Source organism: Oncorhynchus kisutch, linkage group LG11 (genome assembly GCF_002021735.2).
Source record: "Oncorhynchus kisutch isolate 150728-3 linkage group LG11, Okis_V2, whole genome shotgun sequence".
Classification (NCBI taxonomy): domain Eukaryota; kingdom Metazoa; phylum Chordata; class Actinopteri; order Salmoniformes; family Salmonidae; genus Oncorhynchus; species Oncorhynchus kisutch.
Genome location: NC_034184.2, coordinates 36,973,707 through 37,117,885, shown reverse-complemented (window position 1 = coordinate 37,117,885; position 144,179 = coordinate 36,973,707). Strand labels below are relative to the sequence as shown.

General features: G+C 42.0%; 3 protein-coding genes across 6 annotated transcripts; 1 reads left to right on the top strand and 2 right to left on the bottom strand.

The window, feature by feature from the left end:
- Positions 1-33,851: 33,851 nt before the first annotated feature.
- On the top strand, positions 33,852-108,167 carry LOC109899106 (neuroendocrine convertase 2). Its single transcript, XM_020494161.2, has 12 exons — positions 33,852-34,245; positions 49,235-49,339; positions 63,349-63,462; positions 63,896-64,004; positions 65,627-65,664; positions 74,421-74,497; positions 75,230-75,318; positions 77,526-77,701; positions 85,620-85,835; positions 88,183-88,283; positions 102,511-102,738; positions 107,066-108,167. The coding sequence occupies exons 1-12, from the start codon at positions 34,060-34,062 to the stop codon at positions 107,550-107,552; spliced, it is 1,926 nt and encodes a 641-aa protein (XP_020349750.1). The 5' UTR covers positions 33,852-34,059; the 3' UTR covers positions 107,553-108,167.
- LOC109899721 (filensin) lies at positions 107,996-120,007 on the bottom strand. Of its 4 annotated transcripts, none has more exons than XM_031835701.1 (9): positions 119,427-119,995; positions 118,781-118,841; positions 117,975-118,070; positions 116,254-116,346; positions 115,645-115,758; positions 114,900-114,974; positions 113,958-114,178; positions 110,821-110,912; positions 107,996-110,516 (listed from the first exon to the last, which is right to left on the bottom strand). In XM_031835701.1, the coding sequence occupies exons 1-9, from the start codon at positions 119,795-119,797 to the stop codon at positions 109,603-109,605; spliced, it is 2,037 nt and encodes a 678-aa protein (XP_031691561.1). In that variant the 5' UTR covers positions 119,798-119,995; the 3' UTR covers positions 107,996-109,602. The 4 variants fall into 4 exon arrangements, with proteins under 4 accessions (XP_031691561.1, XP_031691562.1, XP_020350777.1 ...); XM_031835702.1 differs by having other exon boundaries at positions 115,645-115,752; XM_020495188.2 differs by lacking the exon at positions 114,900-114,974 and having other exon boundaries at positions 119,427-120,007.
- An 11,121-nt stretch (positions 120,008-131,128) lies between these two features.
- Positions 131,129-139,336, bottom strand: LOC109899722 (pleckstrin). Its single transcript, XM_020495190.2, has 9 exons — positions 139,098-139,336; positions 136,944-137,099; positions 136,659-136,840; positions 136,432-136,523; positions 136,118-136,302; positions 134,808-134,912; positions 133,989-134,072; positions 133,691-133,763; positions 131,129-131,911 (listed from the first exon to the last, which is right to left on the bottom strand). The coding sequence occupies exons 1-9, from the start codon at positions 139,137-139,139 to the stop codon at positions 131,772-131,774; spliced, it is 1,059 nt and encodes a 352-aa protein (XP_020350779.1). The 5' UTR covers positions 139,140-139,336; the 3' UTR covers positions 131,129-131,771.
- Positions 139,337-144,179: the final 4,843 nt, after the last annotated feature.

Genomic DNA, 144,179 nt, shown 5'->3' with positions numbered 1-144,179 from the left:
AATAGGAGTGGAGCTAGGCACTGCAGGGCCTGGATTCACCTCTACATCGCCAGAGGAACATAGGAGGAGTAGAATAAGGGTGCGGCTAAAAGCAATAAGAATGGGTCATCTACAACGTCTGGAACAGAGAGTAAAAGGAGGTTTCTGGGGGCGATAAAATAGCATCAAGGTATAATGTACAGACAAAGGTATGGTAGGATGTGAATACAGTGGAGGTAAACCTAGGTATTGAGTGATGAAGAGAGAGATATTGTCTCTAGAAACATCATTGAAACCAGGAGATGTCATTGCATGTGTGGGTGGTGGAACTAATAGGTTGGATAAGGTATAGTGAGCAGGACTAGAGGCTCTACAGTGAAATAAGCCAATAAACACTAACCAGAACAGCAATGGACAAGGCATATTGACATTAAGGAGAGGCATGCTTAGTTGAGAGATCAGAAGGGTCCGGTGAGTGGAGAGGTTGGTTGGGGGTCACGGCGATTTAGACAGCTAGCCAGGCCATCGGTAGCAAGCTAGCATAGGATGGAGGTCTGTTATTTAGCCACCTCTTGCGTTCCGTCAGTAGATTAGTGGGGTTCCGTGTGGTAGAGGGGATTAATACAAATCACACAACAACAACAAAAATAAAAACAATAGATATAGTTATAGAGGCCCAAGAAGAAAACATAATAATAATAAATAAATAAATTGTCCGATTGTCTATTCAGATAGCAGCCGATAAGACAGCTAACAGTTAGCAGGCCGCAGATGGGCGTTCAGGTAACGTCGCGACGGAGGAGCCAGCCGGATAACTCCTTCGGGTAGATAACGTCGGCAGTCCAGTTGTGAATGCCCGGTGGGGCTCCGTGTAGGCAGTAAAACGGGTCCGGATAGGTGACTGCAGCCCAGGAGTGATTGATGGAACTCAGGAGTGATTGACGGAGCTGGCAAGCTCCGGAATAATTGATGTTTGCTCCGGAATTGACGAAAGCCGATAGTCACACGGATAGCAGCTAGCTAGCTGTGAGATCCAGGTATGAATGTCCAGAGAGCGGTTGAAATCCAGGGACATGGAGACAAAAATTGGTCCGGTATGTTCCGTTCCGAGCCGCGCTGCGCTGCGCCGTACAAAACTGGCAATAGATTTTCGAGCTAAAGGATAGCTGATGACCACAAACCGTGGTTAGCTGAATACTAACGATTTGCCAGTAAAGAAGCTAACTAGCTTCTGAACTAGCTTCTGGTTAGCTTCTGGGTTAGCTTCTGGGCTAGCTTCTGGCTAGCTCCTGGCTAGCTCCTGGCTAGCTTCTGGCTAGTTTCTGGCTAGCTTCTTGGAGGATTACAGATTTGAGGTAAATAATCTTGTCCCCTTTGTGCTGTTGGTGTTGCCTAGAATTAATTCGACCAATATTATAGAAGGCATTTGAATGCATTGTCACTGACCCAAAAGTAGGCGTTAGGGACACTAACATTTGGCCAGGCAGTAGAAATGTGTGAAGTTGTAGAATTACTCAAATAAACTACCCTAGACGCATAATTATCTCGCAAATATCCCTTTTCGATATTATAGTATAGTAATTCTACAAAACTCTTTGTGCACGAGGGTGAGACACAAGAGATAAGTCTGTGTCAGCACCGTGAATACATCGCTGGTTTCGACCAAGTGACGGGCTAAGTGCACCAAGATAGTCATAAAACCCAGACATAGTTAAACGACAGAATGGCCACAACTACCATTCCCAAACTCAAATTCAACGAATACTTAGATCAGAGAATACAGGAAAGGGCAGGAGGAAAACAGGAGTATAAATTGATAAAAAAGATATGGGGGGAATTAGGCTGAGATGGACACATGCAGGTTACATTAGTGGAGTTGCCCCGTCAAGGGAGCAGCTCAGCGCTATGGAGAGAGAATTAGAGGAAGCAGTAAAACACAGTAAAAAGAGTGAGGCAGAAATAAATAAGAGCCATTTTTTCAAAAAGGAAGGGACAAAGGATAGGGAGAGAGCTGAGGCTGAGCTGAGAATAGGGAAATGGGCAATAGAAGAGACAAAAAGGACACGCCCACACAAAAAACCTGATATGATGGGCGTGCTTGCTGGGGCCTCAGCTGATGTCAGCGAAGGCACAATCAACAACCACAACACACCACCGCCCACCTTGACCACCCCATCAGCCCCGCTCTCTCTATACCCACCACTGCCACAGGAAGAGAAAATTGCAGTGCCTCCTCCCTATTCACAAAATCCATTCGCACACCTCCCACACAACCCGTTTAAAACCCACACCACCCCAGCCACCGTGCAGGCCCCGGTCTTCATGGTGCAGGGAGGACAGCTAAAAGGGAACATGACTGTGGGTATTCAAGATGGCCTCCTCGTCTGTGAAGAAAGGCCCGATTGCTCAAGCCCCACAGCACTACAAGGCCCATGTGGGTCCCTGCCGAACTACCCACAACCAAGGGAAGGTGGATCTCAACCGGGCCTCCTAAAGAGAGAAGGCCACAATCTTATTCAGTTCTCCTCTACTCCGAACACAGACTGGTACGGACGAAGAGATAAAGAAGATGATCAAGGGTCGTGGGGGTCACAAGGAAAATGTTCCGTCGGGGCTTCGTCAAGAGATCACCCCAGTAAAGACGATGAAAACGAAAGTAGACCTGGACGTGATGAGGAGGAAATGGGACGGGACATCCGGAACTCTGTAGCTCAAGCCAGAACTATGATAGACGAAGCTGAATGTGGAGGTAGCTGTTATATATGACGGACCTGATCGAACCTGTCAGACAGTCCGTAAGGCTCTCAGAACTAAGAAGCAGGGGGGTCTCGTCCAGAGCAGACTGGGATCCCCAACATGGAGAGACAGGAAGGACAGGCTTCCAAATGCCGTTGAGGCCCACTCCTGATGGAGAATACGAAGAGTACCAACCATGGAAAATGACAGACCTCACCACTTTAATGGAACAGTTGCCCAGTCTACATGGGGGTGCCTCTGCATGGCTCCTCCAACTACAGACACTTACCTCTGGCCTACGCCTCTGTCTGGGAGACATGAAGGCTCTGTTGGCTAGAGCTACAGACCATACCACCATGATGGCTCTCATAAGAGACGCAGATCTGGCCACGGCCTCAGCTGCACTAGGTCTAGGACGATTCCTAACTCAGTTATGGGCTGAGTTGAGAAGAGCATACCCTACCGAACGAAACCACTCAACCCTGTCATCGTTCACCATCAATCCAGGGGAACAACCAGCAGCCTACCTGGATAGAGCAAAGACAACATGGAGAACCGTTCATGAAGACCCATATGATCACACTGCTACCACACTCAGCATGTGGAAGGAAATGGTGGTGAACGGGACCCAGAATGAAGTCCGTATAAAACTAAGGGGCACAGTGGGGCTGATGGCACTACCTTTAGCTCAGTTTAACTCCCATGTGCATCACCACATCACCCAATTCAACAAGGAAAAGGGTGGAGCGGATACACAAGTCCAGTCCCTACAGGTACAACTTCTGAAACTTCAGCTGAAAGAAGCCCAGAAGGGGGAGAAACCCAAGAAACAGATGATGTCGGAGGAACAACCCGATATCGCACAAATCATTGAGAAAACTGTTTCCCAAATGATACAGCAAAAACACCCTCCCGCGCAGGGAACTCCCCTGCCTCCTCAACATAGGGAGCCGCCCCATCCAACGGCGCCACCTCCACACTATCAACCACCTACACAAGGCTATCAGTTGCCGCGGGGACAGCAACCACGACACCCTGCACATTGGGCGAGCTGTTATAACTGTAAGCAGGGTGGACATATGGCTCGACAGTGCCCATATCCAATGACAGCGGCCCAAAACCACTGGATGGCAAACAGGGGAAGAGGATACACACCAAGAGCAAGAGGAGGAGTCCGACCAACGATGTATCAACCACGAGCTCCCCCTCAACCTGCATACAACCACCCTACTCCAGACCCAAATCAGCAACCACCACCTCCTTTCCAGGGCATGTCGGACGAATATGCCCCGTGGCCCTGAAGATGCCCATCACCACCGGACGGAGAGAGGGGTCAGGTTTTTCCTCTTCACACAGAACCCACCGTGCTGTGTGAGGTGGAAGGAGTGACCCACCAATTTCTGGCAGATACAGGATGTACGTACTCTGCTATAAGAACCCGTCAACCACTCTCTTCGGAATCAATACAGGTGGTGGGGGTATCAGGGGCACCCGAAGCACAAAACAAAACCGTTCCGTTGCTCTTCACATGGGGCCAATCAAACCTGAGGCATCAGTTCCTATACTGTCCAAATTACCCAATCAACCTCCTTGGGAGAGATCTCTTGTGCAAGCTGAAATGTTCCATCTATCTGACTGAGAAGGGAGTAGAGGTTTCCATTGATCCCATTACCTCAACTCCTGCTCGTCCTGCCAGGTTATTAATGTTACCCCTCATCCCAACCCCTGTTCTGTCGGCAACACAAGAAATCTATTGGCTGAAATGCGTTGACACAGGCCCAGGGACTCCAGCGATCCAATTCCACTTCAACCAACTGAAACAACAGATCTATGCACTGCATCCATACAAGACCCCACAGGCTGAGATCCACTGCACACTCAATGTAACGGATGATGACGTCAACCCATACACCCATGACTGGGATGAAAACATGAAGCACCTCACTCCATCCATCAGATGTTGCACCATCGTCTGCGGTCAGGAAGGAGTCGCAGCACCACTGAAATCATGGTTCCTTCTCGGGGAGGAGTCAGCACCCCATGTCACACTAGCTGTGGGTAATGGTTTCGAAGCCAGACGCTTGGGCCCAATGATCAGGCGAGCATCAAAACTGGAGTGGGAACCAACCCAAACACCGGGGATACACAAAGGCACCACTGAGAAAATGTGGAGGTTTATGACAGTCGATACTGAAGAACACTGCCTACCTGAAAAACAGACCCTGCCAAGACACCATGGCAAGCCATACACAGACCACCCATCTACTGAAGCATTGCTCTCTACTATAGATGAAAAGATATGGACTCACACCCCTTTCGTTGTTGGTAAGCTACAAGTGGCCTCAGTCTCCATTACACTATTGGATCCAAGCTAGATACCTATTTACCGAACTCAGTATCGTCTAAAGCCTGAACAAACCAATGGGATCAAGCCAACCATTAATGGGCTGTTAGGGGCTCAGGTGATTTATCGAACTGTCTCCCCATGGAACACACCCATTCTACCAGTACTGAAGGCAGGGGGAGAAACATACCGGATGGTGCAGGACTTCCGAGCAGTGAATGACGTCACTGCACCTATAGGCCTGCCTGTCCCTGACCCTCACATCACTCTGAGCAACCTGTCACCGAGACACCAATATTTCACAGTCGTGGACTTGGCTAATGCATTTTTCAGCATTCCTTTGGATGAAGCATCCCAACCACTCTTGGCATTTACCTATGAAGGACAGCAATTTACTTACTCCGTCCTGCCAATGGGGTACAGGTGCTCCCCCAGAATTTTTAACCATAACCTCAAGACTCACCTGGCTGAGCTGAAAATTCCAGAGGGGGTGATTCTGATCCAGTATGTAGACGACCTGTTGTTGGGGGCTCCCACTTCGGATCTCTGTCTACAGATGACAAAATCATTACTGGACTTCCTTGCAGTCAAGGGATACAAGGTAAAGAAGAGTAAGGTCCAGTCCTGTCGCAGAACTGTCCTTTTCTTAGGCAGAGAAATCTCTGGAGAAGGTGCAGGGCTCTCCAAAAGCCACAGGGACTCGATACTCCATCATCCACGCCCCATCACAGTGTCAGGAATGTTGTCATTCCTTGGGCTGACTGGTTACAGCCGCACACACATCCCTCACTTCACTGGCAGAACTGAGCCTTTGAGGGAAATAGTGCGCGAGGCGGGGTCGAGAAACCTGCACGCACCACTGGTATGGACTCCTGAAGCATCATTGGCTTTTTCACTCTTGAAGACGGATCTCTCAGTGGCCGCAGCTTTAACCGCACCTGACTACAAAAACAAATTCCATCTTGATGTTTCTGAAAAGGAAGGATTCAAGTCATCCATCCTTTTTCAGAAACAAGAGGGGGAGAGGAGAGTGCTGTATCACTCCTCTAAACTGGACCACATTGAAGTAGGACAAACCACAAGGTCTAAGTATATGGCTGCAGTGGCAAAAGCCATTGAAAAAACCGCCCACCTGGTAATGTGCCATCCGTTGGAGATCCACACCCACCACGGAGTTGCGGCATATTTGATGAGCAAAGAATTCACATTCAACGCCGAAAGAAAAACGAAAATTCAGAACAAATGCACACAATCACACATCACATTTGTTAACACTGACAAAAACATGGCTGACGCGCTCAACGCGGAAGAAGGACTGCCCCATTCCTGTGCGGAACGAGCGGCACAAGAATTAAAACTGAGACCTGACCTGGGGAATGAACCACTCTGCAACCCTGACCTATGGTTGTACACAGACGGATGCTAACATAGCAGCATATGCAGTGGTGCAGCAGCTTCCGGATGGATCACATGTGACCCTGGAGTCGGCTATCATTCCGCAACCTGCTTCAGCTCAATTAGCTGAAGTCATAGGCTTGACACAAGCACTGAAAGGAGCTGAAGGAAAAACTGTAAATATCTACACCGACTCGGCATACGCCCATGGAGCAGTTCATACGGATGGACCACAATGGGTGAGGCGCAACTTCACCACCACAGGGAACCTTCCAATCAAACACAAGGCACAGATGGAAAAACTGATTACATCCGTTTCTCTACCCGAAAAGGTGGCCATCATGAAGTGTAAAGGACATCAACAACTGAAAAACAGAGTCAGCGAGGGGAATGATGCAGCTGACAGAGCAGCCAAGAAAGCGGGTGGATACACTACAAGACAAATGGTGCTGCAGACCCCACCACCCCAGACTGAACAAACAGAACAACACATAAAAGAGCTCCAGATCTCGACAGGACCATATGAACATTCAGTTTGGGGACAGAAGGGGGCTACCAAAGGACCGGATGGACTGTGGAGATGCCATGACGGCAGACTGGTGGCTCCCGCAAATCTATGCCCAGAACTAATACGGGAAGCTCATGGGCCCACCCACGAAGGCAAACTAAGGACTTTACAGAAGGTGTCTCACATCTGGTGGCACCCTCACATGAAAGATATGACAGACTTATTCTGTGACGAGTGCAGCATTTGTGGTAGCTACAATCCTAAGAAACCCTATCAGACACCCATGGGCTTATACCCAGTACCCAACGCATGTTTTCAGGACATTAGCATAGATTACACAGACATGGGGGCGGATAATGTGGTTAATGGGAAAAGGTACCTCTTGGTAATGGTAGACAGGTTTTTCAAGTGGGTTGAGGCAATACCAACGGCGAGAGAGGATGCGAAATCAGTCATTAAATGGCTACAAACTGAACTCATACCTAGGTATGGGGTTCCGCGTCAAATCCGTTCCGACAATGGCTCCCACTTCAGCAATCAGCACCTGAGAAAGGTGGAGGAGCGATTTGGCATCACACACAAGTTTGGGTCTGTTTTAGGCCCCAATCCCAAGGTCTCGTGGAACGCGGGAATCAAACGCTCAAATCCAAAATAGCTAAGGTATGTGCCGGGTCGAAGTTGAAATGGGTCGAAGCCCTGCCCCTGGTGTTGATGGCCATGAGAGCCTCACCAGGGTCAGGCACCCATCTCTCTCCTCATGAGATAATGACTGGTAGAGTCATGCCTGGCCCACCAAGGGAGGGAGGTCATATGCCCGCTCTTGATGTGCAACAAATTTCTATGTCTAACTATGTAAGAGAGCTAACAATACTTTCTGCAGCTCTCTCTGTTCAGGTTCGCAAGGTCCAGGAGAGAGAACTGCCGGAAGCTCCAGCTCCACTGAAGGTAAAGGTTGGAGACTGGGTAAGGGTAAAGGTCCACAAAAGAAAGTGGCTGGAACCCAGGTGGACTGGTCCATACGAAGTGAAGGAGGTTACTTCACACTCAGTCCAGGTCAAAGGTAAATTGGGCGCACCTTGGCACCACCTCACACATTGTACACCAGCTCCAACCCCTTCCCGCACACTGACGGAAGTCAGAACTGACCTAAGTGGTCTACATTCGGTCCCAAATTCTACATCTATATAGCCAAGGAAAATGGGAGGTTCAGCCCCATACTCCCTGACTAAATCACACCTTTTCCTCTAGGAACGTTTGGGGATCTCGGGACCCCTGTTTGTTATTTTTCTTCTCATAGGAGGAGTCACTGTATGCACACTCACATGGCTCATAGACCAACAGATGCACCCACTACAGATTCACACACTGAATTCTACTCTGCCAGGTGTGGGTGATTTGGTGACCCGGATACAGGCTGTGGACCCACAGTTTCTGCCTACCAGAACCAAGCGGGAAGGAGCCCCGACTGGTGGGGATCCCACATATATTGATGCCATAGGTGTTCCTAGGGGGGTCCCTGAAGAGTACAAGCTGGTGGACCAGGTCGCCGCAGGTTTTGAATCATCTCTCTGCTGGTGGTGCACTGTGAATAAAAATGTTGACCGCATTAACTATATACATTTCAATGTCCAAAAATTAGGTAACTGGACTCAACAAGGTTTTGAGGCCGTACATGGTCAACTGGCTGCCACCTCCCTTATGGCTTTTCAAAATCGCATTGCCGTTGACATGTTGCTGGCTGAGAAGGGTGGAATATGTTTTATGTTTGGGGAGCAATGTTGCACATTTATCCCTAATAACACAGCCTCTGATGGCAGCCTCACTGTGGCGTTAGAAGGCCTGCGTACCCTTAATGGTAAAATGAAATCCCACTCTGGGGTTGATACCAGCATGTGGGACTCCTGGATGGATGCATTTGGTAAATATAAGGTCCTGGTCTCTTCTATTCTGGTCTCTATCTCTGTGTTTGTCGCTATATTAACCCTCTGTGGCTGTTGTTGCATCCCATGTGCCCGCTCCGTGCTTTCTCGAGTTATTACTTCTGCTATTGCACCAAATAATGACCCTGCACTGATGTTCCCCCTCCTACAACAGGAGGATCCTCTGGTGGAGTTTGAAACATGCACATATGAGTAGTTGTCACGTCCCTTTCGAGACGTGAAGAGGGCGACTATAAATTTTACTTGCTTTTAATTCATGTCACGTCTCTTAGGAGATGTGAAGAGGGGGATTTGTAATGAAGTGCTATTTCCTATGCAAATGACCAACTTACTGCTATTGCATTGCTATAACTGAGACAACACATAGCAACGTATTTTCACAGTAAAACATGGTAGGGCTCATACAGGATATCTCTCACACACACACTCACTGCGAGGACACACAGACTTGCCAAGACAGGAACGCACACACATACACACACGCACCCCCTCCCCTGGGGAAGGGCACCAAAGCCAAAGAACTCTGTCGAGAACCAATGGGATACTGACACCAGGCTGGAGGAGACTGTCTATCCCATACAAGCAACCTACCAGATGCCAGGACTACCAGAATCTACCTACGTCATTTCAATGTATAAAATGAACTGTATAATATGTGTCCGGTCTCTTTTTTCCAATAGTTCACTAAGAACTTGACGAAACGGGGCCGTGCAGCACGTTTTGCCAGATATCATTACTCTTGAATAAACGGCCTTTACTATACCGTATCCGCCTTGTCCAGAGTCTCAACTTGGTCTCGTTTCTCATATATCATTCATCAACACTACTTTTGCTGTACTGCTCCCTTCTCCCATTTCGTACATTTCCATAAAACAGTCAGAGAAGGATGTTAAACTCTTCTTAAGTGACAGTTTTGAAGTCAACAACGTTTTTCTTCTCACTAGCCAGCCCTCGATGCAACGCACAGCCCAGTTTGTGTTCTTAACTGTGTTTTTTGTTGTCGCTGTTTTTCTCAAGGTCATTCAATGCAGTATCCCCCAAATCTGCATGCCGTGTATTATCGCCATCTCTTTTGTCCATTTATTCATAGTCATGCCGTCAAAAATATCAAAAGAAATGTTCCACTCATCCATTTGAGTTTTCGCAACAAAGTAGCGATTTAGCCAGTCAACTGAAAATAAGTTTTGCATGTTGCTATGACAACCAGCTCAATTTGCTGTCAGTGTCGTTCGGACACATTCACTTTATATGGAATGGCGGAGATCGCAATTCAATACTGAAACAATATTGAAAAGGTCGGAGAGACAGACAGCAGGTTTTATACTAATCTCTGCTGGTGAAAACTAAATGCTAGTCTAAAATAAATAGGAGATAATGTCTAGATGATTTTTATAGTGGAGATCAAGTTTATACATTTCCTGGCAGGGTTGATGAGACAGTGTGCAGTGAGATGGAGCAGAGTAAATAGGCATTTCAACGTCATAGATTTAGTCAGTGGGGAAACTTCTGAAATAGACACCAGCTGGAATGCGGTTTTAACCAATCAGCATTCAGGATTAGACCCACGAGTTCTAGAATTACAATTACATTGTTAAGAAACAATGGAGAAAAAAAGCTTTTGGGTTCTGATGGGGTACGACAGTTGCATTAAGCTCATGAGGCATTCACACGTTATATTCTTCAAAAATCTGTGGGTATATATCAACCTCTTAAGGATTGGAACCTTCATCTCAATTTCCGCCTAAAATGCCATACCCAAATTCAACTGCCTGTAGATCAGGACCTGAAGCAAGGATATGCATATTCTTGATACTATTTGAAAGGAAACACTTTGAAGTTTGTGGAAATGTGAAATGAATGTAGGAGAATATAACACATTAGATCTGGTAAAATATAAAACAAACAAAAAAACATGCGTTTTCTTTGTATTTTTTGTTGTTGCATTGTCTTTGAAATCCAAAAGAAAGGCCATACATTGACCTAGGAAGCTGAGTGTAATTTAGATGTCCACAAGAGGGCAGCAGTGTGTGTCCAAAGCTCTACATAAAATGTTGTATCATGTTTCCCATGTGTCCCTCACGAGTTTGCCTAAATGTACCCAAGTGGCCAAAATGTACCCAAGTGGACAAAGTACATAACTACAGAGAACCTACAAAAATGCTATGATAATAAAACATTTAAGTTTACACACTCCCAGGAATGTCATACATGATGGATCATTATCTTATCTATGATGTCATACATGATGGATCATTATCTTATCTGTGATGGATCATTAACTGGAGAAGCCAGTTCCTACATTTGAATGAGTGGGGGACGGAGGACTAAAATGTGGTGTCTTTGAAGTTGGCTCCCACAGGTCATCTTACTCTCTACCATTACTGAGGATTTTTTATTTTTTATGGTTAAAACTCAAGTTTACTATTAAACTTATTTATCCTTTATTTTAGAAGGGCGTGAGCAATACATCAATACATCAAATACACAAAGCATATCTAGAAACATATATATACAGTTGAAGTCCGAAGTTTACATAAACCTTAGCCAAATACATTTAAACTCAGTTTTTCACAATTTCTGACATTTAATCCTAGTTAAAATTCCCTGTCTTAGGTCAGTTAGGATCACCACTTTATTTTAAGAATGTGTAATGTCAGAAGAATGTGGGAATTGCCCTGGCCCCGTAGACCCCGGGCCAGACCACTGCACCTGCGGTAGATGAGCAGTTCGGGCGCGAAGAGGAGCTGTGGAGAGACGTGCATCGTCAGAAGGAACCAGAGACCCCTGTGTTCCATCCTGGGCACCGCGTCTGGCTCTCTACCAGGAATCTCCCACTCCGCCTGCCCTGCAAGAAACTGAGCCCCCGGTTTAAGGGGCCGTTCAAGGTTGGGTCAACGTGGTGACATACAGGTTACAACTACTCAGTCACTATCGCGCCTCCCTTCTCAGGCTGGTGGTTCCTGGTCCCCTAGCTGATACTGTCCCCCAAGACACACCCCACCCCCCTGGACATCAAGGGGGGTCCGGCATACGCTGTCAGATCCCTCCTGGACTCCCGATGTCATGCTGGCCGGCTCTAGTATCTGGTGGACTGGGAGGGGTATGGCTGCGGTGCGGTGGAGGACATTCTGGACCCCAACATCATTTGTGATTTCCAACTTCGCAGGGGGGGTACTGTCACATCTTCTCCTGCTCCTCCCCTCCGGTGTACGACGTCGCCAGAATACTAACCACCGATCCTGGGATTTATCATTATACATACCTGGCACTCATCACTCGCGCACATGTTAATGATTATGATTCACACCTGGCCTTCATTACCTTCATCATTCCCTCCCCTTCATATGTCACTCCCTTATGTTTTCTCACCAGTTAGTATTGTTCTTCTGTACCGGCATGTAGCCTTATGTAAATGTCTCGTTTCTGGTTTTGTTGTTTTATTAAACGTTTCACCTGCACCTGCTTCCTGACTCACAGCTCCATTATTACAGTGGGATGTTCTCATCTTCATGTTAGCTCAAACCCTGACTTAATGGGAATGTTAGCTAATGTCCTGGGAATGTTCCCAGTTTGCTGGTAAATAGCCAAGGGTTTTGATTCAATCCGTATCATGAATGTTCATAGCTATAGCGCTATCGAAATGTAAAGGTAATTTCCGTTTGAGACGACATATGCAGCATTTACTGCAGCCTCCACGAACATTGCCTTTAAATTTTAATCGTTCTGTAACATTGAGCTTCCATGATCATCACAGAATCATCTTCATACTGCAGCCAAACATGATCTATTTACTGACTAACAACTGGAATACTTTTCCGCAAATGTGGATGGCAGGAGGAGGCATGATCAGGCAGGAACATTCTAGCCAATGAGAGGGCAGATACAGTTCTGATATATAATATTTTTTCTCAATCTAAGCATTACTAAACTTCTGTTTGATCAAATAAGGTTCAAATTAGCGATGTAAACCAAGTTCGACACTTTCATTGACCTTCATAAAAAAAATCCCGACTTCCTCTGTTTCAAGAGATTGAACAAGATCTTAAGCACTTACAAATTCACAACATATTGTATAAATTGGAATTCGTAACATATTATACAAATTCAGGTTTATTATTATGAATTTTTTAGGGCAGGATGTAACATGTTATATGAAATGGATGACGTTGTACACAATTGTGCACAATTTTGGGGGACCAGTTTTGACTCGTGAGCGCCACTTTCAATACTACTGGCCAAATTATACAAAACCTTAACGCATCTTCAATGCTGTATTTTTGTGCAACAGATTTTGGGACGGAGTCAAGCCTCTTTCATCGCCTCTTCTTCGATGGCGCAGCTCATTGTCTTCCTGCATGTGGCATCACTCCCTTCCCTCACCTGGCAGGCGTATTCGTCGCGCTAGCTGCCATAAGACAATGTGCACAGCTAGCTCAACAGTTAATAGCTATTCCCTGAGCAACATAATGCTATTATGTGCTCATAGATACAAGACAATAAGTCAGCCACACAAAACTAATAGAGTAAACAGATCAGAGCTCCCTGAGGAAATATCAGGCACTTCACAGTAGCTTTGTAGGCTCACTGACAATTATCTGGTGTAGGAGAGTGGGATGTTTACAGGGGTTATGAGACAGGTCAGTTTGAAATGATAGAATGCTGTGTTTAGTAGACTGTGTGTGTAGTAGACTGACTCACAAGTGTGTTGGCTGATGTTTTGTTGGCCTTTTCACACTCATTTTGGAAACACACAGAGAAGGCATTGTTGATGCTGTCATGTTATTACCATGAACTGCAGTTTAATAAGATTAAATTGACTGTGGTCAACATTAGATAAATTGACTGTGAAAATGAACATAACTTCCTTTTGTTAATTAATAAGACATTTGTGGAGTGGTTGAAAAACAAGTTTTAATGACTCCAACCTAAGTGTATGTAAACTTCCGACTTCAACTGATGTATGACTAGCAATGTTTCCTTGAGGAACTCCGGTGTTCCTCGAGTTACCACAAATTCTAAGAGCGTAGAGTGCATCTATGAGGTGATTCAGTGAGTGTGTGTCCATATGTCAGTGTAAGGGTTTACATTGTGTAGTGGCCATTTCTCTTACTCATCTATCAAATGGGTTTCTTGATGAACAGTAAACTATTTCACACCTGATGAAACTGCATCAGACAACCCCGGCTCCCAACCAAGTCTTTCTGTTATGAATCATCCCCATGGTTACCATAATGATTCAAGGCATTGGCAGCAGGGGGGTGTGGTTTAAGGTGAGTTCTTTGTGGAAAGGAAATGGTCCAGAGACCAATAATGGAAGGCTCTCCTGCTTTCAGTTTACAGCCATTAACAATGCTGGCCATTCAGTCTTTAACTCAGAGACGCAGCAACAGTCGTCTTTGCCTGTGGTAATGAGGTCACCAAGAGTGAAAGGTTAAAAGTCACGTGCTGAAAATATAAGACCTTAAGAACAATGGAATGAAAACGAGAGGATATTTGGCCACACATTTGCCTGGAGCAATGGAATAACGCATTCAATGGGAAACCATAGAGAATAAATATATTTTAAATAGATAAGACATGAAAAAGCATTTCATAAAATCATGTAAAGTTCAGGTGTATAACAGCACATCGATCAGAAAAGCTACAGTGACTTGCGAAAGTATTCACCCCCTTGGCATTTTACTATTTTGATGCCTTACAACCTGGAATTCAAATTTTGGGGGGGGTTCTATAATTTGATTACGCAACATGCATACCACTTTGAAGATGGAAAATATTTTTTAATTGTGAAACAAACAAGCAATAAGACAAAAAGACAGAAACCTTGAGCGTGCATAACTATTCAGCCCCCCCAAAGTCAATACTTTGTAGAGCCACCTTTTGCAGCAATTACAGCTGCATGTCTCTTGGGGTATGTCTCTATAAGCTTGGCACATATTGCCACTGGGATTTTCAATTCTGACCAGTTTCCCAGTCCTTGCCAATGAAAAACATCCCCACAGCATGATGCTGCCACCACCATGCTTCACTGTGGGATGGTGTTCTTGGGGTGATGAGAGGTGTTGGGTGCATACCAAAAATAGAGTTTCCCTTGATGGCCAAAAATATTAATTTTAGTCTCATCTGACCAGAGTAACTTCTTCCATATGTTTGGGGAGTCTCCCACATGAACACCAAACGTGTTTGCTTATTTTTAAGCAATGGCTTTTTTTCTGGCCACTCTACTGTAAAGACATGGTCTGTTGAGTGTATGGTTTAAAGTGGTCCTATGGACAGATACTCTAATCTTCGCTGTGGAGCTTTGCAGCTCCTTCAGGGTTATCTTTGGTCTCTTTGTTGCCTATCTGATTAATGCCCTCCTTGCCTGGTCTGTGCGTTTTGGTGGATGGCCCTCTCTTGGCAGGTTTTTTGTGGCGCAATATTCTTTGATTTTTTAAATAATTTATTTAATGGTGCTCTGTGGGATGTTCAAAGTTTCAGGATTTTTTTAAATAACCCAAGCATGATCTGTACTTCTCCACAACTTTGTCCCTGACCTGTTTGGAGAGCTCCTTGGTCTTCATGGTGCCGCTTGCTTGGTGGTGCCCCTTGCTTAGTGGTGTTGCAGACTCTGGGGCCTTTCAGATCAGGTGTATATATACTGAGATCATGTGACAGATCATGTGACACTTAGATTGCACACAGGTGGACTTTATTTAATTAATTTTGTGACTTCTGAAGGTAATTGGTTCCACCATATCTTATTTAGGGGCTTCATAGCAAAGGGGGTGAATACATATGCACACATCACTTTTTTTTTTTTTTGAAGCAAGTTATTTTTTCCATTTCACTTCACCAATTTAAACTATTTTGTGTATATCGATTACATTAAATCCCAATAAAAATGAATTTAAATTACAAGTTGTAATGCAACAAAATAAGAAAAACGGCAATGGGGATTTGTCACGATCGTTTAATGAATAAATGGACCAAGGCACGGCGTGCATAGAGTTCCACATGTTTAATTATTGAAACTCACCAAAACAATACAGAAACAAATGAAACGTGAAGTAATGGACTGCTCACAGGCACTACACAAAAACAAGATCCCACAAAGCACAATGGGGAAATTGCTGCCTAAATATGACCCCCAATCAGAGACAACAATAAACAGCTGCCTCTGATTGGGAACCATACCAGGCCAACATAGAAATACAAACAACCTAGATAGGAACACCCCCCTTAGTCACACTCCGACCTAACCAAAAGAGAGAATAACAAGGCTCACTATGGTCAGGCCGTGACACGGATGAATACTGCAAGGCACTGTATAAAGAGGTAAATAGAACTGGCCTCAGTCTCAGTGCTTTGGCTGTTTGAGGTAATCATGATCTGTTGTAATCGGTCTTCTCTCTCCTGAAGGACAGTGTGTGACAGGTGAGGAGAAATTACTGCACCTGTCTGTCAATAAGGAGTGTGTTCCAGGAGCGAAGGAGCGAGGTTCTGTCCACCCAAGGTAGCACACACATCACACACCGAAGCCGACTGCACAACAGGTACCATCTCACAACCTTGACACGCTAACCAGACTGGACACGTCGTGTACGCAAGTGTTGCAAAATAAATGTACACATACATGTTATTCAATCATTGCACCCACTCTACTTGCGATTGACAGTGAGCGTGTCTGCGTGGCCAGTCTGCGTGGCCAGGTGCTAAAATAGAACTTGATTCTATTTGTTATGCTTAACGTGCTGTATGTCCTGCCTCTGATCGTGTCTGGTATGGGGTTACAAAATCAACATGTATGTGATGGCGTGCACAGTCGCACGCACACAAGCGGTTTGGTCAGCATGTGACACACCCCACTTGGCACAGATGTCAATTCAAAGTTGATTCAACCAGATTGTGCCCAGTGGGACAGTCCGCTCAGAATATTGATCACTTGGTTGATAAAGATGAGCAAAAGTACCCTTCATTGCCTTGTATGTCAATTGCTCTGCCTCTGACTGCAAGGCACTACAGAGGGTAGTGCGTACCGCCCAGTACATCACTGGGGCTAAGCTGCCTGCTATCCAGGACCTCCACACCAGGCGGTGTCAGAGGAAGGCCCTAAAAATTGTCAAAGACTCCAGCCACCTCAGTCATAGACTGTTCTCTCTACTACCGCATGGCAAGCGGTACCGGAGTGCCAAGTCTAGGACAAAAAGGCTTCTCAACAGTTTTTACCCCCAAGCCATAAGACTCCTGAACAGGTAATCAAATGGCTACCCAGACTATTTGCATTGTGTGCCTCCACAAATGCTCTTTTTATGCTGCTGCTACTCTCTGTTTATCATATATGCATAGTCACTTTAACTATACATTCATGTGCATAATACCTCAATTGGGCCGACCAACCAGTGCTCCCGCACAGTGGCTAACCGGGTGTGTCCCACCCACCACCCCCTCTTTTACGCTACTGCTACTCTCTGTTCATCATATATGCATAGTCACTTTAACCATACTACCTCAATCAGCCTGACTAACCGGTGTCTGTATGTAGCCTAGCTACTTTTATAGTCTCACTACTGTATATAGCCTGTCTTTTTACTGTTGTTTTATTTCTTTACCTATCTATTGTTCACCTAATACCTTTTTTTGCACTATTGGTTAGAGCCTGTAAGTAAGCATTTCACTGTTGTAGTCAGCACACGTGACAAATACACTTTAAAGTGACTGTATAACATTAATAATTCAAATATTGTATGCTCAAAAAAAGTGGGAAATTATATCATTTTATACTAATACAAGTAATATTTTGTTTCTCAAAAAGGTAGAGGTCAACATTATTGACACCCCTGTTTTCAATACCTTTTAATACCTCACCTTGCGAGGAAAACAGCACTGAGCCTTTAAATATTTTTTTTTTATGAGTTGGAAAACATGTTGGGAGGGATCTTAGACCATTCCTCCATAAAGAATCCTTCCAGATCCTTGATGGGAGTGTGTGAGAGAGAGAACGTTTTATGTAATTTAACATTTATTTAACAAGTCAAGTTAGTTAAGAACAAATTCTTATTTACAACGACTGCCTACCCCGGCCAAACCCTAACCCGGACGACGCTGGGACAATTGTGCGCCTCCCTATGGGACCAATCACGGCCGGTTGTGATACAGCCTGGAATGGAACCAGGGTCTGTAGTGACGCCTCCACCACTGAAATGCAGTTCCTTAGACAGCTGCGCCACTCGGGAGCCCCGAGATAAATAGAGTTGATGTACAGTATGTAAGCAAATTGATGTGTCACAACATGTCATTTTCATCGGCAGGTTTTTCTTCAGGTTTGAGATATACTGTTCAATTCAAGATACAATGCACTGAGAAGTTGAATGACCCACCAGGCATTTCTTTTCACATCTCACTGAACCCAAAATGGAGTTCAATTTAGGAGTTATTTCTCAAGTGGGATAATTTCCCATGAATATGCATGACAGCATTGGCACTTCCCTAAACATCAGGTGGAAGTTTCTCTAGTGTGAGGACTCTCCTCTCCCGCTGAATCTAGTCTTAATTGAGTCTTAATGTCAAGAGATATGGCTGTTAGTCAAGGACTGTTTCATTGTGTGCAGAGCGGAAAGGCTATGGTAGTGCTTTGGTTTTACCCTTCATTTTCGCCATGCCTCCCCTTAAATGGATTTACAGATTACCGGGGAGACGGGAGAGCAGAAAGAAATAGTTCATTATTTCCATCCACTTACGTGGCATGTTTCCATCAGAAATTGGCCCTGTCACTCCAATGGTATTTTAGTTCCTTTATTATGGCCACTGTGGTTTTGCAGCGCTCTGTGTCTCGGCTCAGTGTCGGTCTAGTATTTGTCATGACAACCATTTATCCATTGCAAAAGCAGTGATGCTAATTAAGGCAATTACGATGTGAAACAAAATTGTGCATGTGACTATGCCTCTGTCTGTGAGAGAAAGAAAGATTGAGTGTGGTGTGTGTAGGTGCTCGTGTGTGTGCCAATGTGTGTGCTTATGTAGCTGTGACGTATATTTAATTTCCCAGCCTACTTGTAGAGGTAGTGTAGCCTGTATGGTCAGTGTAGCCTGTATGGTCAGTGCACCATAACTTAACTACATATTTTATAATGAGCCTAAGCCCAATGCTCTGGCTAAATTCCCAATCTGGCATACCAACATGGCATCTAATCATCCCCAGCTTCCAATTGGCTCATTCATCCCCCTCCTCTCTCCTGTAACTACCCACCATGGCGTGGCTGTAAATTAAAATGTGTTCTCAGTCAAACAACCTGGTAAAATAAGGGCTAAATAAATACAAAATAAAATGCACATAAAAATTCAATGCTGTGCTTGTTGCAATGGATATTTTAATTGTAAAAACTCTGAACTGACTACATTCTTATTTAAACATGGTTGCACCCTGCATGTTTTCTTTCTATAGAATCCATAATTAGATTAGCTGGTACACAATTACTACTCCTCTGAACCGTGATGTACAGTGTAGGAGTCCTAAACAGAAGCCACTAAACAGTGGTTTAATTTAAGTGCATTTTTCTTCAAAATCAATTAATATGTTCCATTAGCCTCATATCTCTGTCGTACAGAGAGCTTGTTGCCAGGCTGCTGCTGATAGTACTGAGGTCCAGTACAGCTACCCATTACGAGAAACATGCTCTCATCTAATGTCACATCCTGGGTGACAGCTAGGCATGCACTGACAAACAGGCACAACAAATACAATACAATACAGTGCACACATACACACACACGCACACACACAGAATGTCTAGACAATGATTAGTGTGTTTTGATCTGCCCCATAATGCATGTTACGTCATCACTACATAATTCACATAGGCTTACAAATGAACTAAATAATACCTGCAAACTATGCTAAAACACCTCCAAAAATCTAGGTGTTAAAGTGCCCTATAGAATCCTGTGCATCTTGGTACTGGACTTCCTGGCGGGCCGCCCCCAGGTGGTGAGGGTAGGTAACAACATCTCCACACTGCTGATCCTCAACACTGGGGCCCCACAAGGGTGCGTTCTGAGCCCTCTTCTGTACTCCCTGTTCACCCACGACTGCGTGGCCATGCACCCCTCCAACTCAATCAACAAGTTCGCGGATGACACTACAGTGGTAGGCTTGATTACCAACAACGACGAGACGGCCTACAGGGAGGAGGTGAGGGCCCTCGGAGTGTGGTGTCAGGAAAATAACCTCACACTCAACATCAACAAAGCAAAGGAGATGATTGTGGACTTCAAGAAACAGCAGAGGGAGCACCCCCCTATCCACATCGACGGGACAGTAGTGGAGAGGGTAGTAAGTTTTAAGTTCCTCGGCGTACACATCACAGACGAACTGAATTGGTCCACCCACACAGACAGCGTTGTGAAGAAGGCACAGCAGCGCCTCTTCAACCTCAGGAGGCTGAAGAAATTTGGCTTGTCACCAAAAGCACTCACAAACTTCTACAGATGCACAATCAAGAGCATCCTGTCGGGCTGTATCACCGCCTGGTACGGCAACTGCTCCGCCCACAACCGTAAGGCTCTCCAGAGGGTAGTGAGGTCTGCACAGCGCATCACCGGGGGCAAACTACCTGCCCTCCAAGGACACCGACACCACCCGATGTCACAGGAAGGCCATGAAGATCATCAAGGACAACAACCACCCGAGCCACTGCCTGTTCACCCCGCTATCATCCAGAAGGCGAGGTCAGTACAGGTGCATCAAAGCAGGGACCGAGAGACTGAAAAACAGCTTCTATCTCAAGGCCATCAGACTGTTAAACAGCCACCACTAACATTGAGTGGCTGCTGCCAACATACTGACTCAACTCCAGCCACTTTAATAATGGAAATTTATTTAAAAAATGTATCACTAGCCACTTTAAACAATGCCACTTAATATAATGTTTACATACCCTACATTACTCATCTCATATGTATATGTATATACTGTACTCTATATCATCTACTGCATCTTGCCATCTTTATGTATCACTAGCCACTTTAAACTATGCCACTTTATGTTTATATACCCTACATTACTCATCTCATATGTATATACTGTACTCTATACCATCTACTGCATCTTGCCTATGCCGTTCTGTACCATCACTCATTCATATATCTTTATGTACATATTCTTTATCCCTTTACACTTGTGTTTATACGGTAGTAGTTGTGGAATTGCTAGGTTAGATTACTCGTTGGTTATTACTGCATTGTCGGAACTAGAAGCACAAGCATTTCACTACACTCGCATTAACATCTGCTAACCATGTGTATGTGACAAATAAAATGTGATTTGATTTGTTACACTGTTACAGCACCAAGCTCTTCATGTTCCAGCTGTATGAGTAAACATTTGTCCCTGGGTAATCTGATGTTCATTTACAGAGTCTTTTGCATGGCGGTTTGTGGAGGAGCTGGGTTTGTTAAGCCTAATGGTCCTTGTATTGATTGGCTTGTGTATCCTTCCCCATCTCAGTCAGGGAGTGAGCAATGGGATCCTTATTCAACATCTCCAGACACAACCCAGCCCTTAGTTTTATTGGCCTCCTCATGGATAATGTTTATTTGAAGTGACATTATATCCCTCTGTGTTTGTGTCCACAAGGGGAGGATGCATATTTAAATGAAATATTGGATCGATTATACAGTGTCTGCACAAACAAAAATTGGACTGAATGTAGCCAATACAGTTCATTGTCAGTTTCTTTTCTGTTTGCTTGTATTTCTGGACAATGCAGGGTCTATTAAATTAACTCCAAAAGTCTAAGCCTTTAGGGGGCGGGTGTCACGCCCTGGTCAAAGTATTTTGTGTTTATCTTTATGTATTTGGTCAGGCCAGGGTGTGGCATGGGGTTTTTGTAATTGTGGTGTGTTTGTCTTGGGGTTTTGGTGGTGGTATTGGGATTGTAGCTTAGTGGGTTGTCTAGCAAAGTCTATGGCTGTCTGGAGTGGTTCTCAATCAGAGGCAGGTGCTTATCGTTGTCTCTGATTGGGAACCATATTTAGGCAGCCATATTCTTTGAGTTTGTCGTGGGTGATTGTCCTTAGTGTCCTATGTGTACTCTTTGTTAGTTTGCACCAGATAGGCTGTTTCGGTTTCGTTTATTGTTTTTGTAAGTTCGTGTTTCTTTGTTGTATTAAACATGGATCGCAATCGACACGCTGCAGTTTGGTCCGACTCTCCTTCACCACACTTAGAAAACCGTAACAGCGGGGTTCTACTACCCTAACATATTGCATTTTTTTAAGATGGTAATTTTTTATTTTACCTTTATTTAACTAGGCAAGTCAGTTAAGAACAAATTCTTATTTTCAATGGCCTATTATTTGATAAAATATTAGATATGGCCTTTACTACTACTATGGACCATAGAAAAGCATTGCATAACACATTTATAAATGTTGTTTTTAAAGAGTAAAAAAAGAAATAATGAGGAATAGGTTTTTAATTGTCTGTCCTATATTTAAGAGAAAAAAGAAAGCTCAAAAAATGTTTTTTTTTATTGTTTTTTGGACACATATTTAAACCCTTTTTTTGTTGGCACAAAACTACCCCCGTACTCCCATTCAGTCTCATCTTTCCATAGTGGGGTCATATTAGTTAGTACGCCAAACCGTTGGCTTTTCGGGACGTCTCCTGGTCGGACAAACAGCGCGGAAGTCTGACTTAGGCGGATGTGGTGGATTGAGACGAAGCCCATGCAAAAAATAAAAGACAGATATAGCTAGCTTAAATTTACGGATTTTGATAGGGATTTTTGTATTATGTTATTTAGATTGCCACACGGGTGCGTCAATAGACACTTAAGGATTTAAATTGAGGAGCCAATATGAAAGGCCTAAAAATTGCAGACTGGGAGGTTGGTAAGAATCCTCTACACAGCCTGAAATGTAACACTATAAGTCACTTGAAAACCATGGCCAAAATACCTTTGTTTGATAGGTAAAACGTTTACAGTGGTGTTCAATAGCAAGAAGAGCAAAAAAGTGCAAAGTAATATACACTGAGTGTACAAAACATTAGGAACACTTTTGTAATATTGAGTTGCACTCTGTTTTGCCCTCAGAACAGCCTCAATTCGTCAGGGCATGCTTTACAATTTCTTGAAATCAATAAGTGATCATAGCTTTCACCTATATTCACCTGGTCAGTCTGTGTCATGGAAAGAGCAAATATTCCTAATGTTTTGTCCTAATGTTTTGTATAAAGCCACTATATACACTAAGTGTACAAAACATGCTCTTTCTATGACATGACCAGACTGACTCGGTGAATCTAGGTGAAAGCTATGATCTCTTATTGATGTCACCTGTTCAATTCACTTCATTCAGTGCAGATGAAGGGGAGGAGACAGGTTAAATAAGGATTTTTAAGCCTTGAGACAATTGCGACATGGATTGTGTATGTGTGCCATTCAGAGCGTGAATGGGCAAGACAAAATATTTAAGTGCCTTTGAAAGGGGTATGGTAGTAGGTGCCAGGTGCACCGGTTTGAGCATGTCAAGAATTGCAACGCTGCTGGTTTTTTCATGCTCAACATTTCCCTGTGTATCAAGAATGATCCACCACCCAAAGTACATCCAGCCAACTTGACATACCTGTGGAAAGCATTGGAATCAACAGGGGCCAGCATCCCTGTCGAACGCTTTCGACACCTTGTAGAGTCCATGCCCCGACGAATTAAATATGTTCTGAGGGCAAAAAGGGGTGCAACTCAATATTAGGATGGAGCTCCTAATGTTTTTCACACTCAGTGTACATTGATTGGCATCGTCCGCATTTGGCCGGCGTAGGCCGTCATTGTAAATAAGAATTTGTTCTTAACTGACTTGCCTAGTTAAAAAAACATTTTTTTAAATAACGCAAGAGCTTTCAAGGCGTGTGTGAAAATAAAGTAGTGACAGCTCCAGCCATGACAATGGAGAAAGAAACAAACAAGCTGAAAAGGTAGTCAATAACATTGAAACCATTGAAACGGACGTTAAACAACTTAAAAAGAAAACATGTTTCTGAGAGAAGCCTTACTTGAAATACAGACTATGCGAGAAAATCTGGTACTTCCCGCTATTAAAATCTCTCTGGGCTAGATGGGACGCTACCGTCCCACCTGACCAACATCCAGTGAAAGTGCAGGGTGCCAAATTCAAACAACAGAAATCTCATAATTAAAATTCCTCAAACATACAAGTATTATACACCATTTTAAAGATACACTTCTTGTTAATCCAACCACAGTGTCCGATTTCAAAAAGGCTTTACGGCGAAAGCATACATTGCGATTTATCTGAGGACAGCGCCTGATCACAAAAACATACAGCCATTTTCCAGCCAAAGAGAGGAGTCACAAAAAGCAGAAATAGAGATAAAATGAATCACTAAACTTTGATGATCTTCATCAGATGGCACTCATAGGTCTTCATGTTACACAATACATGGATGTTTTGTTTGATAAAGTTCATATCTATATCCAAAAATCTCAGTTTACATTGGTTATGTTCAGTAATGTTCTGCCTCCAAAACATCCGGTGATTTTGCAGAGAGCCACATCAATTTACAGAAATACTCATCATAAACGTTGATGAAAGATACTCTTCTCCTTAATGCAACCGCTGTGTCAGATTTCAAAAAAGCTTTACGGCAAAAGCACACCATGCGATTATCTGAGTACAGCGCTCAGCCACAGATACCATAGAAACAAGCCATACAGATACCAGCCATGTTGTGGAGTCAACAAAAGTCAGAAATAGAGTTATAAATATTCACTTATCTTTGATGATCTTCATGGGAATGCACTCCCAGGAATCCCAGTTCCACAATAAATGTTTGTTTTGTTCGAAAAAGTTCATCTTCATGTCCAAATACCTCCTTTTTGTTTGTGTGTTTAGTTCACCAATCCAAATGCACAAGGTGCGGGCACTAAGTCCAGAAGAAAAGTCAAAAAAGTTCCATTACAGTTTGTAGAAACATGTCAAACGATGTATATAATACATTTTTAGGATGTTTTTATCATAAATCTTCAATAATGTTTCAACCCGACAATTCCTTTGTCTTTAGAAAGGAAAGGGAACGGAGCTCGTGCTCACGGCCGCGCGCGTTAAACAACTCAAGCTTTCAGCCAGACCACTGGTTGAAACAGCTCTTCGCTCCCCTTCACAGTAGAAGCCTGAAACAATGTTCTAAAGACTGTTGACATCTAATGGAAGCCTTAGGAAGTGCAATCTGACCCCATTTACACTGAATATTGGATAGGCAATCACTTGACAAACTACAAACCTCAGATTTCCCACTTCCTGGTTGGATTTTTCGCAGGTTTTCACCTGCCATATGAGTTCTGTTATACTCACAGACATCATTCAAACAGTTTTAGAAACTTGTGTTTTCTATTCAAATCTACTAATAATATGCATATATTAGCTTCTGGGCCTGAGTAGCAGGCAGTTTACTCTGGGCACGCTTTTCATCCGGATGTGATAAATACTGCCCCTATCCCAAATAAGTTTTAAAGAGAATGAAGGTGAAGATCCAGAGTGTGGTGAAAGATTTTCTGGTTAACGCGCTACAGATCCCAGATGATACTGTTGACAAAATCAAACTCAAATGTGTACATAATTTCGGACAGAGAGGACAGCGATACGAGCACCCAATCATTGCCACAGATGCATTCTTTAAGGATAAAATAATGGTTAAAAGCCTGGGCAAAAGACTTGAAGCCACGAAAAGAGGGACGAATGATTTGTTCTCGAAGGAAATTGCAGAACAGTGCAAAGTTCTGTACCCACCCCTCAAAGTGAATCGATTAAAAGCGAATTGTGGAGCTCTCATAATCGATAAACTGTACATTGATAACCAACTGTTCTGAGACACCAAAACTATGGCTATTCTAAATAATACAAAGTTCACATAGAGAAGTCGAAAAATGGAACACCTAACACTATCTATCGTAGGGATTGTAATAAAAAAAGGAAAATAATAAAATACAACATGTGATACAGTAATGAACTACAAATACACAATACCATTCAAGATAGGGAATGTTGTAAAATATTTTTTATTCACTTTCTATTTATAGTATTTATAATTAGATTAAAGACAGCATTAGAAGGAAGGACAATTATTGAAATAATACATCTTCAAATGTAAGGAACTGGAACACAAAAGTACTCAAAAGCCAGAAATTAGGTATGAATCAACATGGTAGAGATTAAAAACGAAGCAAACAGACTGCATAGAAGGCACATGTGAGTATGTGGGGGTGCATATGTGGGGAGAGTCTGGTTGTGGTGGAAGATGGAGTGTGTGTTTTTGTGATTGGAAAAGTGTGTTGAGTTAAGAGAGTGAAAAAGGAAAATGGTTGCAAATGCTAAAGCCCATGTGTTGTCTGCGAGCAGGAGTTGCGACAGAGAGAGTTTTCAATTTTGTGCAGATATGGGATACACATTTCAATATATGCAGTATGGTGAGATACACATGGCCAAGGCTTAATCAAGCTAGTCCTCTTGTCTACTTTCTCATGTCATTTTTGCTGGCACCAAAAGTAAAAACAAAGTGTTGATAAGGGACAGAATGCGGATTAATAGACGGATTAATAGTACAGATACAGTAGATAGCAATGAAAACTGTACCATAGAGGCGCAGTATAAGTTAGAGGAGTTATAAGTTTGAGGAAAAACAAATGGAACTGGAGGAACTTATTCAAGAAAGATCAAGTGATATATCTTATAAAAAATAACTGGATGGAATATCTCATCTTCAACATAGACATTCTACCAAAAATAATTTACTGAAAGATGGAGTCACCCATGATTCAACAAATAACTTTAAGCATATGTTTCCTCCATCTCCACTAACCAAAATTAATTGCAAGGATTTTTTATTTATTAATAATGCAAAATGAACAGCTGTACAGAAAGACTCATGTGAAGAGGATTCAATCAAAGCCTTTAAGTCCAAGAAAACTCCAGGGCTGGATGGCATACCAGTTGAGTCATATCAAACCTTTTTTTGATGTACTCAGAGGACCATTATCAGCATTTTTTTACCACTCCTACAAAAATGGTAGATTATCAGATACTCAAAACAGAACCAAGGTGGTAAATATAAAGATTCAGTCCACAAAAAAAATTGGAGGCCCCTTGAACTTCAGTGTTGTGACGCAAAAATTCTAGGAAGATGCAAAGCGCATAGACTTAAAAAGGTATTGACAGATATTATTCATCCTAATCAGACAGTTTTTTTTACATGGATGGTAGATTGGAGAGAATATAACACAAGTACTGGAAACAATAGAACACTATGAAACATCTGGGAAACCAAACTTTTCTGTAAACCAGGCGTGGTATTCATTGCTGACTTTGAAAAGGCTTTTTGTTAAAGTACGACTGGGTTCATATATAATATGTAAAGTAACCCTAGGTGTTACATGGTATATAATGGCTACTTCTCAGAAAGTATTAAACTGTCAAGAGGAGGAAAACACCAGTCTCAACGTCGACAGTGAAGAGCCGACTCCGACAGATATAGCTAGCTTAAATTTACGGATTTTGATAGGGATTTTTGTATTATGTTATTTAGATTGCCACACGGGTGCGTCAATAGACACTTAAGGATTTAAATTGAGGAGCCAATATGAAAGGCCTAAAAATTGCAGACTGGGAGGTTGGTAAGAATCCTCTACACAGCCTGAAATGTAACACTATAAGTCACTTGAAAACCATGGCCAAAATACCTTTGTTTGATAGGTAAAACAGAGTTCCTCTGTCCAGTCTCTGTGTTATTTTGTCCATCTTAATATTGTCTTTTTATTGGCCAGTCTGAGATGGCTTTTTCTTTGCAACTCTGCCTAGAAGTCCAGCATCCCAGAGTCGCCTCTTCACTGTTGACGTTGAGACTGGTGTTTTGCGGGACCTATTTAATGAAGTTGCCAGTTGAGGACTTGTGAGGCTTCTGTTTCTCAAACTTGACACTCTAAATGTACTTGTCCTCTTGCTCAGTTGTGAGCCGGGGCCTCCCACTCCTCTTTCTATTCTGGTTACAGCCAGTTTGCGCTGTTCTGTGAAGGGAGTAGTACACAGCATTGTATGAGATCTTCAGTTTCTTGGCAATTTCTCGCATAGAAATTCATTTCTCAAAACAAGAATAGACTGACGAGTTTCAGAAGAAAGTCCTTTGTTTCAGGCCATTCTGAGCCTGTAATCACAAACCCGCAAAAAAGCTTTTGGTAATTTTTTGGTAATTCCTCTGACACCATCTAGTATATACAGTTGAGGTCGGAAGTTCACATACACCTTAGCCAAATACATTTAAACTCAGTTTTTCACAATTCCGAGTAAGAATTCCCTGTTTTAGGTCAGTTAGGATCACCACTTTATTTTAAGAATGTGAAATGTCAGAATAATAGTAGAGAGAATTCTTTATTTCAGCTTTTATTTCATTCATCACATTCCCAGTTGGTCAGAAGTTTACATAGAGTCAATTAGTATTTGGTAGCATTGCCTTTAAATTGTTTATCTTGGGTCAAATGTTTCGGGTAGCCTTCCACAAGCTTCCCACAATAAGTTGGGTGAATTTTGGCCATTTCCTCCTGACAGAGCTGGTGTAACTGAGTCATGTTTGTAGGCCTCCTTGCTCGCACACGCTTTTTCAGTTCTGCCCAAAAATCGTCTATAGGATTGAGGTCAGGGTCATGTGTTGGCCACTCCAATACCTTGACTTTGTTTTCCTTAAGCCATTTTGCCACAACTTTGGAAGTATGCTTGGGGTCATTGTTCATTTCGAAGACCCATTTGCGACCAAGCTTTAACTTCCTGACTGATATCTTGAGATGTTGCTTCAATATATCCAAATAATTTTCCTTCCTGAAGAAGCCATATATTTTGTGAAGTGCACCTGTCCCTCCTGCAGCAAAGCACCCCCACAACATGATGCTGCCACCCCTGTGCTTCACGGTTGGGATGGTGTTCTTTGGCTTGCAAGCCTCCACCTTTTTCCTCCAATCATAACAACGGTCATTATGGCTAAACAGTTCTATTTTTGTTTCATCAGACCAGAGGACATTTCTCCAAAAAGTCCGATCTTTGTCCCCATGTGCAGTTGCAAACTGTAGTCTGGCTTTTTTATGGTGGTTTTGTAGCAGTGGCTTCTTCCTTGTTGAGCGGCCTTTCAGGTTATGTCGATATAGGACTCGTTTTACTGTGGATATAGATACTTTTGTACCTGTTTCCTCCAGCATCTTCACAGGGTCCTTTGATGTTGTTCTGTGATTGATTTGTACCTTTTGCACCAACAAACCTTCATCTCTAGGCGACAGAACGCATCTCCTTCCTGAGCCGTATGACGGCTGCGTGGTCCAATGGTTGTAACGGTTCTCTTGGGGTGAAGTAGAGGCGGACCAAAACGCAGCGTGGTTTCTTTGATTAATGTTTAATAACAAAAAGATAAACACGAACACTACAAAACAATAAACGTGGAAAACCAAAAACAGCCCTATCTGGTGCAAAACACAGAGACAGGAACAATCACCCACCCACACACAGTGAAACCCAGGCTACCTAAATATGGTTCCCAATCAGAGACAATGACTAACACCTGCCTCTGATTGAGAACCATATCAGGCCAGACATAGAAATAGACAAACAAGACATCCAACATAGAATGCCCACTCAGATCACACCCTGACCAACCAAAACATAGAAACATACAAAGCAAACTATGGTCAGGGTGTGACAATGGTGTTTATACTTGCATACTATTGTTTGTACAGATGAACGTGGTACCTTCAGCCATTTGGAAATTGCTCCCAATGATGAAGCAGACTTGTGGAGGTCTACTATTTTATTTTCTGAAGTCTTGGCAGATTCTTTTGATTTTCCCGTGATGTCAAACAAAGAGGCACTGAGTTTGAAATACATCCACAGGTACACCTCCTGTTGACTCAAATGATGTCAACTAGCCTATCAGAAGCTTCTAAACTCATGACATCATTTTCTGTAATATTCCAAGCTGTTTAAAGGCACAGTAAAGTTAGTGTATGTAAACTTCTGACCCACTGGAATTGTCATACAGTGAATTATAAGTGAAATAATGTGTCTGTAAATAATTGTTGGAAAATGACTTGTGTCATGCACAAAGTAGACATCCTAATCAACTTGCCAAAAGTATAGTTTGTTATCAACAAATTTGTGGAGTGGTTGAAAAACAAGTTTTAATGACTCCAACCTAAGTATATGTAAACTTCAGACTTTAACTGTAGGTCCTGGATGGGAAGAAGCTTGGCCCCGGTGATGTACTGGGCCGTAAGCACCGTCCTCTGTAGCGCCTTATGGTCGGATGCCAAGTTGCCATACCAGGTGGTGATGCATCCGGTCAGGATGCTCTCGATGGTGCAGCTGTAGAACTTTTTTGAGGATCTGGGGACCAATGTCAAATCTATTCCGTCTCCTGAGTGGGAAAGGGCCCTCTTCACGACTGTCTTGGTGTGTTTGGACCATTATAGCTTGTTGGTAATGTGGAAACCAAGGAACTTGAATCTCTCAACCAGCTGCACTACAGCTCTGTTGATGTGAATGGGGTCGTGTTTGGCCCTCCCTTTCCTGTAGTCCACGGTCAGCTCCTTTGTCTTGCTCACGTTGTGGGGAGGTTGTTGTCCTGGCAGTGTGTCTCATCGTTGTCGGTCATCAGGCCTACCACTGTTTTGGCAAACGTAATGATGGTGTTGGTGTCATGCTTGGCCAGGCAGTCTTGGGTGAACATGGACTACAGGAGGGGACTAATCACGCACCCCTCGGGGGTCCCCGTGTTGAGGATCAGCTTGACAGATGTGTTGTTGTCTACCCTTACCCCCTGGCCCGTAAGGAAGTTCAGGATCCAGTTGCAGAGGGAGCTTTTGAGGTTTTACCTCATTCTCGCTAGCTGGGTAGCTAACATTTCCTAGCTAGATAGATAGGACAGAGGTGCATTTCAAATGTTAGCTATCTAGCTAGCTACTTAGCTAGCTGAGCAGTGTGCTGAATCAATCAGCAGAACAAAGTGAAACAAATTGCATGGAGAATATACCCTCTCCTCTGGCAATTTTTTTAATCATGTGAACAACTTTTATTTTGTGCAATCTCTTCTACCTGGCCTTGAAACACTCCTTATAGCCACATCCATCATGAGTCTGCATGACACCCTGTCACACGATGTCAGTGTCAACGCAACATTCTGGGCTGAGCTGCTTCCACAAACATGAAACTCACGCACCGCCTATTATGTTGTATATTTAATTTAGTTTGTTTACGGTTGGACTCGGACAGTCTGCCTGTTCTGTCAGCGGTGTTGGCAATAGGCCTAATAACGGGCTCATTTGTCAAGAGACATGGTAATTTCTGACTATGCGACTGAAATGAACACCCCCACACAATGTTTATTGAGCTTTGTACTGTTTTGTTATTACAATCAAATACCTATTTAATATAATGGAGAAATGGATTTGATTGATTGTTTCAGTCTTCTTTTTTTTTTATTCTTAAAAAAAAAACGGACCCCTTTTTCTCCCCAATTTTGTGGTATCCAATTGTTGTAGTAGCTACTATCTTGTCTCATCGCTACAACTCCCGTACGTGCTCGGGAGAGACGAAGGTTGAAAGTCATGCGTCCTCCGATACACAACCCAACCAAGCCGCACTGCTTCTTAACACAGCGCGCATCCAACCCGGAAGCCAGCCGCACCAATGCGCCGGAGGAAACACCGTGCACCTGGCCACCTTGGTTAGCGGACACTGCGCCCAGCCCGCCACAGGAGTCGCTGGTGCGCGATGAGACAAGGACACCCCTACCGACCAAGCCCTCCCTAACCCGGGCGACGCTAGGCCAATTGTGCGTCGCCCCACGGACCTCCCAGTCGCGGTACGACAGAGCCTGGGCGCGAACCCAGGGACTCTGATGGCACAGCTGGCGCTGCAGTACAGCGCCCTTAACCACTGCGCCACCCGGGAGGCCTATTGTTTCAGTCTTTTCATGAGAAACAAAAAAGTGACAATTTGTGTGACAAATGGTCAAATATTTGCTATTTAAGACCTGCAAAACAGAATGTTCTGACCTCTGCGTTTGTCAGCATTGGTTTGCAGATGCCTGGTGTGCCTAGTTTGTGACTTACAGTTTTCTTTGCCGCAGGAAGAAATAAGGATGCTTAACTTGCCTGGCTAAATAAATCATTGTCTCACCACTGTAAAAAAAAGCAGGTGTGTGGGAGGGAGTCTGCAGGGAGAATGGAAACACTGATTACTGGAGAAGATAATGTTATATAAAAACACATCTCATTAGTAGGATCTATGTCTTTTTCCATGATGATATCAGGCCAGTCTCTGGGGAGGATACTACTGTATAGGTATTCCCTTGCATGATCCATCATGCCAAACCTTTATTTGGCATGTTAGTAACTGTAATTGACACAGCTTTACTCTAAGTGATAGAAAACATGTGTAATGCTGTAATATAAAAAACAAAGAAATAAGAAAATGAAAGCAGTCCAAGATGACTCATGTCTGGTTTCGCTGTTTCCATCCTCAGATACACCTTTGAGATGAGGCCACTGTACCTGAGAGAAATACTGGTACAGCTATCATGGAATCCTTAAATTGAGAATGATACACATTTTGGCTTGCCCTTATTCAAGATTGTGTCTGCGAATTGTAATGAGAGAAGTAATAATAAGATAACTTGCTGTTTGGTATTGGTTCATTTCCAAATATCCCCAAACATACTCAGCAGATAATGCTTTTTCTTTGAGAAAATCTACTTTTTCAGGGGCAGTCATGATGTGAGATGTTGCCTTTTATAAAGCAGTGTAGGATGTAATAGATCTACAGCGTGTTGTGTACAACACAGCTCTGGAATAATATTACGGATATAGTGAAAAACATTGCTTTGACTGTTGTTTTGAAGCTCCTCACATCATCTCAATTCTCCTGTTGATTACAGTGCCAAAGGAGCAACAATGTCTGATCTCCCACGGTTATAAAGAGCCACATGTAATGAAAACAACCAAATGTTCATAGCTGCTTGTGTGAAAAGACAAGGTTTTATGCTACATGGTATTCTGTTATAGACTCACAGACCTGTACCCTGGTTTGCTTTGGGTCCATACCTCCAACCAGTGCTTAGAGTTTAGACACCTGAATGGCATTTTCTGGTTCATTTCACACAGAAGAAGATAGCCTCATACCCATCATACAGCAAGCAGAGAAAAAGGAACATATCATGTCTGAATCTGGGAGCCCAATCCCAGACACACATTCACAAATTCTCTCCACACACATTTGCACCACAATATTTAGGAACAACTTGGGTATCAGATTGGCTCGATGTAAAACTCCCAAATTTGATTACGTTTTCTTTGTTTAATTTTGCTTCTCAACACAGTCATTGTTACAGTATAATAGTGTCTGTGAACCAGCTGCCCACATAGAGACTACAGCACATTAATACCACCATACAGCAGTAAAATATGTTGTCCATTCAAGTATAGGCTACAGTCTATATCGTTGTGCATGAAATAAATCATTGAGGCACCATTTTTTCTATGCCCAACGCTACAAAGTCTACAGCATATATAGCCAATGTTTATGCCTGGTGCTGTACTTGGACACGTGTATTTTTCTGCACACCCACACAGTCTAATAACACAAGAAATCATACACAAAGTTATTTGAGGAGCAGAATATAGGCCTAGTTGCTATAGGTGTTTCTATTCAGGACTTTCCTTGTCTGCCGCGCTAGTGTGCTTGGCACAATTTCTGACCAGAGAAGGAATTCTCCAGGGTCCTGAAAGTGTCCTCGTCCGCTCGAAAGTGCGAACATTCCTCTCTTCCAAAACGCACCAGAGCGGAGAGAGAGAGGAGGGAGACACACCCGCCGGAGCTGATTGGTGGAACGTCACGAATAGAGGACCCGAACAGAGGGGCTGATAAATGATAGATGAAGGAGGAGAGAGAGCTGAGGATGCAGGTTTGGTACACAATCATCCATCGAATCGTCTCGTAACATCGCCAACTTCCACTAGCCCTCCGCTGCGGAGGAGATGTATTCCCAAAAGGACTGAATCATACATCTCTTCAAAGGAGCATCCCGCACACAGAATTCACTTCGACAGGCACCTTGATACAAGCTAGAAATGATGATTGGATCTCTCACACATGGGACAGCAGTTGTATTGATATTACTAAAAGCACTGTTTCTTGCGACACACGCCACAGAGGATGAGATCTTCACAAATCATCTCTTGGTTCAGTTGCATGAAGGTGCACATGATGAAGCGCACCAACTTGCAACAGAGCACGGGTTTCATAGTGCCCGGAAGGTAAGACATGTTAGGCTACAATGTTGCAGAAAATGTGCATAATGTAGGCTAATGATGGGTTGTCGATTCGATATTCCCATCAAGCAAATAATTTGCATTGATGAACATGTCCAGTGTTTTTGTCACTCAACTCCTTTTTTTTTTAAATGCTCATGTTTCTTATTTTTATTTATATTGCATAGAATATAAAAAATCCTATTTTGGCTATGATTTTACCAACATAAATACTTGATATGACTTCAGTTAAAACATTTAAATATGTAGCCTGTTATTTAAAGTATGCCTTTGCCTATTTGTTTTGTTTTTCAGATGACCTTCAATTAAGTTGATCTGTATCATTTATTTTGTTACATAATATCTAGGCCAATGTCGCATCATTAAGCCTTAGGCCACATTAACATAAATATAAAATCAGCCTTAATTTCTGCTAAATTCGAACATTTTGCCATCTATTTTTTATCCCCCAGTAATTTTGGAAATGAGAAATGTGGGGTGAATAGACTATGTGAATTAAGGCAGGCTAATAGCACAGTGTTAAAATTAAGGGCTTTGTACAACAAAACTAGTGGCAACTGAGCTGCCACAAACTTGAAGGAGACGAAACTTGAACTTGACTGGAGTATTGAAACACATCATCCTGAGATGTTTTGAAACATTACATGGAACATAACACCACTACATCTTGTATCGTGCAACACCTTCCCAGAGACTGGGAGAACTAACAGAAAAGATTGATAACAATATGTTTGTGTTTCTAGTCCTTTTTCCGTGCATAATTAGATACTTTCTCTTTTGGTGTTTCTCTTTCCTCTCGCTAAAGCTTCTAAACACCATTATGACATTTTGAATCATGTCCAGTGCAGAATTAGATCCCCTTTTTCTGAAATGTCTTTATGTTTAACATTGTTTTATGTATTTGATCATTTGCCATTATTTACCGTTTGGCAGGCATTGTCAAGCACAGTGTTCAAACCACCAGCAGTAACTGGAGGTTGAACTGCAAGAATTGAAGATTCTGCACTTGCCTCTTCCGTTGACAATCATGAATGTGGGAATGGATGCTGTAGCCTAGTGGTTAAAAGCATTGGGACAGGGACCGAAAGGTGACCAAAAGTCACCATTGGGCTGATGGTGAAATCCCTGAGCGGTGTCCTTCCTCTCCGGCAATTGAGTTAGGAAGGACGCCTGTATATTTGTAGCAGATGGGTGTATTGATACACCATCCAAAGTGTATTTAATAACTTCACCATGCTCAAAGGAATATTCAATGTCTGCATTTTTATTTTGACCCATATATCAATAGGTGCCCTTCTTTGCGAGACATTGGAAAACCTCCTTGGTCTATGTGACTGAATCTGTGTTTGAAACTCACTGCTCAACTGAGGGACCTTACAGATAATTCTATGTGTGGGGGACAGAGATGAGGTAGTCCTTACAAAATCATGGAATGAGTCCTTGCAACTTATAGCAAAGATTTACTTCTGAAATTATTTAGGCTTGCCATAACAAAGAGGTTGAATACTTATTGACTCAAGACATTTCTAAAAACCTAATTCCACTTTGACATTATGGGGTGTTGTGCCAGTGACACAAAATCTACATTTAATACATTTTATATTCAGGCTGTAACACAACAAAATGTGAAAAAAGGCAAGAGGTGTGAATACTTTCTGAAGGCACCGTATGCTTCATCCTCTTTCTTCAAGATTAATTAACTGAATTCTCAATGTAGAAAATTGACACCATTTTATCAGAAATCAACCGATTGCTTTCTCTTCGGATGTGGCAGTTGATCACCCATCTATTTATCCAACCACTTATTAAACAGCCCTGTGAATGCAGGCCTTGTCTGAAGAGGGAAAATTATCCCCCTGACTGTACTGCCTTGTCAAATGTCAGAATAAGAGTGTAAGTGCAATTAGCTGGAGAGCAAGGCACTGAGGCGTAGCCTAGAAATGTACAATTTTTTTTAGTACAGCATGATAACCAACCTCATTCATTCAATGCAGTGCAGTTAATGGATGGCTTAGAGTTACAAATGTTAATGCAATACTATGCAGTCCTATGTATTTTACAGTAAATCGACTCAAGTTGGGCTGGACTCACAGTCCAGCCTCTCTCATGGTCAAACCGTGGTTGATCACATGATCAACAAGTGTTGCCCTAATCTCATCAGAGATGGCTCTCCTTCCTTCTCTTTGCCCTCGTCCTCTTCTTCCTCTTCCTCTCCCTCATACTCCTTTTGCTCTCTGTCCATTGTTGGCATCCATTGTTCAAAACAGGTAATCTGACCTTTGACCTATTTATAGGCCTATACTACAGTAAAGCAGTGATTGGTTAGTCATCAGTTAAGCTATTAGTGTTTGCACATGTGAGGAGTGTGTGTGTGTGACCTTTTGAATAAGTGTAGCATTTTGATTGGTTGTGTTTGGAAAAGGAAAGCAAGTCACTTCTTGTTAGATTTTTGGGTTTAGTGAGTGAGAGGTTTCAAAAATCGTGTGACACGAAAAGATTTTGTGTGTAAGCAGTTGGAAAAAACTGTAATACCTACAGCCGGAAATTACTTTCGGATATTAGATCTGCAGTCACTCACCAGAATTTTGAGTAGAAATTCGACTTCCCTGACCTGGATCCTTTGTGTAGCTCTATTCATTCCGGGGGCTGCACCAAAATGGTGACGTCGGAGTAGAGGTAGAAAGAGTGGGGTCCTATTCAGACTCAGGCGGCGTGCATACCATCTACCGCTTCCAAGTATATTACTCGCTAATGTTCAGTCCCTGGACAATAATGTAGGCGAGCTCAGGACGAGGATCTCCTTACAGAGACTCGCTCAAAATGGAACCGGTCAGATGACGCGGATGCTACACTACAGGACTGTTTTGCTAGGATTCATCCGGGATTCATCCAATGGCATTGAGGAATACACCACCTCAGTCATTGGCTTCATCAATAAGTGCATCGACGACATCTTCCTCACAGTGACTGTATGTATATATCCCAACCAGAAGCCATGGATTACAGGCAACACCTGCAGCAAGCTAAAGGCTAGAGCTGCTGCTTTCAAGGAGCGGGAGACTAATCTGGACGCTTATAAGAAATCCCGCTATGCCCTCAGACGAACCATCAAACAAGCAAAGCGTCAATACAGGATTAAGATTGAATCCTACTACACCGGTTCTGATGCTCTTCGGATGTTGCAGGGCTTGAACACTATTATGGACTACAAAGAGAAACCCAGACGCGAGCTTCCCAGTGACACAAGCCTACCAGATGAGCTAAATGCCACTTTGAGGCAAGCAACACTGAATCATGCACGTGAGCACCAGCTGTTCTTGATGACTGTGTGATAATGCGCTCAGTGGCCGATGTGAACAAAACCTTTAAACATGGTCAACATTAACAAAGCCCCTGGCCAGACGGATTACCAGGACGTGTATTCAAAGCATGCACGGACCAACTGTCAAGTGTCTTCACTGACATTTTCGACCTCTCCCTGACATAGTCTGTAATAACTACATGTTTCAAGCAGACCAACTAAGTCCCTGTGCCCCAGGAAGTGAAGGTAACCTGCCTAAATGGTTACCACCCCGTGGTACTCATGTCGGTAGCCATGAAGTGCTTTGAAAGGCTGGTCCACAGATGACGCAATCTCAATCGTACTCCACACCACCCATTCTCACCTGGATAAAAGGAACACCTATGTGAGAATGCTGTTCGTTGACTACAGCTTAGCGTTCAACACCAGAGTGCCCACGAAGCTCATCACTAAGCTAAGGACTCTGGGACTAAACACCTCCCTCTGCAACTGGATCCTGTACTTCCTGACGGGCCGCCCCAGGTGGTAAGAGTAGGCAACAATACGTATGCCACGCTGATCCTTAACACTAGGGCCCCTCAGTGGTGTGTATTAAGTCCCCTCCTGTATTCCTTGTTCACCCTCGACTGCGTGGCCAAACACGACTCCAACACCATCATTAAGTTTGCTGACGACACAACAGTGGTAGGCCTGATCACCGACAACGATGAGACGGCCTATAAGGAGGAGGGCAGAGAACAATCAGTGTGGTAACAGAACAACAACCTCTCCCTCAATGTGAGCAAGACAAAATAGCTGATCGTGGACTACAGGAAAATGCCTATATCCTGAGGCCACTTGTACTGTAGTTTGGAACTTTAACCATTTAGACCTCAATAGAATTCTAGAATGCTGCTTAACATTACTGATAATAGCATAAGAAGCTATTATCTGATGATAGCACAACAGTAAACAAAGAGGGTAGCATGTTTCAACCCTGCAGGCACTACACAAAACGTTGAAATAAAATATAAAACATGCATTACCTTTGACGAGCTTCTTTTGTTGGCACTCCAATATGTCCCATAAACATCACAATTGGTCCTTTTGTTCGATTAATTACGTCAATTCCTGTCAATTTATAAAGCGTGTTTGATCCAGAAAAAAACCAGCTTACAAAAACGCAACGTCACTACAAAACATTTCAAAAGTTGCCTATGAACTTTGCCAAAATATTTCAAACTACTTTTGTAATACAACTTTAGGTATTTTTAAACGTTAATAATTGATCAAATTGTAGACGGGGCAATCTGTATTCAATACAGCAAGTAAACAAACCATGCGCCTTTTTACATCTTGCGCAACTCTCAATATTGTAACGTTGTTCCAGGATGTGCTTCTTCTTCGTTGCACAAATGAATAACCTCAACCAAATTCCAAAGACTGGTGACATCCAGTGGAGGTGGTAGGAACTGAAAACAGGTTCCTATCAAATATCCCATGCAAAGACAATTGAGGGAACAGTAATAAAAATAATAATTATTCTGAACAGTTAGTCCTCGGGGTTTTGCCTGCTACATAAGTTCTGTTATACTCACAGACATGATTCAAACAGTTTTAGAAACTTCAGAGTGTTTTCTATCCACATCTACTAATAATATGCATATCTGATATTCTGGCTTGAGTAGCAGGAAGTTGAAATTGGGCACACTATTTATCCAAAAGTGAAAATGCTGCCCCCTATACCTCAAGAGGTTTTAACTTAGTTTTAATAAGCACAACTTAATATGACACCACATTCATGTCAATAGGAATAACATTAATTTTGTCTTCAATTGTGTAGACACTCACTATTAAAAATATATTAGCACCCAACACAAGAAAAACCTTTATTGTATTTCAATTGCCGCAAATTTGATAAAATTACTCGGTCAAAATGTACCAAGTATAATATATTAAACTTCAAAATATTATTTAAATATTTTAAACATATTCCAAAATGGGACCAGCGAACAATATTCAGAGTATTTCAAAACCCACACAAAGTAGGCTCTTGGATTGCCAAAGCTTCTTTCTTCTGTAACTATTTTAAAATGTAGATAACCTCTCTCAGTAAGACTTAGTACAGACTAAGCATGAAAACAATTATGCCAACTTTGACAACAATTCAGTAAATTACAAAAATGTGAGAAAAATGCCAACTTTACCAAGTATTAGATAACAGACACAGAGATAAGATACAAAACACAAAAACTGTTTAGACAATTTTTTTAAGCACACAATTTCCCTATAAGATTGTAGGACAATTTCATATTTCACACTGTCATTTAAGTATTTGTATTTAGCCTGCAACGTGTCATGGAACTTTTGGAAGCACAGCCCCATCCTACAAAGTGGCACAGAACACGTAGAGGTTTCTACACATCTCCCACTCTTTGCCCTGCGTTCACTCTGGATACACATATATACACATATATTGTGTCCTTCAAACTTCACCAGGGAGTGGTCTGCTTCCAAATTATGACTAACAACTCCTCCCCTGAGCTATTTGTGGACAGAAAATACACATCTCTTTTGTCTCCTGTCAAATTTGATCATTGCTTCATCCACAGAGAGGGTTTGCCATGGGTGAAATTGTTTGGGGAAGTTGTGTTGCAATATTTGGATGAAAGACCGAAAGATTGCTTTATATAATCAGGTAAAATTTTAAGCTAACAAGGGGTAGGGCTATGCTTTTAGCCATTTTCTTTAACAAAAGCCACAATACCCTCACATACCTCCTCAATGCGAGCCCTGCATTTAACTTAACACACCAAGCTCTTCACTGACACTGACATATTTAAGGAGTGCATAAGGACTGAAGGAATTGGCTGCCAAATCTATGGAAAGTAGACTATAATTTAATATGTCAAACAGGTAGGCCTGCATCTTATTTCTTGAATAGGAAAAAATAGTTTCAGCACAAAGGCCTCTTAGCCTAAAGTCAATTTAAAACGAAGAATTTAAATGAATCAGGCCTTCTCGAATTAGCCTACTTTCAGCAGCCATGCTCTGTCCATCTCAGTGGCTGCCACTTCAGAGTAATGTAAGTGATGTAAATTACTCAAATGATGGATTCATTATGGGCAATGAAACATATTGTTTTGAATAAAATCAATTATAAAGGTTGCAAGCTTACCTCCGGTCCTTCTTCCCATCTTCGCGGTCTACTTTTCAGACTAAACAGGACATCAGTAGACCTAGTCCATGCACACAGATATTGCTTATTTTGTTCTTTTTTTAACAAATAAAGAAATCATTTTTGGGAAGAAGCCTTTGACTTGCCACCGTACACAGCGCAAAAGGCTTTACATCAGAAACAGCATTGCAGGCCGGGGCTCATGAATGGGAATGCCAATCCATTGCAATGTGTGATGCAGTGTAACCTAGTTTTATATACAGTACCAGTCAAAAGTTTGGACACACATACTCATTCAAGAGTTTTCTTTATTTTTACTATTTTCTACATTGGAGAATAATAGTGAAGACATCAAAACTATGAAATAACACATGGAGTCATATAGTAATCAAAAACAACTCCAAATATGTGATATATAGAAGTTACCACTCTTTGCCTTGATGACAGCTTTGTGCACTCTAGGCATTCTCTCAACCAGCTTAACCTGGAATGCTTTTCCAACAGTTCCAAGGTGTTCCCACATATGCTGAGCACTAGTTGGCTGCTTTTCCTTCACTCTGCAGTCCAACTCATCCCAAATCATCTCAATTGGGTTGAGGTCGGGTGATTGTGGAAGCCAGATCATCTGATGACGCACTCCATCACTCTCCTTCTTGGTCAAATAGCCCTTACACAGCCTGGAGGTGTGTTAGGTCATTGTCCTGTTGAAAAACAAATGGCAGTCCCACTAGGCACAAACTAGATGAGATTGCATATCGCTGCAGAATGCTGTTGTAGCAATGCTGGTACCTGTTACCAGTTTCATCATAGAACTTGATTGTTTTTGCGACTGCACTTGAAGAGACCTTAATCTGATGGACTGTCGTTTCACTTTGCTTATTTGAGCTGTTCTTGCCTTGATATGGACTTGGTCTTTTATCAAATAGGGCAATCTTCTGTATACCACTCCTACCTTGTCTCAACACAACTGATTGGCTCAAATGCATTAAGAAGGAAATCAATTCCACAAATTAACTTTTAACAAGGCACACCTGTTAATTGAAATGCATTCCAGGTGACTACCTCATGAAGCTGGTTGAGAGAATGCCTAGAGTGTGCAAAGCTGTCATCAAGGCAAAGGGTGGCTACTTTGAAGAATCTCAAATATAACATATATTTTGATTTGTTTAACACTTTTTGGGTTACTACATTATTCCATATGTGTTTTTTCATAGTTTTGATGTCTTTGAACACTATTATTCTACAATGAAGAAATAAAGAAAAACCCTTGAATGAGTAGGTGTGTTCAAACTTTTGACTGGTACTGTACACCATCCCAGCAGCGCAAAAAACTTGGGAAGGAAGTACATTTTCTTAGAAATATAACTTTGCCCAATGCTTCCCCGAGTATGCTCTTTGTATAGCATAGGCCTATAGCGTATACTATAGGCTATACATCATTTTATTGAGACCACACTAGGTGCACTTGATATTGCGCGCCCAGCAGCGAATCAGGGATGAGGGGAATCACGGGCACACATCGAGATACTACAATAAGCAACTCATTCTCAAAACCTGAGCAATATTAAATTTTATGACAATTTTATTACATAATATGACATGTAATCAGTTACAAATTACATAACCCTCCCCTGGACAAAAATAAATAAATACTAAACCTTTTCCCTGACTGAAATTTAAAAACCATGACCCTCCCCCATTTTCATCTGGGTAACAATTGTTTAAAGTTTGACCGTTCCCTGCTAATGTTAGCCAATTAGTTACCGGTAGAAACAGGAGGATACAACAATCTTGTTAGCTGGCTATGTAAACAACTATCACTGCAAGTCAATATCATTTCAGTGCCACTGCATAAGCTTTTACCATAACATGTCAGCGAAGCAAGCTGTCAAATTAATAGGAAAATGAAGTAATATGAATATCTGTAACTAGCAAGTCCAACAGATAAACACTCTATTTCGTGGAGAGCTAGCTGGTTGTCTGTATGGCTAATGTTAGGTAGTGAAAGTGACGGCTTCACGCTTCATGAGCGCAGCACACAACTTTTCTAGCTAGCCTGACAGAAAAATCTGGCAGTTAGCTAGCTAGTTCGCTGTCTATACCAAGCAGCTTGGTCCTTTTCCATATAAATTACTTTGGTAGAAACAAGACAAAATAATCAACAAGTTAGTATAAGCCTACTTCATAAATATGCTCCACTGCTGATGTACTCACCAGTATCAACCTGGTGATCATGACAGGACTTGCTAATCTGAGAGCTATTCCCCAAGTTTCACAGCATCAAACTTCGTTAACACCAAATATCTGCTGTTTACTTGTTTCACTCACCTCTACATCATCATCGCTTTCAAAGTGAAAGGAAGTGTCTGAATCCGTATCACCAACCAACACAGCCTCTTGCACAATGATATGTTGTGGTCGCTTCGGTGCCATCATTTTGAGTAATAAAGTGAAAAAAAACATTAGAAGACAGCATACCCTGCTTCAAGTCAAGTTAAATCAAAATCAAATGTATTGGTCATGTACACATGTTTAGCAGATGTTATTGAGGGTGTAATGAAATGCTTGTGCTTCTATCTCCGACAGTGCAGTAATATTTAACAAGTAATATCTAACAGTTTCACATCAAATACCAAAAATACACGTACATCTAAGTAAGGAATGGATTAAGGCTATTTCTTTCCTTCTTAATGCGTTATCCCTCTAAGAATTATTGCGGAGAAACGGAATTTGCCATGTCCGCAGCGCGCCGTTTCACCCGGCCTTGAACGGCTTAGTGGAGCGGGCTGTGCAGACACTGAAAGAGGGGCTCAAAAAGATGACTGGGGGAACCATCACAACGAAGCTCTCTCGGTTCTTGTTCCAGTATCGCATCACGCCACAATCAGCAGGACAGGCTCCAGTTGAGATGTTGATGGGCAGAAAGCCAAAAGCTCACCTGGATCTACTGCATCCAGACATCAAAGTACGAGTGGAACGGAAGCAGGTGAAACAAACAAGAGAGACAAGAGAAACAAGAGAAACAACAAAGAGAGACATGACCACCACACGAGGGAGAGACAGTTAAAACCCAATGACACTGTCTACATCCGCAACTTCACAAGCAGCCAATGTTGGTTGCCACGTACCATTCTGAGACAGAGTGGCCCAGTCTCCTTTGTGGTCAAACCGACTGATGGACGAGTCATGCACAGACACCAGGACCGCATTCGCCTGTGCTATGACAAAGAAAATGCCATGTTTTCAGACTGAACAGCTGTGGGTGGTAGTATACAAGTGGAAACCCCACAGGAAACAGTATCTGAGGAACAGGGGGATTCAGTGGTTCCTGCAGAGGGTGATGGACTTCCTTTCACAAACACCCAACCCGCTCCTGTGCCCCCATCTCCACTGGGACACGCTTACCTGTGTCTTGTGGCACACCAGGAGTATTGCGCAGATCACAGCGTAGTCACAAGCCTCCTGAAATAACTAACTCTGTAGTTGAGACTGAGAGGCTTGTGGTGTTAGTGCTTGTTTGGAACAGCAGTGTCACACCCTGACCATAGAGAGCCCTTGTTTCTCTATGGTTCTAATTTCTATGTTGTTTTCTAGTTTATGTTTTCTATGTTGGTGTTTTTGTATGATTCCCAATTAGAGACAGCTGGTAATCATTGTCTCTAATTGGGGATCATATTTAAGTAGATATTTTTCCCACCTGTGTTTGTGGGATATTATTTTGTGTTTGTGCATGTGCACCACGTAGTCACGTTCCGTTGTTCGTTTATTTGATTTATTGTTTTGGCTTATGTTTCACTTTGGAATAAATATGTGGAACTCAATATCCGCTGCGCCTTGGTCCCGTTCTTACGACAACCGTGACACAGCAGACTTAGTTCAAAAGAAAGACTGTCATTTTTTGTTTGTTTACATTTACAGTAACACCAGCAGAAGTTCTAAAGTGTTGTAAAGAAAAGAAAACACTGATATGGTTTACTTGTTAATTTTATGTTATTTTCTCACAGCGGGGATTGAAATTAAGAGGGAGAAATGTTATATATATATATATATAAATAATTACATTGAATATGTTATTGTACTTGCAGTATAGTATGATTACTACTCATGTGTTCAAGGTTATTATTGGCATTGGCATTGGCCTTGACCGTGCCGTTACCCCTTTGAAGATGTCATCTCCCAGAGTTGTACCTGTTCAGTGCGACTCTACCACAGGTTGAAGGGGCTGTATCGTTTTGCTGTGTTTGTACCGTTTGTACAGTGGCTTGTGAAGATATTCACCCCCATTGGCATTTTTCAATTTTTTTTGCCTTACAACCTGGAATTAAAATAGATTTTGGAGGGTTTTGTATAATTTGATTTACACAACATGCCTACCACTTTGAAGATGCAAAATATATTTTTATTGTGAAACAAACAAGAAATTAGACCCAAAAAAAACAGAACAGTTGAGCATTCTTCAAGGCATACCTCTCCAGCTCCTTCAAGTTGGTTGGGTTCCACTGGTGTACAGCAATCTTTAAGTCATACCACAGATTCTCAATTCGATTGAGGTCTGGCCTTTGACTAGCCCATTCCAATACATTTAAATGTTTCCTCTTAAACCATTCGAGTGTTGCTTTAGCAGTATGCTTGGGGTCATTGTTCTGCTGGAAGGTGAACCTCCATCCCAGTCTCAATTCTCTGGAAGACTGAAACAGGTTTCCCCTAAAGAATTTCCCTGTATTTAGCACCACCCATCATTCCTTCAATTCTGACCAGTTTCCCAGTCCCTGTTGAGTAAAAACGTCCCTACAGCATGATGCTACCACCACCATGCTTCACTGTGGGGATGCTGTTCTCGGGGTGATGTGAGGTGTTGGGTTTCTGCCAGAAATTGCATTTTCCTTGATGGACAAAAATATTAATTTTAGACTCATGTGACCAGAGTACCTTCTTCAATATGTTTGGGAAGTCTCCTACATGCCTTTTGGAGAACACCAAACATGTTTGCTTATTTTTTTCTTTAAGCAATGGCTTTTTTTCTGGACACTCTTCTGTAAAGCCTAGCTCTGTGGAGTATACGGCTTAAAGTGGTCCTATGAACAGATACTCCAATCTCCGCAGTTGAGCTTTGCAGCTCCTTCAGGGGTATCTTTGGTCTCTTTGTTGCCTCTCTGATTAATGCCCTCCTTGCCTGGTCCATGGGTATTGGTGGGCGGCCCTCTCTTGGCAGGTTTGTTGTGGTGCCATATTCTTTTATTTTTTAAATAATGGATATTAATGGTGCTCTGTGGGATGTTCAAAATTTCAGATATTTTTTTTATAACCCAACCCTGATCTGAACTTCTCCACAACTTTTCCCCTGACCTGTTTGGAGAGCTCCTTGGTCTTCATGGTGCCGCTTGCTTGGTGGTGCCCCTTGCTTAGTGGTGTTGCAGACTGTGGGGCCTTTCAGAACAGGTGTGTATATACAGTGCCTTACGCAAGTATTCGGCCCCCTTGAACTTTGCGACCTTTTGCCACATTTCAGGCTTCAAACATAAAGATATAAACTGTATTTTTTTGTGAAGAATCAACAACAAGTGGGACACAATCATGAAGTGGAAGGACATTTATTGGATATTTCAAACTTTTTTAACAAATCAAAAATGGACAAATTGGGTGTGCAAAATTATTCAGCCCCCTTAAGTTAATACTTTGTAGCGCCACCTTTTGCTGCGATTACAGCTGTAAGTCACTTGGGGTATGTCTCTATCAGTTTTGCACGTCGAGAGACTGAAATTGTTTCCCATTCCTCCTTGCAAAACAGCTCGAGCTCAGTGAGGTTGGATGGAGAGCATTTGTGAACAGCAGTTTTCAGTTCTTTCCACAGATTCTCGATTGGATTCAGGTCTGGACTTTGACTTGGCCATTCTAACACCTGGATATGTTTATTTTGAACCATTCCATTGTAGATTTAGCTTTATGTTTTGGATCATTGTCTTGTTGGAAGACAAATCTCCGTCCCAGAAGAAAACCAGACTCCATCAGGTTTTCTTCCAGAATGGTCCTGTATTTGGCTCCATCCATCTTCCCATCAATTTGAACCATCTTCCCTGTCCCTGCTGAAGAAAAGCAGGCCCAAACCATGATGCTGCCACCACCATGTTTGACAGTGGGGATGGTGTGTCAGGGTGATGCGCTGTGTTGCTTTTACGCCAAACATAACGTTTTGCATTGTTGCCAAAAAGTTCAATTTTGGTTTCATCTGACCAGAGCACCTTCTTCCACATGTTTGGTGTGTCTCCCAGGTGGCTTGTGGCAAACTTTAAATGACACTTTTTATGGATATCTTTAAGAAATGGCTTTCTTCTTGCCACTCTTCCATAAAGGCCAGATTTGTGCAATATACGACTGATTGTTGTCCTATGGACAGAGTCTCCCACCTCAGCTGTAGATCTCTGCAGTTCATCCAGAGTGATCATGGGCCTCTTGGCTGCATCTCTGATCAGTCTTCTCCTTGTATGAGCTGAAAGTTTAGAGGGACGGCCAGGTCTTGGTAGATTTGCAGTGGTCTGATACTCCTTCCATTTCAATATTATCGCTTGCACAGTGCTCCTTGGGATGTTTAAAGCTTGGGAAATCTTTTTGTATCCAAATTCGGCTTTAAACTTCTTTAAAACAGTATCTCGGACCTGCCTGATGTGTTCCTTGTTCTTCATGATGCTCTCTGCGCTTTTAACGGACCTCTGAGACTATCACAGTGCAGGTGCATTTATACGGAGACTTGATTACACACAGGTGGATTGTATTTATCATCATTAGTCATTTAGGTCAACATTGGATCATTCAGAGATCCTCACTGAACTTCTGGAGAGAGTTTGCTGCACTGAAAGTAAAGGGGCTGAATAATTTTGCACGCCCAATTTTTCAGTTTTTGATTTGTTAAAAAAGTTTGAAATATCCAATAAATGTCGTTCCACTTCATGATTGTGTCCCACTTGTTGTTGATTCTTCACAAAAAAATACAGTTTTATATCTTTATGTTTGAAGCCTGAAATGTGGCAAAAGGTTGCAAAGTTCAAGGGGGCCTAATACTTTCGCAAGGCACTGTATACTGAGATCATGTGACAGTTAAATAAAGTACACTTGTGTGCAATCTAACTAATTATGTGACTAATCTGAAGGTAATTGGTTGCACCAGATCTTATTTAGGAATTTTAAAGCAAAGGTGGGGAATACATGTGCACGCACCCCTTTTCCGTTTTGTATTTTTTTTTAAATATTTTCCTTTTCACTTCACCAATTTAAACTATTTTGTGTATGTCCATTACATGAAATCCAAATAAAAATATATTTAAGTTACAGCTTGTAATGCAACAAAATAGGAAAAACTCCAAGGGGATGAATACTTTTTGCAAGGCACTGTACATGGCTGGTCACCTTTTATTTATTAGGTTGAAAGTAAAGGAAAGTAATATATATATTCTTTGAACCCTGGTCACTTTAATAATGTTTACATACTGTTTCACCCACTTTATATGTATATACTGTATTCTAGTCATGACTCATCTTATGTAACTAATGCTGTACACACCTTTTATATTGATATACTGTCCATACTGACTTTATACACCATTATATTTATATATTCATATTTTGGTCATTGCTCATTCTGATATTTATTAATTAATCTTCATTTAAAAAAAGAACATGTGGATTATGCGTTTATTTGATTTATTATTGCTAGGCAATACTGCACTGTAGGAGCTAGAAACACAAGCATTTCAGTGTACCTGCTATAACATCTGCAAATCTGTGTACATGACCAATAACCTTTGATTTGACTTGAATCACCAGCATTTACTGTAGCTGACATCCAGTGAAAAGGGAAGCCGGGATTTGTTCTTGAACATCCTCTCATATCGGCTATTTACGGCCAGTCTTACTGTACTGTACCATTGCAGTGAAGTCTGCTAATCAGACATTACCATAGCTCCATAAGCATACTGATTCCCATAGATCAGACTGGCACATGAGAATAGCCCATAAGAATATGTTTAATTAAAAACAGTGACCTGGCACGCCAGCCTTTATTACTGCATATGGAGGTATTTAATTTGAAATGGGAGCCTTAGACATGGCTCATACCATGCATCTAGGTTCTTCCCCCAATGATTTATTCTAGTTGATTCCAGCAGTGCACTCCACTGTCTTAAAATAGACCCTGTGTAGTGAAAATGTATTGATGCTGACCTTGTAGCTCTCTCTCTCTCTCTCTCTCTCTCTCTTTCATCTGCTCTCTATTCATCCTGTCACTCACACCATTACTTTCTTTTTTTATATATTTCTGTCTATTGCTTCATTTTTACTTTCTCACCTGTGTACTTCTCTCTCTATCACTCTCTCTGCCTCTGTCAACCCCTCTTTCTCATTTCCCCATTTTTCTTTCCATCCTGTCATCTTTTGAACTTCCCTCTCCCTCCACCAACTTCTCACTCAATCCCTCCCTCTCTCTTTCTCACATTCTCTCACACCATTTTCTTTCTCTTTCCCAGCTTCCCTTTGGAGAGGGTCTTTTTCACTTCTACCCCCAGAACACCCATCAGAGGAGGAGCAAACGCAGCCTTCGCCACAGACAGCACCTGGAGAAGGACCGCAGGGTAAGTAAAACACACACGCACACATGCATGTTTGCACACACACACACACACACACACACACACACACACACACATACACACACACATTGGTTCCCATGGATATGTGCCCAGATCCCCCGCCAATGCAAAACAATTATTAAAATTTGAGGCGAGCTCCACAACGGACCAACTAGCCAAGAACAAATGTTTTTATCAAAGGTATCGTCTTGTCTTGGCACACAATAGTATTTTTTAAATCACTCATTCTTCTGCGGTATGAATATACTGATTAGGAGACGCTTGGGCTGTAATACACTTATCAGGTTTGAAGGTAAGACCCAGGTGCAGACAGTGTCGAAGTAACAAAAGTTTGTTAAATCAAACATGGGCAGGCAGAGGTACAGGACGGCAGGCAGGCTCAGGGTCAGGACAGGAAGAAGTCAGTAATACAGAGTAGTGCGGCAAAGGTACAGGACGGCAGGCAGGCTCAGAGTCAGGTCAGGAAGAAGTCAGTAATACAGAGTAGTGCGGCAAAGGTACAGGACGGCAGGCAGGCTCAGAGTCAGGTCAGGAAGAAGTCAGTAATACAGAGTAGTGCGGCAAAGGTACAGGACGGCAGGCAGGCTCAGAGTCAGGTCAGGAAGAAGTCAGTAATACAGAGTAGTGCGGCAAAGGTACAGGACGGCAGGCAGGCTCAGAGTCAGGTCAGGAAGAAGTCAGTAATACAGAGTAGTGCGGCAAAGGTACAGGACGGCAGGCAGGCTCAGAGTCAGGTCAGGAAGAAGTCAGTAATACAGAGTAGTGCGGCAAAGGTACAGGACGGCAGGCAGGCTCAGAGTCAGGTCAGGAAGAAGTCAGTAATACAGAGTAGTGCGGCAAAGGTACAGGACGGCAGGCAGGCTCAGAGTCAGGTCAGGAAGAAGTCAGTAATACAGAGTAGTGCGGCAAAGGTACAGGACGGCAGGCAGGCTCAGAGTCAGGTCAGGAAGAAGTCAGTAATACAGAGTAGTGCGGCAAAGGTACAGGACGGCAGGCAGGCTCAGAGTCAGGTCAGGAAGAAGTCAGTAATACAGAGTAGTGCGGCAAAGGTACAGGACGGCAGGCAGGCTCAGGGTCAGGTCAGGAAGAAGTCAGTAATACAGAGTAGTGCGGCAAAGGTACAGGACGGCAGGCATGCTCAGGGTCAGGACAGACAGAAATGTCAAAACCGGGCAAACTAGAAAACCAGGAACTATAGACAAGACAGGCACAAGGGGAAGGTAAGTAGGTTTGATAAACAAAACGAACTGGCAACAGACAAACAGAGATCACAGCTATAAATACACATGGGATAATGGGGAAGATGGGCGACACCTGGAGGGGAGTGGAGACAAGCACAAAGAAAGGTGAAACAGATCAGGGCATGACACTTGTGTGTATAGTGCTGAAGTCAGTTTGATTTCTTACAGTAGCATAGTCACTTCGCATCAGCGTGTTATTCCATTCAACCCGTGTCACAATGAAAGTACTAATTCAGTTCTTAAAACCTCTTGAAAGTTATTGCAAAATGTAGATTTCCACCTAAACAGATATAACCCTAATTATTTTTTTTCATGAGATGTCCATAAACAATAACTAGTAATCAAGAGCATTGGATTATAAGGTTCTATCTTCAAAAATATGTTTGAGATAATTGGCTTTAATATTCCGAACCCTCATTGGTTTGGATGGTGTAAGTAATTTTTATTTTGTTTTCTTTTGAACTTAACAATATTAATTTGGGTATTTAGAGTACTATATAGGTAGAGGACATTGAACAGAACAAGGCCGTGTCAACATCTACATTTGGACAAAAATGAAGATTTAATAGTCTCAAGATCTCATAATGCTGCATAGTTCTAGAATGGTCTGGAACTCACCTTTCTGGTAAAAATGTTATACATTGTTGAGGTGTAATCACTTTCGAGGACATAAGCTCAAGTACCTACCGTAGTACAAATATTATGAAAATATGAAAAAGCATGGTGGGTGAATAGGGCTTGAAATTATGGAAATGAAATATAGTAACAATATAGTAACAATTCAATTATATAGGATTTACTATAATATTTCACTTTTCTTATAACTGTAAAATACATCTCATCATATTTAGTGACAGTACACATTTTTCCCCATTTCATATACAGTGCCTTCAGAAAGTATTTACACCCATTTACTTTTCCCACATTTTGTTGTGTTACAGCCTGAATTTGAAATGGATTAAATTGTAATTTTGTGCCACTGATCTACACACAATACCCCATAATGACTGTTGTGTCTTTGGCTATGCCGGATTAAGTGATATGACATGCTATTCTATAAAATAAATTCTCCGTAATTAATATTACCTGATTGAGCTAATCATGTAAATGTAATTAACTAGAGAGTCGGGGCACCACAAAATAATATTTATAGAGCTGTTATCTTCCGAATAAACTCTTAAAGACCTAGTAATATTTAACATCAATAGCAGTCAATATTAACCGTCACCTTAATTCAGTCTCATCTGAAAATTGAATTACAGAATTACACATACACATAATTAATCATAACTCGATTACAAATTATGTCATAAAGGAAAACGTCCCTAGCGGGCGGAACAGATATAACAGCTTGTTACACAAAAGAAAAAGGGGCTGGGTTTGAGTGAAAGAGCGGGAAGACTGAGGAACAAAGGGCAAAGCTGTGCTATTGTAAATACAGTATCTTATCACCCATTTGGAAAAGGAAAATGCAATAAATATTTACTCTGAGCTGCGCTTCGGTAGGTTGGTGGTAGATGGAAGGCCGTGTTGCCAAACCGAGTCCTTTGTCCTTTGAAGAATGTCTCTGGTGTTCAATTGGATACGTTGTAGTAACGTCATTGTGTGGTAGATGGGATACTCTGTCGGTTCCTTCGTGACCTGGGTTTGCAGCTGCTGTTGCTAACTCAACGGCTAGGAGGTACCACTTCTGTAGTGAATAAGAGTTAAAAGTTCATACCATTCACAACCAAAGCTCACACTGATGTTGGCTTCGTTCTGTGGTTATTATCTGAACCATTCTGACATCGGACCGTCGTCCTCACATCCTCGGAACAGGAGGTTACATTGTCATCAAGGCTTTATATAGGAAGAGAGGAGGGCGTGTTTGAAAAGGTTTATAGCCCATGTCCCTTCACACGGGCGGGCCACTGATTGAGCATAGCCCTAACCTTATGAAAACCCAAATCTCACATTTTAGAAGCTAAAATCACATTTAATCCCATCATGAATAATTTCATATTCAAACATTTAAATTGAACAACAATTCCATTTGAATCCGATAACTCTGATGTGTAGACTTTTTTTTTTGTTGAGTTAATGTCATCTTATCATTGATGAGAATGTCTCAGATGACAACCGAACTGACATCATATTCATTGAGTACCACTGCATATGTTGAATTGGTCGGATTACCAGAATATAGTTCATTTCCCCCCCACCTTCTGATGTTCCCAGAATCTCTATGTTAACCAAGGGTTTTGCAAATGTAACATCAGTAGGGTAGAGAGAGGAAAAGGGGTGGAAGAGGTATTCATGACTGTCATAAACCTACCCCCAGGCCAACGTCATGACAATGACCTTTTGATCCCTTTTTTAAACATTTTTTTAATTAATATATAATGAAAAGTTGAAATGTCTTGAGTCAATAAGTATTCAACCCCTTTGTTATGGCACGACTAAATAACGTCAAGAGTAAATATGTGCTTAACAAATCACATAATAAGTTGCATGGACCCATTCTGTGTTCAATAATAGTGGCTAACATGCTTTTTGAATTTTTTGAAAGACTACCCCATCTCTGTTCCCGACACATACAAATAATTGTAAGGTCCCTCAATCGAGTTGTGATTCAACCACAAAGACCAGGGAGGTTTTTCAATGGCTCGCAAAGAAAGGCACCTATTGGTAGATGAGAGAAGCTCCATATCCCTGTGAGCATGGTGAAGTTATTTATTAGGCTTTGGATGGTGTATCAGTACACCTAAAAGGATACATGCCTGCTTCCTAACTCAGTTTCCAGAGAGGAAGGAAACTGCTCATGGATTTAATCATGAGGCCAATGGTGATTTTAAAACAGTTACAGAGTTTAATGCTTGTGAAATGAGATAACTGAAAACATCGTAATTACGCCACAATAATAAACTAAATGGCAGAGTGAAAAGAAGGAAGCTATATTCCAAAACATGCATCCTGTTTGCAACAAGGCACTTAAGTTATACTGAAAATATTGTGTCAAATACATGTTCTTTTTTTCCTGAATACAAAGCGTTGTTTTAGGCAAATCCAACACAACACATCACTGATTACCACTCTTCATATTTTCAAGCATGGTGGGAGCTGCATCATGCTTAGGGCTGTTATGGAGACACTATTACTATCTTGAAAGCAGTCAAATTCCAGGTGACCATTTAGTGATGGTAATTAGGCTTCTTCAAGTTCTGATGCTGCTGGTCAGTAGTAGCCTACCAAACTTGCTAACTGCCTGTAACCCTGCACTCTATTGTCCCTCTAATCACTCTGACAACAATGCAAATGTTAGCGAAAATTTAATCAAGCCCTTCATGAGAGCCCATGAGCTTATGTTACTCAACATTTCTATAGGTTATGCAATTGCGTGAGAAAACAGTGTGATGGCCTCTATTAAAAAAGAGGAGGATCCTATCAGCGTCCTACAGGCTAGGCCTACTATATTTATTTCTCAACTTTCCTAATATTAAGCACATGACTTATCTTTTCAACAGGAGTATAGCCTACCTGGCTGGCATGTAAATGGACCACGTGAAAAGCATCCACCATTCGCTATTTAAGTGCATAGATGACATATCGTTTTTTTCCGCTGCCCCTGTTTTGTGACAGGTGCATGATAATGGTCCATTCTAAATCAAAACTAGTTTCACACATATATTATTTAGTATATGTGCAAACAAGATTCAAATAAGAATAGTGTGATGGGTGACAATATTAGCCTATCACTTGTGAATTATGCCCATTTTAAGGCAAACAGCACATTCTTTTTTTGCGACTTTTTCAAATCAAGTTTTATTTATCTTTTATTTAACCTTTATTTAACCAGGAAGGGCTCATTGAGATTTGAAATCTCTTTTTCAAGAGCATCCTGGCCAAGATAGACAGCACCAAGTCATTACACAAAGACCAGACAGACATCATGAAAACTACAGGTAATCTAGTAAAAAAAGATTGAATTCACAAAAGTATAACAAAATCAATAAACATCCAATTAAAAACATTGACAGGTCAGGGAATCAGCCTCAAAATCCTTCATCAATAGGGACAAGTGTTTCAGGTTTAAAAGTATTTTGTAAGGCATTCCAAACCGATGGCGCAGAGTACATGAAAGCCCTTTTACCAAAATCAGTTTGGACATTTGGAACAGTTAGCCAAGCCCTAAGACCTATATGTTAAGATTACCACAAAAGTGGCCAAATAACTTCTTAAATTAAAGTACATGAATCCCCTTTACAGGGGGTGTAGAGCATATCTGGCATACATATGCAGCCATACGTTTCAAGTTTGGGGAAGACAATTTTCACCATAAAAATGCAACTTTATAATAAAAGCAATTCATGCATAATCATATTTGTGGTCATATTTGAGAATGGTGTTTTCCTGCCAATGGAACATTCATTCTTATAGCCTACTGCTGTTTGTGCATTGCTGCACGTATGATTTGAAGTAATATCCTAATAGTTTATCATTTTAAGCTAAACATTCTTATTTTTTTCCTCAGGCTCAATACTTAATACAGTTATTTTATGCTAGTAGTTGTATTCATTTGGGATCGATCGCATTCCACAACTATCCCAGACTATGTTTGGAATATTTATTTCTCGCACAGAATAGGTCAACTTTTGTACTATGGGGGATAGTAGATTGACATAGGTTAGTGCTTTTACGGTTTGGTAGGCCTACTTGGCTGACGAAAAATACATTTGGACTGTCTTCACTTGTAGCTTGTGAGAAAGACCTGAACACGTGACGAAGAGCCATGTGAGTGAGTAAATTAATAATCTACCCATCGTGACTGATTTTTTAAATGTTTTACAGCGAAAACACAACATATATTTATGTTAGATGACCACCAAATTCAAAACACACAGAGCGGTATTTCAGTCACAAAAGCATAAATATAGACAAAATTAATCACTAACCTTTGATTATCTCCATCAGATGACACTCATAGGACATCATGTTATACATGTATTGTGTGTTATGTTCGATAATGTGCATATATATATATATATATATAAAAATCTCAGTTTACATTGGCGCATTACGTGCAGAAATGTTTTGATTCCAAAACATCCGGTGATTTTGCAGAAATTCTCACAATAAACATTGATAAAAGATGCAAGTGTTATTCACAGAATTAAAGATAAATGTATCCTCTATGCAACCACTGTGTCAGATTATTATATTTTTTTTACAGAAAAATCTGAGAACGGCGCTCAGAACCCAAAGAAATAGCCGCCATTTTGGCGTCAACAGAAGCTACAAAAACACTATAAATATTCACTTACCTTTGAATATCTTCATCAGACGTTAGTTTCAGGAATCCCAGTTCGACAACAAATGACTGATTTCTTCCATAAAGTTCCAAAAAGCACATAATTTAGCCACTTGTTGTTAGCTTGATCAGCCCAGCATTCAATCCTCAAAAAGCACGAGCAATTCTTCCACACAAAAACTCAAAAAGTTCCATTACAGGTCGTAGAAACAAGTCAAATTATGTATGCAATCCATATTTAGGATGTTTTAAACATTAATCAGCAATAAGGTTCCAACCGGAGAATTTCATTGTCTGAAGAAAAGCATAGGAACGGTAGGACAATCTCTCGTGGCCGCGCGTAATGAGACCGAGGCTTTCTACCAGACCACCCACACAAAGAGCTATTATGAGCCCCGCCTTCATAGTAGAATCATACAACCAGAATCTAAAGACGATGACATCTTGTGGAAGCCCTAGGAAGTGCATGCTCATCCATATCTAACATGGACATCCAATGGCACTGTTTTCTATATTGAGTTCTCACTTCCTGTATGGATTTTTTTCTCAGGATTTTGTCTGCCATATGAGTTCTGTTTTACTCACAGACATAATTCAAACAGTTTTAGAAACTTCAGAGTGTTTTCTAACCAACAGTAATAATACTATGCATATATTCCCATCTGGGAAAGAGTAGGTGGCCATTTACTCTGGGCACACCAGAGCAAATACTGCCCCCTAGCCTCAACAGGTTTTAACTAGTGTAGCCCACAGCCATATGGCATAGCCAGATCAGGGCCTAACATAAGGACAACTCAGAGAATGCTATTTTGTTCTTCTGAAATATAATATGAGGAAAATGTAGTGTGTTTCTTTAGACCTGTCTAAAATAAATAATGGATTTATTGTGATGCCTTTAATACATGGATTTATGAGACTTTTTAAAATGTAAATGTTCCAAAGAATTTTGAAAATAGAAATGGGCAAATATTGTATAATCCAGGTGTGCAAAGCTCTTAGAGACTTACCCAAAAAGACTCACAGCTGTAATCAATGCCACATGTGTTTCTAACATGCATTATCTCAGGGGGGTGAATAGTTATCTAATCAAGATATATTAATGTGATATTTCTCATAAGAAAATTGACATTACGGAGTATTTTGTGTAGATCGTTGACCAAAGATGACATTAAATCCATTTTAATCCCACTTTGTAACACAACTAAATTTGGAGGGGGTCAAGGGGCGAATACTTTCTGAAGGCACTGTAATTGACGACGGAGCATTATCTGCCAAGCCTCCTCAGAGCAATGCAGAGACAAACACCATTTGAAAGTCTGCAGAGTCGTTACAACTTCGTCTTCACACACACAACGTTATTACATCCCTCTGTGACCAAGAGAAAGTGGTTGTTTTTCAATTCTATGAAATTATTATTATTATCATGTTGAGAGCTCTAAATCCAGCTAGGAATATCACAGCAAAATGAGATTATGATTGCTAGACTGCCCCCTTTCTTGAGCTATCTCGCAGGTTGGGCTCCATCGATCCAAGGGAGAGCAAATCGATTCTTTGTACGGATAGGACAGAAAATGTGACACGTCACTCCATATGCAAGTGTCACACCATATGCAAGTGTTGGGTGTGAAACCTGACAGTTCAAGTCAGCTCCACTGACAGAGTGGTAACTGGAGAGCAGACCGATGGGGTTTTCTGGCACTATAAGGCACTGGACTCTGAGGTTCACAGAGCGCTTTGTACACAAAAATGTCAGTCGGAACTGGTGCAGAACTGCTAGAAGTCCCCAATATATGGTATTTAACATCAAAGAGGTTTAACGTTAAATATTTCACTATCTAGCCAAGTTTATTCACATAGATATACCGTAAAGGTGAAAAAGGCATCGACAGCCCCTGGTTACTGACTTGAAAAGAATGCCTACATCAAATAGGCACCTAAAATAGGTTACACCAAGCATATAGAAATGGCCTCAAAACTGCTGCAGATTTTATTCAGCGGTTGAAAAGAAGAGCACAATATCAGTGCTTCTTCATGAACGGGTTGCTTTTATCAGGAATATGGAATGCAATTTCTGTGTTTAAGGGCGAAAGCAATTTGGTCGAAGATGCAATAGGCAGGCCTAACCACAATCATTATGATATATTATACACTGAGCAAGGCTATACAGAAAGGGTGCTCAAACCTTTGGGCTTGGTGGGCCAAAATATAATCTAAGTGGTGGGCCACGAGCCAAACAAATAGACATCATTTATTTAGCTTTTCTTTGGGGGGGGGGGGGGGGGGCAGGCTTTTTAGGGTATTGTAATAATAGCTTTTTTGAAAGTAATCACTACGCCAGCATGTCTGTGTCAATAACTGATTTCACCTGTATTCCTACACTTTGGACTTCAAAGTAACACTCAGCTTTGTTAAAAATACACTCAAGTAAAACTATTATATTCATCATAGTGATTCAGGAGTATAATATTCTCCACCAACATTAGACAACTATACAGAAATCCCTCAAATTGCTGAAATAGGTCAATCAAATCAATAATGAGAGAATAGTCAGATTAACTGATATCTAAAATAGCAGTGCAGATGACACTCTTTTGCTAAGTACAGAGATGAGTAAATGCATCTGTAGGGGACTTTTACTAATGCTACAGACTTTGTGGCACAGCAGAAAGTTCAGCTATGTGAGTAAATAATGTATGAAGATATGAATGTGAGCCACTTCAGATCACTAATCCGGCAAATGGACATAAAACAGCACTAACACAAGCAGATCTACATCTGGGATGCTCTGTTTTAATCAGCTGTCTGCTTGACATGATCCTATGTGGTCCTGCAGTTATGGGTTTTAGATTTTTTGGGGTTCTGAAGTGTTGGGAAAGGTTAGCAGCAAATTGTTGCTGCCTCCATCTCCTTTGAAGTATTACTAGCTGGTTATTCTGTTGTCTTTTGTATGTTTCTCCTAGCACAATGGATTGTATGAGCCTTTCGATTGCTTTGAAAGAAACTGTCCTTTTTGCCACTCTTGTGTTATGAAATTAGATTTTCTTTTCAGGTCATTGTCATTCATCTGAATTAGAAAACAAATACCCAGGTTGGTGTAATTTTACTGTATTCATGAGCCTCTGAAAATGTATTTAAACCGACACAAGGAGTCATCCTGATCATCCAGCAAGCCAGCCCATCAAAATATTTTTAAGTGGCTTGTTGACTTAAGTATTGATTAGGAGTTTCTGGATGTTTTTCCATCTCTCCAAAAGGTTGGGGGTTGGCTAATGTGATTCTAGATCTGGTTAAGTGCAACTTTTACCTCAAGTTAACTACAGGTCTGTGACACATCTGCATGTGTCTTCATTTTTACATGATCCCTCTTCCCTGTCCTTTCATATCATGACATTCGTTCCACTAGATGAATATGACCTTTCAATTATAATCCATTGGCCTACATTTCTGACCAAGAATGTAAAAGGTACACTATCTTTGTACTTTATACCATCTTTGATATCACAAGACATTTAAAAAAAATCCACCCCTTGTTGAGACAGAATAACATGTTTGAAGGGAATTAACCCATCTAAATGTGCTGTATCTTGGTGCTCTGAAATAGAGATGATTTAGAGAGAGAGAAAGGGAGGGAGCGAGCGATAGAGAAATAAAGGAGTACAGCACAGCCCTTTGAAATTATGTCTGGGTTGTTGGCATTTCTAGCATGCAGCTGGAACAAGGAGCAGGCAGAGAGTGGGTGGGGAGCAGAGAGGGTGGCGGGGCGCTGGCTCCGTCTGATGATGCGAGGGCCGTCTCGAGGGAAACACCAGTGATGTAATGGAAAGAACCGCTGATGGATTGATGGATGGATGGAGGAAGATGGAGGGAGATAGGCAAATTGAAGGAGAAAGGGAGAGAGATGAAGGAAGATGGGTGGTTACTTTAAAGTCTACACGAATCTATTTTCCATGTATGTTGTTGGACAGTTTACTGTAGCTAAAGGAAACGGTATACAGTATACAAAACATACAATGCGTCTGACTGAGTCTGCAATCCTTTTGTGACAAAATGCTTAACCTTTTTTTCTGTAACATAGGATTGTCATGGAATCATACTGAGTGCTACGTATATCTGTTGCAGGTACTTAGGCAATAAAAAAAGACAAATTTGTTTATGGGCTTGGTCCCTTTTAAAGACAACAGTAAACTCAGCAACAAAAAAAACATCCTCTCACAGTCAACTGCATTAATTTTCAGCAAACTTAACATGTGTAAATAGTTGTTTGAACAAAACAAGATTCAACAACTGAGACATAAACTGAACAAGTTCCACAGACATGTGACTAACAGAAATTGAATAATGTATCCCTGCTCAAAGGGGGGGTCAAAATAAAAAGTAACAGTCAGTATCTGGTGTGGCCACCAGCTGCATTAAGTATTGCAGTGCATCTCCTCCTTGTGGACGGTGCCAGATTAGCCAGTTCTTGATGTGAGATGTTACCGCACTCTTCCACCAAGGCACCTGCAAGCTCCCAGACATTTCTGGGGGGAATGGTCCTAGCCCTCACGTTCCGATCCAACAGGTCCCAGACGTGCTCAATGGGATTGAGATCGGGGCTCTTCATTGTCCATGGCAGATCACTGTTCCTGTCTTGCAGGAAATCACGCACAGAATGAGCAGTATGGCTGGTGGCATTATCATGCCGTAGGGTCATGTCAGGATGAGCCTGCAGGAAGGGTACCACATGAGGGAGGAGGATTTCTTCCCTGTAACGCACAGCATTGAGATGACAACAAGCTCAGTTCGATGATCCTCTGACACACCGCCCCAGACCATGACGACCCTCCACCTCCAAATCGATCCCATTCCAGAGTACATCCCTTGGTGTAACGCTCATTCCTTCAACGATAAACGCGAATCCGACCATCACCCCTGGTGAGACAAAACCGTGACTCGTCAGTGAAGAGCACTTTTTGCCAGTCCTGTCTGGTCAAGTGATGGTGGGTTTGTGCCCATAGGCGACGTTGTTGCCGGTGATGGCTGGTGAGGACCTGCCTTACAACAGGCCTACAAGCCCTCAGTCCAGCCTCTCAGCTTATTGTGGACAGTCTGAGCACTGATGGAGGGATTGTGTGTTCCTGGTGTAACTCTGGCAGTTGTTGTTGCCATCCTGTACCTGTCCCGCAGGTGTGATGTTCGGATGTACCGATCCTGTGCAGGTGTTGTTACACGTGGTCTCCTCCTGCGAGGATGATCAGCTGTCCCCCCTGTCCCCCCTGTAGCGCTGTCTTAGGCGTCTCACAGTACAGACATTGCAATTTATTGCCCTGGCCACATCTGCAGTCCTCATGCCTCCTTGCAGCATGCCTAAGGCATGTTCATGCAGATGAGCAGGGACCCTGGACATCTTTCTTTTGGTGTTTTTCAGAGTCAGTAGAAAGGCTTCTTTAGTGTCCTAAGTAATCATAACTGTGACCTTAATTGCCTACTGTCTGTAAGCTGTTAGTGTCTTAATGACCGTTCCACAGGTGCATGTTCATTAATTGTTTATGGTTCATTGAACAAGCATGGGAAACAGTGTTTAAACCCTTTACAATGAAGATTTGGGGAGTTATTTGGATTTTTGCGAATTATCTTTGAAAGACAGGGTCCTGAAAAAGGGAAATTTCTTTTTTTGCTGAGTTTGTATCTTCTAGTCTTGTAAAGAGCAGGCTTAATGGCTGATCCCTTATCTATGCTGGTAAAAAAACATCGGACGATGACTAGTCCGCTCACTCTCCACCATGTGTGTTTGCCCATTTAAACACTGGGGGGACTTTCTCTCATTCCATATCTGACTATTTTCAACAAGCACGCAGTTGAAAACAAATATTGACAGTGGGTTTATTCAATATTAGTAACTTAAAATCATAGTAATAGGTAACCTAGAAATGGTTGAATCACTATTGGGCAATATTTTACCAATAGCTGCAAGTTGTTATATTTTAAGTCAAGTCTTTAAAGGGAATTGAAATATTTTGAATTCATTTGTAGCGTTGTGATGAAAACGTAACCTGAGATTATGCAAAATCATGTTAATTCAATTTCCGGATAAGCTGTTAGCAGGAGAGAGATACGTTTTTAGAGCTTGTCTTAAGACAGCACTGTGTACTGTACCAGTCATTCTGAGCAAGGAGTTCTAAACCTTCCAACTAAATTACGGTGTCCTTGAGTAGCTGGTGACAAGTAGAGCAAGGTCCTTTTCTCTCTCTAATAACTTCCAGATAGGGCTGGAGATAGAATAAAGCATTACTATACAGGCACTTGATTTGGCTCTGATCGCTGTCTGATTCATCTTCATTGCTACACCTTTCTTTACCTTAATTTGACTTCCTCAGTGTCGCTGAGAAGGGCAGATGATTCAAGGCTTTTATCTGTTAGATGAGGTCCAATAAAATATTCAGCCAGGTTGCAAGTTCATGTAGCAGTAATTGGTTATATTTTCAGACTGCATCCATTTTATTGATGATGATATTGTGCATTTTGCTGTACAGTAAATGATAGACGAAAGCGTGTGGATTTTAATACATTTGCAGATGTGGAGATACCTCTGCTTTTAATGCTTGACAGTTCAATTGTTTCCTAATGGGATTTTTGGACTAAATGCTAAATAGGCTTAAATTACATTGCATCCTGGAAAACACACTGCCCCTTCACTAGATCATTAATGTCTACCTTTCATGTTGAATACTGTTTGTTTCCAGTTTATCTTGATTAGATCAGATTATATAACCCAGATATTAACAAACCTCTCCTTCAGAAACACCATTGTAAATCTTGATGATATCATGAAAAAAAACACCCTCTGATGTTGATCCTGTTTTTGCATAAAGGGTCCACATTGCAGCCGTGAATAAGCTCTTTAGTAAAAATCATAATTCTCTTTTATCTAAAGTGTCTTTGATGATGGGAATAAACACAAGGACTTTGTCAGGCCAATTGGGATGTTATTTTGTTTGCAAGGACACCATCTGAAACAGTCTCTATGTGTGTGTGTTGTGGTACTGTAGGGACCCACGGCCCCAGGTGTAGGCCCGGTATGATTTAGATGATTCAGACTAGGACAAATAGAATTAGCCTGTTTAATGTGACGTCCTCCTCCCTTACACACAGCTGGACGTGGGAGGGCATTAGGGATGTACTTTTAAACCCACGTGTAGTTCCAATGTACCAATGTGCTTTGATTTAAAAGATACAACGTTATGCCAATTAATAACATTCCCTTTGAATGTGTTCATCTCTATCGAATTAGCATAAATTCTCTCCAATGTACACTGTCTACAGTTAAACAAATTACTTTCTAGGTAAAGTGTTTATAAGTGAGTTTTATTGTACAGTTACAATATACATACTGACGTACATTCTTATTATACACTGACTATATTGATTCTGATGACTCTCAATATTAAGGGCTCATGGTGTGATATTTGCATTTCCTTCCTCAGGTAAAGAATGTGTTGGACCAAGAGGGTTTCGGCCGACAGAAGAGAGGGTACAGAAGCATTGATGAAATTTATATCAAAATGACCGACCCCCTATTCAGCAAACAGTGGTATCTGGTGAGTAGTCATCATTCATCATTTCATATCAGCCTCAATTATGTTATCTTACAAACTGATCACTGATCCCAGACATATTCACTGCTGCTCCTCCTATGGAGATGATGTCTTTTCATTAGGCCAGTCAATATTGCCCATGCCATCTCATCTCCCCGTTCATGCAGCCCACTCCCCCAATGTTTACCCTGACCCTCCGGGGCCAATGTGCCTTCCTTTATTCCACTTGTCAGATTAAACGCTCCCCAGTAGGTTCCCAGCAAAGTACCATATCCGTGACATTTGCTTTTCCCTCTCCCTCTCATCCTCCACACCTCATCTCTTCCTCCCTCTTCCTTCCCCTTATCTTCCTCCATGTTGAGTAGTTCTCTAATGACTCCTTGGCTGGGTGTCCTGCATCATGGCCTGTCTCCATATTGTTTGTGTGACAAATTAGATCAACACTGGCCAGGCTGATGGGACCCCCGGACTCGACCTGAATGTGGCTGAGGCTTGGGGACTGGGTTACACCGGGAGAGGCATCACCATAGCTATCATGGACGATGGTAGGTACCGGTATAGGCCTTACAGTTGAAGTTGTATCACTATCTCAGTAGAGATCATCACTGGGAGTGTAGTTCTGGGCTGGAGTTAAATTCTTTACACCAGGGGTGTCAAATTCATTTTGCCCGGGGGCCACATTCGGTCTTCACCAAGTGCCGGATGGTTGAAAATTAGGTTATATTTCCTTACTGTCAAAATGTGCAACTATTAAAAGTCTTCAATGTTTTTTTGAATTTTTGTCACTGTTGAGCTTTCTTTTCGGTGATTGCTAGCAAGCTGAACAGAGTTAAGAGAATGTATAATGTAGAGCAACTATAATTTCTACACAGTTTCGATTTGGTTTTAGTAATTAAATATAGATTGACGTTATTTTTTTATTTTGTCAATTCACCCACAGGCCAGGGGCTGTATGTTTGATACCCCTGCTTTACACCCTGTAGCTCTTCAAGACCAGAGTTGGTAGCCATCGGTAACCATCGGTGGCTACTTCATTGTATTTTGATTAGAAATAGCTTGAAAGTTCATATTCATCCACTTGTTATTGTGGTTAATTATAGTTCATTGTGACAAGGTATCTACATGTGGTTAATTAACTAATTACAGTGCCTTGCAAAAGTATTCATCTCCCTTGGTGTTTTTCCTATTTTGTTGCATTACAACCTGTCAAACTAAGTGTCACATGATTTGTCACATGATCTCAGTATATATACACCTGTTCTGAAAGGCCCCAGAGTCTGCAACACCACTAAGCAAGGGGCACCACTAAGCAAGTGGCACCATGAAAAACAAGGAGCTCTCCAAACAGGTCTGGGACAAAGTTGTGGAGAAGTACAGATCAGGGTTGGGTTATAAAAAAATATCCAAAACTTTGAACATCCCACGGAGCACCATTAAATCCATTATTATAAAATGGAAAGAATACCATAACAAACCTGCCAAGAGAGGGCTGCCCAACAAAACTCACGGACCAGGCAAGGAGGGCATTAATCAGAGAGGCAACAAAGAGACCAAAGATAACCCTGAAGGAGCTGCAAAGCTCCACAGCGGAGATTGGAGTATCTGTCCATAGGACCACTTTACACCGTACATGCCACACAGCTAGGCTTTACAGAAGAGTGGCCAAAAAAAGCCATTGCTTAAAGAAAAAAGTTTTGCCTTGAAGAATTGGCAAAAATCCCAGTGGATAGATGTGCCAAGCTTATAGAGACATACTCCAAGACTACTCCAAGGGGGCTGAATAGTTATGCACGCTCAAGTTCAGTTTTTTTGTCTTTTATCTCATTTTAGGCATGTGGTGATAAGTGATAGGCATGTTGTGTAAATCAAATGATACATTCCCCCCCAAAATCTATTTTAATTCCAGGTTGTAAGGCCACAAAATAGGAAAAATGCCAAGGGGGTGAATACCTTCGCAAGCCACTAACTTTTAAGTAAATGACATGTACAGCATACATGTACAGACCAGCTCCCAATTCAAATGTAATAAGTACAATGTAAAATCAAAGTCACCATTCCCTGTTTCAGATTTTCTTATAAAAGTCCAAATCTCCCCTCAAGACCTGTATTCTTTTGAAGAAGAAATTGGAGCATTACCTCATAAATTTCTGTTGAAATTATGTTACAGGGATCGATTATCTCCACCCAGATCTTGCATCAAACTACGTAAGTACTTGATAATTTCACAATATTCTCCAATAATTCCCTGTATTGCTGTTCTGAAATAAAATCTCGCTTTGAAGTGCCGTTTTTGGCTGGTCTGTTGTTGAGTGCCAGTGCCAGTGGCAGGTGTATTCCAAGTTTCCTTCATGGTTGGCAAGTCTCCTTGTGTCCTTTGAGGACAGGGAGACGGGCAGCCAGCCAACCAAGCTGTTTAATGTTAATGGGCTCAGCACTGTGGCAGGCGGGAAGGCAGGCCGATCTGTCACTAGCACAGATAATGCCAGGGTAGCTAGCGCCGCATAATGTGAGGCTCCAACTTCAGAATACTGATAATAACACCTCAAAGAACTGTCAGTGTCGCTGGCCAGAAAGAGGGAAAAGAGGAAGGAGTAAAAGTAAGGAACTACATCTTTGAAGTGTATCTTAAATAACTCTCACCACGCTCACCTCCCCCCAGAAATGTCACTTGTCTTTTCCTAGTAGCTGTCACGATCGTCGTATGGAGGGGACCAAAGCGCAGCGTGGTGTGGATCCATTCTTTTATTGAATGACGAAAAACACAAAGAACACTTAAACAAAAAAACAAACATGCCGCAATGATAACGAGTGCTGACACAGGCAACTACACATAGACAATAACCCACGAAATACCCAAAGACGATGGCTGCCTAAATATGGTTCCCAATCAGAGACAACGATAAACATGATGAAAACAACCCCATAAATCTACAAAAAACCCTAGACGGTAAAAACACCATAGAATAAGACAAAAACACACATATCACCCATGTCACACCCTGACCTAACCAAAATAATAAAGAAAACAAAGAATACAAGGTCAGGGCGTGAAAGTAGCACTGACTTTGCTTATAAATACCTTGTTGAGGGAAAATATAATTGATACGATTGTGATATGTTGGTGTCTCTCCTAACTATTTTAAGATGAATGCACTAATTGTAAGTAACAATGGATAAGAGCATCGGCTAAATTACTCAAATGTAAATGTAAAAATAGAACTCACATTACAAAACATATTATTTAACACTGACTATTAACATTGCAGTACTAATGAACATCTCCGGGCTATGTACTCAACAAGCTCAGTGTGCAGTGTTAAATGGCCAAATTCTGAAATCCTGAAATGGCTGTTTTGCTTTGACTGATAGTGAGAGCTGTGATTCTTATCGTGTCAGATCTGAGCCAATGACAGAGGCTTTATAGCAGTCCATTGCTGATACAGGGAAACAGTCTTTTGTAAAACAGCACCATCCAATAATGTGTTCTCTTATAGAAACACAGTAATGAACAGCACTGAAAGGTTTGCTGCATAAGTGTAGTTTGACACACACACACACACACACACACACACACACACACACACACACACACACACACACACACACACACACACACACACACACACACACACACACACAGCCTTTCCTCCATACCATTTTATATTTATTTTCATATTGGAAAGATTTAGAGCTTCCGAAATGAGAAGGTGAGAGATGAGACTGCAAAAGAGAGGGAGGGAGGGAGAGAGAGGAAGGGAGAGAGATTAATTAATGTCAACAATTTTCTTTCACTCTGAGGATATTGGAAAAGCTTCAAACTGTCATAAACTTTGTGGTTCATGCATGATTCCTGTGTGTGTGTGTGTGTGTGTGTGTGTGTGTTTACTTATTGCCTGTGAACGGGGATGAGTCTAAGCCGAAAAATAGCCGTGAGCTTGGCAGTCGGGTTGATGCAGGAGGAGCATGCTCTACTCGGCTGATGGATCATGATGTGTAGGGATCTAAAACTAACTTAGCGCAACACACTTCCTGTGTGTGTGAGTGTGTAGTGTATTTGTGTGATGTATATGCGCGTGTGTATGTGTGTTTGTATAGATCACTGTTTCCTGATCTTTTCATGCTGATCCTCTGCAGCAATAATTCCCCCAACTATCAGTAAAACTATAACGTATTGAATATGCCATTCATCATTCAATTGAGATTGAAATACATTTGTGCGTGTGTCTGAGTGTGTGTGTGCGCGTGTGTGTAAGAGGCTGATAAACTAATTTAGTGCATCTTCACTCTCTTCCAGGGCCGAAGTTGTTTTGATATAATTTCTACCTATTTCCTCGAAGCCTACAAACACTGCAATCAGTCAGTATTGATTGGTCTTCATTACACATTTATGTATGTGTGTGCAATGTGTGTGTGTAGGGATGCCACATTCTATAACACCTTGCTTGAATGAAATTGTTTCCTTGTAGTAAATTATTTATCTTCATTTCCTTATTATCTTTGTGACGAAGAGTTGTTAAGACCCAGTGCAGTCAAAAATTTGATTTTCCTGTGTTTTATATATATTTCCACACTATGAGGTTGGAATAATACTGTAAAATGTTGAAAATTATGATAATGCCCTTTTAGTGTAAAAGATGTTTGATGGGATGGAGTTTTGGCCTGCCTGGTGAATTTGTTAAAACCTCTCTGGGCTATTGTATTTTGACGTCCAGATGAAAAGCGTGCCCAAAGAAAACTGCCTGTTACTCAGGCCCAGAAGCTAGAATATACATATAATTGGTATATTTGGATAGGAAACACTCTAAAGTTTCTAAAACTGTTCAAATAATGTATGTGAGTATAACAGAACTGATATGGCAGGTGAAAACCCGAGGATAAACCATAAAAATAAAAAAAATTCAGCCTACCACTATTTCCAATGACTATCAGGTTAATTATGAGGTGAAAACCTCCCAGATTGCAGTTCCTAGTGCTTCCACTAGATGTCAACAGTCTTTAGAAAGTCTCAGGCTTGTTTTTGGAATTTGTAGTTTTCTAAGTGTCTCCAGATTCATTTTTTTATGCATTTTGAAGGAGGGAAACCGGTGGATTATTGAATAAAGCACACCAGCTAAACTGAGTTTTGGGGGATATAAAGAAGGACATTATTGAACAAAAAGACCATTTGAAGAAGAAAATCTTCATAGGTAAGGCATTTATTTTATCGCAAATTCTGACTTTCATGGCGCACCTGCCTGGTTGAAAAATGTTTTTGATGCTTTTGTGTGCGGGGCGCTGTCCTCAGATAATCGCATGGTGTGTATTCGCCATAAAGCCTTTTTGAAATCTGACAGCGGCTGGATTAACAAGAAATTACGTTTATTTTGATGTATTACACTTGTGATTTTCATGAAAGTTAAATATGACTATTTCTGTAATTTGAATTTTGCGATCTGCAATTTCACCGGATGTTGTAAAATCTATCCCGTTAACAGGATTTGATCCATAAGAGACTTTAATAGACCAATAAGAAAGAGAGTTCCAAATCTCTCTGCCTATAACAGCTAGTTTTCTATTTTCTCCTCCCCACTCAGACCACTCTCAGTCCTAGCAAAATTCTTGCTTGAGAAGTTTCTCTTTGCTAAGAATCACATTTAGTTTCCTTTTGACCATTTTAATTGAAAACAATCACGGGAAGGTACTGAATTGTTACTCAGAAATGTGATATTAAGATAAACAAATGGCTGCATTGGAGCTTTTAAAATTCATTGCCTATTGAATGACCGTTAAATCTAAATCCAGTCAATGTAATTTCATGCCAGGCTCTTGCTCTGGATGGTGATACACTCTGTAAATAGGTAAGATTAGTAAATCTACCACCGTGTGTAATGGCGTTCTTCGTTTGTTGAAAGAGAGGACCGAAATGCAGCGTGGTGGTTACTCACGTCTTTAATGAATGAAATGACGATACATGAAATAACTGAATAAATACAAAAAAACAACAAACGGAATGTGAAACTTATTACAGCCTATCTGGTGAACACTACACAGAGACAGGAACAATCACCCACGAAATACAAAGTGAAACTCAGGCTACCTAAATACGGTTCCCAATCAGAGACAACGTGAATCACCTGACTCCTGATTGAGAACCGCCTCAGGCAGCCAAGCCTATACAACACCCCTAATCAACCGCGATCCCAAATACTACAAACCCCAATACGAAATACAATAACATAAACCCCTGTCACACCCTGGCCTGACCAAAATATATAAGGAAAACACAAAACACTATGACCAAGGCATGACAGAACCCCCCCTAAGGTGCGGACTCCCGGACGCACCTCAAAACCATAGGGAGGGTCCGGGTGGGCGTCTGTCCATGGTTGCGGCTCCGGCTCGGGACGTGGACCCCACTTCATTAATGTCCTAGTTCCTCCCCTTCGCGTCCTGGCCTAATAGTCCTCACCCAGAACCCCACTGGACTGAGGGGCAGCTCGTGGCTGAGGGGCAGCTCAGGACTGAGGCAGCTCGGGACTGAGGGGCAGCTCGGGACTGAGGGGCAGCTCGGGACTGAGGGGCAGCTCGGGACTGAGGGGCAGCTCGGGACTGAGGGGAAGCCCAGTACTGAGAGGAAGCCCAGTACTGAGAGGAAGCCCAGGTAGGTAGTAGGCTCCAGTAGATCCTGGCTGGCTGGCGGATCTGGAAGATTCAGGTTGACTAGCAGATCTGGAAGATTCTGGTTGACTAGCAGATCTGGAAGATTCTGGTTGACTAGCAGATCTGGAAGAGTCTGGTTGACTGGCAGATCTGGAAGAGTCTGGTTGACTGGCAGATCTGGAAGAGTCTGGTTTACTGGCAGATCTGGAAGAATCTGGTTGACTGGCAGATCTGGAAGAGTCTGGTTGACTGGCAGATCTGGAAGAGTCTGGTTGACTGGCAGATCTGGAAGAGTCTGGTCGACTGGCAGATCTGGAAGAGTCTGGCTGAATGGCAGATCTGGCGGCGCTGGGCAGACTGGCGGCGCTGGGCAGACTGGCGATGCTATATAACACCAGCGCCTAACACCAGTACCTTCTTGCCCTATCATCGAGCCTCAGCCTCAACCCTCAACCCTCTCTGTATACAGAGGTATCAACCACTCCAAACAATCTTACTCATACTACAGGCACAGTGCTGGAAGTCATTCTCTTCACCTTCTTACCTGCTCCACACGTCTGTAATTACTGATACAGCAGAGCAGTAGACTGTAGTGTTTGGCATCTCTTTGTCCCTGAGTCATTCCTATATCCTCGCTGGTAAATGTCAGCCAGTATCACACTAAGGTCTGAGCAGGCCGCTGGCCCAGTGAATGATCTGATAGGTTCCGCTCTATACTCCTAACGACCTCCGCCACACTCTCACCTACCATCTCCATTGTTTCTCTGGTGACCGAGGACACAACTCTTTAAAAACTCCCTGAGTCATGAACACCACCCATACAGACAACAAGCTACAAATCGAGAAATGAGGGGGAATGGTAATTAGAAAAGACAGGGTTTTGATTGGGACTGAGCTAAAGGAGAAAGGAAGATGAGAGCGAGGAGTGGAGAGTTATAAAGAGAGAAAGAGAGAAAGAGAAAAACAGACTGTCAGAGAGATAAAAAGGGGAAAGACAGTGACAAGAGACTTGTTGAAGGTGGCTGTTTGAAAATGTTTGGGTTAGAAGAGTGGTATAAGAGGATGAGGAACATGAAAGAAAGAGTGGCTTTCAGACAACAAGAGAGTTTGAGGGATACATTATTTGAAGATTGTTTCAAAATAGCAATCTCAAAGAGAAGCAGGTGTGATAGAAAAAGAGGGAAAGGTGTAAAGAGAAAAATAGTTTTCAAGTAAAGAACAGATAGAGATTCCTGTAGTGGTTGGTGGATTTATAGATTTGCGTGTGTGGGTGTGTGCATGCCTTCGTGAGTGTGTGTGTGTGATTATTTTGCAGAGCAGGCATTTGCTGATTAGGTAGGCTGGGTTAATGACTCTCAGACAGATGTGTGCATGTAATGCATCTGTTTTCTCCTGCTTTTCCGCTGTTATTTCCACTCCTATTACTTTTGGACATGTGGAATTAAATGGCGGGAGTAATTGGTGTGTCAGTGTCTCAGCTGCTGTTCCTTGCAGTGACTATGCATTACTGTGGCCATTCATATTAGTGCTGTGTGTGTGTGTGTGTGTGTGTGTGTGTGTGTGTGTGTGTGTGTGTGTGTGTGTGTGTGTGTGTGTGTGTGTGTGTGTGTGCGTGCGTGCGTGCGTGCGTGCGTGCGTGCGTGCGTGCGTGCGTGCGTGCGTGCGTGCGTGTGTGTGTGTGTGTGTGTGCGTGCGTGCGTGTGTGTGTGTGTGTGTGAGCTCGTGTTGGAAAATGTCTTCATATTAATCTGGTCCACATGACATACAGTATTTCATTCAGACTGAAAGGTTTTCATTATAGCATGCTTGGCATGAGGGAATTCTAAACAATTATTTCTTGAAGCAATCAACCTTTTAAGGTCCCACACAGTCATCCTATTTCCCAAGTAAAAATAGCCTTTGCATGACCAAAATAATCATCCATAATATTTTGACTCTATTAAAATGCTCAGAAATTACGAAATGTTAGCTTTTCTCTCATCTCTAACTATCAGGAAGTTTAAAAAACAGGCTGAGTGAGCGGGGAGCTTGGGGATGGGAGAACAAAAACCATATAGTGACTATCAGGTGTGTTACAGAAAATATACCATTCACAACTCAATGCAGCCACAGTTGCATTATCTGAATGTTGGCTACCATGTATGGAAAACAGAAAGGAAAATGCTGCCCACTGCTGCTCATGCTCCCAATGGATGCCTGATGCCACAGGAATCCATTGGGTGCCACAGGGTTCAATTCTCGGGCCGACTCTTTTCTCTGTATATATCAATGATGTTGCTCTCGCTGCGGGCGATTCCCTGATCCACCTCTACGCAGACGACACCATTCTGTATACTTCCAGCCCTTCCTTGGACACTGTGCTATCTAACCTCCAAACGAGCCTCAATGCCATACAACACTCCTTCCGTGGCCTCCAACTGCTCTTAAATGCTAGTAAAACCAAATGCATGCTTTTCAACTGTTCGCTGCCTGCACCCGCACGCACGACTAGCATCACCACCCTGGATGGTTCCGACCTAGAATATGTGGACATCTTTAAGTACCTAGGTGTCTGGCTAGACTGTAAACTCTCCTTCCAGACTAATATCAAACATCTCCTATCTAAAATCAAATCTAGAGTCGGCTTTCTATTCCGCAACAAAGCCTCCTTCACTCACGCCACCAAACTTACCCTAGTAAAACTGACCATCCTACCGATCCTCGACTTCGGCGATGTCATCTACAAAATAGCTTCCAATACTCTACTCAGCAAACTGAATGCAGTTTATCACAGTGCCATCCGTTTTGTTACTAAAGCACCTTATACCACCCACCACTGCGACCTGTACGTTCTAGTCGGCTGGCCCTCGCTACATATTCGTCGCCAGACCCACTGGCTCCAGGTCATCTACAAGTCCATGCTAGGTAAGGCTCCGCCTTATCTCAGTTCACTGGTCACGATGGCAACACCCACCCGTAGCACGCGCTCCAGCAGGTGTATCTCAATGATCATCCCTAAAGCCAACACCTCATTTGGCCGCCTTTCGTTACAGTTCTCTGCTGCCTGTGACTGGAACGAATTGCAAAAATCGCTGAAGTTGGAGACTTTTATCTCCCTCACCAACTTCAAACATCTGCTATCTGAGCAGCTAACCGATCGCTGCAGCTGTACATAGTCTATCGGTAAATAGCACACCCAATTTACCTACCTCATCCCCATACTGTTTTTATTTATTTACTTTTCTGCTCTTTTGCACACCAGTATCTCTACTTGTACATGACCATCTGATCATTTATCACTCCAGTGTTAATCTGCAAAATTGTAATTATTCGCCTACCTCCTCATGCCTTTTGCACACAATGTATATAGACTCTCTTTTTTTCTTTATTTCATTTCTACTTTGTTATTGACTTGTTAATTGTTTACTCCATGTGTAACTCTGTGTTGTCTGTTCACACTGCTATGCTTTATCTTGGCCAGGTCGCAGCAAACAGTTGTAAATGAGAACTTGTTCTCAACAAGCCTACCTGGTGAAATAAAGGTGAAAAAATAAAAAATAAATAAAAAAATGAGGACCTAAGGGTCAAAACGTTGTTATAAATAAAATCCCCTGGGAGCATGAGCAGCAGTGTGCAGTGTTTTCCTTTCTATTATCCATGAGTTTGCCTACAACTCCAGCACCTGTGGAAATTACCTGGATGTGTATATGTTCTTCAGCTTTTGGCTACCATATATGGCAATGGTTATTTGCATCTAGGCCTACTGCAACTCTGAGTACGGACCTGTGTAGAGTACGGACCTGAGTCGTGCCTTTCAATGCAATAGAATCCTCTCCAATGCGTTCTGCCTACAAGGAAATCTCTTGCACAGGTAGTTTTGCATACTAAATCTTGTATAGTTAGTTTCGTTTCGGTATGTTACATTAACTAGCCTAATATTGCATTGATTCGAGCACAATTCCCACAGTAGAGCAAAACGTTGATAGTCTTATCTGAAGGGGAAAACTAGAAATCTGAGTGAATTTCAATCTGCATGGGCTGATATTTCTTCTGTGCGGCAGTCCAAGGGGAGATGGGCACCCACGCATGCGCACAGCTTAGAGGGAACATAGATTCAGAGAGACAGCTACAACAAAAACATCAGTTCAGTCGTTAGTAAAGCAGACACATCACAGCAGTCTAGGTTGGGTCTGGACAAGACAAGACTAGATTAGAGAAGGTCATTGCACCTTTAAGGGATGGTCTGTACTTTTGTGTTAACGCTACTCGTTTCCCGCTCAATCTTCCTCCTATTGTGTCTTGTACTCTGCCTGATTTTAATGGTTTGTGTCCTGTCCTTTCAGAATGCAGAGGCCAGCTTTGACTTCAGCAGCAATGACCCATACCCATATCCCCGCTACACGAATGACTGGTTTAACAGGTAAAGACTAGCTGGCCAGCCCGTGTCCCTCCAAGTTCATCTGCCCAAAAGCAGTCATCAGCAGCATTGCATTTCTTGTGCCTGTTCAACAGTGCATGCCTAGCTGTCACCCAGGTTGTGACATTAGACATCTCAGTGTTGCCGCTGCTGAGTTAGTGCAGCACAGGAATAGTTGGCTAATTAGCTTGTTGTTTATAAATAGCAGACTGTCTGTGGCAAAGCATGCTGGGAGTGCAGAGAGGGCTCGCTGCAATTACCCTGTGCGAAGCCCACACAGGAATACTCACACACACATACATACATGTAGACACATTATCAGACAGTTATTGTCATGCAAAATGGTAATTAACCGTTAATTATTAATATAAACATGTTTGGCATCTTCAGGCTTTCACACATACAAAGCTGCATACAAGCCGCTGATGCACGCCTTTGGAACATCTACAATTAAAAAGTTTAATAAATCAATTAATATACACCATCACAATGAATCCATTGTTTATTTTAGTCAGGTCTAAAGACACATTATGATATGAAGAAAATGTATTTCAGAAGAACAGAATATTAGTTGGCTAATCTGTTATCTGGCTATAAAATATGATTTTATAGTAAGAAGAATATAATTGAACAATAGGTGGTCAAAGACATGATACATTGACGAGTAACCAATTCCCACTATGTTTTCCAACTTTATCCCCATTCCCCAATCTACCTGTGTGTTTCTGTGTGTAGTCATGGAACAAGGTGTGCTGGTGAGGTGTCTGCAGCAGCCAACAACAACATCTGCGGAGTGGGAGTGGCCTACAACTCTAAGGTGGCAGGTATGTAGACTGCTCTAATACTGTGGTAAATAACAGCCGGCTTTGAAGTAAAAGTAATAGTGATCACAGTAATGTCAGAAAATGTATAAAAGTGGCAGTGAGAATAACTGTATTAGTAGTGCTATGGTAGTGATAATAACAATACTAATGTCAGCTATACTCAAATAATAATTACTTCTCTCATTATTACCTACAACTGTGAAATGCATCTTATATTTATTAAGTATGCTGCACAGAATAATAATGGACACAGAAATGTTCCGGGTAGCCTCTGAGAATAACATCGATCTACACGCTGACTCTGTGAGTGAGTTTATAAGGAAGTGCATTTAAAATGTTGTACACACTGTGAATATTAAAACCTACCCTAACCAAAAACCATGGATGGATTGCAGCGCGAACCACCGCATTTAACCATGGAAAGAGGACTGGGAATATTGCCGAATATAAACAGTATAGTTATTCCCTCCGCAAGGCAATCAAACAAGCGAAATGTTGGTATAGGGACAAAGTGGAGTCGCAATTCAACGGCTCAGTCACAAGACGTATGTGGCAGGGTCTACAGGCAATTACGGACTACAAAAAGAAAGAAAACCAGCCACTTCACGGACACCGATGTATTGCTTCCAGACAAACTAAACACCTTCTTTGCCCACTTTCAGGACAATACAGTGCCACTGACATGGACCGCTAACAAGGCCCCCCCTCTCCTTCTCCGTGGCTGACATGAGTAAGACATTTAAAAGTGTTAACCCTCGCAAGGCTGCTGGCCGAGACGGCACCTCTAGCCACGTCCTCAGAGCATGCGCAGGCAAGCTGGCTAGTGTGTTTACGGACATATTCAATCACTCCGTATCTCAGTTTGCTGTCCCTGCTTCAGGATGGCCACCCTTGTTCCTCTACCCAAGAAGACAAGGATAACTGAACTAAATGACTGTCTCCCCGTAGCACTCACTTCTGTCATCATGAAGTGCTTTGAGAGACTAGTCAAGGATCATATCACCTCCAATTTACCTGCCACCCTAGACCCACTTCAGTTTGCATACCACCCCGACAGGTCCACAGACAATGCAATCTCCATCACACTGCACACTGCACTATCCCATCTGGACAAGAGGAATACCTACGTAAGAATGCTGTTCATTGACTACAGCTCAGCATTCAAAACCAAGTTCCATCCAAGGTCATCATTGAGCTGGAAGTCCTAGGTGTCAACCACGCCTTGTCAAATTGGGTCCTGGACCCCCCCGCCACCCCACCTCTCACTCAACAAAACAAAGGAGATCATCGTGGACTTCAGGAAACAGCAGAGTAGTGGAGAAGGTGGAAAGTTTTAAGTTCCTCAGCGTACACTTCACAGACAAACTGAAATGGTCCACCCACACAGACAGTGTGGTGAAGAAGGCACAACAGATGGTGAGATCCGTACATGTGCATCAAAGCTGGAACCGAGAGACTGAATAACAGCTTCTATCTCAAGGCCATCAGACTGCTAAACAGCAATACATTTGCATTGTCACCTAAAACCCTGACAAACTCTTACAGGTGCACAATTGAGAGCATTCTGTCAGGCTGTATCACCACCTGGTACGTCAACTGCACAGCCCTCAACCGCAAGGCATTATAGATAGTGAATTGTTGAAAGTCACAGGGCTATGGTAAAGCTCATATTATTAAAGATTAAGTTTATGTATAACTCTGACATTTGGTAATTGCCACGACATGTCACACTTTGTTTTGGGTGGAATTCAAATTTCCAATTGAGAGACTTCTTCATCAGTATGTTGTTAATAACCTCAAACTCATCAATTTTCATACAGGTTGAAAGGAGTTATGGAAGCACCATAATGAAGGCTTTGATGTTGAGATTTTTATTATGTTTACATAACTTTTTCTCCAAATAGGTGCATCAACGGTGGCTGAATACGTTTCATATATACAGTTTGTATAAAGACTGGCCTTACATAAAGAGATGTAGGTTAAACTGTAGTACCAACACAAATGACCTAATTGCTAACTGGTATATTTTGTTATAAAGTACTTTCTCCAGTTTTTAAAGCAATAGTCAAGCCATACAAAATATATTTGGTCAACAGTGACTTAGCATTTGAATAATGTGTAACCAATGGCTTGACTGATTCATATGATAGACAATGTGTATCTTACACTACATGTCTCTCCCCACCCATCCTCTCCTCCTCCCCCAGGTATCCGTATGCTGGACCAACCCTTCATGACAGACATCATCGAGGCATCATCCATCAGCCATATGCCCCAGGTCATTGACATCTACAGTGCTAGTTGGGGTCCCACCGATGACGGCAAGACAGTAGACGGACCCAGAGAGCTCACTTTGCAAGCCATGGCTGATGGAGTCAACAAGGTGCACACATACACACACACACTGGGCTGACTGGAAATAGCAGGCTTATAGAGTACCTGTACTTGTCTTACTAGGGTAACGGTGTTCTTTGAAGAGGCATACGTTATATTAGACTCAAGACACAGAATAGGAAAAAGAACAGCCTTGCAGTTACACACTTTCACAGACACCCCCTAGACACACACAGTTAGTTAGCATACTGCCAGTGGCAATTAGCTGCTTGATGATTCACAATACCATGCAGGGGGGTGGTCTGATCTGCTCTGACCTTATCTCATCCAGTGCTGTTGAGGAGGTGCAAATTGTGCTCTAAGCATGGCTAAGATAAACACAACTAATCAAGCAGTATTCCACTCAGCCTCTCTCATGCTAATGATCACGTATGTAAACCATTACGTAGGCTAGGCACAATGCACGTTGTACAACAACAAAAATAGTACTTTCTTTTCCACCGACCTAAAACTAGAATAATTCAATTCGATTTTTTTCCATTAAACAACAACCAGCTCTTCAACAGCTGGGGAACACTTGTCACCCCCGCCCCGGTACAATCACTTCACTCTAAACAAGACACTTACTTTGCATCTTGAGCGAGGTGGCTTCGTTTTGCATATTGACATGGATAATGGAAATAAATCATATGGATGGAATATTCTGGAAGCGGTACTAGATACATAAGAGTGCTTCATTTGGGGAGCACTGGAGACAATAGCCGTGCACATATGTAATCTCACTGTATTTCAAACTTTGCAATTCGTAACATTTGTTACATACAGTTGAAGTTGGAAGATTACATACACCTTAGCCAAATACATTTAAACTGAGTTTTTTTTAAATACAATTCCTGACATTTAATCCCAGTAAAAATGCCCTGTCTTAGGTCAGTTAGGATCAGCACTTTATTTTAAGAATGTGAAGTATCAGAATAATAGTAGAGAGAATGATTTATTTCAGCTTTTATTTCATTCATCACATTCCCAGTGGGTCAGAAGTTTACATACACTCAATTAGTATGGGTCAAACATTTCAGGTGACCTTCCACAAGCTTCCCACAATAAATTGGGTGAATTTTGGCCCATTCCTCCTGACAGAGCTGGTGTAACTGAGTCAGGTTTGTAGGCAGAGTTTGCTCGCACAAGTTTTTTCAGTTCTGTCCAAATCAAATTTTCAAATCAAATGTATTTATATATAGCCCTTCGTACATCAGCTGATATCTCAAAGTGCTGTACAGAAACCCAGCCTAAAACCCCAAACAGCAAGCAATGCAGGTGTAGAAGCACGGTGGCTAGGAAAAACTCCCTAGAAAGGCCAATACCTAGGAAGAAACCTAGAGAGGAACCAGGCTATGTGGGGTGGCCAGTCCTCTTCTGGCTGTGCCGGGTGGAGATTATAACAGAACATGGCCAAGATGTTCAAATGTTCATAAATGACCAGCATGGTCGAATAATAATAAGGCAGAACAGTTGAAACTGGAGCAGCAGCACAGTCAGGTGGAAGTTGAAACTGGAGCAGCAGCATGGCCAGGTGGACTGGGGACAGCAAGGAGTCATCATGTCAGGTAGTCCTGGGGCATGGTCCTAGGGCTCAGGTCAGTTGAAACTGGAACAGCAGCATGGCCAGGTGGACTGGGGACAGCAAGGAGTCATCATGTCAGGTAGTCCTGGGGCATGGTCCTAGGGCTCAGGTCCTCCGAGAGAGAGAAAGAAAGAGAGAAGGAGAGAATTAGAGAACGCACACTTAGATTCACACAGGACACCGAATAGGACAGGAGAAGTACTCCAGATATAACAAACTGACCCCAGCCCCCCGACACATAAACTACTGCAGCATAAATACTGGAGGCTGAGACAGGAGGGGTCAGGAGACACTGTGGCCCCATCCGAGGACACCCCCGGACAGGGCCAAACAGGAAGGATATAACCCCACCCACTTTGCCAAAGCACAGCCCCCACACCACTAGAGGGATATCTTCAACCACCAACTTACCATCCTGAGACAAGGCTGAGTATAGCCCACAAAGATCTCCGCCACGGCACAACCCAAAGGGGGGGCGCCAACCCAGACAGGATGACCACAACAGTGAATCAACCCACTCAGGTGACGCACCCCCTCCAGGGATGGCATGAGAGAGCCCCAGCAAGCCAGTGACTCAGCCCCTGTAATAGGGTTAGAGGCAGAGAATCCCGGTGGAAAGAGGGGAACAGGCCAGGCAGAGACAGCAAGGGCGGTTCGTTGCTCCAGAGCCTTTCCGTTCACCTTCCCACTCCTGGGCCAGACTACACTCAATCATATGACCCACTGAAGAGATGAGTCTTCAGTAAAGACTTAAAGGTTGAGACCGAGTTTGCGTCTCTGACATGGGTAGGCAGACCGTTCCATAAAAATGGAGCTCTATAGGAGAAAGCCCTGCCTCCAGCTGTTTGCTTAGAAATTCTAGGGACAATTAGGAGGCCTGCGTCTTGTGACCGTAGCGTACGTGTAGGTATGTACGGCAGGACCAAATCAGAGAGATAGGTAGGAGCAATCCCATGTAATGCTTTGTAGGTTAGCAGTAAAACCTTGAAATCAGCCCTTGCTTTGACAGGAAGCCAGTGTAGAGAGGCTAGCACTGGAGTAATATGATAAATTTTTTTGGTTCTAGTCAGGATTCTAGCAGCCGTATTTAGCACTAACTGAAGTTTATTTAGTGCTTTATCCGGGTAGCCGGAAAATAGAGCATTGCAGTAGTCTAACCTAGAAGTAACAAAAGCATGGATTAATTTTTCTGCATCATTTTTGGACAGAAAGTTTCTGATTTTTGCAATGTTACGTAGATGGAAAAAAGCTGTCCTCGAAATGGTCTTGATATGTTCTTCAAAAGAGAGATCAGGGTCCAGAGTAACGCCGAGGTCCTTCACAGTTTTATTTGAGACGACTGTACAACCATTAAGATTAATTGTCAGATTCAACAGAAGATCTCTTTGTTTCTTGGGACCTAGAACAAGCATCTCTGTTTTGTCCGAGTTTAATAGTAGAAAGTTTGCAGCCATCCACTTCCTTATGTCTGAAACACATGCTTCTAGCGAGGGCAATTTTGGGGCTTCACCATGTTTCATTGAAATGTACAGCTGTGTGTCATCCGCATAGCAGTGAAAGTTTACATTATGTTTTCGAATAACATCCCCAAGAGGTAAAATATATAGTGAAAACAATAGTGGTCCTAAAACGGAACCTTGAGGAACACCGAAATTTACAGTTGATTTGTCAGAGGACAAACCATTCACAGAGACAAACTGATATCTTTCCGACAGATAAGATCTAAACCAGGCCAGAACATGTCCGTGTAGACCAATTTGGGTTTCCAATCTCTCCAAAAGAATGTGGTGATCGATGGTATCAAAAGCAGCACTAAGGTCTAGGAGCACGAGTACAGATGCAGAGCCTCGGTCCGATGCCATTAAAATGTCATTTACCACCTTCACAAGTGCCGTCTCAGTGCTATGATGGGGTCTAAAACCAGACTGAAGCATTTCGTATACATTGTTTGTCTTCAGGAAGGCAGTGAGTTGCTGCGCAACAGCCTTCTCTAACATTTTTGAGAGGAATGGAAGATTCGATATAGGCCGATAGTTTTTTATATTTTCTGGGTCAAGGTTTGGCTTTTTCAAGAGAGGCTTTATTACTGCCACTTTTAGTGAGTTTGGTACACATCCAGTGGATAGAGAGCCGTTTATTATGTTCAACATAGGAGGGCCAAGCACAGGAAGCAGCTCTTTCAGTAGTTTAGTTGGAATAGGGTCCAGTATGCAGCTTGAAGGTTTAGAGGCCATGATTATTTTCATCATTGTGTCAAGAGATATAGTACTAAAACACTTGAGCGTCTCTCTTGATCCTAGGTCCTGGCAGAGTTGTGCAGACTCAGGACAACTGAGGTTTGGAGGAATACGCAGGTTTAAAGAGGAGTCCGTAATTTGCTTTCTAATAATCATAATCTTTTCCTCAAAGAAGTTCATGAATTTATCACTGCTAAAGTGAAAGTCATCCTCTCTTGGGGAATGCTGCTTTTTAGTTAGCTTTGCGACAGTATTAAAAAGGAATTTCGGATTGTTCTTATTTTCCTCAATTAAGTTAGAAAAATAGGATGATCGAGCAGCAGTAAGGGCTCTATGGTACTGCACGGTACCGTCCTTCCAAGCTAGTCGGAAGACATTTCCGTTCCAATTTTCTGGAAGCTTTCTTCAGAGCTCGGGTATTTTCTGTGTACCAGGGAGCTAGTTTCTTATGAGACATTTTTTTAGTTTTTAGGGGTGCAACTGCATCTAGGGTATTGCGCAAGGTTAAATTGAGATCCTCAGTTAGGTGGTTAACTGATTTTTGTCCTCTGGCGTCCTTGGGTAGGCAGAGGGAGTCTGGAAGGGCATCAAGGAATCTTTGTGTTGTCTGTGAATTTATAGCACGACTTTTGATGTTCCTTGGTTGGGGTCTAAGCAGATTATTTGTTGCAATTGCAAATGTCCGATAGTCCAGGATTATGAGGAAAAACATTAAGATCCACCACATTTATTCCATGGGACAAAACTAGGTCCAGCGTATGACTGTGACAATGAGTGGGTCCAGAGACATGTTGGACAAAACCCACTGAGTCGATGATGGCTCCGAAAGCCTTTTGGAGTGGGTCTGTGGACTTTTCCATGTGAATATTAAAGTCACCAAAGATTAGAATATTATCTGCTATGACTACAAGGTCCGATAGGAATTCAGGGAACTCAGTGAGAAACGCTGTATATGGCCCAGGAGGCCTGTAAACAGCAGCTATAAAAAGTAATTGAGTAGGCTGCATAGATTTCATGACTAGAAGCTCAAAAGACGAAAATTTCATTTTTTTTTTTGTAAATTGAAATTTGCTATCGTAAATGTTAGCAACACCTCCGCCTTTGCGGGATGCACGGGGGATATGGTCACTAGTGTAGCCAGGAGGTGAGGCCTCATTTAAAACAGTAAATTCATCAGGCTTAAGCCATGTTTCAGTCAGGCCAATCACATCAAGATTATGATCAGTGATTAGTTCATTGACTATAATTGCCTTTGAAGTAAAGGATCTAACATTAAGTAGCCCTATTTTGAGATGTGAGGTATCATGATCTCTTTCAGTAATGACAGGAATGGAGGTGGTCTTTATCCTAGTGAGATTGCTAAGGCGAACACCGCCATGTTTAGTTTTGCCCAACCTAGGTCGAGGCACAGACACGGTCTCAATGGTGATAGCTGAGCTGACTACACTGACTGTGCTAATGGCAGACTCCACTATGCTGGCAGGCTGGCTAACAGCCTGCTGCCTGGCCTGCACCCTATTTCATTGTGGAGCTAGAGGAGTTAGAGCCCTGTCTATGTTGGTAGATAAGATGAGAGCACCCCTCCAGCTAGGATGGAGTCCATCACTCCTCAGCAGGTCAGGCTTGGTCCTGTTTGTGGGTGAGTCCCAGAAAGAGGGCCAATTATCTACAAATTCTAACTTTTGGGAGGGGCAGAAAACAGTTTTCAACCAGCGATTGAGTTGTGAGACTCTGCTGTAGAGCTCATCACTCCCCCTAACTGGGAGGGGGCCAGAGACAATTACTCGATGCCGACACATCTTTCTAGCTGATATGCACGCAGAAGCTATGTTGCGCTTGGTGATTTCTGACTGTTTCATCCTAACATCGTTGGTGCCGACGTGGATAACAATATCTCTATACTCTCTACACTCGCCAGTTTTAGCTTTAGCCAGCACCATCTTCAGATTAGCCTTAACGTCGGTAGCCCTGCCCCCGGGTAAACAGTGTATGATCGCTGGATGATTCGCTTTAAGTCTAATACTGCGGGTAATGGAGTCGCCAATGACTAGAGTTTACAATTTGTCAGAGCTAATGGTGGAAAGCTTCGGAGGCTCAGACCCCGTAACGGGAGGAGTAGAGACCAGAGAAGAATCGGCCTCTGACTCCGACCCGCTGCTTAATGGGGAAAACCGGTTGAAAGTTTCTGTCGGCTGAATGAGCGACACCAGTTGAGCGTTCCTACAGCATTTCCTTCCAGAAACCGTGAGAAAGTTGTCCGGCTCCGGGGACTGTGCCAGGGGATTTACACTACTATCTGTACTTACTGGTGCCACAGACGCTGTTTCATCCTTTCCTACACTGAAATTACCCTTGCCTAACGATTGCGTCTGAAGCTGGGCTTGCAGCACAGCTATCCTCGCCGTAAGGCGAGTACAGCGGCTGCAATTAGAAGGCATCATGTTAATGTTACTACTTAGCTTCGGCTGTTGGAGGTCCTGACGAATCGTGTCCAGATAAAGCGTCCGGAGTGAAAAAGTTGAGGAAAAAATAAATAAATATATGAACGGTAATTAAAAAGTGAAAACCGTAAAGTTGTCAGGTAGCAAAACAGGTTGGCAACAAAACGCACAGCAACTCGAAAACAAGCCTGCAAGTTGTGACCGGAAAGGACGTCAGACGTTCACAGACGTATACCAATCTTCGTGAAGAGAAGTAGAAAGTCCACAAATGTTCTTTAGGGTTGAGGTCAGGGCTTTGTGATGGTCACTACAAAACCAATACCTTGACTTTAAGCCATTTTGCCACAACTTTGGAAGTATGCTTGGGGTCATTGTCCATTTGGAAGACCCATTTACAACCAAGCTTTAACTTCCTCTATTGAGATGTTGCTTCAATATAACCACATTATTTTCAACCCTCATGATGCCATCTATTTTGTGAAGTGCACCAGTCCCTAATGCAGCAAAGCTTCCCCACAACATGATGCTGCCACCCCTGTCCTTCACGGTTGGGATGGTCTTCTTCGGTTTGCAAGCTCCCCCTTTTTGCTCCAAACATAACGATGGTCATTATGGCCAAACTGTTCTTTTTTTTGTTTCGTGAGACCAGAGGACATTTCTCCAAAACATATGATCTTTGTCACCACCGTAGTCTGGCTTTTTTATGGCGGTTTTGGAGCAGTGGCTTCTTCCTTGCTGAGCGGCCTTTCAGGTTATGTCAATATAGGACTCATTTTTACTGTGGATATAGATACCTTTGTACCTGTTTCTTCCAGAATCTTCACGGTTCTTTGCTATTGTTCTGGGAGACAGAACGCGTCTCCTTCCTGATCGGTTTGACAGCTGCGTGGTCCCATGGTGTTTATACTTGCATACTATTGTTTGTACAGATGAACGTGGTACCTTCAGGCATTTTGAAATTGCTCGCAATGATGAAGCAGGCTTGTGGAGGTCTACAATTTGTTTTCTGAGGTCTTGGTTGATTTATTTTGATTTTCCCAGGATTTCAAGCAAAGAGTCACTGAGTTTGAAGATAGGCCTTGAAATAGTTTTATTAATCTGTATTTTACCTTGTAACTGATTGCTTATAGAAAGAGAGAAGAAACAACACATGTTAAGAACATTTTTTTTTTACAGTGACTGTCTACTGGGGAACAGTGGGTTAACTGCCTTGTTCATGGGCAGAACAACATATTTTTCCCTTGTCAGCTCAGTGATTTGAGTTACTGGCCCAACGCTCTAACCACTAGTATACCTACCGCCCCAGCACTACTACCAATGTACTGCTATCACTACAGATGTTGGATCTTAATTTGAGCCAGTTTGCTACATTAGGAAAATAAACCTGAAGCAACTGGAAATGTGAATTGTTATCTGGATTATAATTAATATTTTTTTTGTAGGTGTTGATAGATTTTTCGTAAATAAAAATCAAGTCTTAAATGTATAAGTGGAAATTACAAACTTTAGAAGCCTTTTTAAACCTCATATACACTATACGTTTTATATTTCCTGCATTGCAGGAAAGTTCTCCTACAACAGGGTGATAAAATTAAGATCTACATCTGTACCACTTCCACTGCTTCTACCCCTATAACACATCCTGAAGCCAGTGTTGTCTTGTAGGGCCGAGGAAGGAAAGGCAGTATCTACGTATGGGCCTCTGGAGACGGTGGTAGCTATGATGACTGTAACTGCGATGGTTATGCCTCCAGCATGTGGACCATCTCCATCAACTCAGCCATCAACGACGGCCGCACGGCCCTGTATGACGAGAGCTGCTCCTCCACCCTCGCATCCACCTTCAGCAACGGACGCAAGAGGAACCCTGAGGCTGGCGTGGTGAGTGTGTGAGAAGGGGTGTGAAAAAAAGAGAGAGAGGGAGTGGTTGACCAAGTTCATATCATTGTTATCCTCAGGCTGAGTACTTTGAGTACACTGAGTGCATATATCTGCCATCAGAGTAGAGGACTGGGACAATGACATAGCAGAGAGAGATGGACTATAACTTTCTGCTTGGTTGTTATATCTGTATTTATCTGGGGAATTATGTCCACGTGCAGAGTTATCACAAGAGAATGTATGAATCATCTGTGCCATAGGGGCCGGAAGGGAGGGAGAGAGGGATGAGATAGGCCCTAAATTGACACATCACTATGGCAAACTATTTGACCTTGGTTACTGATCAAAACCTTGACAAAGTACAAGCTCAGTGAGCACATCCTTGCCATTGAGAAGGGTAGACACAGGAAAAACCGGCTCCCTGTTGAGGAAAGGCTGTGCAACCACAGCACCACAGCAGAACCCAAGACAGAGCTGCATTTCCTGACACAATTAAAAAAATATAAAGAGTGTGTAATTTCCACAAATTTGAAAGACTTTCTAAAGGATTCAAAGACCTCTCTGATGAGAATAGTTTACGCGTCCTGTTGAGGGAGGACGCAGAGAGCTGTTGGTTGGCAAAGCACTACATTGCTACCTGCCATAAAATGAGGGACAGTGTCTGACAGACCAACCAACCTGCACATGTCCTCTATGTTATTGTTACTGCTCAATGTATGGTTATTTTGACCCTTGATTAATTGTTGTTACTGATTGTCAATGGGACAATCTTGATTATTACGATTTTAATTATGTTAATATTGTAAATGTTTCACTTAATCTCCAAAGTACGCTTTGGCTATACAGTGGCTTGAGAAAGTATTCACCCCCCTTGGCATTTTTCCTATTTTGTTGCCTTACAAATTGGAATTCAAATGTTTTTTGGGGTGTTTGTATCATTTGATTTACACAACATGCCTACCACTTTGAAGATGCAAAATATTATTTATTGTGAAACAAACAAGAAATAAGACAACAAAACAGAAAACCTGAGCGTGCATAACTATTCACTCCCCCCAAGGTCAACACTTTGTAGAGCTACCTTTTGCAGCAATTTCAGCTGCAAGTCTCTTGGGGTGTCTCTATAAACTTGTCAAATCTAGCCACTGGGATATTTGCCCATTCTTCAAGGCAAAACTGCTCCAGTTCCTTCAAGTTAGATGGGTTCCGCTGGTGTACAGCAATCTTTAAGTCATACCACAGATTCTCAATTGGATTGAGGTCTAGTCTTTGACTAGGCCATTCCAAGACATTTAAATGTTTCCCCTTAAACCACTTGTGTTGCTTTAGCATTATGCTTAGGGTCATTGTCCTGCTGGAAGGTGAACCTCCATCCCAGTCTTAAATCTCTGGAAGACTGAAACATGTTTCCCTCAAGAGGCTTCCTGTATTTAGCGTCATCCATCATTCCTTCAAGTCTGACCAGTTTCCCAGTCCCTGCCAATGAAAAACATCCCCACAGCATGATGCTGCCACCACCCTGATGATGTTCTCTTATTCCAGACATAGTGTTTTCCTTGATGGCCAAAAAGTTCAATATCTGACCAGAGTAGCTTCTTGTTTTGGGAGTCTTCCACATGCCTTTTGGTGAACACCAAACGTGTTTGCTAATTTTTTTCTTTAAGCAATGGCTTTTTTCTGGCCACTCTTCCGTAAATCCCAACTCTGTGGCGTGTACGGCTTAAAGTGGTCCTATGGAGCTTTGCAGCTCCTTCAGAGTTATCTTTGGTCTCTTTGTTGCCTCTCTGATTAATTCCCTCCTTGCCTGGTCCGTGAGTTTTGGTGGCCGGCCCTCTCATGTGTGGTGCAATATTCTTTAAAAAAATGTAATAATGGATTTAATGGTGCTCAGTGGGATTTTCAAAGTTTCAGATATTTTTTTATAACCCAATCCTGATCTGTACTTCTACACAACTTTGTCCCTGACCTGTTTGGAGAGCTCCTTGGTCTTCATGGTGCCACTTGCTTGGTGTTTATACACCTGTCATCAATGGGTGTGGCTGAAATCGTTGAATCCACTAATTTGAAGGAGTGTCCACATGCTTTTGTGTTTACTGAATAATTTGCATTCTTGAAGTATATTCCTCTCCTCTCCTCTCCTCTCCTCTCCTCTCCTCTCCTCTCCTCTCCTCTCCTCTCCTCTCCTCTCCTCTCCTCTCCTCTCCTCTCCTCTCCTCTCCTCTCCTCTCCTCTCCTCTCCTCTCCTCTCCTCTCCTCTCCTCTCCTCTCCTCTCCTCTCCTCTCATTTAATGTTGTTAGCTCACTGATATGACTACAGTCTTCGTCTTCCATCGTTGTGTTATGGTAGGCCACCACGGACCTGTATGGAAACTGCACCCTGCGCCACTCTGGAACATCAGCAGCAGCTCCTGAAGCAGCCGGAGTGTTTGCCTTGGCGTTAGAGGCCAAGTATGCACGCACACACGCACGCATGCACGCACACACACACACACACACACCTCATCTGCCCTCCTCATCATTTGCCCCCCACGCCCATGGACTAATGCTGCCTCTTAAATATTTATACAGTCATTACCGGTCAGTGTCTGAAAAACTTACACAGAATATGGCTTTTGCTGTTCTCACTATATTAACATGGATGAGATGTTTTATATAAATGCAGTTCCACAGTGACTGAAACCATGAATGTCTCATTACAAACTACCTATTCCTTTCTCTGTCTTTCTCTCCCAGAGTTAAATTCAAGTTCAAATTTCTCTCTCTCTCGCTTTCTCTCTCTCTCCTCATCAGGGCCTTTCTTCTTCTTATCTCCCTCAATTGCTCTCCTCCTCTTCAGACCACTTCATATCTTCTCTCTTCATTCAATCACTTATTTACCAAACCTGCCATTAGGCCCACAGACTTACGCCATGAAAAAAAGTATTGTCTCGCCCAGTTTTTACTCTGTGTTCGTGCCAGGGATACAAATAATGTTTGGCCTGCCTGGTGTTCTTTATACCTCATTACATGGCAGAAAAATAAAACATTTTATATTGAAGACTGCGCTCAAAGCACACATTCATATTTTATTAATTACCGAAAGGCACATATACATGAAACAGAGCGACTCAGCACTAGCTGGTGATGTAAGTGCTGGAGTGTTCTCCCAGCAATTCCATCCGGGACGCGTAAGTCACGTTGTTGACAAGTAAACCAGAGGAATACCTCAGCCCAGTTCTACGACGATAAAATCCAGAATAATAATGCATAGTTTTGTTTTGGGGTTCTATTATGTTCAACAAAGATTAGCACTATGTCAATAGCGATAATTTGATATTTCAAACATCATGAATTCATAGCCGATGTGAAAACTTTTAATTTCGTCCTTATGGTCGCAAAAATTTAAAACTTATACTAGGGAAGGCAATTGGCACATTTGATCTGAACAATATAACACAATATATTTGACTTGATAGTTACTGTAGACACTGTGGGAGCATGTAGGGTGGAGTCCTGCCACTGACCATAGCTAGGCCAGGCTCCAGGGTACGGTGTCTCCAGGATACAGGGATAAGGTCCTAAAACAATATAAATGTAGAATGTTCAGAATATACTATCTTAAGTACATGAAGCAACATCATTTTTTGAAAGGATTCACCTACTCTCCCAATAATTTTCGATCCTTTTAATTCTGTCTTTTTTACATACACTCTTAAAAATAAAGATTTTAAGTTAGAACCATATGAGTTTTCTGGCTCCACAAAGAACCTTATGTGGGCCAGTTCTTCCAAGAACATTTCTTTAATAAAGCAAACCTTAATAAAGCAAATCGGAGGGAAACGCTACCGAAGTTTTATCAACACATCGTCTGCGCTACTCACTCATCAAGAATTCTTGACCTTTGCTACTTTCCCTTCTGGGAAGGCTACAAGGCCCTTCCCCACCCTCCCTTCGGCAAATAAGATCAAGCCTCCATTCTGCTCCTCCCTTCCAATTGGCAGGAACTTAAACAGGTAGTACTCGTGGTAAGGCCTTTTCATCTGAATCTACGCTTCAAGATCGTTTTGTTCATGCGTACTGGGATATGTGTTACATCTGAGAATAACATTGACGTCGTATACACTGACTCTGTGATTGAGTTCATCAGGAAATGTATAGACAATGGTGTTCTCACTGTGACAATTAGAACTCACCCAAACCAGAAAATGTGGCTAGATAGCAGCATTCGTGCAAACCCCCGAACTTAACCATGGCAAGGTGACTGGGAACATGGACAAGCACAAACAATCCAGCTATGCAATCAAACAGGCAAAACATCAAAGTAGAGCTGCAGTCCAGAGGTTCAGACATGAGACATATGTGGCAGGGAATCCAGACAATCATGGATTATAAAGGGAAAACAAGCTGAATAGCGGACACCGATGCCTTGCTCCCGGACAAGCTAAACACCTTCTTCACCCGCTTCAAGGAAAACACAGTGCTGCCTAGGCGGGCAAACGGCGTTCACAAGGACTGTGAGCTCTCGTTCTCCATAGTCGAAGTGAGTAAGAAATTTAAGCGTGTTAACCCTCACAAAGCTGTCGGCCCAGACGACATCCCAAGCTGTATCCTCAGAGCATGTGCAGAGTGTGTACTGACATATTCAATCTCTACCTATCCCAATCTGTTGTCCCCACTTGCTTCAAGATGTCCACCATTGTTCATGTACCCAATAAAGTAAAGGTAACAAAACGAAATGTGCTCAGCCACCTCCTGTACTCCCTGTTCGCATAACAGTTGTAGGCCTGGTTACCAACAACGATGAGACAGACTACAGGGAGGAGGTGAGGGCCCTAGCGGAGTGGTGCCAAGAAAATAATCTCTTCTCAATGTCAACAAAATGAAGGAGCTGAATGTGAACTTCAGTAGACAGCAGATGGAGCACACTCCCATCCAAATTGATGGGAGACTGAAAAGCTTCAAGTTCCTCGGCATGCACATCACTGACAAATTGAAATGGTCCATCCAAGTGTGGTGAAGAAGGGGCATCAGTGCCTCATCAACCTCAGGAGGTTGAAGGAATTCAGCTTGGTCTCTAAGACCCTCGTTAACTTCTACAGATGCAACATTGAGAGCATCCTGCAGGGCTGCATCACTGCCTGTTATGGCAACTGCACCATCTGAAATCACAGGGTTCTCCAGTGGGTGGTGTGTTCAGCCAAACACATTACTGGGTGCAGACTGTCTTACCTCCACTACATCAACCGCTGTCACAGGAAGGCCAAGAAGATCATCAAAGACCTCTGTCACTTGAGACACGTTCTGTTCACCCCGCAACCAACTAGAAGGCAAAGAGAGTACAGGTGCATCAATGCTGGGACAGAGAGACTGAAAAACAACTTCTATCTCCAGGCCATCAGACTGTTAAATAATCATCACTAGTCTCCACCCAGTAGACTGCCCTGAACATTAGTCACTGTTACTAGCCGGCTACCACCTGGTACTCAACCCTGCATGTTAGAGACTGCTGCCCTATGTATATAGTCATTGAACACTGTTCACTATAATTATGTTTACATACTGTTTTACCCACTTCATACAGTGCCGTCGGAAACTATTCAGACCCCTTCCCATTACCCCTTAATGACAAAGCAAAAACAGGTTTTTAAAGAAAATAATAATAATCTGAAATTTCACATTTACATACAGTGGGGCAAAAATGTATTTAATCAGCCACCAATTGTGCAAGTTCTCCCACTTAAAAATATGAGAGAGGCCTGTAATTTTCATCATAGGTACACTTCAACTATGACAGACAAAATGAGAAAAACAAATCCAGAAAATCACATTGTAGGATTTTTAATGAATTTATTTGCAAATTATGGTGGAAAATAAGTATTTGGTCACCTACAAACAAGCAAGATTTATGGCTCTCACAGACCTGTAACATCTTCTTTAAGAGGCTCCTCTGTCCTCCACTTGGTACCTGTATTAATGGCACCTGTTTGAACTTGTTATCAGTATAAAAGACACCTGTCCACAACCTCAAACAGTCACACTCCAAACTCCACTATGGCCAAGACCAAAGAGCTGTCAAAGGACACCAGAAACAAAATTGTAGATCTGCACCAGGCTGAGAAGACTGAATCTACAATAGGTAAGCAGCTTGGTTTGAAGAAATCAACTGTGGGAGCAATTATTAGGAATTGGAAGACATACAAGACCACTGATAATCTCCCTCGATCTGGGGCTCCACGCAAGATCTCACCCTGTGGGGTCAAAATGATCACGGTGAGCACGGTGAGCAAAAATCCCAGAACCACACGGGGGGACCTAGTGAATGACCTGCAGAGAGCTGGGACCAAAGTAACAAAGCCTACCATCAGTAACACACTACGCCGCCAGGGACTCAAATCCTGCAGTGCCAGACGTGTCCCTCTGCTTAAGCCAGTACATGTCCAGGCCCGTCTGAAGTTTGCTAGTGGGCATTTGGATGATCCAGAAGAAGAATGGGAGAATGTCATATGGTCAGATGAAACCAAAATATTACTTTTTGGTAAAAACTCAACTCGTCGTGTTTGGAGGACAAAGAATGCTGATCTGCATCCAAAGAACACCATACCTACTGTGAAGCATGGGGGTGGAAACATCATGCTTTGGGGCTGTTTTTCTGCAAAGGGACCAGGACGACTGATCCATGTAAAGGAAAGAATGAATGGGGCCATATATTGTGAGATTTCGAGTGAAAACCTCCTTCAATCAGCAAGGGCATTGAAGATGAAAAGTGGCTGGGTCTTTCAGCATGACAATGATCCCAAACACACCGCCCGGGCAACGAAGGAGTGGCTTCGTAAGAAGCATTTCAAGGTCCTGGAGTGACCTAGCTAGTCTCCAGATCTCAACCCCATAGAAAATCTTTGGAGGGAGTTGAAAGTCCATGTTGCCCAGCAACAGCCCCAAAACATCACTGCTCTAGAAGAGATCTGCATGGAGGAATGAGCCAAAATACCAGCAACAGTGTGTGAAAACCTTGTGAAGACTTACAGAAAACGTTTGACCTCTGTCATTGCCAACAAAGGGTATATAACAAAGTATTGAGATGAACTTTTGTTATTGACCAAATACTCATTTTCCACCATAATTTGCAAATATATTCATAAAAAATCCTACAATGTGATTTTCTGGATTTTTCACAGGTGGGAAAAAGGGTACCTAAGTATGGTTCCCAATCAGAGACAAAGATAGACAGCTGTCCCTGATTGAGAACCATACCCAGCCAAAACATAGAAATAGAAAATCATAGAAGCACAAAACATAGAATGCCCACCCCAACTCACGCCCTGACCAAACCAAAATAAAGACATAAAAAGTCTCTCTAAGGTCAGGGAGTGACAATATGCCTAGTTTCCTGAAACAAGTCAAATGTTTGTGCAGTGTATATGCTGTATTCTAAATCCATGTGTATGTATAGTGAGTATGTTATCGTGTGTGTGTGTCTGTGCGTGTGTGTGTGCGTGTCTGTGCCTATGTTTGTGTTGCTTCACAGTCCCCAAAGTTCCATAAGGTGTTTTTTTTATCTGTTTTTTAAATCTAATTTTACTACTTGTGTCAGTTACTTGATGTGGAATAGAGTTCCATGTAGTCATGGCTCTATGTAGTACTGTTTGCCTCCCATAGTCTGTTCTGGACTTTGAAGAGACCTCTTGTGGCATGTCTTGTGGGGTATGTATGGGTGTCCGAGCTGTGTGCCAGTAGTTTAGACAGACAGCTTGGTGCATTGAACATGTCATAACCTCTCATAAATAAAGGTAGTGATGTAGGCAATCTCTCCTTCACTATCAGCCAGGAGAGATTGACATGCATACTATTAATATTAGCTTTCTATGTACATCCAAAGCCCAGCCGTGCTACCCTGTTCTGAGCCAATCGCAATTTTCCAAAGTCATTTTTTGTGGCACCTGACCACACGACTGAACAGTAGTCAAGGTGCGACAAAACTAAGGCCTGTAGAACCTGCCTTGTTGATAGTGTTGTTAAGAAGGCAGAGCATCGCTTTATTATAGACAGACTTCTCCCCATCTTAGCTACTACTGTATCAATGAGTTTGACCATGAGAGTTTACAATCTAGGGTTACTCCAAGCAGGTTAGTCATCTCAACTTGCTCAATTTCTGCATCATTTATTACAAGTTTTAGTTGAGGCTCAGGGTTTAGTGAGTGTTTTTTTCCAAATACAATGCTTTTAGTTTTAGAAATATTTAGGGCTAACTTATTCCTTGCCACCCACTCTGAAACTAACTGCAGCTCTTTGTTGAGTGTTGCAGTCATTTCAGTTGCTGTAGTCGCTGACGTGTATAGTGTTGAGTCATCCGCATACATAGACACTCTGGCTTTAATCAAAGTCAGTGGCATGTCATTAGGAAAAATTGAAAAAAGCAAGGGGCCTAAACAGCTACTCTGGGGAATTTCTGATTCTAACTGGATTATATTTCAGAGGCTTCCATTAAAAAAAAACTGTGTTCTGTTAGACAAGTAACTCTTTATCCACATTATAGCAGGGGGTTTAAAGCCAAAACACATATGTTTTTCCAGCACCAGACTATGATCGATAATGTCAAAAGCTGCACTGAAGTCTAACAAGACAGCCCCCACTATCATTTTATCATCAATTTCTCTCAGCCAATCATCAGTCATTTGTGTAAGTGCTGTGTTTGTTGAGTGTCCTTCCCTATAAGATGCAGAAATGTTGTTGTCAATTTGTTTACTGTGAAATAGCATTGTATCTGGTCAAACACTATTTTTTCCAGAAGCGAACTAAGGGTTGGTAACAGGCTTGGTCACCTATTTGAGCCAGTAAAAGAGGGGGCTTAACTATTCTTGGGTAGCGAATGACTTTAGCTTCCCTCCAGGCCTGAGGGAAATAATTGAATCCTAGTAAAAATTCCCTGTCTAAGGTTAGTTAGGATCACAACTTTATTTTAAGAATGTGAAATGTCAGAATAATAGTAGAGAGAATTATATATTTAAGATTTTATTTCATCACATTCCCAGTGGGTCAGAAGTTTACATACACTCACTTAGTATTTTGTAGCATTGCCTTTAAATTGTTTAACTTGGGTCAAACGTTAAAGGTAGCCTTCCACAAGTTTCCCACAATAAGTTGGGTGAATTTTGACCCATTCCTCCTGACAGAGCTGGTGTAACTGAGTCAGGTTTGTATGCCTCCTTGCTCGCACACGCTTTTTCAGTTCTGCCCACACAGTTTCTATAGAATTGAGGTCAGGGCCATGTGAAGGCCACTCCAATACCAATACCTTGACTTTGTTGTCCTTAAGCTATTTTACCACAACTTTGGAAGTATGGTTGGGGTCATTGTCCATTTGGATGACCCATTTGCGACCCAAGCTTTAACTTCCTGACTGATGTCTTGAGATGTTGCTTCAATATATCCACATAATTTTCATCCTTCATGATGCCATCTATTTAGTGAAGTGCACCAGTCTTTCCTGCAGCAAAGCACCCCCACAACATGATCCTGCCACCCCCGTGCTTCACGGCTGGGATGGCGTTCTTCGGCTTGCAAGCTTCCCCCTCCCCAATAAATTTGTGGAGTGGTTGAAAACAAGTTTTAATGATTCCAACCTAAGTGTATGTAAACTTCCGACTTCAACAAGATATAACGTTTCTTCAAATGCAGTCGCAAAAACCATCCAGCGCTGTGATGAAACCGGCTCTCATGAGGACCGCCACAGGAAAGGAAGACCCAGAGTTACTTCTGGTGCAGAGGATAAGTTAACTGCAATGCAGATTGCAGCCGAAATAAATGCTTCACAGAGTTCAAGTAACAGACACATCTCAACATCAACTGTTCAGAATGGACTGCGTGAATCAGGCCTTCATGGTTGATTTGCTGTGAAGAAACACCAATTATAAAAGAGACTTGCTTGGGCCAAGAAACACAATTAATGGACATTAGCCTGGGGAAATGTGTCCTTTGGTTTGACGAGTCCAAGATTTTTGGTTCCAACCACTGTGTCTTTGTGAGATACATGGTAGCTGAACGGATGATCTCTGCATGTGTGGTTCCCACCGTGAAGCATAGAGGAGGAGGTGTGAGGTTTGTCGGGGTGCTTTGCTGGTGACACTGTCTGTGTTTTATTTAGAATTCATGGCACACTTAACCAGCATGGCTACAACAGCATTCTGCAGTGATACGCCATCCCATCTGGTTTTCATTTAGTGGGACTATCATTTGTTTTTTCAAAAAGACAATGACCAAAAACACACCTCCAGGCTGTGTAAGGGCTATTTGACCAAGAAGTAGAGTGATGGAGTGCTGCATCAGATGACCTGGCCTCCACAATCCCACGACCTCAACCCAATTGAGATAGTTTGGAATGAGTTGTACCACAGAGTAAAGGAAAAGCAGCCAACAGTGCTCAGACTATGTGGGAACTCCTTCAAGACTGTTGGAAATGTATTCCAGGTGAAGCTGGTTGAAAGAATGCCAAGAGTGTGCAAAGCTGTCATCAAGGAAAAGAGTGGCTACTTTGAAGAATCTATAATCTAACATTTATTTTGATTTGTTTAACACTTTTTTTGTTTACTACATGATTCCATAAGCGTTATTTCATAGTTTTGATGTTTTCACAACTTCTACAATGTAGAAAATAGTACAAATAAAGGAAAAACCCTGATGTGTCCCTGAACAAAGCCGAAGTCAAAATCAAAAGTAACAGTCAATATCTGGTGTCTAGTATGGCTGGTGGCATTGTCATGCTGGAGGGTCATGTAAGGATGAGCCTGCAGGAAGGGTATCACATGAGGGAGGAGGATGTCTTCCCTGTAACGCACAGCATTGAGATTGCCTGCAATGACAACAAGCTCAGTCCGATGATACTGTGACACACCGCCCCAGACCACGATGGACCCTCCACCTCCAAATCGATCCCGCTCCATACAGGCCTCTGTGTAAGACTCATTCCTTCTACGATAAACGCAAATCCGACCATCAACCCGGGTGAGACAAAACCGCGACTTGTCAGTGAAGAGCACTTTTTACCAGTCCGGTCTGGTCCAGCGATGGTGGATTTGTGCCCATAGGCAACGTTGTTGCCGGTGATGTCTGGTGAGGACCTGCCTTTACAACAGGCCTACAAGCCCTCATTCCAGCCTCTCTCAGTCTATTGCGGACAGTCCGAGCACTGATGAAGGGACTCGGACAGTTGTTGTTGCCATCCTGTGCCTGTCCCGCAGGTGTGATGTTCGGATGTACCGATCCTGTGCAGGTGTTGTTACACGTTGTCTGCCACTGTGTGGATGATCAGCTTTCCATCCTGTCTCCCTGTAGCATTGTCTTAGGCGTCTCACAGTACGGACATTGCAATTTATTGCCCTGGCCTATATCTGCAGTCCTCATGCCTCCTTGCAGCATGCCTAAGGCACGTTCACGCAGATGAGCAGGGACCCTGGGCATCTTTCTTTTGGTGTTTTTCAGAGTCAGTTAGAAAGGCCTCTTTAGTGTCCTACGTTTTCATAACTGTGACCTTAATTGCCTACCGCCTGTAAGCTGTTAGTGTCTTAATGATCGTTCCACAGGTGCATGTTCATTAATTGTTTATGGTTCATTGAACAAGCATGGGAAACAGTGTTTAATTAAACCCTTTACAATGAAGATCTGTGAAGTTATTTGGATTCTTACATATTATCTTTGAAAGACAGGGACGTTTCCTTTTTTGCCGAGTTTATATTTATATATATTTTGCCGTTTTGTCTTTTATTTAATTGTTGACACCATATTTATATTGGAGAAGGCGAGTAGTGACACATTTTAAATTGATCATGTTGTGATATGTAAGTTGATTTCTGTTGGTTGTGAGCAAACTTTTTGAACATAATATGGAATATATTTGTTGTCTTAAAGGGAAGGTGTTACAGGCTTTGGTTTTTCCATTTATATTTTGAGGTTTGATGTTAGTACATAAGCATTTGGTGCTCAACAACTGCTGTCATCTCATTAGTCAGTATGTGTTACACTTGTGCTGGCTTGTCCATCTCGTTAGTCCGAAGGGTTTTCACCTGTGCTGGCCCAAGTTATATTTAAGGGTGGCTGGCCCTGTGCTCCAATTATCTAAAGAGACATGGAACATCTTTAGTTGTCTATCCCTTTTAATATTTTTTTTTGTTTGTTATCTGATCTTCCCTATTTTCGTTTTTCTCCACTTTCTGGTTTGCTTCCTGTCTTGAATTTATTTTTATTGTTTTATTTTGTTTGCGTCTTGTGCAGATTTAGCGGGTGGGTGTCTTTGGTGTCTCATGGTGGGTGTCTTTTAGGTCCCAGTTGTTGTTTCTAGTCAACTTTCAGAGGACATCCCCATGAGTGTCTTTCAGAACCCCTCTTAAAACCCCACCTGTTTCCGTTGTTGTTAATGACTCTTTGTTAGTTCCCTCTTCTGTTTGAGCAACATTTTTGGGTTCCTTGCAGGGAACATAACAATACCATTTAGGATTAACTAGTTGTTATCCACTGCTAGCTAATAATAATAAATATAATATCCAGTGTTTAACATAACATGTTAACATTAAATTAACTACTACAGATTAAGAAATTAGCTAGCTAGTTAACATTTTTGCTAATAATAGGTTGTAAGTTAGTCTTAAAATCTAAACCACTATTGTGTTGACAGAGTATGCTAGCAGCTAACTTACCAGCTACCAAGCTAGAGACAGTACCCGAGTTCAAAAGTTAGATAACTAACTAGCTAGCTAGCGTACTAATCCAAAAAAGAAATCTAAAGCAATTGTCGATGTTAGCTAGCTAGCTGGCAGCTAATGTTTGCTAGCTGGCGAAGTTATCTAGTCAGCAAACGTGATCTACTTAGCTATCTAACTATATCATAACAAAGATCGTCTAATGCATCATCAAGGTTTCAAAAGTCGGCAAGACACATCACGGGAACTATCTGTTCTTGGGACAGAGGAACAATGCATCACACCCAAAAGTGATAAAATAACTATTGTTTAACTGTGCAACGATTTAAAACAATGTTGCACGATGATACATAAAGGTTCAATAGTATACATTTGTAAGTGCATGTATAAATGGTGAATAGCTGGACATAAATAGTGGCTCACTATTTGGAAAGCACTGACTGGCTATCGCACCATTTTGACCAGTTAGTTATAACCCATTTATTAAAGGTGTATAATGCATTTACAAATGATTAAATAACCATCAATAACGTAATTACAAACCCTTTATAAACCCTTTACAAATAGTATCTTGTTGTAAAGTTTTACCAACACTTTCTTATCTAGTTTGATTATTAAACACATATCTGCACCAAAACGTATTACAAATGAAATGTAGTATTAAATATGATATGGGAAAAACATACACAAATAATAAAATATGAAGAAATCAAGAATAATTTAATAATAATACATCTTGTTATGCAAACCTGAAAACAATGTGCAAGTTACATCAAACTTTGGAATCACAAAATATGATAAGAATAAGGTAAATAATAACAATAATGAACTTTTACAACTTCAATTGCTTCTGTACATACTAGGCCTATAGCCTAATACACAAGGCATATAGCCTTATACCTTCCACTAGGCCTATAGCCTAATACACAAGGCATATAGCCTTATACCTTCCACTAGGCCTATAGCCTAATACACAAGGCATATAGCCTTATACCTTCCACTAGGCCTATAGCCTAATACACAAGGCATATAGCCTTATACCTTCCACTAGGCCTATAGCCTAATACACAAGGCATATAGCCTTATACCTTCCACTAGGCCTATAGCCTAATACACAAGGCATATAGCCTTATACCTTCCACTAGGCCTATAGCCTAATACACAAGGCATATAGCCTTATACCTTCCACTAGGCCTATAGCCTAATACACAAGGCATATAGCCTTATACCTTCCACTAGGCCTATAGCCTAATACACAAGGCATATAGCCTTATACCTTCCACTAGGCCTATAGCCTAATACACAAGGCATATAGCCTTATACCTTCCACTAGGCCTATAGCCTAATACACAAGGCATATAGCCTTATACCTTCCACTAGGCCTAAAGCCTAATATATGAAGAGTCAGAATGGGAACAAATTAAAAGCATGCATTGGAGGTGAAATGACCAGTGACAATCTGAGCTATTTGGGTGAAGACTAGGATTCCCTTTACTAGTGCCTATGTCCACAATGAGTAACACTCACTGGAACACCATAACCTAAAACAATTTTGGTTCCCTACGATGCATAACTGCTTTCCCTTGCATTATGGTGCAACATAAACAAACCACGTCATATTCTCCTTTCTATATTTGAATCTAGGCTGTGAGGGTGTGATTGTCCCTCAGCCCTGTCTGCAGCCTCAGCAGCATGTTGTCCAGTCTCTCCAGCCCTGTCTGCAGCCTCAGCAGCATGTTGTCCAGTCTCTCCAGCCCTGTCTGTAGCCTCAGCAGCATGTTGTCCAGTCTCTCCAGCCCTGTCTGCAGCCTCAGCAGCATGTTGTCCAGTCTCTCCAGCCCTGTCTGCAGCCTCAGCAGCATGTTGTCCAGTCTCTCCAGCCCTGTCTGCAGACTCAGCAGCATGTTGTCCAGTCTCTCCAGCCCTGTCTGTCCTTGGCAGCACAGGAACAGCTTCTATTGGGGCGGCAGGTAGCCTAGTGGTTAGAGTTGGGACAGTAACCGAAAGATTGCTTGATCGAATCCCTGAGCTGATAAGGTACAAATCTGTCGTTCTGCCCCTGAACAAGGCAGTTAATCCATTGTTCCTAGGCCATTGTTCCTAAGAATTTGTTCCTAACTGACTTTCCTTGTTAAATAAACAAATATTGACTGCCTGATGCACAGGTGACATATCTACAGTGTAGTCCCCAAGAAGGTCTGAGGGTGGACAGTCCACCAGTGTCAGAGAGGAGAGAGAAATAATTGCATACAGTGTGTGTACATGTAGCCTAATAGTACATAACAAGAATACAACATTGACAGTTGTAAACTAAACCAGGATGATTTAGTTACCATGCTGACTACCAGCCCGAGCTTTCAAAAGTCATAACTATTGGCTAGCTACCTAGCTATCATCATAAGGGTTAGGGTTAGGCGCCATTCATTCTTGCAATCAACAGCCAGCAGGCTTATTATTTTTAGGAATCATATCACAGATAACGACACAATTAGATATCTAGCTAAGTATTTATTTATATATCTAACTGATGACACCAGGCAGGCTAAAACTCCATCCCACACAAAACATGGTGAAATTTCAGGCAGTCTTTTCAAACAGCTCTTACACTCAAATTACATGATCATCATTTTCACAATTTCACAGTATTATCCCAATCTCATGGTGTGGCAATATACAGTTGAAGTCGGAAGTTTGCATACACATTAGCTAAATACATTTAAACTCTGTTTTTCACAATTCCTGACATTTAATCCCAGTAACAATTCCCTGATTTAGGACAGTTAGGATCACCACTTTTTTATGAATGTGAAATGGCAGAATAATAGTAGAGAGGATGATTTATTTTAGATTTTATTTCTTCCATCACATTCCCAGTGGGTCAGATGTTTACATACACTCAATTAGTATTTGTCTTTAAATTGTTTAACTTGGGTCAAACGTTTCGGGTAGCCTTCCACAAGCTTCCCACAATAATTTTGGTGAATTTTGGCCCATTCCTCCTGACAGAGCTGGGGTAACTGAGTCATGTTTGTAGGCCTCCTTGCTCACACACGCTTTTTAAGTTCTGCCCACAAATTTTCTATAGGATTTAGTTCAGGGCTTTGTGATGGCCACTCCAATTACTTGACTTTGTTGTCCTTAAGCCATTTTGCCACAACTTTGGAAGTATGCTTGGGGTCACTGTCCATTTGGAAGACCCATTTGCGACCAAGCTTTAACTTCCTGACTGATGTCTTGAGCTGTTTCTTCAATATATCCACATAATCTTCCTCCCTCGTGATGCCATCTATTTTGTGAATAGCACCAGTCCCTCCTGCAGCAAAGCACCCCCACAGCATAATGCTGCCACCCCCGTGCTTCACGGTTGGGATGGTGTGGTTCAGCTTGCAAGCATCCCCCTTTTTCCCCCAAACATAACAATGGTCATTATGGCCAAACAGTTCTATTTGCTATTTGCCTTTGCTGTTGTTCTGGGATTGATTTGCACTTTTTGCACCAAAGTTCATTCATCTCTAGGAAACCTAACCGACTTGCCAAAACTATAGTTTGTTAATAAGAAATTTGTGGAGTGGTTGAAAAATTAGTTATCATGACTCCAACCTAAGTGAATATAAACTCCCGACTTCATTTGTATATGAAACACAGGAAAATCTGCCTTCGGCCTTTAACTGCCTGATCTATCACCTGTGTACACCTGATACACACATCTCCAGAGTGCGCTCCCGAGTGGTACAGTGCTCTAAGGCACTGCATTTCAGTGCTAGGGGTATCACTACAGACCTTGGGTCAATTCCAGGCTGTATCACAACCGGCCATGATTGGGAGTCCCATAGGACGGCGCACAATTGGCCCAGTGTCGTCCGGGTTAGGGTTTGGCCGGGCTAGGCCGTCATTGTAAAAAATAATGTATTCTTAACTGACTGCCTAGTTAAATAAAGGTTCAATCAAATAAATAATAATCTAACTCTGTCTTGTCTCTCCCCCTCACCCCTTCATCCCCTCTGCAGTCCTAACCTGACATGGAGGGACATGCAGCACCTGTCCGTGCTGACCTCCAAGAGAAACCAGCTACATGACGAGGTGCACCAGTGGCGGAGGAACGGCGTGGGCCTGGAATTCAACCACCTGTTTGGTTACGGTGTGCTGGACGCTGGCGGCATGGTCAAGATGGCCAAGGAGTGGAAGACTGTCCCTGAGCGTTTTCACTGCGTGGCTGGATCATTGCAGGATGTCCAGTAAGTGACCGGGCACAGTACAGACAATACAATACCGACCTGGCTGAAAATAGAAGTAGTACTAAGATGTACAGTCGTCGCCAAAAGTTTTGAGAATGACAAACATATTAATTTTCACAAAGTCTGCTGCCTCAGTATCTTTAGATAAGTGTCAAAGGCTTTTATTGACAATTACATGAAGTTGATGCAAAGAGACAATATTTGCAGTGTTGACCCTTCTTTTTCAAGACCTCTACAATCTGCCCTGGCATGCTGTCAATTAACTTCTGGGCCACATCCTGACTGATGGCAGCCCATTATTGCATCATCAATGCATGGAGTTTGTCAGAATTTGTGGTGTTTTGTTTTTCCACCCACCTCTTGTGGATTGACCACAAGATCTCAATGGGATTAAGGTCTGGGGAGTTTCCTGGCCATGGACCCAAAATATCGATGTTTTGTTCCCTTGAGCCACTTAGTTATCACAGTTACCTTATGGCAAGGTGCTCCATCATGCTGGAAAAGGCATTGTTCGGCACCAAACTGTTCCTGGATGGTTGGGAGAAGTTGCTCTCGGAGGATGTGTTGGTACCATTCTTTATTCATGGCTGTGTTCTTAGGCAAAATTGTGAGTGAGCCCACTTCCTTGGCTGAGAAGCAACCCCACACATGAATGGTCTCAGGATGCTTTATTGTTGGCATGACACAGGACTGATGGTAGCGCTCACCTTGTCTTCTCCCGACAAGCTGTTTTCCGGATGCCCCAAACAATCAGAAAGGGGATTCATCAGAGAAAATCACTTTACCCCAGTCCTCAGCAGTCCAATCCCTATACCTTTTGCAGAATATCCATCTGTCCCTGATATTTATAGTGGCTTCTTTGCTGCCCTTCTTGACACCAGGCCATCCTCCAAAAGTCTTCACCTCACTGTGCATACAGATGCACCCACACCTGCCTGCTGCCATTCCTGAGCAAGCTCTGTACTGGTGGTGCCCCGATCCCGCAGCTGAATCAACTTTAGGAGACGGTCCTGGCACTTGCTGGACTTTCTTGGGCGCCCTGAAGCCTTCTTCACAACAATTGAACCGCTCTCCTTGAAGTTCTTGATGATCCGATAAATGGTTGATTTAGGTGCAATCTTACTGGCAGCAATATCCTTGCCTGTGAAGCACTTTTTGTGCAAAGCAATAATGACGGCACATGTTTCCTTGCAGGAAACCATGGTTGACAGAGGAAGAACAACGATTCCAAGCACCACCCTCCTTTTGAAGCTTCCAGTCTGTTATTCAAACTCAATCAGCATGACAGAGTGATCTCCAGCCTTGTTCTCGTCAACACTCAACAATCACTGACATGATGTCAGCTGGTCATTCTGTGGCAGGGCTGAAATGCAGTGTAAATGTTTTTGGCAGATTCAGTTCATTTGCAATGCAAAGAGGGACTTTGCAATTAATTGCAATTCATCTGATCACTCTTCATAACATTCTGGAGTACAGTGGGGCAAAAAAGTATTTAGTCAGCCACCAATTGTGCAAGTTCTCCCACTTAAAGATGAGAGAGGCCTGTAATTTTCATCAGAGGTACACTTCAACTATGACAGACAAAATGAGAAAAAAAAAGAAAAAAAATCACATTGTAGGATTCTTATGAATTTTTTTGCAAATGATGGTGGAAAATCAAGTAAAATTGATTGACAACTAGGGGTATGTTAATAAATTGCCTCCAGTGGGTGGTTTGTAAATTCAGAGCATTGTCAGATTGTCTGTTCATAAATTCAGAGCTTTTCGGTCTCCGAGGGTTCAGAGCATACACTGTGCTATTGATACAGGAACGCTCAGGCCAAGGAGTAGGGTTGATCTGCACATTCCTCACAATGGCAGTTAAGCAACCAAGCTGACTGGCTAAAGTTGGCTAGCTGCTTCCAGACACAAATGAGAGAACACCTAGTAGAGCTGGTTAGCTTGTTTACATTAGCCAGAGCCTTAGTGACTAACTGTGCTGCTGGCAACCATTGAATTACTTTTTTGCAGAAGTTTACTGGCACCGGTCATATTCAGCGGGTGTTGCGCATTCATAAATCCATAATTTATTTTGAGCTCACTCAGACAAGTGCTCTGAAATCGGAGTAGATAGCCAGAGTGAATTTACGAATGCAAGAGATATGCTGAACTAGATAAAAGTTGTTCAAGTTCCTAAATTTCTCACTAGAAAACCAAATGACACCTGCATCTCTATCTGTAGCCACCGAAAAACGATATGAGGGGAAAAAGTCGGTGGCTCACCCACTCCTCCAATGACATGATATCCTTCCAGCAGCTCTCTAACTAACTAGCTAATGTTAAGGCCAGATTGTTCTTCAAGATGTTCAAACGTTCATAGATGACCAGCAGGGTCAAATAATAATCACAGTGGTTGTAGAGGGCGTACCATGTCAGTACCTCAGGTGTAAATGTCAGTTGGCTTTTCACAGCCGAGCATGCGTTAGAGAGAGAGAGCGAGAGAGAAAGAGAGAGAGAGAGAGAGTCGAAAACGGCAGGTTCGGGACAAGGTAGCACGTCCGGTGAACAGGTTAGGGTTCCATAGCCGCAGGCAGAACAGTTAAAACTGGAGGGGGACCATACTTAAATTCACACAGGACACCAGAAAGAATAGGATAATTACACCAAATATAACAGACTGACCCTAGTCCCCCGGCCATAGACTATTGCAGCATAGATACTGGAGGCTGAGGCAGGGGGGTGTCTCGGGGGACACTGTGGCCCCGTCTGACGATACCCATTGACACTTTGCCAAAGCACAGCCCCCACACCACAAGAGGGATATCAACAGACCACCAACTTACTACCCTGAGACAAGGCCGAGTATAGCCCATGAAGATCTCCTCCACTGCACGTAGACACCTGCTCGTCGAACATCTCATTCCAAAATCATGGGCATTAATATGGAGTTGGTTCCCCCTTTGCTGCTATAACAGCCTCTACTCTTCTGGGAAGGCTTTCCGTTAGATGTTGGAACATTTCTGTGGGGACTTGCTTCCATTCAGCCACAAGAGCATTAGTGAGGTCGGGCACTGATGAGGGGCAATTAGGCCTGGCTCACAGTCAGCTTTCCAATTCATCCCAAAGGTGCTCGATGGGGTTGACGTCAGGGCTCTGTGCAGGCCAGGCAAGTTCTTCGACACAATTCTCGCCAAACCATTTTTGTATGGACCTCGCTTTGTGCACTGGGCAATTGTCATACTGAAACGGGAAAGTACCTTCCCCAAACTGTTGCCACAATGTTGGAAGCACAGAATTGTCTTGAATGTCATTGCATGCTGTAGCGTTAATATTTCCCTCCACCAAACTTTAGAGTTGGCACTATGCTTTGGGGCAGGTAAAATTCTCCTGGAGTCTGCCAAACCCAGATTCGTCCATCGGACTGCCACATGGTAAAGCGTGATTCATCACACCAGAGAAAATAAAAATGTGAGAAATTATGCCACCCCACATCAAGAAACTGTTTCAAAGGAGAGACATGCATGAAATTAACACCGTGATCATCATATTCATCACGGCACTGTCGGGAAAGGTTTTTACAACGGAAAAATATATTTATTTTGCAGGAAAAAGTTAATACAATTGCATATTTTATGATGATGAAATGCTTTATTTTTATTTATTCAAGTGAATCTCATTCTCCAATAATGAATGCCAGCTAAGATAGGGGTAGGTAACATATTCTAGTCTAAGCCTAACCAAAAGCCCACATTTCGGTTTCCTAGAATAATTTAATGGCAAACCAAGCATGGTTTATATAGTTGTTGGGTTTCCGTGGGGGAGCAGGATTTGAGGCAGCACTAGTGCTCAGTCAGGTCTGCTGGGTCAATGCTAAGTAGGTCAGGTAATAGAAGGAGCTGTGAGTGCAGAGGTCTAGACAGACTGGGCTATGGTAAATACTCTGCACCCACAGGCTGAATCTGAGATTTAATTAGATACAGGGGACACCTGTGGTCTCAAGGAGCTAACCAGAATACTGATTATGTTATTATTTCTCTCTCTCTGTCCTTCTGTTTCTTCCTCTCTCGAATCTCTCTCTTCCTTAATACATTTTTGTATTCCCGTTTCTCTATATCTTTCTGTCATGTTTTCCTTTCTCCATCTCCCTGTATTTTTGTCATTCTCTGACCCTTCCTTTCCCACCTTTCATCTTCTGTCTCCCTTTCAAGTCTTCTCCATCCCTCTGTCCATCTCTCTCCCCCTGTTGTCCCTTTTCATTATCCTCCCTTTATCACCTTTTTTTCCTGTCTCAATTGACTCTTCTTTTGCCTTCACCTTCCTAAACCCCCCCTCCCATCTTTCCCTTCAGTAAGATCCAATCGGGTGGCAAGCTGATCCTGACCATCTCCACTGACTCCTGCCAGGGGAAGGACAACTTTGTCCGCTACCTGGAGCACGTTCAGGCTGTGGTCACAGTCAATGGTAGTCGCCGTGGCGACCTCAACATCAACATGACCTCCCCCATGGGCACCAAGTCCATCCTGCTGAGCTGCCGGCCCCGGGACGACGACGCCAAGGTGGGCTTTGACAAGTGGCCCTTTATGACCACACACACCTGGGGAGAGGACCCCCGCGGGACCTGGGTCCTGGAGGTGGGCTTCCAGGGAGACGAGCCACAGAGAGGGGCCCTGAAGGAGTGGACCCTCATGCTCCATGGAACACAAAGTGCCCCTTACATAGACCAGATAGTGCGCAACTACCAGTCCAAACTAGCCATGTCAAAAAAGGAGGAGCTGGAGGAAGAGCTGGACGAGGCAGTGGAAAGGAGTCTGAAAAGTCTGCTGAGTAAAAACTAGCTGACGTAGCTAACTAAACACCGCCTGGTCAGGTCTGCATGCCGGGCCGGTCTCGCTCTGTACTTCTCTCCTATCTTTCTCTCACTTCTCCTCTCTTTCTTTCTCGCACTTTCCACTTCTCTCACTTTCTCTGCCCCTTCTCGCTTTATCTTGCCCTCTCTCACACTTTCTCTCCCGACTCCCTTTCTCTCCTCTCTCATTTTCTTTCTTTCCTCCCCTCCCACCCTTTTCTCTGCTTTTTGTTTTTCTGTGTTTATATTAGCCATCTACTTCCAATTAATGTTTCTTGTAATCCGATGTTGATGATAAAAGTGTAACCTTAAAATAATCTGTTCTATAGAGAAAACAAAAAACTATAGAGAAAACTTTCGGTCTGTTTTTTTACACATGACAAAAATGTATATGAACATAATGCATCCCACTATATGGTGTTCTTGCTTTCCCCCACACCTCCACTTCTGGTGAACCAACTGTTGTACAGTTTGTGACTGTAAATTATTTTCAGTGTCATTCTACTTAAAGTTTAATATCTTGCAAACAGAGGAGTGATACTTCTTTCCGTTTATATTCTTGTGACAAGCAACTGTTTCTATATAAACAAGGCAAGGATCGAGTGATTTATTTTGCAGCCTGTGGTCCTCAAAGCGTATTGCAGAATAACCTTTGTCGTATACTATAATAAATCTATTCAGCTGTTTGTTAAAGCACTTCAGTGATTTGCACCACTCTGCAATGCACAGGCAAGGTAGCAGAAATGTCTTGTCATTTGAATGAGGAAGAGAAAGATAGGAACTGGAAGATAGGTGGTTCTGTATTCCAATTTCACTTTCTAAGGTAAGTCATTTGGCCTTACAATGCTCAATGCCAGACAATTGAAGCCTATGCTGTAATGGGAAGCACTTATCTGTTCACTCAAGAGCACAGGGACATTTACATCACACACTGGGTGTTATTCTGTCACACACGCACACGTTTTCTGGCTCTCCCTTTCTCTCTCTCTTGTCTGTCCCTCTAAGGGAAAGTGGATTGTGCAGAGTTCAGAGGTCGCTGTCTGCTCCTCCTGTTCATCTCAATAAAAATGGATGACTCTCCTTCAGTAACTGTACCTATCACTCCGTGCTGAGAGACACCCAATGTTTACTAAACACTGCACTAGCTCAGTCTAGTTTCCTCACTATGACGCAATTAATATAGCTCTAGTTTGCAAGTCAAACAGGGTGATCAGTTAAAAAACTAGGCATCCATCACCTCTACCATCATTATAAAGTAAGTCAATAATGCTTTAACTGCATACGAAAAGTAAAAATCTGAAACATCCGCTGTTATTATTCAGAGAATATAATATGAATCATTTAATATCTTTTTGGCACATTTCAATGGATTGAAATGAGATGATATGAAGGATTGGGGCATTCATTTGTAGTGGAACAAAGCTGTGAGTGTGTCATAAGAGTGGTGCTAATGTCCAAACACAAAGACAGTAGAGCTTTGCGCTTTTAAAGCTTGATTCTTTTTTATTATTAAAGCAATTTTATACACAGAAAGTCTGTGTTGAGGGCAGTCAATGGCATCCAATTGAACAAATGAGCTCTTGGGTTTGGGGGCAGCTTTGGTTTGGAAGGGTGGCAAACATCCATGAGGGCAGTAGCATGTCATCAATTTATAAAAATGTTAGAGGTGTTTTCACACATCAAGCAATGTTTACTCTACTTCGGGGGTTGAGATGACAAGGGGGCTTGTAGTTTTGATGTTCGTACTTCATGTTTTCAGACATTAAATGTGTAAGGTTACGGCGTAGGTAGAAAACAACAATAGCAGCATTATGGAACCAGCAAACACTTGCTGAAAGCAAAGCCAGAAAGCGTGAGCGAATAGAGGAGCAGTATCAGGAAGAACTGTCTCTTTAAGGTTGGTTTCATATAGGGTGGGAACAATGTCTTTAGAATGTGTCTTTAGCAGAGTCACATAATGGCTCAGTGTTTGTTCTTACTGGCATAAGGTGAGGCAAAACTTGTGAGATATATTGGCAAAGGTCGACCTTATCTCAGACTCAGTTCTTCTTTTTGCTGGTCTTCTCGATCATGGTCTCCACCACCATGGCTGTCTCCTCATAGCCCTTGGTCTTGCGGTCATTGGAGAACTTTTCCACTGACTCCACCATCTCCACCTTCTCGTAGCTCATGGAGTCAGGGGGCATGCTGTTAGCGCCACGGGGGGAGGGCATGGGACGAGGGCCCCTGCGGTGACTGTCGTCTTTACCCCCCTTGGGTCCGGAGGGATTGCTGGGGCCTTTGGGGGCAGGGTTGGGCTGTGGGGGGGGAGTAGGGTTCTTCGGCCTAGGCTCGGGGTCTCCGCCCCTAGATTTCCCCTTCCCACCACCTTTTCCTCCCTTATCGTCTCCTTTCCCCCCCTCTCCGTCAGAGGGCTGGGTGGGGGTAAGGGGACCAGGGGGTGGCATGGGCTGAGGATGAGGGGGGTTTGGGGAGGGGGTGTAAGGCCCGAAGGGGTCATAAGGGGAGACCATGCCGTTGCGGATGGTGACGAAGACGTGTCCGGCGGAGGGGCTGGAGGTGTAGAAGTGAGGGTGGGGGTAGCTGCCATCGCCTGTCACCAGCACATAGCGCCCCTTGGTGTAAAAGTCAGCAATTGGCTCTGGCTTCTTGTACTTCCTCATTCGGTCTCTGACAATGTTACAAAGCGTGTCGAAGGCTTTGCTGATCTGAGCCCCGTCTGGCACATCCTGGGGCGTGTACAGGGACCTCTGCTCCTCCCTCTTCACCTCGGCTTCCTCCCCTGCCACCCCTCGCTTCTCGTCCTCCATGTGTTCAGCTCCACCGACTCTCTCCTCCTGTCCACTGTCCATCACATCTTTGGGGCTGATCTCCTTCTTCTTCAGGACCTTCTTGGCCAGGTTCTTCTGGCGAGGCTTGATACTGGTGATGTCCTGGATGGCTTGCGTGATGTCTGGAGACAACAAAACAACACACTCACATTCTAAATACATTATCCAAGGAGGATAGTACCCCTACGGGACCATGATCATCCTTATCTGCCATGAATAGACCTCAGGAGGATTCATTGTGCTTTCTGTTCTATGGTCTTTGTATCTGAGTGGGTAGGATACACATCACTGTGTGGCTGTATACATTAGGGTTCTAGCTAGCGTGGTTATAGCCTATGATGACGACGGGGTGTTATGTGTCTGCTCTGTATGTATGGAGACTATCCGTGTGAAGCAGCTGTGGAATGAGAGATGGCATGTCCTCACCTCTGCCCCTGCTCGACACAGTGGGTGTGTGGGTGTAGCGGTAATTGGTGGTGAACAAGGTAATGGGAGTCCCAATTATTGCTGAATTCAACCTGTGGAAGAGAATGATGAAGAAATGTTAGTTACCATCACAGCAAGTGATAGTGTATTTTTATGTGTTAGTAATAAACATTATACAAATGTTTCATTTAACCTTTCATTGAACCTTTTATTTAACTAGGCAAGTCAGTTAAGAACAAATTCTTATTTACAATGATGGCTTACCCCGGCCAAACCCTAACCCGCACGCCGCTGGGCCAATTGCGCGCCGCCCTATGGGACTCCCAATCGAACCAGGGTCTTTAGTGAATCCTCCAGCACTGAGATGCTGTGCCTTAGACCGCTGCGCCGCTCGGGAGCCCAAATTGAAAGCTGACTGCGACACAGGTCTGATTGCCCAACATCAGTGCCTGACCTCACTAATGCTCTTGTGGCTGAATGGAAGCAACTTCCCGCAGCAATGTTCCAACATCTAGTGGAAAGCCTTCACAGAAGAGTGGAGGTTTGTTATAGGGGGAGCAACTAAATATTAATGCCCATGATTTTGGAATGAGATGTTCGACGAGCAGGTGTCCATATACTTTGGTCATGTACATCAGTGTATCTGTATTCCCAAATGTATCCCAAAGGGTTGAAGTCAGGGCTATGTGCAGACCAGTTAAGTTCTTCCAAACCAATCTCGAGAAACCATTTCTGTATGAACTTCGCTTTGTGCACGGAGCATTGTCATGCTGAACCAGGAAAGGGCCTTCCCCAAACTGTTGCACAAAGTTGGAAGCACAGAATCATCAAGATTGTCATTGTATGCTGTAGTGTTAAGATTTCCCTTCAATGGAAGTAAGGGCCCGGCCCCAAATCATTAAAAACAGCCCCAGACCATTATTCCTCTTCCACCAAACTTTACAGTTTGCATTATGCATTGGGGCAGGTAGAGTTCTCCTGGCATCCGCCAAACCCAGATTCATCAGTCGGACTGCCAGATGGTGAAGCATGATTCATCACTTCAGAGAATACGTTTCCAGTGCTTCAGAGTCCAATGGCAGCGAGCTTTACACAAATCTAGCCGACGCTTGGCATTGCGCATAGGGATCTTAGGCTTGTGTGCGGCTGCTCGGCCATGCAAACCCATTTCATGAGGCTCCTGACAAACAGTTATTTTGCTGACGTTGCTTCCAGAGCCAGATTCAAACTCAGTAATGAGTGTTGCAACCGGGGACAGACGACTTTTACGCGCTACCCGCTTCAGCACTCGGCGGTGCCGTTCTGTGAGCTTGTGTGGCCTACCACTGTTGCTTCTAGATGTTTCCACTTCACAATAACAGCATTTACAGTTGACTGGTGCAGCTCTAGCAGGGCAGAAATTTGACGAACTGACTTGTTGGAAAGGTGGCATCCTATGACGGTGCCACGTTGAACGTCTGTGCTCTTCAGTAAGGCCATTCTACTGCCAATGTTTGTCTATGGAGATTGCATGGCGGTGTGCTCGATTTTCTACACCTGTCAGCAACGGGTGTGGCTGAAATAACTGAATCCATATACTTTTGCATATGTAGTGTATGCATCTGTTGGTCACAAGTACCTTAAAAAAAGGTAGGGGCGTTGATCATGCAACACGACACATCTCCTTCGCATAGAGTTGATCAGGCTGTTAATTGTGGCCTGTGGAATGTTGTCGAATTCATCTTCAATCGCTGTGCGAACTTGCTAGATATTGGGTGGGAACTGGAACATGCTGTCGTATACATCGATCCAGAGCATCCCAAACATACTCAATGGGTGACATGTCTGCTGAGTATGCAGGCCATGGAAGAAATGTGACATTTTCACCTTCCAGGAATTGTGTACAGATGCTTGCAACATGGGGCCATGCATTACCATGCTGAAACATGAGGTGATGATGGCGAATGAATGGCACGACAATGGGCCTCAGGATCTCATCATTGTATCTCTATGCATTCAAATTGCCATGGATAAAATGCAATTGTGGTCGCTTATGAGTGCCAAAACCATAACCCCACCGCCAACATTAACATCAGCAAACCGCTCGCTCACACGACGTTATACATGCTGTCTGTCATCTGCCTGGTACAGTTGAAACCGGGATTCGTCCATGAAGAGCACACTTCTCCAGCGTGCCAGAGGCTATCAAAGGTGAGCATTTGCTCACTGAAGTCAGTTACGACGCAAAACTGCAGTCAGGTCAAGACCCTGGTGAGGACTACAATGCAGTGCTTCCCTGAGAAGGTTTCTGACAGTTTGTGCAGAAATTATTTAGTTGTGTAAAACCACAGTTTCAGCTGTCTGGGTGGCTAGTCTCAGACGATCCCACAGGTGGAGAAACCGTATGTGAAGGTCCTGGGCTGGCGTTGTTACATGTGGTCTGTGGTTGTGAGCCCTGTTGGACGTACTGCCAAATTCTCTAAAACGAAGTTGGAGGCGGCTACTGGTAGAGAAATGAACATTTAATTATTTGGCAACCGCTCTGGTGGACATTCCTGTAGTCAGCATGCCAAAACTTGACACATCTGTGGCATTGTGTTGTGTGACAAAACTTCACATTTTAGAGTGGCCTTTTATTGTCCCCAGCACAAGATGCACCTGTGTAATTATCATGATGTTTAATCAGCTTCTTGATATGCCACACCTGTCAGGTGGATGGATTAGTTTTGCAAAGGAGAAATTATAATTGGCAGGGACGTAAACACATTTGTGCGCAAAATCTGAGAGTAATACGCTTTCTGTGCATATGGAACATTTCTAGGATCTTTTATTTCAGCTCATGAAACATGGAACCAACACACAACATGTTGCGTTTATATTTTTGTGCAGTATACCTTTCGATTTTTGCATTGAGAGACTGAAAAGAAAACATGTTAATACAGTAAACAAAAGAAAGATTGATGACACTGAAGAGATATTCAACCATTATCAAACAAATCTGAGGTCGAAAACACACAAATATAATATCTCAAATTGCCGCCATGTGTCTGATACAGTATAGTCTACTACTGGTTTTCCAAGAACCAATACGTTGAAGTGCTGCCTATATCCAGTAGGAGCAGGACACTGGTCACTGTGTGTTGTGGTTAGAAAATTACCTGTTGTCCTCGTTCTCGATGATCCTCTTGTACCTCTCCAGCTCATTCTCCAGTGAGGTCTGGTACATGGCCAGGTGGCGGCACTCATTTGTGTATTTGTCCAGGGATCTCTCAGCTTCCTCGATGTCCTTCCTCAGAGACTCAATCTGCTCGTTGTACAGCTGGATCTCATCGTCATAGCCCTCCTGGGTGCTCATGATGGAACTCTCCAACACTGACGTCTGACACAGACATGCAGACGGATGGACGGAGATACTGTAAACTGCTTCTTTAAAAAAAACTGAATGCATTTCATATTTCCATTAAGAGTTAAGCTAATGACAACCAAACTTAAAGGGATAGTTCACCCAAATTACAAAATGTCATATTGGTTTCCTTACCCTATAAAGCATCTATGTTCAAGGTATGACAGCACTCCATGCATTGGTTAAGTTTCTCTAACGTTTTAGCATTTGTGGCACAAATCCCATTCAAGTAATGTCCAGATCATCTGAAAGTCTCTACAATTGATTGTGAAGGTCACCAAAGTCCATTAAATATCATTAGTTTGATTAATAGCATTTGGTAACAGTGCCACCCACTGCCAGGGAAACTAAACCAAAGCATGGATTGATGTCATACCTTGTATATCAGAGTTGGGTGAACAAACATTTCTTGCCTAACTCAGATTGTGTATTTGTGTGGTCCTTTGTAGCTCAGTTGGGATAGTATGGACTTGTATTGCCAAGGTAGTGTGTTCGATTCCTGGGACCACCCATACGTAAAATTGTCTGCTAAATGGCATTTATTTATGCAGTCTTTGTCATTCTTGGATCTGAATATGACTGAACTTCAGTTGATGGATTACTGTGGTCACTGAGCTACCTCATGTGCCAGGTGTCTGGCTATACAAAGACTGAATAAATCAGAACTTTTGTCAAGAGAAACTCATGACTACTGTACTCTTTGAGGATGTTGTGGTGACAGCTGTAGTACTGCAAAGGTGTTCAATCCACATATTGAATATTTCATGGCAACCTGTCTCGGATGGAAAATGGAATTGAGTCTTTAGAGGAATATATGGAGAAAAACATTCTGTAAAATATTCAGATTTCTTGCAACAATTATATTCAAACATTTTAAAATAAAACGTATTTCAGTTATAGAACACCATTTGAAAACTTTTTCTAGGGAACACAGACAGCTATGAGGTACAAACTACAGAAAATGAACAAAGTGAAAAGCATAATTTGAGAGTAAAGCTGAGGTAGAAAAAATATGTAGGGACAAAATTAAACTCATTTGAAGGATGTTCATCTAAAATATTATTCAATTGATTCACAACTTTCGAGAAAATAAACATGGACTTTGATGTTTGTCTTATTTTTTACGAAAATTAGTTTTCTAAGAAATACACCTGTATTTTCCTACTTCTCTGTAGCTTTTATCGCCTTTACTCACTAATCTCAAGGTGATGACTGGCACCTACTGGCACCCCTTTGCAACTACAACCACTTTACAGTATGTACTGTACGCCATGGGTACATTTCAACTTTCTACCTCAAGTAAAGCGGCTACCTCATCTCCCTTCCTCACTAATATGCATAGGGGGGTAGGGGTTAGGGGTTGATTTGGATTGGGACAATTTTCAAACAATTGAGCTTGAGATGCTTCCTAAATTGTCATAGTGACGGAGACAGGGACCTACCTCGTACTGCAGATGCTGCCTCTGTGCTTGGAGCTGACAGAGGGCGCTCTTATACTCCTCCAGCTGACTCTGCAGTGCTGGAACTCTCCTCTGGGCCAGCTGCTTCTCCTGCTCCTTCACACAGAGGGAGGACATACCAGTTATAATACACACTGATCACACAGAGGCAAGACAGGCCAGTTATAACACATAGAGATCACACAGTGGGACTACAGGCCAGTTATATTACAACTAGATAGACATTCAAAACGTCAAGTGCTTTACTTGCAACTTCAAAGACAGACAAGCAAACAGCTTACAGACTAACTGACTGCAATCAGCATACTTTCTGCTGAGAGACAACGTGAGCTGGGATTACCTGTCATAACACACAGAAGCTTATTATAAAAGGCAGTCACACTTCACAGAAAGGTCAGTACACCTCAACACATTGGAACACATTCGAAAGCATCACAACACATTTTCCAGTCACGGACACATGGTTATCCACAAAGTTCTGCACACGTAGCTGATTTCAAGGTTCTATTGTTATCTGGTCTGACACGTCTGGTCTGACTCAGCTGGTTCCCCTGGAAACTGACAAACGCGTGTGACAGGGGTAGACCTTACCTCAGAGGTGCCCACAGCCATATTTGGCACCAGGTGTATCGTCTGGTTGATCTGGTGCAGGATATTCACGTAGGTCTGGATCTCTGACAGGTTCTACGGGGGGAGGGGACATTTCCCAAGAAATGATTAGACCTTGGACTCCACATACACAGCGCACACAACTCAGAGGAAAATAAAGAGAAATGTCATATTGGGTGGGTGTATTTAACAAGGTTGCAATATTAGAGTACAGTACACAATATCTTTGTACTCTAATCACCCACCCTATTATTTTACCAGTGACATAATTGGTCAAATTAAGATCCTACATTTGTAAGTTGTAATATGGGATGCTATGCACACTGTATCTGTATCATTTGCAATAAATCTGATGTAAACGTATAAATGTACAGTATAAAGGCAGAATGAGTTTGTAATAGATTGCAGGTGATTTGTACAGTGCATTCGGAAAGTATTCAGACCCCTTGACTTTTTTCTACATTTTATTACGTTACAGCATTATTCTAAATTAATTCAATTTCATCCTGTTTCCATTGATCATCTTTGAGATGTTCCTGCAACTTGATTGGAGTCCAGCTGTGGTCAATTCAATTGATTGGGCATGATTTGGAAAGGCACACACCTGTCTATATAAGGTCCTACAGTTCACAGTGCATGTCAGGGCCAAAACTAAGCCATGAGACCGAAGGAATTGTCCGTAGAACTTCGAGAGGATTGTGTCGAGGCACATATCTGGGGAAGGGTACCAAAACAATTCTGCAGCATTGAAGGTCCCCAAGAACACAGTGGCCTCCATTATCATTCTTAAATGGAAGAAGTCTGGAACCACCAAGTCTCTTCCTAGAGCTGACCACCCGGCCAAACTGAACAATCGGGGGAGAAGGACCTTGATCAGAGAGATGACCAAGAACCTGATGTTCACTCTGACAGGGCTCCAGAGTTCTTCTGTGGAGATGGGAGAACCTTCCAGAAGGACAACAATCTCTGCGGGACTCCACCAATCAGGCCTTTATGGTAGAGTGGCCAGAAGAAAGTCACTTCTCCGTAAAAAGCAAATGACAGCCGGCTTGTAGTTTGCCAAAAGGCACCTAAAGATTCTCAGACCATGAGAAACAATATTCTCTGGTCTGATGAAACCACGAATAAACTCTTTGGCCTGAATGCCAAGCGTCACATCTGGAGTGAAGGTTCCCCTTTCACCAGGACAACAATCCTAAGCAGACAGCCAAGACCACCCAGGAGTGGCTTCAGGACAAGTCTTTAAATGTCCTTGAATGGCCAAGCCAGAGCCCAAACTTGAACTCGATCGAACATCACTGGAGAGACCTGAAAATAGCGACGCTCCCCATCTAACCTGATAGCGCTTGAGAGGATCTCCAGAGAAGAATGGGAGAAACTCCCCAAATACAGGTGTGTTAAGCTTGTAGCGTCATACCCAAGAAGACTCAAGCCTGTAATCGCTGCCAAAGGTGCTTCAACAAAGTACTGCGTAAAGGGTCTGAATACTTATATAAATGTGATTTAGCATTTTCTTATTTTTTATATATTTCCAAACATTTCCAAAAAATTGTTTTTGCTTTGTCATTATGGGGTATTGGGTGCAGATTGATTAGGGATTTTTTTATATCAATTTTAGAATAAGGCTGTAACATAACAAAATGTGGAAAAAGTCAAGTGGTCTGAATACTTTCCGAATGCACTGTATGCTGTACACCTCTTACCTTTCTGTGTCTGTCTTTGGTGGAGTTGATGTCATCCTGAAGGAACTGAGTCTGGATCTGAAACTCCAGGTTCCTGAGCAGGTTATGGTCAGCCTCCTAGGAAAGGAGAAGAAAGGGGAAAAGGATGAGTGGCGAGGAGAGAAGAAGAGAAAAAAACGAGAGAAGGGAAGAGAAGAAGATGGAAGAAAAGGAGAGAAGAAAGAGAAGTCAATAGGTCCATATATCGACTCCAATTCTCATAAAGCCTCAAACAGTATGACAATGCTGATATTGTTGAACTGAACACCACACAAAGCCTTTTTCTTCACTAGTACATTCCTCCATTAAGTCCAAAGCCTCTAAGATCAATAGAAGCTATTTTAATTCGGTTCCATCACCACACTGTATTGTCCTGATCTCATAAGCTTTGTCTCTCAGACCACAAAGTCCTACCAGGGTTGCAGTTACACAATTTAATTATGATTCTGACACCCTGGACAAAGCTTGTAGATTATTAACCAGACAGATTATATAATACATACTTTTTTGTGCCAAATTGCAAAGCCCCTTTCATGCCGCTAATAATGCAGCATGACAGTTTAGCACCTTATGAGAGATTTCCCAGAAACAGATTAGGTTTACTGTAGTCCTGGACTAAAAAGCAAACTCAAGGGAGAATGTCCATCAAAAACATTTTTGGGGGGGTCCAGGACTAGGCTTAATCTGTGTCTGGGAAACCACCCCTGTTTGTGTATTTTAACTAAAAGAAAGAATCAGTAAAAACAAACAAAAAACAGGGTTAATTGTCATGGGACTCACACACATACCCTGTTGAGTTGTTCCAATGTACCCCGCAGCTGTTCTTGATACTCACACTCATTTCTGTATCTATGGAGGACAAAACATCAATCACAAAACATAAATTCAGGAATTCCACAATGATGTGTGGCCTACCTTTTATTGATCTGTAATTTGAACACGTTTGTGTGTTGAGCACATTGATTTTCATCTATAGGGCTTTTCTGACTTTACAATGTCTGTATTGATTACCTAGTCATTGCCCTTAATCAACCTGGCTCTCCTTGAGAGCACTTGAAATGGCTGTTGCTTCCTTTTTTCAGAACACAACCACCTGTGCAGCATTCATCTAAATCCTGTCTTGGTGTTAGAATTTAGAAATCCATGACACTTACCATGGCTAATTTCCAAAGCAATAGACACCTTTATTGAAGACGGACAATTTATCATAGAGATAAGACCAGGTTATCTGGAAGCCTTCACCAACACAAAAACAGTTTACGCTGCACCTGATCTACATAAGGGCTCACCCTGCACTGTGTATGAACAGAGAGTGGCCCATACACACTTTCCTTCTCTCTGATCCACACATCAGTTTAAAAAAAAACACATAGCCCTCCTGACGCACACACAAACACACGCACTAACACTTTCAAGAGCAAGCACATCACTTACTTGTTGGTGAACTCGTCCAGCATGCGGCATGCGTCCTTCAGCTGGCGCTCAAGTTTGGCACGGTCGGCAGAGAGCTCGCAGATGCGCCTCCGGTTCAGGCCAATCTGTTCAGTAAAGGCCTCCTCAAGCCCACTGGCCTCTTCCATCCGCTGCAGCGTCTCTAGCTGCTTGCGGAACACGGAATTGCGCTGCTCCAGCACGCGTGCCCGATTAATATAGCGGGCGAAGCGGCTGTTGAGCTCCTGCAGGCTCTCCCAGCCCTGGATGGCTGAGGTGCCTGCCGATGCATCAGGGCCGTAGGGCTCTTCGAAGACATCAGAACGCTCATACTTCTCCTTGCGCACCTCGCGCCGGTAACTGGTCTTGTACATGGTGGTTGTTGTCGCTATCCCGCTGCCTCGGTTGATGTTATCCCCGGAGTGCGTTCTTCCCTGCGGCACCTTTAGTGTGTGAAAACTCCGGTGCTCACCCTCGGCTGTCTCATTCTAGACTAAAGGCTGCCTGGCCCTGGGCGCCTGCGAAATAGACCCCCAAAAATCTCACGCTGGCCTGTTCAAAAGCAAGCCTCACGCGTGGGACCTTCCAGAGTTTGTTAGCCTTTGTGGCTGACATTACAAACGCTCTGCCAATGATGACCAAACAAAAAAATAAAAACAAACAAAAGGCAGGCGAGGGAGAATACTGCTGTGTCAAATATACCATTATAAGGAGACCCTTTGTTTCCAATCAACCGTTTTTCTAGGTCTTTGTTTGAGGGAATTTTCGAACATGGCCTTGATTTACCACATGACAAAGTGGAAATAGCATGCTGTGCAGTTTGTTACAGGCCATATACAGTTACTAATGTGCCAAATGTAGCCTAGTAAACTCCAGAGAATAGTGTGTTCTCCTTATTGTAGCCTACATAGGAAAGACCATGGATGGTTGAAACAGGATATAGTTTCAGTGATGGCTGGCCCATTAGGTCACAATTGGTCAACAACAAAAAAGTGTAAAACTTGTGTAAATATACAGTACCAGTCAAAACTTTAGACACACCTACTCATTCAAGGGTTTTTCTTTATTTTGACTATTTTCTACATTTTAGAATTATAGTAAAGACATCAAAACTATGAAATAACACACATGGAATCATGTAGTAACCAAAAAAGTGTTAAACAAATCAAAATATATTTTGATTCTTCAAAGTAGCCTCCCTTTGCCTTAATGACAGCGTTGCACACTCTTGGCATTCTGTCACCCAGCTTCACCTGTAATGATTTTCCAACAGTCTTGAAGGAGTTCTCACATAGTCTGAGCACCTTTTGGCTGCTTTTCTTTCACTCTGCAGTCCAACTCATCCCAAACCATGTCAGTTGGGTTGAGGTCGGGTGATTGTGGAGGCCAGGTCATCTGATGCAGCACTCCATCACACTCTTTTTGGTCAAATAGCCCTTACACAGCCTGGAGGTGTGTTGGGTCATTGTCCTGTTGAAAAACAAATTATAGTCCCACTACGTGCAAACCAGATGGGATGGCGTATCGCTGCAGAATGCTGTGGTAGCCATGATGGTAAAGTGTGCCTTGAATTCTAAATAAATCACTGACAGTGTCACCAGAAAAGCACCCCCACACCATCACACCTCCTCCGCCATGCTTCATGGTGGGAACCACACATGCCGAGATCATCCATTCACAAACTCTGAGTCTCAACAAAGACACGGCGGTTGAAACCAAAATTCTCCAATTTGGACTCATCAGACCAAAGGACAGATTTCCCCGGGCTAATGTCCATTAATTGTGTTTCTTGGCCCAAGCAAGTCTCTTCTTGTTATTGGTGTCCTTTAGTAATGGTTTCTTTGCAGTAATTTGACCATGAAGGCCTGATTCACGCAGTCTCCTCTAAACAGTTGATGTTGAGATGTGTCTGTTACTTGAACTCTGTGAAGCATTTATTTGGGCTGCAATCTGAGGTGTAGTTAACTCTAATTAACTTCTTCCTCGCAGCAGAGGTAACTCTGGGTCTTCCTTTCCTGTCCCGGCCCTCATGAGAGCCAGTTTCATCATTGCGCTTGATGGTTTTTTCAACTGCACTTGAAGAAATTTTAAAAGTTCTTGAAATTTGACTGACCTTCATGTCTTAAAGTAATGATGGACTGGTGTTTCTCTGCTTATTTGAGCTGTTCTTGCCATAATATGGACTTTTACCAAATAGGGCTATCTTCTGTATACCACCTCTACCTTGTCACAACACAACTGATTGGCTCAAACGCATTAAGAAGGAAATACATTTCACGATTTAACTTTTAACAAGTCACACCTGTTAATTGAAACGCATTCCAGGTGACTACCTCATTGTCATATATACTCCCTCTCCGGCGCTCGAGCTCACCAGGCTGCTCATTATTACGCACAGCTGTCACCATCGTTATGCGCACCAGCGCCTCAGACTCACCTGGATTCCATCACCTGCCTGATTACCTTCCCTATATACTGTATGTCACTCCCTTTGGTTCTTTCCCTAGATGTTATTGTTTTTGTTTCAGTGTTTCATGTCTGTACGCTACTCACGTTTCTCGTTTTGTTCCTTTTGTTAGTTATTATTAAAGTCACTCCCAGTACTTGCTTCCCGACTCCCAGCATACACGTTATACTCATAAAGCTGGATGAGCGAATGCCAGGAGTGTGCAAAGCTGTAATCAAGGCAAAGGGTGACTACTTTGTAGAAACTCATGTGAAATATATTTTGATTTGTAAAAAAAAATTGGTTAATACATGGTTCCATGTGTTATTTCATAGTTGATGTCTTCACTATTATTCTACAATGTATAAAATAGTAAAAATAAAGAAAAACCCTTAAATGAATAGGCGTGTCCTAACTTTTCACTGGTACTTTGTATATACAGTTGAAGTCGGAATTGTACATACACCTTAGCCGAATACATTTAAACTCAGTTTCTCACAATTCCTGACATTTAATCCTAGTTAAAATGACCTGTTTTAGGTCAGTTAGGATCACCACTTTATTTTAAGAATGTGAAATGTCAGAATAATTAGTAGAGAGAATGATTTATTTCAGATTTTATTTATTCCATCAAATTCCCAGTGGGTCAGAAGTTTGCATACACTCAATACGTATTTTGTAGATTTGCCTTTTAATTGTTTAACTTGGGTCAAACATTTTGGGTAGCCTTCCACAAACTTCCCACAATTAGCTGGGTGAATTTTAGCCCATTCCTCCTGACAGAGCTGGTGTAACTGAGTCAGGTTTGTAGGCCTCCTTGCTCACACACGCCTTTTCAGTTCTGCACACAAATTTTCTATGGGATTGAGGGCAGGGCTTTGTGATGGCCACTCCAATACCTTGACTTGTTGTCCTTAAAACCTCGTTGGGAAAGGTGGGACGCTAGCGCCCCATTCCGACAACATCCGGTGAAATTGCAGTGCGCAAAATTCAAAATACAAAATCGTAATATTAAACATTCATGAAAATACAATTGTCATACATCATTTAAAAGCTTAACTTCTTGTTAATCCAGCTGCTTTGTCAGATTTCAAAAAGGTTTTACGGCAATAACGATGCGATAATCTGAGGACAGCACCCAGCATACAAAAGCATTAAAAAAAATCCAAACCAGCACAAGTCAGAAATAGCAATAAAATAAATCACTTACCTTTGAAGATCTTCCTCTGTTTGCAATCGCAAGGGTCCCAGCTACACAACATTGGTTGTTTTCTTCGAAAAAGTCCTTCTTATATCCCAAAAATGTCAGTTTGGTTGGCACGCTTGATTCAGTAATCCACCTGTTCCACTCGTTCAAAGTGCATACAATGGAATCCCAAAAGTTACCAAGAAACTTCGTCCAAACAAGTTCAAAAACATTTAGAACAATCCCTAGGCACCATAATATGTAAATAAACGATACAATTTAAGACGGAGAATAGTGTGTTCAATACCGGAGATAAATAACGAAATGCGAGTCCTTATCCACGCGCCACAAGACAACATACAAAATTAGAGCCACCTTGACAAACTACAAATTCTAGCTCATCTTTCAAAAAACAAGTCTGAAACCCTTTCTAAAGACTGTTGACATCTAGTGGAAGCCATAGGAACTGCAATCTGGGAGGATTTCCTTTGAATTTCCTATAAATAATTATTTTCAATGGGTGGTGACCTAAACAAAAAGAAATCCAGGTGAAGTTTTTCCTCGGTTTTTCACCTGCAATATCAGTTCTGTTACACTCACAGACATTATTTAAACAGTTATTGAAACCTCGGAGTGTTTTCTATCCAATACTACAAATTAAAATCATATCCTAGTGTCTGGGCCTGAGTAACAGGCAGTTTACTTTGGGCACGTCAGTCATCCGAACGTCCAAATACTTCCCCCTGACCCTAAGAAGTTTTAAGCCATTTTGCCACAACTTTGGAAGTATGCTTGGGGTCATTGTCCATTTGGAAGACCCATTTGTGACTAAGATTTAACTTCCTGACTGATGTCTTGATGTTGCTTCAATATATCCACATCATTTTCATGATGCCATCTATTTTGTGAAGTGCACCAGTCCCTCCTGCAGCAAAGCACCCCCACAACATGATGCTGCTACCCCTGTGCTTCATGTTTGGGATGGTGTTCTTCGGCTTGCAAGCATCTCCCTTTTTCCTCCAAACATAACAACGGTCATTATGGCCAAACAAAATCAGGGGATATTTCTCCAAAAAGTACGATCTTTCTCCCCATATGGAGTTGTAAACCGTAGTAGTCTGTCTTTTTTGGAGCATTGGCTTCTTCCTTGCTGAGCGGCCTTTCAGGTTATGTGCATATAACACTTGTTTTACTGTGGATATAGATACTTTTGTTGCTGTTTCCTCCAGCATCTTCACAAGGTCCTTTGCTGTTGTTCTGAGATTGATTTGCACTTTTTGCACCAAAGTACATTCATCTCGAGGAGCAGAATTCATCTCGAGGAGCAGAATGCATCTCCTTCCTGAGCGGTATGATGTCTGCATGGTCCCATGGTGTTTATACTTGCATACTATTGTTTGTACAGATGAAAGTGGTACCCTCAGGTGTACCAAGGATGAACCAGACTTGTGGAGGTCTACAATGTTTTTTTCAGAGGTCTTGGCTGATTTCTTTTGATTTTCCCATGACGTCAATCAAAGAGGCACTGAGTTTGAAGGTAGGTCTTGAAATACATCAACAGATACACCTCCAATTGCCTCAAATGATGTCAATTTTCCTATCAGAAGCTTCTAAAGCCATGACATAATTTTCTGGAATTTTCAAGCTGTTTAACTCTGAACCTGCCGAATGGGGCATGTTTGTTTACTATTTGGGAAAAACCATCATGAAATAATTTCCAGGCAGTTTCCACATCAGGGATAAGCCCAATCTTGCTCCAGTCAAAATAAAACAAATCATAAAGGAAAGCCTGCTCATTAAAACAATATATTACGAAAAACATACAAAACATTTTTAAATCATCAGACACCTGCTTTAACCAACACCAGTTGAGATCACCAATCAAGATCATTTCACTGTAAAGAAGATTAGACATAAGATTCATCAGAGAAGAAAATGCATCACCGAGAGCAGAGGGGGGTCTATAACAGACAATCAAAGTTATAGAGAGACCCTTTGACCCCTCAATATTCAAAGCAAGAAATTCCAACTGTTTACAAGTAGTTTCAGACTTTGCCACACTTACAGGGAATAGGGGCTGTTGCTGGGCAACACGGACTTCCAACTCCCTCCAAAGACTTTCTATGGGGTTGAGATCTGGAGACTGGCTAGGCCACTCCAGGACCTTGAAATGCTTCTTACGAAGACACTCCTTCATTGCCCGGGCGGTGTGTTTGGGATCATTGTCATGCTGAAAGACCCAGCCACGTTTCATCTTCAATTACAGGCCTCTCTCATCTTTTTAAGTGGGAGAACTTGCACAATTGGTGGCTGACTAAATACTTTTTTGCCCCACTGTATATATAGAGTACAGGGAACATAAGGTTGAATATATTATTATAGACCTGCTAGATCTACTGTCTCATTTATATTATGACATTTCAGCTAGATCTACTGTCTGTATTTTGTTATGACAGACCAGCTAGATCTACTGTCTTTATTATATTACAACAGACCAGCTGTATCTACTGTCTCCATTTCACTTTGGCCATTGTTGTGGGCCTGCCCTCCCCTCAACCGCCTCAAATAGGCTATTTAATTTCACAAATAATATTTATATTATTAATTTCAATCAACGGCATTGGCATGAGAAAAACTTACCAGTCCAAAACGATGTCCTCTCCGTTCAAAGAATATTCTTCCATTTGGGAATCGCTAAATGAATCGTCCTCCAACAATCTCTGTCTCACTTTCCCGATCTCACTTTTCTTCTAAAATTGTGTGTACAGTACATCTGTATATCTAGACTTAGATTTAGCTTTCCCTGACTTAGTTGCCATACGGATTGATATATAAACAGCTGAAGATGCGCTTTACCAAAACAACGCTGTGCGTAACATGCGCTGCTCCTTCCGGTATGAAACTTCAATTGCGAATGACCGTCTTTACGCCGGAGTTTACTACATGGGTTAGTCTTCCAACACATAAACATTACATATTGCCGTTTACCTCAGCTCATTGGCTATCTACCCAGCTAGATTTCAAGACTATCAGTGGTCATTGGGTTAAAATACAGTCAATCAACGAAACAGCGGTCATTTCATTTGTGCACAATGATGTCATTACTTGTTGTCTTCAAATCGGTTTCTTTCAGTCAATACGTCCCGCGAAATGACCCATCAGGTTTGGTTATGTTACAAACAAACCAGTTGATTGCAATGAAACCAAACATGACTGGAAAAGTCACGTTTAGTGTGTGTATTTTCATGAAATGTGTTGTCGAAAATGGAATGAGACGGAATTCACGACACAAGCGGTTCACAAAATGTTTCGTATTAGGCTATAAAAATTTATCAAACAAAAGACCATTCATTGTGTAACAATGAGCATTTGGATTGCAAACAGAGGAAGATCGTCAAAGGTAAACAATTGATTTTATTGCAGTTTGTGATTTTGTTACGCCTGTGCTGGTTGAAATAGTTGTTTTTATGGGGCTCTATCCTCAGATAATCACATTGTATTATTTCGCAATAAATCCTTTTTTAAATCTGACAACGCAGTTGGATTAGCAAGATTCTAGGCTTTCGAAACACGGGAGACACCTGCATTTTCATGAATGTTTCATTTGACTATTTATGTAGCGATCACTGTATGTTGTGGAATTTCATACCGCCTATTTCTCAGCTCCAGAAACTAATATGCATATAATTGTCAAGATTGGGATAGAAAACACTCTAAAGTTTCCAAAACTGTAAAAATTTTGTCTGTGAGTATAACAGAACTGATATTGCAGGCGAAAACCTGAGGAAAATCCAATCAGGAAGTGCCTCTTATTTTGAAACCTCTCTGTTTCTATGCATGCCTATCCTCCATTTAAAGGGATATCAACCCAGATTCCTTTTTCTATGTCTTCCCTCAGGTGTCAACAGTCTTTAGACATAGTTTCAGGGTTTTATTTTGAAAAATGAGCGTGAAAGATCACATTGCGTAAGTGGATAGGTGGGGGCTCTCAGAGTGAGTTTTGCGCTACAGAGTAAAGCGGCCATTGTTTCTCCCGGTGTTATTGAAAAACCTACACACCCGTTTGATATATTATCGAATATATATTTTAAAAACAACCTGGGCATTGATTATAAAAACCGTTTGACATCTGGACATTATGGATATTATTTGGAATGTACGTCTGCGTTGTTGTGACTGCTCTTTCCTGTGGATTTCTGAACATAACGCGACAAAAAAAACAGAGGTATTTTGGGTATAAAAATAATCTTTATGGAACAAAAGGAACATTTGTTGTGTAACTGGGAGTCTCGTGAGTGAAAACATCTGAAAATCATCAAAGGTAAACGATTAATTTGATTGCTTTTCTGATTTTTGTGACCTAGCTACTTAATGCTTAGTGTACATAATGTTTCGTTATGCTATCGATAAACTTACACAAACGCTTGGATTGCTTTCGCTGTAAAGCATAATTTCTCATTCTGAGACGACAAGGATATTAACAGAAAGCTAACCTGTGTTTTGCAATATTGCACTTGTGATTTCATGAATATGAATATTTTTTTGTAATATTATTTGACTGTGCTATTCAGCGGTTGCTGACGAAAATGATCCCGCCAATGGGATGGGTAGCGTCAAGAAGTTAACAGATCAATGTGTGTGCAGCACTGGAGGCTGCTGAGGGGAGGACGGCTCATAATAAATGCTGGAATGGAGTGGATGTGTTTTAAACCATTACAGACATTATTCCATTCTAGCACAACACAGCTGATTCAAATAACCAACTCATCATCAAGCTTTGATTAGTTGAATCAGGTGTGTAGTGCTAGGGTTAAAAACCTAAATGTGCACCCACACATTTGTAAGGAACTCTCCTCACCTCATTGTCTAGGTCTTAATTGAAAGGAAAATCCAAAAAACCCCAGACACTCGGCCCTCCGTGGAATCAGTTTGACACCCCTGAGGTACATCCTAGCAGAGAGTTGTGAAATTAGAAATTGATCACATTTGAGAAGTGTGAAGTTACTATGTTAGAAAAGAGAGGGAAAATCTAGTTTCTGATTGTGGTAGACATTGGTGTCTGCAAAGAAAAGCCAAGATAATGATTGTTACATAAGTATCTAGACCAGGGATGGGCAGCTCCAATCCACTGGGGCCTTTTGCCCCAGCTAACACACCAATATTCAACTATTTCTGATCTTCAGAATACAATTAGTTTAATCAGCTGTGTTTGCTAGAGATCGGGAAAACTGGGACACCACTCCAGCTCCCGAGGATTGGAGTTGTCCATCCCTGATCTAGAGCTGGAGTTGCGCATCTAGATTTAAACTTCAATTCATATTGATTCTTGTAATAAGGTGTTGTAGTCAAAGTGCCTTGAATCGCTAGTCTGCTGATGATCAACCGTTTCATATAATCTTATTTTCTGTTGAGGATTTGCATCTTAGATCAGAGAATACTACACACCTCTACACATCTATTTTTGACTTTAACTTTAAAGTGCCCTGAAGTTGAAAGGTTCAAGTGTGCATGTGTGGGTTAGCATCCTTGCTCCACTGTTTCATTTGATGTCTGGGTTGCTGTGAAGCTAGACACCCAGTAATGACAGGAAGGTTCAAACAGGAAGCAGCTCTCTGGGGACAGGGTATTTTTATGTCTGAGTAATGGCTCCACATAATAGCATTTTTTCAGTTAATGTCATGTTGGATATCAATGTGCTCCCCTGTGAGTCATTCGGATATGTCTGGTCTCTTTTCATCATTTCGGTTAGTGGTTCCCAAACATGATGTCGGGACCCCAATAGTGTCCGTTCCACTGACATTTAAATGGAGTCACCTTTGAAAATATGTTATCATATCAAACAAATAATAACGTTTTTTATTTTCAAATGGGTATAGAATATACATTTTAGTTTCAAATAAGGATTTTTTTTAAGTATTAGAATGTGTTGTATTGTCTGAGTTTGCTTGGTACTTATGTACAGTATGTATGGTATTAGGGTGCTCCTATGTCTACACTCTGTATGGTTTATACAGCACCTTCAAAAAGATTTCAGGCCCCATTACTTTTTCCACATTTTGTTGTGTTACACCCTGAATTTTAAATGATTGCATTTAGATACCTCATAATGTCAAAGTGGAATTATTTTTTTATATCTAACTTTTTTATTCATACAAAATGAAAAGCTATAATGTCTTTAGTCAATAAGAGTTCAACCCCTTTGTTATGGCCTAAATAAGTTCAGGAGAAAACATTTACTTAACAAGTCACATACTATAAGTTGCATGGTTTTTGAATAATATCTCATCTCTGTTCCCCATACACACAACTATCTGTAAGGTCTCTCAATTTCAAACACAGATTCAACATCAAAGACCAGGGAGGTTTTCCAATGACTCAAAGAATGGCACCTATTGGTAGATATATACGGGGAAAAAAGCAGATTTAGAATATCCCTTTGTGCACGGTGAAGTTATTAATTATACCTTGGATGTTGTATCAATACACCCAGTCACTACAAAGTTACAGGCATACTTCCTAACTCAGTTGCCGGAGAGGAAGAAAACCGCTCAAGGATTTGATTATGAGTTGAATTAAACAGTTACAGAGTTGAATGGCTGTGATGGGGAGAAAACTGAGGATGATTTCAATGACAGAGTGAAAATAATAATACAAATTTACAGAATATAAATATTCCAAAATATACATCTTGTATGGAACAAAGCACTAAAGTAATACTACACAAAAAAGTTTGTGCCTAAATGCAAAGCCTTATGTTTGGGTTCAATCCAACACAGTAACTGCCACCTTATTTTCAAGCATGATGGTGGCTGCATCATGGTATTGGTATGCTTGACAACAGTAAATAAAGGGGAGTTTTCCTGGGAAAAAAATAAATAGGATGGAGCTAAGCACAGGAAGACTCCTACAGGAACACCTGCTTCACAACAGACACTCCTAGAGGAATTCACCTTTCAGCAGGACAATAACCTACAACACAAGTCCAAATATACATAGGAGTTGCTTACCAAGAAGATAGTGAATGTTTCTGAGTGGCCAATATACAGTTTTTACTTAAATCTGCTTAAAACTCTGCCTTCTAAAGTTCTATAAAAAGCCATATCTCAGACTAGCCAATAAAAATAAAAGATTAAGATGGGCAAAAGAACACAGACACTGGACAGAGGAACTCTACCTAGAAGGCCAGAATCCTGGAGTCGCCTCTTCACTGTTGACGTTGAGACTAGAGGTCGACGATTAATCGGAATGGCCAATTAATTAGGGCCGATTTCAAGTTTTCATAACAATTTGAAATGGGTATTTTTGGGCGCCGAAATAAATACCTTTATTTAACTAGGCAAGTCAGTTTAAGAACACATTCTTATTTTCAATGACGGCCTATGAACGGTGGGCTAACAGCCTCGTTCAGGGACAGAATGACAGCTTTTCACCTTGTCAGCTCGGGCGATCAATCTTGCAACCTTACAGTTAACTAGTCCAACGCAATAATGACCTGCCTCTCTCTCGTTGCACTCCACAAGGAGACAGCCTGTTACGCAAATGCAGTGAGCCAAGGTAAGTTGCTAGCTAGCATTAAACTTATCTTATGAAAAACAATTAATCATAATCACTAGTTAACTACACATGGTTGATGATATTACTAGATATTATCTAGCGTGTTATGCGCTGCATATAATCTGACTGAGCATACAAGCATACAAGTATCTATGTATCTGACCCTTTGCTATGAGACTCGAAATTGAGCTCAGGTGCATCCTGTTTCCATTGATCATCCGTGAAATGTTTCTTCAACTTGATTGGAGTGCACCTATCGACAATTAAATTGATTGGACATGATTTGGAAAGGCACAGTTTGATATGATAGGTTTGCTATTCTGCTTTTCATGAAAGTTCTGAACCCTGCCTTTTATTGTATCCGGGAGGCAATACATCTTTCAGGATGTCATAACGCCTGGTCAGAGTAGATTAACATGAGGAGAGTCAAAGATACATGTCAAATAGTAGGGGCACACAATTCTTGGTTGTTTGAAAAAAAATGTTTTGGGACATTTACTTTTTGACAGAAACCAGAAGTTGGAGACAAAGAGTAGATATTTAATTGATACTTTTTGACAGACACTCGATTTAGAACACAGCGATATACAGTCAGTACATAGACCATGTGCATATCAAGTGAAATGGGATAAGAACATCATGAAAACCACAGAGTGACAAGGGTCCTCAATGGCAGGATATGATACGTGTTAAGTGTGTTCAGATAAGTGTGTTCAGTCATAGGAACTGTCTGCAATGGTGAGATTCTTCTAACACTCCTATTTCTTTCAGGCAGCTGGATGGAAAAGCAGAAGGCCACACCAGAAACCATTACAGAACTTCACACCTTTCTACACAAAACATTGTACCCTTCTTCACAGTTTGCCTGTATCTCATGTCTAAAGGTGAGAGTGCACCCACATCATGGTGAATTATGAAAAGCATGTGAGGGTGCATATTATCTATATGTACAGGAAATGTGTAATCATTCAACATAATTACAATAAGAAACATACAACACGTAAAAGCTGAATTTTGGATCAGTCATTCATCCTTCAAATTCTAGGATTAAATTATTTAAATTCAGATTCCTTCTGGCTCTGCAACAAGTATTTGTATATTCCAACCATAATCCATATCCCTCAATGTAAGTTGTTCAAATTAGCTATGTGGCCTGTTGTGATTACTTTCCGGTTTTTGACACAGTGTGGATGGCTTTGATCCACTCCTTCCTCTCCTCGGGTGTAGTCGCTTGTAAGAAATAGTGTGTGTCGTCTGAAGTGATGATCTCAAAGAGATTCCCATCAACATCATACCTCTTGGCTGAACCAAGAAACAATGAAGAAGAAAAAATTGTCAAAAGAGTTTAAAGGGAATTGCTAACAGTAAACAGTACACTTCATAGTCCTAGTCCTAGATTCAATCAGATCAAGCATTAACCGGGATAGCAGACACCCGCATAGTGGAGGTTTTGGCAGTGTCAGAGGTGGAACTGGGTTGGAGCAGTCAAATCGGTGAGCAGCTGCTCTTGTGATCATGGTCACGAAGCCACACCCACCCCATTCACGTAGTTCAGAATGAGAAAGTGTAGGCCATAATTACACTCAAATTGAAAAAACATGAAACAAAATATTGAGTATTTCTACAATCCTAATCAAGGTGTAGATTATATGTCACATTCTAGTGTTTCAAACTTGTAAACAAGGCTGCATGGGCAATGGCATCTTTAGGTATAATGCCTTGAGCCATTTGTGGATTTCACAGCTCTAACTCAGTTCCACCTCTGACACCACCAAAACAACCGCAATGAATCGAGCACTAAGTCACAGTGAGTACAGTTACATGCATACAATATTGTGATTATTGTGGGAGATAGTCAGATTAATTTAATAGTTTGATTACAACGTTTACATGCCTTGCAAGAAGAACGATTTCCCTAATAAACATATTTATATGGACACATCTAAAAATAGGCTACCTTATGGCATTCTGATTAATGCAGAAAATCAAAATAATCAAAATAAATGTTCTACCACAGCGACCATTTTATTTTCGGGTAGCATATATATTTTTTGCCAGTAGTGATCCAGGTGCTCTTTTGCGATCTTCAGGTTTTTTTGGACACCAGTGGCTTCTTCCATGGTGTCCTCCCATGAACTCCATTCTTGTTTAATGTTTTACGTATCGTAGACTCGTCAACTGAGATGTTAGCATGTTCCAGAGATTTTTGTAAGACTTTAGCTGACACACTAGGATTCTTTTTAACCTCATTGAGCATTTTTGTGCTGTGATCTTGCAGTAATCTTTGCAGGATGGCCACTCCTAGGGAGAGTAGCAGCAGTGTTGAATTTTTCCATTTATAGACCATTTGTCTTACCGTGAACTGATGATCATCAAGGCTTTTAAAGATAATTTGTAACCCTTTCCAGCTTTTTGAAATTAAACTATTCTTAATCTTAGGTCTTCTGAGATCTATTTTGTTCGAGGCATGGTTCACATTAGGCAATTCTTCTTGTGAATAGCAAAGTTACATTTTGTGAGTGTTTTTTTTGTAGGGCAGGGCAGCTCTAACCAACATCTCCAATCTCGTCTCATTGATTGGACTCCAGGTTAGCTGAATCCCGACTCCAATTCACTTTTGGTGGTCATTAGCCTTGGGGTTCACATACTTTTTCCAACCTACATTGTGAATGTTTAAATGATGTATTCAATATGGACAAGAAAAATATAATAATTTGTGTGTTAGTAGTTTAAGCACACTGTGTTTGACTATTGTCGTGACTTAGATGAATATCAGATGTGAAGTTACGACCCATTTATGCAGATATCCAGGTCATTCAAAAGGGTTCACATACTTTTTCTTGTCACTGTACTAACAATTTGAAAGATTACAAAAAAGTGTATTAAGGTGTTATTAATCGGCGTACACTTACTTCGATTTTGACCGTACGCTAATTAAGATAGCGAGATAAACTAATTAAGACTATTGCATAATCTGCCTGCTGCCATAATCAGTTTAATATCGAATTATTACTGTGCATGTAAATGAACTCAGTGTGGGATTTGGATCGGTGTAAGTCCACCCCCCAGTAATTAACTCACCCTCAGGAACAAACTCCACTGCTGTGATCACAGACCCTCGCAGGTGGATAGAGCCCAAAGGGTTCTCATCACCCTACAGAAAGAGAGGGTGGGGAAGGGGGAGAAAGAGGGATTGAGGGCAAAGAGAGAGAGAAAATAACAGATTAGCTAGAGAGACAAAGTCAGGATGGAGATGAATGAAAGACATTAGCCAAGAGCGAGGGAAAGATTGAGAAAGACACATTTTTATATTCTTGAAAAATTATATTGAAATTGAAAATAATTTTGTGTCATGTTCCACTCTGCTGTAATCCTGTACCTTGGTGGGGTCATAATAGTGAATATAAGCAGGATCATCCCGGAGGATGAACTTCCGCACGTTCCAGTTTTTCCTCCGATGACCCTGGGGGAAAGGAGAGAGCATGAAAACAAACCCTCATGGATGGTACTATCAGTTGTGAAAACAGCACCGACCACAGATATGGTGCTGTGTGTGGGGTACTTTACATCCTTTTTAAAGATTTATCACTTTACACAATTTCTGCCTGCAGATTGCCCCCTTAAGTATGGAATAAAGCATCATTCAGGACATCCCAAAATATCAAATGTTCAATTTTACCAGGTAAATTGACTGAGAACACATTCTCATTTACAGCAACAACCTGGGGAATAGGTACAGGGGAGAGGAGGGGTATGAATGAGCCAATTGTAAACTGGGGATGATTAGGTGACTGTGATGGTATGAGAGACAGCTTGGGAATTTAGCCAGGACACTGGGGTTAACAGCCCTACTCTTACGATAAGTGCCATGGGATCTTTAATGACATCAGAGAGTCGGGACACCCGTTTAACATCCCATCTGAAAGACAGCATGGAAATGTCCCCAATCACTGCCCTGGCACATTGGGATATTTATTTTAGACCAGAGGAAAGAGTGCCTCCTGCTGGCCCTCCAAAACCACTTCCAGCAGCATGTGGTCTCCCATCCAGGCACTGACCAGGACCAACCCTGCTTAGCTTCAGAAGCAAGCTGGCAGTGGGATGCAGGGTGGTATGGTAATAATAATCATAATTGTAACCGGTAATAATCACAATTGTTCATCCCCTAGATATTCAATGAGTTTTTAGACAGTCTTACCTGTTTGAGTAAGCAGCCCTGTTTTATTATGTTACCCCTAAACTCCTCCTTCAAAATCACATCTTCATCACTGGAGTAGCCTTCACAGAAGAACCCACTGTCTGCCTGCAAAACACCATACAAAGTAAATTCCCATTTGGATACAGTATTATCTCATAATTTAAAACTCACTTATAATACATTGTAGCTTTTTCCCTCTCATGAGGGAAGGAAGACCCAGAGTTACTTCTGCTTCAGAGGATAAGTTAATTAGACCAGCCTCAGAAATTGCAGTCGAAATATATGCTTCAGAGTTCAAGTAAAACGCACATCTCAAAATCAACTGTTCAGAGGAGACTGTGTGAATCAGACAGCGTGAAACACTAAATGACAACAATAAGATGAAGAGACTTGCTTGGGCCAAGAAACACCAGCAATGGACAGTAGACAGGTGAGAATCTGTCCTTTGGTCTGATGAGTCCAAATGTGAGATTTTTGGTTGCAACCGCCATGTCTTTGTGAGACGCAGAGTAAGTGAACGGATGTTCTCTGCATGTGTGGTTCCCACCGTGAAGCATGGAGGAGGAGGTGTGATGGTGTGGGGGTGCAGTGATTTATTTAGAATTCAAGGCACACTTAACCTCCATGGCTCCCACAGAATTCTGCAGCGATACACCATCCCATCTGGTTTGCGCTTAGTGGGACTATCATTTGTTTTCAACAGGACAATGACTCAGCACACCTCCAGGCTGTGTAAGGGCTATTTGACAAAGAAGGAGAGTGATGGAGTGCTGCATCAGATGACCTGGACTCCACAATCACCCGACCTCAACCCAATTGTGATGGTTTGGGATGAGTTGGAAAAGCAGCCAACAAGTGCTCAGCATGTGTGGAAACTCCTCCAAGACGGTTGGAAAATCATTCCCGGTGAAGCTGGTTGAGAGAAGGCCAACAGTGGGCACAGCTGTCATCAAGGGTAGCTACTTTGAAGTATCTCAAATATATTTTGATTTGTTAAATGACTTTTTTAGTTACTACATGATTCCGTGTTATTTCATAGTTTTGATGTCTTCACTATTATTCTACAAAGTAGAAAATAGTATAAATTTAATTTAAAAAAACTTGAATGAGTGGGTGTGTACAAACTTTTGACTGGTACTATACGTACAGTACATATATGTTTCTAACATCAGAAGTGGTCAAACATATCTCAATCTGTGCGGTCTTCTAGCAAAGGACCACTATATCTCCATATCTTCTAGCATATATGGAATAATATATTGAGACTAACAGCTACATTACTAACAACAACAATCAGCCCATCCACTCACAAAGTAATAGAGTGCATCTGGATCATCGAGGACGGCAGACTCTGCTCCTCCCTCGACTGCCTCTTTGGACAGGTCCCCTGCAGGCTGCAGGAAACCTTCGGTCAGGAGTCCTGTAGCCAACATCAGAGCCTCATGCCTGTTCCTGGCCTTGTCCTTAGAAATCAGCCAGTCCACCACCGTACCACCTGAAGAGACATGCATAAAGAAGATAATCAAAAGTGGTATGATCTATCTCAATGAGACTCAATGACTCAAAATAAGTTAAAGGAAATCCACTGTCACCTAAGTCCTAATACATTTATGTGCTACTGTACCTGTGAAGCAGTGATTGTAGACTCTCTTCTCCTTCTCCAGCTTCAGCTCTTTGACACCATCCTCCTGGTCTCTCATTAGAATGTACAGCTCACTGAGAAAAGGCAGACAAGAAAGTAGACAAGACTTCGTAAGTTATCAAATGACTTAGTTCCAATTACCTGTACGTAGCTCCTGTAAGTGTAGTCATGGATTATAGGTAGTTTGTATGTCAGGTCATAGGTCATACCTGAGGTTGATGGTATCAGGGAGGCGAATGGACCTCCTTGTGGACTTCCTGGTGAACTTTCTGTCCCCCTGCAGACAGGTGATGACTCTCTTGATGTTCTTCACCCAGGACTCTCTCTCCTCCAGGTGGGATGCCTGGAAGTAATGGTCCTGGTTCTTGGCCGTTCTCAGCTTAAAAACAAACTGCAAGAAAATGACAATGTTGCAGTACATGGGGGGGAGGGGCACTACAGTAATGATAGACACTTACACTCATATTTAATACTGAAAGGTGACGTGACCGTACCGTCCTCTTGCTGAAGTCCTGACAGGGGCTGGTCAGAACAGCTCCCTTCAGTGGGATCATTCCTTTAGGAGCATTGTCTGTCTTTCTCTTGAAGAACTCCAACCCATCTTCAGACAACACCACCCACACCACCTTCCATGAGTTCAGCACTGTGCCCTGAAGAATAAAGAAGGAAATGTACATGTTGATAGAATTTGTAATCACATTGTGATTGTGTAGACATTGAGTTGAGCTGTTTCTGTTATTACACAAGTTAATCTGTCCCTATACCACAAATATTCCACAACCTCTCAACTCTGTTCCTCAAATTCAAATACATTGCAATTAGAAACATGTAGATTAAAGTAGATTACATTGTTAATAGACAGGTATAAGAGAAATATAATGTAAAGTGTTATCAAATCCATATCGGCTTGCCTGGATGCTGGGCATGAAATATATAGCTAACATGAATAATGTATTTTAGTATTTTAATGTTGCTTAATCAATCCTTACAAATAGAGAATATTCTCAAGAGCAAAAAAGAAAAAGGTAATACAAAAAGGAAGCATACACATAGGAAATCATCAATCCAATACTCAATTTCGTGAAATGTTCTCTTTTCAGTTTCACTTATCTTTGTTAATGAAGGTTCACCATAGAGAGTTATGATGCAAAAGTATCACAGGCACTACCTATACTTCTACGAATATGAACCAATGATACTGAACAACTGATAACAATTTCGAGTGCATAAGAATAGCACAGGCAAAAGTTTATACGCAAAGAACAGTATAGTATGTGACATGACAGAATCATCTTCTACTCAATAGATTAAGTTATATAGATTATGATTAATCCAGTGAGGTCATGGGTTATCCATCTTCATCTGACCCCAAACTAAGAGTCACGGGACCAATCATCTGAGTTAGTCATTTGTCAGGCCATGAGAAATACAGAGTGAAGACTATTTTCAGATAATGTGGTATGTGGGGGAAACAGTTGCTGCTATCTGCTCATGTCTCTCTCTAAATTGAGCTAAATGACAAAAAACAAAGCTGTAGGAAACTACACTACACACTGTACTATTCTTAGATCATGTGTAGTACTTATACTACAGACTGTACTATTCCTCGATCATGTGTAGTACTTAGTTTAGAATGTTGTAGTATACTGTAGAATACTATAGTAAATACTACAGTGTTATCCACAAAAAAAACAGTGTACTAAATACTACAAAAACCTCTGCCAAAACACTACAGTCCACAAAAACACAACATTTTTTCGCTATAGTAAACACTACAGTATGTACTTTGCATATATTCTGCCCATTCCCCTCCCCCATATCCCAATTTGTGCACTCCGTAAGTAAGAAACCTACATGCCATGTATAAAGCATATGGTTATAGACAAGAGCAGAAGCACTGAATTCTCTGTTCAGAACCCAGTTTGCCCTACCTACAGGTTATGGCACATTTGCTCTCTTATTATTTCTCCAGTAGGTTTCCTCAAGGAAAAAGCCCCCCACTTCTATGTCAAAGATAATAAAACAAAAATACTACAGTAAACACTACAGTAATGTCCCCCAAAACACTACAGTAAATACTACAGTATACCATACTACAATCGGCAAAAACACTACAGAAATTTCTCTAGTATATACTACTCTTTTTTTTACTACAGTATTTATACTATAGTAAACTGTAAATACTGCAGTAAATACTACAGTATTCACTGTAGTGTTTTTATCGGACTGAAGTAAATACTGCAGTAAAGTCCGCAACAACACTACAGTGAATACTGTAGTATTTCTACCATAGTACACACTATATAATTTTTTTCATGTGGGAAGCGATCAAGTCTCAGGGCAAATGCAAATAGTTCTAGAACTAATCTACTAACTTCCAGTTTAATTTAGAGCACTTGACTGACAACTTAAGTAGGACATGTAAAAAGTCAAATATAGTGCCAGCTAACAATGTTACTAGCTCTTGTCAGTCTCTCCATTGATGGATCTTGTCCCTAACATTCTCAAATGTGAGATCATCTATTTTCTGATAACTAAGCCGTCCACAACACGTCTACAGTATTACATTCTGGCCCAAGTTCAACACAAAAACCTATAGTAATCAAATTTTTTTTAAAGAGGAACATGTTTTCCTCTATCACCCTCACCTTTTTGACCAGGTATCCTTCTTTGATCTGTTTTGGCTCCATATCCTCTGGCTGCTGGTCTCCGTATCTGAGTGACTGATGCAGACACGGTCACTCTTTCTCCACAGTAGTTTTAGGAGGAACACCCTCACATACAACCTCCAGTATTGTGTGCTTCTGCTAGAGATAGGGGGAAGTTCATTGGGGTGTGTCACAATGCTGGTGGCTTGCATGGCTTCCCCTTCCTACTCAGTGGTAGTAAAAAAGGTTGGGCACAGCTCATTCTCTCTCTGTTTGGAATTGGTCAAAGAGAGGATGCCTGTGTAACTGTTTGATATTGAACCTTGGTTGTAGTCAGGGGTCGCTCCTTTCTGTTCCTTTTTAAACCTTTTAAATATATATATTTTTTACATTTAGCTCGACATTAAATGACTTCACCAATGGATAGAGCAGCTTGCTATGGAGCAGGCAAACTATGTACATGCATTGGACAGACAAGTGTAGTGTTGGGTGCGATATGCTGGTTGATTTTTTTGTTGTCATGGCAACAAAAGAGGCTGTTAAGAACAAGCTGAATACTTTCTTACTGAAACAGCATTCCAGTCTCACAGTATGGTGGACTGGGAGTTAGACACCAAGTAAATTATCAGGGTTAACTCATTTATTGATTTGATTTTTTACATCAGTGTGTAGGCTAATAAATGTAAAATTGGATCATCTGAAACAATCCCACTAGGCACATCATTTCAACAACATCAACAAATCCAATGTGATGATGTTGAAGTTGTATCAACATTGATGTTGTATCAACGTGGAAAACTGATTGGATTTGAAAAAAGTAATCAATGTTTTTTTTCCACCAAACTTTTAAACGAAATCCAATGACATGGTGTGTTGTTATCTTGGCAGGATGTGGTTTCACATTACACCTTACCACATTTAATCAAGTGTTGCCACCATGCCTGTGGTCTCAGTGGAATCTATCTGCTGGAACTCTTCCTGCAGAAGTCTAGAACTTTTGTCCACACTAGCTCGGTTTCCATCCAATTGGTGACAGATTTTCATGTGACTATAAAGAAATCAGTATGAAGCAGTGGTGTGTTTCCACCAAATGGACGTTGCGGATCAAAATCAGATGTAGTGCACACATACTTTTTATAATCAAAAGTTTTCATTACCAAAAAATAATCTCAAATTCAATGTGTTTTCATGTTGTTGTTTTTTCTCTACCGATAGTGTTTTTTCACAAAAACTGTTGCATTAAATAGCAAATGTGCCTGCTCTGGTCTTGGCACTTGCACTCTAGCCAACAGCTCACAGATAAGAGTGAGAATAATTGTATTTGTCAAATGGCAGTAAAGCGTAGATCATCATGTCACCAGAATCAGACCACCGTGCACTTCACCACTCTGTGAAGTTCATCATAAATGATTGACTCTGTAGCCGAATAAACTGCCTGATTTCCTGAGTTGTAGTGGAAGGACCACACACCATATCATCGTGTCCAACTTTAGTTCAATATGATGGTTATTATATCAATATTTGGGCATAAAGACGTTTCCACTGGCATTTCACGCAGAATTGATTTTACAGAAGCGAAAACATCCAAAATGATCTTTAGCCATTTCTAAAATTGCATCGATACTTCCTGTTTCCATCACAGCTGTCTTGATTTTTATTTATACTGTGTGACTCTACATGCATAAAAACGTGGTTTGTGAATAACTTAAATTTAACTTCAGGACACAGACACGGGTATTTACTAACTCTCAAATGTGTTGCCTTTCCATGACAATTTTAACAAACATATGAGGGAAGTACATCTGTCAGAGTTTCAATAAACTCTTCGTCAACTAAAGTGTGATGTAGTAAAATGTCCTCCAGAGGACGCCACATAGACACAAAACAACAAACACAGCAGCATCTTTGCCAAGCACTGACTGCATTATATTTGCATTGTGCTTGGACATTTCAGCAAGGGACAAAGACGAAAAAGCTAGATAAATAACAAAATAACAGAAGTGTCAAGGAAAAGCAGAGAAGATACATATATATATATATATATTATTTGAATTAAAGTAGTTAATAATGTTTACAATGAGATGTAATACAAATTAAAGAGTGGCATCTGCTGGTGAATAGAGGGAGGAGTGGTGACATAAAGATGTGTTGGAATCATTCACACAACATAATACATGACTCAAAAGACTAGCTCTAATGACAAAGTAGAGAAAGGTTAGGCTACTACAAATATGCTTTAACCTACAGTTGTGCCAATAAATAGCTGCTCTGTTTATTTGTCACCTTGTGATTACCATCCTATCTTTACAAGACTCTGAAGAACTCAAATCCCTGGATTGTGATCTGTGAGGTCTGTAATAGAAGACAATGAATAAATAACATACTGTACATTCTGTGGGCTTAAATCACTTAAATCACTCTTTACTTTTAATAAACATCAGTGATGGGTGATGTTGATGAGTTTATTGGGAGATTGAGATGCATTAAGTGCCACCCTGAGGCTCGTCTCTCAGATGCAGTGATTGGAAAACGACCATGGTCCCTGGCAATGGAATATTCATTCACTGACAAATAAAGCAGGCGCAGGGGCACACTGAGGACATTCAGTTATATTTAGAAAGTTGGTTGCGAGCACTGACTGTTATACACAATGCGTGTGGGTATGTTTGTTATAGGAGTTTGTGGAAGGAGTTCTTTGTGACACTTCAAAGACTATGCCATTACAGCGGGATTAGAAGAAAAAAAAACTTGGTCATTTCCTTTTTTCCCTCCTGTTTTTTCTTTTTTTACCTTTCTTTGTAAGGACACGCTGCATTTGTCCCACTGGGTACACACTGTTTGAATCAACATTGTTTCCATGTCATTTCAGTGAAATAACAGTGAACCAAAATGGAACAGGTGTTGAATTGACGACTGTGGTCAGTGGGGTGATTGTGTTGTGTTCCCTTTACCACTGGTGAGTTCCCAAAAGTCATTAGTTCTTGCGACTCAATGTAACATGCTTGTTAATAGATGTGAAGCTGACCCATTTTGTTCTTAGCTTATCTTCTCCATACTCCTCTCACCCTCAATTTCCCTTCAATTTGGCTGGAGCAGATGAACAGAAGCAGGAACTGTGAAGTGGAGTGATAACGTGTTGCGCATGCAGCACATCCTGTGGTAGTGTAGGATTAGAGAAGTGGGTCAAGTTGTCACTCTGGTACATGGATGATGTGTTCAACTGAGAGGAATGTGAGGTAAACATGATGAAACACCTGAAATACAAAGTATATTACCCCCCCTCTTCTCCTCCACACCTCCCTTTGGAGTTGAGTGCTTATGAACTTCAATTTATTTTTGTATTTCAATCAAACCCACAGTTTCTTTTAAGCTACACAACTGATGTGGTTTCCAAAGAGTGAAGTGAAGTATGTCGGGAATCCAGCATGTGTACAGTTATGCCATTATTGTAAGCTGATTGATCCAAAAGAGTTCCAACTCTGTTCATACAGTCACAAACTTATCAAACGATTACAGCACAAGATGACGCATTGTGTTCTCAATGTGAATCCATGCCCACCAGTCGGTCGTCAAGTGCTGGAAATGTTGGATTTTTACATCAACATGGCATACTTTGTGAAAGCGATAACATAGCATTGGCTGTCGATAACTGTCTTATCAAATGTTGTTTTATTCAAGTCATGGCTCATATATCCCATTACAATCACAGGCTCCCTGACAGCCCTGTGGATACAGAGGTAGTGCACCACATGTCACCATGCATTTTGTCAGCAGATTTGTCAGAACAAGAACAGTCTAGAACCAGGAGATATCAAATATCAAAGATTTTTCTTCACTACAGCTGAAAGGAGCTAGCATGTTCTCAGGTCACGTCATTCAATTCCAATAATTTACAGTAGAAAATGTATTCTGGAACCAATGTTGGCTATATTTTCCCTTTTTGGCCTATGGTCAATGTTAAGATGAACCAATACATGCCTGCTGTTTTCACTCCATTGCTCTGTCTCTCTCTATCTATCTGTGCGTTCTCCAAGGCACCATCATACAGTGCCTTGCAAAAGTACTCATCTCCCTTGGCGTTTTTCAATTTTTTTGCATTACATCCTGTAATTTAAACAGATTTTCTTATTTGGATTTAATGTAATGGACATACACAAAATAGTTTAATTTGGTGAAGTGAAACTGAGAAATAAGCCCCTAAATAAGATCTGGTGCAACCAATTACCATTGGAAGTCACATAATTAGTTAAATAAAGTCCACCTTGGTGCAATCTAAGTGTCACATGATCTGTCACATGATTTGTATATATACGCCTGTTCTGAAAGGCCCCAGAGTCTGCAACAGCAGTAAGCAAAGGGCACCACCAAGCAAGTGGCACCATGAAAACCAAGGAGCTCTCCAAACAGGTCAGGGACAAGGTTGTGGAGAAGTACAGATCAGGGTTGGGTTATAAAAATATCAGAAACTTTGAACATCCCACAGAGCACCATTAAATCAATTATTAAAAAATTTAAAGAATATGGCACGACAAAAAACCTGCAAAGAGAGGGCTGCCCAAAAAGCACCACAGCGGATTTTGGAATATCTATCCATAGTACCACTTTAAGCTGTACACTCCACAGAGCTGGGCTTTATGGAAGAGTGTCCAGAAAAAAAGCCATTGCTTAACATAAAACTTCATTAATGTTCCAACCGGACAATTCCTTTGTCTGTACAAAGCTACCTTTCACGTGAGTGCGCCAGACTGAGGCTGTGGCACTCTGCCAGACCACTCACTCAAAGAGCCCTTATGAGCCCCTCCTTTGGAGTAGAATCCTCAAAACAGGTTCTAAATATTGTTGACATCTAGTGGAAGCATTGGGAAGTGAAACATAACTAATATCACCCTGTATATTCAATGGGGGCTGAGATGAAAATCTACAAAACTAAGATTTCCCACTTCCTGGTGGATTTTTTTCTCAGGTTTTTGCCTGCCATATGAGTTCTGTTATACTCACAGACATCATTCAAACAGTTTTAGAAACGTCAGAGTGTTTTCTATCCAATACTAATAATAATATGCATATTTTAGCATCTGGGAC

What these genes read in the sequence shown, in the direction of transcription:
- LOC109899106 (XM_020494161.2), top strand. Translation starts at nt 34,060, where the DNA reads ATGATGATTGGATCTCTCACACATGGGACAGCAGTTGTATTGATATTA. An exon ending in CTACAACTCTAAGGTGGCAG is followed by an intron (nt 75,319 to 77,525) that starts GTATGTAGACTG and finishes CTCCTCCCCCAG; the next exon opens with GTATCCGTATGCTGGACCAA. An exon ending in GGAACCCTGAGGCTGGCGTG is followed by an intron (nt 85,836 to 88,182) that starts GTGAGTGTGTGA and finishes GTGTTATGGTAG; the next exon opens with GCCACCACGGACCTGTATGG.
- LOC109899721 (XM_031835701.1), bottom strand. Translation starts at nt 119,797, where the DNA reads ATGTACAAGACCAGTTACCGGCGCGAGGTGCGCAAGGAGAAGTATGAG. An exon ending in TGGCTGTGGGCACCTCTGAG is followed by an intron (nt 115,759 to 116,253) that starts GTAAGGTCTACC and finishes CTCTGTGTGAAG; the next exon opens with GAGCAGGAGAAGCAGCTGGC. An exon ending in TGTGTCGAGCAGGGGCAGAG is followed by an intron (nt 110,517 to 110,820) that starts GTGAGGACATGC and finishes TGTTGTCTCCAG; the next exon opens with ACATCACGCAAGCCATCCAG.
- LOC109899722 (XM_020495190.2), bottom strand. Translation starts at nt 139,139, where the DNA reads ATGGAGCCAAAACAGATCAAAGAAGGATACCTGGTCAAAAAG. An exon ending in CTACAATCACTGCTTCACAG is followed by an intron (nt 136,303 to 136,431) that starts GTACAGTAGCAC and finishes ATGTCTCTTCAG; the next exon opens with GTGGTACGGTGGTGGACTGG. An exon ending in CAGATGCACTCTATTACTTT is followed by an intron (nt 134,913 to 136,117) that starts GTGAGTGGATGG and finishes GGTGTTTTGCAG; the next exon opens with GCAGACAGTGGGTTCTTCTG.